The following is a 123,844-nucleotide window of genomic DNA, read 5'->3' as shown; positions in this document are numbered from 1 at the left end:
GAATCTCCAAAAATAAGAAAGTGGGAGAAAAGTACAAATTATAAAGAGGTATCAAGAAGGTTGTGAGGTATTTCCAGTGTCATTTAAGAGCAAGTTTTCAGCTGTCTTGGCTTATGCATTCCATCTTCACAAACTATAGGGTCAGAAGGCCAGAACTCACCTGGTTAACAAATAAGAAACAGGTATGGAAGGTAATTCTGTATTTAATCTTTCACACCTGAGCAAAAAAAAGAAAGAAAAAAAAAAGAAAAAAAAAACTTTTTTCCTGTTGAAACAATTCTTTAGATCCACCCCTTGCATTTGTGACATCAGGTACAAAAGACATAAGATTAAGTCCAAGAGTCTGTGCATTACCATGCACCTGAACATGTCATTCAAACATAGGGGAAAAGGTTGAAAATTGCTAATATATACTGAGTCAATCTGCCAATTTTCTCGCTTTTCTTCCCACCAAATAATGGTAAACTAAGCATCACTGCTCTGACTGCATAAGAGGGCCACATCAAAGGGACTAGCATAGGTGCCAATGATTATAGACTTTTAGTAAGATATGTTTTGTTATACATAGAGATATTTGAGAATAATTGTCCTCTTTAGTGATGTGGTAACTTTTTAGGAGTAATTTGATGTGTTCTTTGTTTAATTTTGCCTATATCGTTTAAGTGGGCACTGAGTGACCAGTACTGATTCTTTTTTTTTTATTTTTGGGTTGTGTGGAAAATTCCAGATAAATGTCAGCCTGGTCCTTGTACTGCTGCTGTGAATACTAAAATTGCTCATTTTTTTAGACCCATATTTTTTAAGCCTCTTCAGCTTATAGTGGAGGTGAAGTCCATCCCTCTATCCATTAGTATAGAGCATGATACCGCTGCACTGCCATTTATTGGAAAGAGGTTTGTTTTTTTTCTTTTTCTCAAAACGTCTCAAGGTGTCAAACTGATCCTCTCCCACAGGTCCTCTGCCATTCTAAGCTATGCTCCTGATCATGTATTTGTGAAAGATGACGTCTCTCTGTTGTATTGATCAAGTGCAAGAAATCTAACTGCTTTATGTTTGTTTTGTTTTTTGTTTTTGTTACTTGCAGATGTGCTTCTGTTGCTTTTGTTTGTGCGTCTCCAGGATCGATGGTTATAATTGCAGTAACTCTGAATGTATGTAGTGGCCCCAACAAATGTTTACTGAAAACCCCAAACCTTTTCACCCATTAAAATGTGTGTGCTTTTATTACATAATGGCCTATGTCTGATAACTACTTTGTATCATCAGGAGACTACAAAAAATGATCAAACATTCACACTTAGCTATTCCATGTAATATATCATATAAATAACCATTAGCAAATCGATTCCACAATTTAACGTCATGTGTATAGCAAATATAGTTACATTCTTTTAAGCCCTAATCTCAGAGAGAGACAGAGAGAGAGAGAAGGTGTCAAATAATATTTCGTGTTCAGCATAATTCTATGGTCTACCCTGACAAAGATAAATAATTGCATCACAATAACAGCAAAAAAAAACGAATGTAAAACAGACACTTTATGTCAATTTCAAAAGAACAATGCAAACTTAAAACATAATTCTGGGATAAACACAAATAGATCTGAGATTTTTCTTTTCAAATATACAAAACTGAAAACTATACATATCCACAGTAAAGAATAAAGTGTTCAAGTATGGTATTTGGTGGGCTATTTATGAGAACGCTTTTACTTTTGATGACATTAAATAGTAATAAAAATCTAAAGATTTATAATTTCTGCATTTACACATGATTACATTTAAAGCTAAAGAGAAATTAATAAGACAATATTGTGCTAATGTTTTAAAAAACCCAAAATACACGATTTCCATTTGATCCCACAAAAGAAAAAGAAAGAAAAAACAAATCAAAACAACAACAACAACAACAAAAACGCACACACACACATAAGAATGAAAATATCAAGGACAATTTGAAATCAGTGAAAATACAGAGAGCACACACGGAGCCTAAAGAGAATCAGCATCTATCAGAGCCTATGCATCCACCTCCAAAACTCGAAAATGAAAAAAATGCTAGAAATATACCAAAGACTAATAAAGAAAGAAAGAAAGAAAGAAAGAAAGAAAGAAAAAAAAGAAAAAGGAACAACTTAGTAAAATAAGCTTTTCGACACAAGACCCAAAAAGTTCAGCCAAAGCTACACTGCAGCAAGTGGTAGAGATGGACCTCTACAGAATCAACCTTGTAATGGTTACAAAAGATGCATCCACTTTCTGTCACCTGCAGGATTCAAATTTTCTTTGATTACTGTAGTTCTCTTCTTGATTTTTAAACTAGTCTTGTTTCTTGTACGAGACAACAGGACTCCATCTGAAGAGACTGAAGCATAAAGAATGGAAAAGAGATGTTCACTGAAAAGACATGCATGTCCGTCTTACACGAGGAAACGCACGACTGTAGCTAAAGGGACATGCCTGGTATTTCTATAGGCACTGCACAAATTCTGAAATGATTGTGGCATTCTCACATTTATTCATATCAACACCTTTTTCCTGAAAGAAAAAGCGACAAAAAGAAAAAAGAATAGTCGTGGCCCCATGCTTTTTCATCTGATGTCCAGATAACTAGAAGTTTGACAATCCAGTCAGTCTCTAATGGTTCTATTTGTGGTTCATAAATCATGAGACAGCGATAACACATCTAAAGAGGACAATAACTGAACACTAAATTCTACACAACAGTCTGAGGCACCTTCCTGTGCATGCATAGTCTTCAATGTTTGAGTTAACGATGACTTATGAAAATACGTTTTGTTTTCCCCCCACGATTAACAAAACCTTGGTTTAAAAAGCTGCATCATTAGGCAGCTCTCCACAGAGGAGAGCTGACTAAACACAACACTGCAGACACTCACATTAAAAACACTTACAGTAAGAGCGTTCCTCTAAAGACACTCTAGAATTTGACACCAAATATGACACCATGGGTTTGCCCACACAATTCTTCTACATAAGTAATTTTGGATTCAACTTTTTTTTCTCGTGGAAGTCATAAAACAAAAGTTAAATGTAACGTAGCCAGTCTGTTTAAAACTGCAGATCAATACTTGAATACATGTAGGGAACATGTAGCACTGTAAATGAACATTCTAACAGGTTAGAGAAACATGAATTAGCGCTAATTAAATAAAAATAAAATTAACATAAATGGCTGCCCCATTATATAACATCTTTCCATGTGATTAAACATATTGGAAATGCTCTTTTCAGAGGACCCCTCCCAGCATGTTACAGGAAAACGCACAAAAAACAAACAAACAAACAAACAAACAAACAAAAAAATCTACACTTGAATGGACATGTGAGAGCTGAAACACATCTATGGTATGTATTGCAAGATGTATATTTATATATTAAAAAAAGGTAACTCATGGAGCATAGCTTACCCATATAGAAAAATGCATATTTGCAACTGACAGCAAAAATTACAGAATGTACATTTTTAGTATTCTAAGGTTTTTTCTCCAGGTATTCAAAGCAAATATTCAATACAATATTGACACAGCGTTGCATTAATACAATAAAAACAGCTCCTAATACAAAGCCAAATGCTGGGGGCAGCAGAGGAAAGGGCTGGAGGGTGGGATGGGGCAGTTTCTCACAGGAAGACTGAACAGAGCAAGGAACAAGGACCATGTGCGACAGGTCTCTCTCTCTCTCATCACAAGTGAATTCATCTCTCTGTGCAACAGTCAGAGAAAGTGAGGATTTACCTTTAGCAACAGTCTCTATTATTTTACATTGTGATAAATAAGGCACCTGAATGAGGTCACACACACGCACACACGCACGCACGCACACAAAAAACATTGCTGACGAGTCGGTTAACTACTGATTAAACAACTTTTGCATTGATCTGTCAAAGTTGTATGCTTGTTGCTCTTCTGAAGGATAACAACTAAATCCATTCAATAATGTGCATTTCAGAAAGATACGGAGAATATATAGTTCTGTCATGCAAATTCAAATCTGCGAACTACAAGAACAGGTGCCTGGTGACACTGCCACTGGTACACTGCTGGTTCATAATTACTGCAACGTGGCAAAATGGGATTATGACTCACATCAACAAGAGATCATTTATCTATAGATAGCTATATCAATTGGTGGACTGATAAATCACTAGTTATTTACAGCTGTATTTTAAGACACTAGACAACACAGAAACCAGTTCCTTAGCCAGACACCTTGCTGGGTTTGTGAGACTTGAGAAATTCTCTCACAAAGCAACATGCATCATCAAAATCAGTTTTAAATATCTCCCTGTCACCGGCAATATTTCAAAATTCTAAGAAAAATTTATGCAAAAAAGAAAAAAAAAATTCTTCACTTTTTTTTTTCAAGCATTTTTTTTCCTTTCAGACAAGGACATCAGTTCATAAACACAAAGGGTCGACCTACTACAGAGATCTAGGAAAGATCAAAATTATTGTTGCTGTCCGTTCTCTTGCAGACATGACTAGCTTTTTCCAAGCGATGTCCTTGTACGTTTTACTGGTGTCACTATGGGGTCCAATGTTCTCTTTGTGGTGCCCTTTGGTGATCCTGTCTGTAGGAGTGTGGCTTCATTCTTCCTCTGAGACCGTGTCAGTACCTGGTCCTGTGAGGAAAGTGACTTCACATCTGCGTCTTGTGGGTTAGATACCAAGCATTCAAGGCCTTTAGTAGCAGGTGATTTCTTTAAGTCAGTTTTTATGTCATTTGTTTTAGTTTGTGCTGACACGTCAACACCAGATTTCACCATGCCCTCTTTTCTCTCCTTTTTGTCAGGGGTGTTTTTCTGCTCTTTTGGAACCATTTGAAGCTGAGAAGACCTCTTTGGTGACAAGTTATTTTTTTCACTTAGCTGCCTTAAGGACCTACAGACACTGTTCTTTGTGGTCTTTCCTCTCATGGCAGCTTTTGCTATAGCATTTTTATTAGACGACTTCACCCTCACCTTCTTGGCCACACTGGAAGATTTTCGTCCTTGAATTATAGAACATGTCCGTTTGGAAACATTCTTTGCAATCGTACTTTTCATTTTAGTACCTTTGATCCCTTGCACTGAGGTTTCCTTAGACTTGCTTAGACTTCGCATGTTGGAGTACTTCCTCAGAATTCTGGCACTGGCTGGGTTTTTTACGCTTGCTGCAGCCTTTTGGCTCTCAGGGATCTGTGCCTGCGTCATTCCAGCATAGGGTTTGTTGGGCTTGGTGGAGATTCGCGTAGCACTGGTTAGCTCTCGCTTTTCTTTACCCTTGACAACTGACATGTCTCGCGCTAATGCTTTAGCAATTAACTTTTGACTTTTGGGGTTACTTTTCACAGGAGACGCAATGGCAAACTTTTTAAGGTGTTTTTTCAAGCGCTCAGCCTGTACGCTTGGAAAGACGCTGTGTGAAGACCCTGGCACTGCTGCCGAAGTGTGAAAACACAGCTGAGTTTCCGACGGAAGCCTCGTGTTAACTTTTTTAACTATAACAAGGGACTTGGTTTCTGTGGACTGCAGGAACCAGCGACAGATACTAGGCAGATCAAAGGATTTCATAAAAAGCATCTGCACTGGTGAGAATTTCTGCTGATCTAGCGACCTTTGCTTACGGATTCTACGCTTGCTTTTCCAGATTTCTTTGAGCCTGTCTGCTTTATTTTTTGGTTTTGGTGCCGACTGACCCTCTTTATCCATTTGAACCCAGCCTTTCTGCATTTTGTCAAACCTGACATTTAGATTTGAAATTAATTGCTGGTACTCTTCCCCTTTCAATGCTTCCAAGAACTTGGGGGGACTGGGAGTCAAAGGTTCCACATTCACCAAACCAAACGAATTAAATGAAGCAGAATCTTTAAAAGTGTTTTCAACTTTAGGTTTAATGTTAGAACCAGCACAGAACTGTCCGCTATCTTTCTTTGAAGAAACAGATGCTAATTTAGACAGCCTCAGGGATTTCTTATTCTTTGTTGGTGTTGCGGAGCCATCAGGCTGTTCAACTGTGCAACTACTACTCCCACTCCTCAATGGCATACGTCCAGGAGTACTAGATGTGCTTCCAGCTGAAGCATTATTTGAATCCTTACTAGAGGGTTGTTCTGCTACACTATTACTCCCACTTCTTAGAGGCATCCGTCCAGAGACCTCTGAAAGATTTCTAATGGAGGTAGTACTGGATTCTCCACAAATGGGCTTTTCAACTAAACCACTACTCCTACTTCTCAAAGGCATGCGGCCAGTGCACTCTGAACTATTTGCTATGGCAGAACTGCAGGAATTTCCATTGTCTGAGTTTTCTGCTACAACATTATTCCTGCTTCTTAATGGCATACGCTCTGACTTTTCTGAAACATTTTCAGTTAAGATACTGCAAGAATCTCCATTAGCGAGCTGCTCAACTGTAGAGATATTCTTGCTTCTCAAAGGCATAGGTTCACAGCTATCTGAAGCATTTCTAGAAGATGAACTACAGTAGTCTGTGGTATTGGGCAGTTCAGTGTGGCTATTCTTGTTTGTAAAATCCATACATTCAAACGATGTGTTGGTGACAGTAGAGCTGCAATTTTCTTTAACAGTTTTCCCCACCTCAGGTGCTGAAATATTTATAGTTTCCAGCTCTTCAGCATTTGCTGGAGGACACATCTGCACTTGCGTCATGGTCTGTTTTGGACTTTGCTTATCAGAGACCTGTTGCTCTTTGTCCATCTCAATTGCTTTTATTGGAACGGACTTGTGCTTTTGTCTAGTTCGTAGCCTGTTATCCATGACTACATTCTCAGAGGTTTTGACCTCTTTCTCAAGACCTTTTTCTGACTCATTCTGGAACGCATCATTTTGATTATCAGGGGAGGGCAAAACTGCCTCCTCCTGTTTTGAATTAAAATACTTCAACGGAGATTTTGACTCTGAGGTCTTTAGGCTTGCATCTTGCGAATCTGTAGAATGTACCTCTTCCAGTGTAGACACACCAGGTGGACTGCTGACTTTAGCGGTGTCTGGGAAGTTTGTCAGAACTTTACTACGCAAACATCTGTCGGATGTCAGGACACGACGTCCACTACCTTTCTTTGTAATGGCGCACTGCGGCTGCTTCAGTTCTGGCTTTTCCAGCTTCTCATGACTTTCAGGAGTTTCTTTTATCGTTGCTTCCTTATCAGGTTCTTTAGATATCTCTGTAATCATAACTTTCTCCTCTGTTAGTTTGTCACCATCGCTGTGTACAAGGCTTGTTTCTGTTTCACATGTTTTATGCAACTGAACATTTTCTTCTTTGCTCGCCAACAACTCAGTCACTGACTTTACACAGTGACTCTGGACCTCACCTTGAGTATCCCTGAGTAAGTTCTTTTCTTTCAATGACACATTTGCACCTTTGCTCTTGGCATCAGTAGAGTCCACTTCGGTTTGGTTCAAGGACATGGAACTTGGAGCCTCGGCAGTAGAACTTTGGTTTTCACTTTCTGCAACGCTTGGCAAGTCATCTGGCATTGGTTCTCTCAGAGGGTCACCTGAAGGATCAACTCTGGACTGCCTTGGTGAGGGCTCCTTTTCTTCATTCCCACTAACCTGTAACATGTTAAGATCCTCAAGGTCTGCAGGCTTGGGTGTTCTGTTAGCAAAGTGCTCTTCTGTAAGTAACTCCTGGGGTACATTTCCATTATATTCTTCACCTGCAAATGAGGAGGCAGTTGAAGGACAAGTCAGTACCTGGTCAATGTTCTGAGTTTGACCAGTCTGACTGGTTTCTACAACTAAATCTTCATCACTAACTGCTGTCACTACATCTCCGGGCATTTCTCTTTCTATTGGCTTATCTGTAGCTTTCTGAATAACGGTTTCCATACAATCACCAGTAAACGGCATATTGAGCGGAGGAACACCATCAGGCTTCGTGAGAGCCTGCTTCGGCGTGACTAAAGTGATTATATCAGGCATCGGAGCAGGACAATTGCCACTTCCGTTCCCAGCTGACTTATGTGCTAATGTTCTCACAGTTTTCAGTTCCCAGTACTCCTCAATGTATCTGTGCCCTCTGGTGCTCTTCCTTGCATTTCGCCGTGGGAGCATCCGACTTTCAGATTCAACCTGACATTCAGTAATTGGCTTTCCAATGTATACAATATCACAGTTGCTATCAGGATCATTAATGACATGGCACACAGATCCATCCCTTGGCCGAAGGTAAGACCCTCTCCTGCTTTTTCTGGCAGTTCTTGGAGAAATGGGGGACACAGCACTGGAGATCCTTTGAACTGCGCCTGGTCTGACCGGAGTATCTTTGGTATGTCCAGCAGGAATTCTTTGTCCTTTGAAACGTGGAGACTGAGAGAGGCCGTCTCTTTCAAGCACAGAAGATGGCTCAGCGTGAAGTTCCCCATTATTTGTTTGTAAAAGAGGGCTGGGATTGCACAGATTCTCCTCTAAAGTGCCCGTGTTAAGGGGTCGGTGTGAAGCTGCACCACTTCTCAATTTAATTTTGATGGGGGATAAGCCTTTAGGGGAAACTGATTCACTATCTGTACAGCTCAATGGGGATGTTAAGACCTTGCTAATATGAGTATTACTGAGATCTAGAGGGGGCCCTGTATAACCTTGTACCATCACTGAGTCATCTGTGTTTGGGGGGCACTTCACAGTCACCCATTTATTGTTCTTCAGTGCAGCCGCTTCTTTTAAGTCTGATGCATCTTTGCTAGCAGTCAGTCCAACCTGTTCTTCAGATTGCCGAGTCTCAGAGCTTTGCTCAAGAGGTACATGACAGCAGTCAGATGTTTTAGCTTCTTCCGAAACGGGCTTCGAAGTAGACGGATGCAAACCACTAGAAGACGCTACTGCTTTAACTTCAGTCTGCAAGAATCCCAGAGCATCAACAATCTGGCGCTGGTGATGTGAACAAAGTTTTGCCATGACCTGTTCTAAGGCAGAGGCTGATTGCAGACCTCTGACTTTAGCGAGACTTCGGTCCCTAGAGTCCCTGAAAAGAATAAACACATAAATATGATTTTTTTTGTGTGTGGAATACATTGATCAAACATTCGGAATAGATACATGGTAACAATGTGTTCTTCATATTCATATTTAAATGCAATTTAATCCAATCACACAAATGTTATTACAAATACACAAATGTACAAAGACAAATACACTCTCATACGAGTGCCATAAAGCAATGTGTAACCTTTCAGTTTAAGAGCTTTACTCAGTGTCACAGCAGGGGCTCTCTGTACCATGAATGTGCTTGCCTACAGTTACTGATTCATTTTTCTTTAGGACCTCATTTGGTGCATAAAAATAAACTTTTTATTACTGAGCTAGGAATACAGAGACAAAAGCTAGCTGCCACAATATACATGTACAAACTGCTTCTGGCACTGCTCTGGCTGACATATCCGAAGCCGTTTGGTAATATGTAAAAGTGTGTAAAAATACCAAACTTTATCCTCACGGGAAATAATATATTCACATATAATATTCACATGTGTAAATTCACAATTAACATGGCACATTAAGAGAAATTAATCTACAGAAGTGCATCAAAGAGAAAGAGGAAGAAAGGCAAACTCCCACCACCGACAACAAAAACAACAACAAAAAAAACAGCGACTGTGTTAACATCAAAGTGAATCTATTCTCTCCCTCTCTTCTAATTCTGGATAAAAGCAGAAGTTCAAAAGGAGAGGCAGAAAAGAGACAGCTCTAAACTTTGTCAAATGATAACACGCCTAGAATGACAATGTGCACACTTTTTTAATTCTTAGTATGCTACAACTCTATTACTCCATTATCCATAAGACAACATGACCTACAATATAAAAAAAAAACTCAAATACAAATTATAAACCAGTTTACATTGCAAATTCCCCTCTTTTTTGAATACCTCTCTCGCAGGCACAGTGCATAAAAATAACTCTTTATTACTGAGCTAGGAAACCAGATACAAAAGCTAGCTGCCTCAATATAAACATACAGGTGCAGTCACAGAGGTGCAAACCACCTGGCCTTAGAACATCAGACATAGGTTTTCCTGCCTATGATAATTCACACATGCAAGTTAGGCCTAATTTAAGCATGAGACAACTTTTAATTCCACATCACTCCAAACCTGCCTGCATTCGTATTTTTAGACTGAGACACCACCTGTGGGGTATTTTTAGGTGAAGCGTGCGTTGGTGACATGTACTGATATATTAGCAGAACTAATGATTAAGGAAAAAAATCAGAATACCGAGATGGTAAAATTTGACTCTGAAGGGAAGGAAAAAAAGATTATTGCTCTTACCCCTTGACCACTGGTGTTGTGGTAGAGACATGGGGAGTTCTGAAGGAAACGCTCTCTCGGTTCCGATTCTTCTTGGTTGAAAGGTCAAGAACTCCATCTGAGAAACACATAATGTCCGTGAAAAGCCAAATAAAAAGAGATATAGGGGGGGAAAAAAACCTAAACACCTCCACATAAGTTATGAATTGGTTGCAATGACCTCTTGTTTACCTTGTTCAAAAATCTCCACCTCAACCTTCTTGACTGTGAGGTCCAGCGGGGAGTCTTGGTCATCCATGAGGAGTCTGGTGAGGACCGGGTTGTGTGTGGAAGCGGAAGCCGTAGCAAGAGCAGCAGCAGTAGGAGGAGGAGATACGACAGAACAGGCTTTCACCAGGCTTTGGTCCTTGTTGCCGTTTCGATGAGGGGAAGCCTGAGAAAAGCTGGTTTTTGAGGTATATTCTGCAGCAAACTGACGCACCATTCGGTGCATTATCTCACGAGCCACTACAGGGATGTGAGGGTCAGGGAACCTTGGTGGATCCGCTGCAAGTAAGAGGGGTTTTTTTTTTAATGAATAATGTTGACAGTGGACAAAAGTGACAAAGCCAGGTGCCAGGTGTTGTCCACATCATTGTTATGGAAAACATGAATCACAAGTGCTAGGAATCTAGCCAGCTGATCTGGCATTTTAATAAAGGCATATTATTAATTATTAGTTTCTACCAATGATTCAACAGGTGCATTTACATGGAGCCTAATATTCTGTTAGTAATCGGATTCAAGCTCAATCGGAATAAAAATGCTTCATGTAAACACTTTGATTGAAATGAAATACCCCGATCCGATCGAGAAATCAATCGGATTGAAAGATGTGCTGTAGATTTCTTATAATTCGTTCGACAGGAAAATATTAACCATGTAAATGCTCAATTGGATTGCCTTCTGCACTTGGAACTTTTTGCACACGTTGAATACACGCAGTAATGACATACGGACGTTTCACTATGCATGACGGAGTTTAAAAAAACATGGGGGACAGTGCGAGAAATTTAACACATTTGTGTTAAACATTCCCAAACAATTAAGAATAGTCAAGTGTCTAGATGGGCGCAAATCCCGCAGCAGCGAGCTGTTTAAGCAAGTTTGGGAGGATATTCCATGCAGAGATCATGTAATTGTTATTATAATTATGAAGTTACAGTTGTCTTAAGTAATTAACTGATCAAATCACTGACCTGAGGTAAAGCTATTGCTGCCCTGGCTCTTTACAATACTTGAAAGTAAGCGTTCTTTTGACCACTCTACCATTATTTACTTCTGAGTATGACTGGCTTAGAGATTTTTATACAGCCTTCGACTACATCGTACAGGTCAGTGCAAGGTAATTTCTTAGCATTTGCAATGAATTCCGATTGTACGCTTGTGACATGCAAATTCACACAAACTATCCGATCGCTTTCATGTAAACAGTACATTCAGAATCAACAATCAGAATGATTTCAATCCGAATGATAAATGTGTGCATGTAACCTTAGCTAATGAAAAACAGGCTTGGATAAGAGACATGCAATGTTCAGCGACATGTAGACTGATATTGGTTGCAGGCTTACACTTTCTGGAGAAGACTGCATTGAGGAATTCTTCTGTTTGCCACTCAAACCTGCTGATACTTGAGAGATCTTCAAAGAGCAAAGGTTTACGCCCACTTCCCGAGATTTGACTGTTTGCGTCAAGCAAGTGTTCCTGTAATACAGAAGACAGAGATATTAAAAATGCAGTGCTTGAAAATGATCAACCTACCATATAGCATCTATTTCTTAATAAAGGAAAAAACGAATGCATGAATTTCCTAATTTAAATGACAAAAATACAATTTGTCGACTACCACTTGACAAAAACACAAAGCTCTTGAGGATGTCCGTGACAGATTCAAAGTACTCGGTACCAGGAACAGGTCGCTTAACCATACAAGCAGAACTCTGACGACTGTCTAACTACAGTGACCTCAGAGAGCATTCATTCCCACACTTGCTCCCCACCAATTTTGTCATGTTACAAAAACACAGCTACACAAACTACTCTGGCTATATTTTTCTATGAACTCTAACTTAAAATGCAAAACTGAAACTCAGTTAATAATCACCCAACCCTCTCACTGTCACACCAGACAGCACTCCATTGTAAGGATTACAAACCATTAGTGTCTGCACCAGAAACACATTAAAATATCCGAAGTACTGAGCAATCTCACTGTCTCATATTTTTTCCTTCTCACATGAATCAATAAACGTTTCATGAGAGCTTGCAATATTTTTCACTAGAGCTCTCTTAATTACCCATGTTATATGTTGTATATATATTGCAGCAGACATATTCCAGATGGGACCCATGGCGAACTTTTAGCGACTGCAAGAATATTTGTCTAGCTAAAGCACTCAACCAAAAACACCACTCAACACCACTCACTCTCCCTGTATCCAAAACATAGGGAAAAGTGGAATATGACAATGGTGTGAGTCATTTTTGTCACTGTTTCTCACAATTTCTGCACAAACAGATGACATTTCTAGGATCTGAGCACCCAAAAGGTAGAGAGTGCATTAATGGCCTCATTAATAGAAAATAATCTCAGAAACAGCAATAATAATGCGCTTATGAGCATCAAGAGAACACATCACTCCTTCTACCTGCTTACTTGTTTTCTTAGTATTTTTCCACCTGTCAATGCAAAGAAAAAAATTATATTTGGTTTCCCGAGAGTTCACTTCACATGCCCAAGGAAATCGTTACTGTCAAACCTGCTTTTACAGTCCTAACTTCCATGTGAAATCCATGGTGGTGATACAAAATGTTATATTTCTTCTGAGGTTGTGAATATTTCTGAAAGGCAATGTAACTAAAAGACAGTACAAAACAGCGAAAGCCCAATGAAGAAAACAGTTAAAATTATGGGACAAGGTGTGAATGAATTTTGAGTGTACCATCAAGCTTTCTGATTTAAAAAAAACAAAAAAAACAAAAAAAAAACAACAAAAAAAAGAACAATCATAAGAGGTAAACAACAATAGCATTAGAAAAACAGCACTAACAAAACAGATTAATGGCATATATCCTTACCTTTCCTGTAAAAGCTGATTTAGACCACACCAGGCTCAGACCAAAATGACAAACATTTGGGCTCATGTTTAGTCATATTTCAAGTGTAGGATGCTGCTTGTTTATGTATTTATTTCAAACAAATCTCTGCTATAATGCAAGTTATTATTCTTATCATTTCCACTTCAAACAAACTCGTTTGACTCTGCTGTTAAGACTAATGAAGTCCGCTAATCCGGTATAACATCCAGACAGCAGCCCCAGCACAGCAGTATTTTAAGTGAAATTACAGTGTGGACCTAGCTTTCAATTTCTGCGTTGCATACAACATTCAAGAGTCAGCAGGTAATCACTCCCAAATAGATTAAAAGAACAAAAACAAAACAAAAAACAAGGACAGGAGGGTCACAGCACATGGAATAGGAAGGTCATCATTTCACAAAAATATAAAGACAAACGCATCAAATCCTTTAAACAGTCTACCCACATTTAATTTTATTTATTTATTTAGTCATGTTTTCACTACGGGGGGAAATCTGATTTTCTTATGGAGATAGGTAAGGAAAAAAAAAAAAGGAAAAAAAACCCCAAAATAAACTGTCACCCTCTGAATTTATCACTGTGGACTCATGACGACAACAATGGGAAAAAAGGAGAAAAGAAACAAAGAATCTACCTTCACTGCCTCTCGTCTTAAGCAGCAGAATACACAATTTTCATCAAATGACCAATCTGACACACCTGCAGGCTCACAATCTGTGGATCCAAAAGAAAAGGGGACAATTTAACATTGGGTGAATGCCTTCTGAAGGGACATGCCATTTTGGTCTGAACAAGTGTGACAAAGTGTATTTTTATACAAAACTACAGAAAACATACAAATTCTCGTGTCACTGATAGAAAGGAAATACACTCCACAAAGCTAAAGAAGAGTTATCTGAATAAAAGTGGGCTGACCAATCTAAATGAGACCATCAAAGGTAAATGCAGGCATATTTCCAAGAGAAACTGAAGATGAACGCAGTTCATTCACCTGCCATATTTTCAAGCAATGGTGTGACACTTCCTTTCTTTTTTTTAAGTTCCAGGATTGTTTTTAACTTACCTACTGCATTTCAATCAAGACATTTTTAAAAATCCTTCAGATGTGAGATATTTACAGCAAATCAATGTTCACCTCCCATTTATTCCAATGGGGACAATACCAACCCCATAAAAAAGACCATTTCAACTCTTCCAAGACAGCTCATATCCAATGTGTCACTCTTGGGCCTACATAAACCCAAATCATCTACATGTCTCTTTAAAAGAACAATTTTGGAGTCACTGTTCTTGTGATGACAGACACCAAGATCTTGTGGGATAATACTGGTAAGGCTGCATGACAGCTATCCAGGAAGTTTACAACATTTTTGGAATAAATGAGCAGGTTAAAGTGGCTCTCCTGTAAGTATCTCAGAAATGAAGGTAATAGGTATGATCAACTTTGCAGGCATGTGAAAAAAAATACAATTTTATGAAAGAGGTAGCCTCTATCTTTCAAAAAAAAAAAAAAAAGAATGTCTTTAGATCATTGAGAATATGTATGAGTCTTTCAAAGCAGTCTGACCTTCAGTGTGTGGAGAAATCACAAAACTATTTACATTGACTATACCTAAAATCACACACCCTAAAAAACATTATCCTGTAGCCTGTCCTTTAAGTTGTTTACAAATGTATGTAAAGGTTGTTCTATTCGCTTGGCATATGACAAATTATTATATGATAACACATTTAAAATATTTGGAAACTGATATTCTAAAAACAAACAAACAAAACTTCCTTACATTTCATTGGTTAAGAAAATCCTCTGGGGGCCTCCTAGAGGGTGACAGAATGTCCCCTGAATAGTCTGTATGTAATGTATTAATGCTCACTGCTAAGGGAATGAAGTCTAGCTGCTAGCTTGATACAGCTATATAGCAACATAGTTAGAACAACCCAATCTATGCCACATATTAAAAGATGTGATGTATGAAATTTCTGAAATTTGAAAGATGTCTCACCATACAGCTAATACAGAAATATAAAAATCATTGGAGGTGCCATCTTATTCAGCTTTTGCTCCACTTCGAAATATTATACAAAATGTTCTGACATTACACATCACTGTGGTCTATTCATGAGTCTAGTTTCTACTGCATATTACATGATGCGAACAAAAGCGATTGTCACCACTGTCTAGTTCTGCATTGTCTAGTTCTTCATTTCTGACAAAGACACACAGTAAAACACTAATAGACTGGAATTCTTATGGCCAATGGGAAAGCCCACAGTGAACGACAGCACATGTGATTAACGAATTCCAAAACTGGCAAGCTTGTTCTTCCAAGACCATGTCCTCTACCTGTCTCTTGTTGATTTCCCCAACAGTAAATTGCTGTTGGTTAGCATCATACTTTGCAATTAAAGCTGATTCAACAATTTAATTGCGATGTGTCTCTATATATTAGGTATTTGACAGGTTTAACCAGGAATTATACGAGCCAGCATTAGGGGTGCAATGATTCATCATAGCCCGATACATCGAGGTGCAAAAATGTGACGGTATGCAACGTATAAATTCATCAGTAAATAGTAAATAAATGCATGAAATAAAAGTAGTCGTCTGTATCATTACTTGTGTTACCAGTGCACAAAGTTGTGCGTCACGGTTCCAGAATTCCAATGGAGGCCTCAAGTTTTACATGTTTCAGTCATAGACAAAAAGAAGAGGTTTCAGTAGCAGTCTAGCAGCGTCAGTGTGAAATGTAATGATTATGGCTGGAGCTGAGACTGGAATCGAGGATGCGCCATCCTCCTTTAAATCAGAAGTGTGGCAACATTTTGGCTTTCCAATCATTCAACAGGAGAATGGCGACAAATTAACTGACAAAACGAAGACGGTATGCAAAGTGTAGAAAAACTATCGGCTACACTACTGCTAATACCACTAATGTGATGCAGCATCTAAAATGCCACCAAAACTACAAACTCTGGTCAGGGGATGTGGGAAAGAAAGTGCTTGAAGGCCAAACTTCTCTTGAAAAAAGTTTTGCATCTCCTTTGCCTCATACATGTGCAAGAGCACAAGATATCACCAGATCCACAGGAGTGTTTATCACTAAAGACATGAGACCATTCTCAGTAGTCGACAACGAAGGATTTCACCTACTACTTGCCCAAATAAAACATCCCATCATGCTCGCACTTCAGTCAGGCAGTAACACCAGCCATGTACAACAAAGTAAAAACCAAAGTGACAGAAATTCTGAAAAGTGCAGAGTGTGGCGATAACGACAGATGGGTGGATGTCCAGGGCTGTTCAGAGCTACATTATTATAATGGATCATGTTATCAATAGTGAGTGGGTACTGAAAAGTTTTGTGCTCGAGACTCGTCCCCTTTTTGAGATGCACACAGGAACAAATATAGCTGAAGTTTTAAAATCAGCACTCTCAGTGGTGTTTGTGACAGTATCTTAGCGCATTAAATTGTGTCTAAATTTGAGTGTTGAGTTGCAATTTTCATAATTTCATATTAATTTAATACAAACAGACCCATTCAATTTAATATTATTTCATATTTGAAGACTATTTTTGTCTAGCTTTCAAAGAATTCCTCCTAGGATCAAGCTGTCATCACTTTTGGTTGTACAAAAAGACAACAAAAGTTCAGCATTGTTAATGCATCAAAAATAAATCCATTGTTTTCATTCCTGTGTCAGTTCAACTGGTTTTCTTAAAAATACTACAGAAGAATCGAACCATAAATGTAGTGTTGAGAATCAAATTGAACCGTGAGCTGAGTGTAGTGTTACATCCCTAGCCAGCCCGCACTGAAATGCAGGGGTGTTTGCTGCATAGTTGTCCTAGTGTTGAATAACACATTGCAGCTTAAACTTTCCATGTTTGTCATCACTCTGCGCACTATGGGTGGTGGATGCAATTGAAAGCAGAAAGTGGAAGTAAAGCTCTCTTTTCTTTTGAGGGAACACTATAGATTTACCATTTAGGTATCCATCTGGGGTCACATGACTAGATAATTCACCACAAGTGTGATGTTTTGGGTTAAACAATTAGCACATTGTGAAATGCAGTGTCGCTAACACATATTTGCTCACCTCCATCCATACTGTAAGATGCAGATGGTTTGTATCTTTATCTTGGATTCAGAAATAATGTGGATTCATGAAGTGATAATCTGGTGGGGACTAACCAGTACAGTACAAAACACTCAACAACGCTAGGTCTTGTTTAGTCAAAGTGGTTATGTTGATACTGCTTGTGGTTTTCAATCCTTTTTGATGACCATTTGCTTTTTTATTAACCTGACATTGCTCATGAGTTGAGATCTGTTAGGATTCAGTGTAACAGACCCAACCACTGTAAATATTCACAACACCTGGAACCTAGTCCCTTATGCAAACACTCACCTAGCAATTAGACAAAGATTAAAACAATCTATGAAAGGTAATACAACGGTTCAAGTAGTTAATTCAGGGTGAATGACAAATGGTTTCTGGGCCTCCATTTTCTTTATGTGCCTCTAACTTAAAAAAAAAAAAAGAGAATGGAGAGGGGTCTTTGAGCAATATTCGCTTACTTGTTTTTTTGGATACAGCACTTTGAAGAAAACAGAAATAACCCTTAAGAACTTCTTATACATAATGACAACATTTGTAGTACTGGTACTGAATTGGGTCGGGCAAAAAAAATTATGCCAGCTGCCATGAGGTAGGATGGTAGGTCATCAGAAACAGTTTTTCACATTAAACCTTACAGGAATAAATGAAAAATGAACAAAATAATTACAGAAAGGAAGAGTGTGCTAAATTTCTAAAAATCAAAAAGAGCTCTTTGACTCACATTAACAGAGATCATCAAAAACTCTAGGAATTCTGTAATGTAAATGGGTGTTGTTCATTTGTAATAAGGCAATAAACTCACTTTTAAACAACTGGAGGTCTTCTAACAGTCCTGACCCAGATAACCATTCCAAAATGTTTTCGAGACCTGTGAAGAAAGAAAGATTACTGTGCTAAAAAACTAGCAAAAAAAGAGAGAGAGACATTTTGAGAGAGGAGCACTGTGTAACCATCGTGAAGGGTCATGAAGAACTTAATGCTTGACTTCCCCATGGCCAGAGGCTGGGGCAGAGCCTGATATGCTGCCTTGGCATTAATACAAGTCACAGATAAAAACAAACAAACAATACATTATTCCTTCTCTTGTTATAGCTCATGAATATAAAATATCATTTGTTTGTAGCATTACTACTCCACGTTTACAAGGAAATAATTTTCCACACCAAACCTGCAGCCTCTGTGTTAAATAATTATTTTTACATGCAGTTTGTGATGTTAAACTGATAAACTCATTGAAGGGCAAAAGATTGAGAAGAACTCCACAGTTCCTCCTCTTTTTCACTTTTAAAATGAAAAACATCAAATAAAAGACAAAGGACATATTCTGCCACCAGACATTACAATTTATTTCTCTCCTACAAAAATATAAATGACTGTAATTAAATAGCTACAGAATTACAAAGCACGACAACATCACTGCCAGAACAGATGTCATTTTGTTGACTCCCTCAAAAAGTTACTGAAGCCACATGCTCTGAAACTGAAACAAAATGATGCAATTATTCTACACGACGCCTCACAACTTAAAATAATAAAGGCACGTTCGCTGTTCTCTATACACCAACATCCTGTCTCACTCTGCTCTGCTAATACTGTTAGAAGGTTATGTGGTTTCAGCTGAAGAGCAAAAGGAACCACGGCACACGCTCTGCCCTAGTTCCAATGAGAAAGCTCTTATCAAGCAAACATCTCAAAGACCTGTCTCATATGAAGAGTCTTATCATGCTGGGTGTGTACATAATTAGACAGTCAAATGCAATATATAGACATCTGAAATACCATGAGAGAGGAAATTACATGGACATTACATAAACGAGTTAAAACTACATACAACTGTTGATCCAAAAAAAAAGAAGAAGAAGGAGGAGGAGAGAAAGAGAGAGAGAGGGACAGAGAAACCAAAATCTGTCAAAATGTATTGGATCCATAATATGTGTGAAAAGGATAAAGTTTTACACATATTGATTAGTGAAGTAAAATGAAACTTTATAGAGATGTGGTAGTTCTAGGTGAGTGCCCATATAAAACACACACACACACCTGATGCTCTGTTTCTGTTCACATGGGAACATTATATTTTGTCCTGAGTAATAGTGAGCCTCTCAAAAACAATCCAACACATGCATCCCATTTTGTTACTTTGATTTGTTAAGACACTTATAATAAGAGGAAAGTTCTCTGCAATTTTCCTCTCAGACAAGTAGCTTTATAGAGTAACAGACTAAACGCAATTTTACATGAACATCATGAATTTAACAAACCAAAATAGCAGAACACTACTAGAATATGCCATTGATGACATGTTACTATTGTTTTTCGGAATCATAGGCAAACAAAGCCATCTCTAAGGCCAAATAACAGACATATAGACCAGTTATTGCGACCACAACGTTCGGCAGGTCTGACCCATTTGCATTTACACTTTATCGTAACGAGAGGTATTTTCTTGATCACGGTGAAGGGGGTGTGTGAAACAGGTGTCCTTTTCAAATGTCAAGTTAAATGTGGAAAATACACGTTTTATAATTATCATTTACGTCTGTACCCTTTACATTTATCGACAGAACCCGTTGGTTAACAGCACTTAACAGGACTGAACATCCTGATCCCTGCTGTACATTATCTCTAACGTTACATGCACTTTACTGATAAGTTGGGGGCGAGTCACGAGAAAACAACCTGTACCCAATGAATGCAAGTCTGTGTTACAAATGTTTAAATGCCTCTCTCAGTTACCTGCGGTCGAAAGCAATGTTTAGTTCCATTTCCCCATTTTAGGTGCAAAGTAGCCAATTAACCCAAGTGTTTTTGCTGCTTATCCAAGAGCTTATCCAAACGAACAGCGGAAGAGCTGATCACCCAAACCATTTGAGGAACTCAACTAAACTGCAGGATTAAAGAAAATTGTAGGACTGCACACACTATCGCATGAGAGCATAAATTTGTTTCAGTTTCTCATGAACACCCCCTGTGTGGCAATTACTGGGTAAAGAGGGACTACAACCACTTCAATCGAGTAGTTATCAGTCGAACATCTACGAACACAACCTGCCACAGTTTATATCACCAAGACTGAAAGTGCAGCTTGCGATGCTCCTGGTGTCGACTGCAAAAACGCTAGATAAAGACAAACTGTGCGAAACAAACAAACAAACAAACAAAAAAAGTCCGTGAACTGCTTGCTAGCTACTATCGGCAGATATCGACGCCAGCTTGCTTCGAGAATTTAGAGCAACTGAGTCAAATGCCAAAGGCAATTCTACTGCACACAAAATATTGCAACTCGTTTAGCATGCTTTGTAGTATGATCTTACCCACACAGTGAAAGAATTTACACCACCACGAGTTAAGAGCCTGTCTATCACCGCGTCTTTCAGTCATACATTTCTGCTTCCTACATAGGCTCGCCATTTTCTGCCAAAGGGCCAGGCTTTACCTCAGTCTCCACGGTCCAGGAAGTCTAGCGCCCCCAATGGTTCGTTCAACATAAAATTGAACCATTACCATGGACTTTGCACATACATATCCATTCTAGTTTTGTGATGTTATGCAGACTGCATGACACAACTTCTTTCAAATATACATAATGTGTCTCAAACATAGTAATAAGTCACTCAGATGGCTTCGGCATCTTGAGAGTTACCCTGAAAATGCCATATGAACACAACGTAGGTAACAAATTCAAAGAACAAATCAGTCACTAACAATAACTAACGGTATATAAAGCCTTAAATGTTGAACACAGTTACCATCCCCGCAACAGTATTATTTGGCTCATTCACCAACACTGTTAAAATTAATAGGTAAACCAACAGGAACGTTTAAAAACCTCATGGTTATATGACATTGCCGCTGGAGGGCAGTAACACAACGCACAAAAGCTAAAGCAGCCATAGCTGTCCATGTGGAAGCCGATGCAACGTACTTATGTTAGCGTTTGATTAACATTAAAGGTATCAGTATGTTGTACTGTCTTGATGTCATTAGCTGCACGTTGAATGTTTTAAATAGTGAAATACTACAGAAGTATTATTATTTCTAGTAACATTTGTTCATCAAGGTCTGCGTTTGTTTTGGTTGTATTTACTCAGGCAAAATACAGAGCAGCTATTTATTTCACGTGGGCATCAAGAAGCGAAATTATGGATGTTTAACGTTACGTGCTCATAATATGTATATTGATTTTGGTATAAAGATCAGTTAATACCTTGTTGTAGTCAGTTAGCTTTTGTCTAGATTAACTTCAGTGCCTCTCATCCGTTTGATGCCAGTCTACTTAATTTTCAGATTCTGTGTAGCCTTTAAAAGCTCTGAATTTATTGAGGGTAGACGAAAAGAAACGTGAATTGGCTCCGGGCCCGTATGTGACTTAACTAAGAACAGCAGAATATGAGATAGAACTGAGTTAATGTCGAAAAATGAAGAACCGAGTTGGTCACGGGATAGATCATAAACTCAAGCAAAGAGTGGAGCAGGTAAGGACATGTTATTTATAAGCTGATACTCTTTATAATTTCAGCGTGTTGCAGTAAAGGAAGCCAAACACGTTATTTGGATCTGTTCGTATTGCTGCCCGCGTTAATTAGTTTTAGTTTTGGGACAGTTGCTAATGATCAGGCTTGGTAAAGAGGAAGATTGTTCTGTACTTTAAAGAAGCCAGGGGGCATAGTGTAGTACTTGCTCAGAGAGCAACCACATGCGAGATTTCAGGAACGCACCATAACATTTAGGACTCTTAAATCCAGAGGAAAATGACATTGTATTCTAATTAAAATGTTGTTCATCTATAGTACCTCAGTTCAAAGACCAGCCAATATGTGGATCTTGCAGATATGGCTGCAGATCTTCAGAGACAGTACAGGTGGGACATGTCGCTTGATTTTCATCATTAGGTTTTTTTTTATGTCCGTCTTATCACCTGTTTCAAAGAAACTGTATTCAGTTTTATATGTATATTGGTGTGTAATGTGTGCGTATATTGGCAGACTTGATTATGGTCGTCGAAACAGAACAGCCTTCAGGATTCAGGTGGAAAAAGGTGAGCTCTTCCCAACTCAGTAGGTTGGCCTGTAAAACAGTGTCTGTGTGAATTCAAAACCGAATATACAGAGCGCTTGTAGGTATCTGTATTCCTTTTTGCTCTCTTTAAATCAATTTTGTTTTGCCTATACAAGCCTGTAAGCAGTTTCTTAAGTACCACAGTAATTACTGGTTTAAAAGGTTGTTTAAGCTGTTATATAGTCTTTTAGCTGTACAGTCTACCCTTGACAGGGATGCTGTTAAAATTGCAGTACATTGTGTCTTTATTTTCCACAGTGCATAGTGTAATATGCAGTGAGTCTGGACTCTCATCCTTTGAGGACAAACACTTGGCCAAGAGAGCAAGGCATGCTCAGGAGGAAGACGAGTGAGTGGCTGTTATACTGTACTATCTGTACGCTCTGTCGCAAATAGTGTTTTCATTCTGTTCAAACCTCTTCAGTAGCCTTGTACCTCATTTCACATGTTTCCTCATTGCCATGTGGTCTTATCCCTTTAAAATGCATGTCATGTCACCAGGAACATTGTGCTTCCATTGCTCAACCAGGTATTAAGATCATCTGTCATTTCCTGTAATAAGGCTCATTTTTATTACCAGGGGTGATAGCAGCATCACAGAAGACACCTCAGACAGTGAATCAGACATTCCTGAACATCAGGCAAGTCACCCTTTAATCCTCCTCTCTGACCTCTCTGGCTGAGTTTAGAGTGTTGCTGTCCAGTGTGTTGAGTCAGATTAAACATAACCTTTCTGCCGTGTTCTCTTTTGATTTTGTTAACCATGTAATGATAATAACTGTAGTTTTCATTCACAGCACACAAACCACATGAACAACTCGCTATTATCCCTGTACCGCAAAGGGAACCCTGAGAGTGGGACTCCGGTCAAAGAACAGGCAGCCAAGAGCCCTAATCCAGCAGGCCCCAGAGATCAGCCATCTAGCAATGCCAATGCAGCAAGCACCCCTCACAGCTCCGGCACCGTGGTGTCAGGAGGCGGCTGGTTCATCGATAAGGAAGGAGACAAAGAGCCAAAGAACATACTGATTGACCTGTGTGAAGATGACCCAGCCAGCCCGGCCGACAATGTGTGTAGACTCATGAAAGACCTACTGTCATTCTGCATGTGTGCTCTTTAGAATGTCCAAAGAGATGAAAATGTAATTCAGTCGTCAAACGAAAAAAAGTTTCAAAAATAAGAAAAAACGGTATTGTCTCATGTTGTAAACTCTATCCCTCTTTTTGAAATTCCTTGAGTTAGTCATAATTATGTTTGTGCGTGGCCCCTCATCCACTTTGTCTTCTTACTGATAAAGAAAAGAGAAGAGAAGAAGTGCTGGCATTTCATAGTTTGTCTAAGTACAGTTGGGGAGAAAATAGTGTGAAAAGTTGTTATTGTTATTTTTTTTTAATCAGCGTTTAGCAGTCTACCGTGCATGTAGAGATGTCGTTTGATCTGTCTTGCAGAAGCTGACGGATGTATCGATGCTGGAGTCTGTGAAGAAGTCAAAGAAAAGCAGGCTGAAAAAAGGAAAGCGGAGGACTCAAGGGGAGGCAGAGGGAAATGACGCTGACATTGAGGCTCACATCATGGAGAAGAAAGGTGAAAGGCTTTTTATGACTGTAGTTATACAATACATAATATGACACTGTGTGTGTGTGTGTGTGTGTGTGTGTGTGCGCCGTATGAAAGTAACGGAGCCTATTCCTACATTTTAACTGAAATTCTATGCTTTTTTTATGTCTGTCAAGCCAGAAAAAAGGGTCCTGAACTTCAGCACTCTACTGTGAAATTTGAGGATGTGGGTGGTAATGAAGAAACCCTAACGGTAGGGTTGATTTATCGATCACTTTTGATCACCAAAGTGATGACTGTATAATCACTTGTTTATCACATTATATTTGACCTCAGAGCAATGATTGAAAAGATCCCACACACACACTGCCCCACAGTATGGCCATGAAGTGTTGTGTTTTGACCGTCTGTGTGTTTGCGTTTGTCTCCAGGAGGTGTGTAAGTTGCTGATCCACATGCGGCACCCGGAGGTGTACCAGCAGCTGGGGGTCATGCCCCCGCGAGGATTCCTCCTCCATGGGCCTCCAGGGTGTGGGAAGACACTACTCGCACAGGCTGTAGCTGGGGTGAGAGTTTACCACTACAATTGCAATTTGGTATTTGGCAGATGCTTTTAGCCAAAGCGACTTACAATAGGTGCATCAAGTGCATCAGTCAGATTCCTAATACCTCATAAGCAGAGATCACAGTAAGACTGAGCATTAATTTACCCCTTCGTATTGCGCCCCTGGAATACTTTGACAAACATAGATACAAGACACGTTTTTTTTTTTTTTTTAAATGTAAGGAAAGGGAGGTTAGGCAGTGGGGGACAGGTGGCTTGAAATCAGAGTTATTGTTCATGTTGAGGACAGATGGACTGTGCTAAAACGTTCTGTCTGTTTGACAGCAGAGACAGGCAGCTCTACCACGCAGTAGACCTCCAAGTGTTTTGAATGATTGTTCAGGGGTTAGGCTGCCCGAGTTTGGTGCAGTTGCTTGTCTTAATTCACTGGCAGATACCCATTGAAAACAAAAACTCTCAGTCAGATCTTTTCTGCTATACCGTACCTAACACTTTCCGTAATCCTGTGCCGTGACTCACTGAGAGCCTGTGGAAAGCCGTGATCTGCTTAGCATAAATTTGAGGCTGTGTTCCCATGGGAACCCAAAGCAATACACAGACCATTGACATGGACAGATCTGCTTCCTCATTGGCTGTTACAGACTGACCATTTTGAATGTGTGCAGGAGATGGAGCTGCCCATGCTGAAGGTGTCTGCTCCAGAGCTGGTTTCAGGTGTCTCTGGAGAGTCAGAGCAGAAGCTCCGTGAGCTTTTTGAACAGGCTGTGGTAAGTGATCTGCTCAGTCCCCGTATAAAGTCAGGCACTGATTGAAAGGTTCTTTAACCGCCAGATTCTTAAATAACGGGTTAATTTTTTTATTTGTTTCATCCAATGTAAGGTTGATCCTCTCGATTGGAATCTAGGTCAGGCGTGCACTGGTGGAGAAATAAGTTGTTGTAGCCCCTTTAAATCAGGCCTAAACACATCTCTGTGATGTTGAATGTTTTCTCTAATGATGCCTGTCCCCCCATGCAGAGCAGTGCCCCCTGCATTCTGTTCATTGACGAGATCGACGCCATTACTCCAAAGAGAGAGGTTGCTTCCAAGGACATGGAGAGACGTATTGTCGCCCAGTTACTCACCTGCATGGATGGTGAGATACAATTCTCCGAACCGTTTTTTTTTTTCTTCGTCGTTTTCATGTTATACATTTTTAATCAATATAATCATTCTCTCTCTCTCTTTCTCCCTCTCTCGCTCTCCTCTTAAGATCTGAATTCTCTGTCCATCACGGCGCAGGTTTTGGTTATCGGGGCTACCAATCGGCCGGACTCTTTGGATCCGGCCCTGCGCAGGGCTGGGCGGTTTGACCGGGAGATTTGCCTGGGCATACCTGATGAGGGGGCACGGTTCAGGTGGGCACCACAGAGACGAAACGGGAGTCAGGATGCCCAACATGTGACCCGTCAGAGTTTCTGAATAAACCCCTTGTGACAAAAGTTTTCAGTGATTATGAATGTCATTCATCAGTGCGAACGGTCTCTTTCTTTCTCAGCTTTGTTAATAGTCTCATTAGTCAGAAGAGGGGGGGGGGGTGTCATAACTGTCAATTTTTGCTTTCCCTGTTGCTGTAAAACTTGATGTGGTCAACTGAATCATGTCTTACACTTCTACTGTAGATGAAGTAATTAAGCCTTAATCATGTCCCTTATATGTTACTCAGATAGATTCACCTCCAAGCGTGTCCCAGCTTATATTCACTTGTTTTCTTTTCTCCTCCTTAAAGAATACTGAAGACCCTTTGTCGGAAGCTCACCTTGCCCGAGGACTTTGACTTCCAGCAGCTGGCACGGCTTACGCCAGGGTTCGTGGGCGCAGATCTGATGGCACTGTGCCGAGAGGCTGCCATGTGTGCCGTCAACAGGATACTGCTTCAGATGCTTCAGCCTGGCACACTGGTGCCATCCTCCACGGAAGCACCAGACGTCAAACAGTCAGGGGCAGCTCCAGAGAGCCAAGCGTCAAATGTCACCCTTAATCCACAGGAGACCACCAATACACAGTTACAGGAAGTGAGTGTCTTTCACCAGAGGGAGAGGAGGGAGAAGAGGGAGAGAGAGCGCGAACGCAATCATAGAGCCATGGTCCACATTTGAAGCTTTTTCCAAACTGAAAGTTTGAATATTTTCTGGAAAGGAGATTGAATCCCTTGAGAGACTTGGGGCGCTTTCACACCTGCAGCCTTTAGTCCGTTTGAATGGAACCGTAGTGCGTTTGACCCCTTGGTTCGGTTCATTTGCGTAGATCTGAATGCAGTAATCACATTCAAGTCCACACCAAAATATTCGGCCCGAAACCCCCAAAGAGACGTGGTCTCGATCCGCACCATCTGGTGAGCTCTGGTGCGGTCCCACTGGTGAGAAAGCAGCACGAACCAACCAGGACCAACCAAAAATTATCCAATAGCTACAAATCATGGGAATTGAGGGCATTGGATTATGGGAAGGATTGTAAGCCTTTAAAAGCAGACAACATTACTTCGGCTACACTAAAAAAGAGCCGACACTGGCCCTCTCTATTCACATCAGTGCTAAACAGGTGTAGGCTATGTTGAAGACCACAGGCATACCTGCTGGATTTTCGGAAATATTTTCAGCCGATGACATGTCACAGTTCAGGAGGATTAATGCGTGCCTCCTCTCGAACTGTCTTGATATGCACCTCCAGGCAACTCCGTTGCATCAACACATTATTTTCCAGCCTCATTTTCAAACTGTATCATTTGCCTAAAGTGATAAATGTAAATGATGTAATAAACGATGACCAAGGCCAAGATCAACCCACATAGTTGTCCCTCCATTGTGAAATTGGAAAGTGGTGCATTAATCTATTTCTGGAACATAAACACCAAAGTGACCAATGATGGAGCAGTCTGCTCTTCTTTTACCAATTTTGTTCCGTTTAGAAATAATGCCGTGTGAAACCGAACTGAACCTATGTTGTTATGCCACAATTTATTCCCTGCTGCGGACCAAAGCAATTGAATTACAGGTCTGAAAATGCCCTTGGTTTACTGAAACAGAATCTGTTTTGATATCTGTTTTCATATTCATCTACCGGTCCATTCAAAAGTGGGGAATTCCATAATTCAGGTATCCATATAGCTTATATGAACTGCACTCAGGTATCTTCAACAGGGGAAGAATGTCTGATGAGATGCCTTTGAGAAAAGGTCATTTTGTAGGATCTTATAGTTCAGTCCTTTCTCCAGCAGGGGGAGCTGTTGCAGTTGTTGTCCCTTTTGAAACGGAGTGAGTCTCTGAGTGAGGAGCAGCTGGCTGGCCTCTGCATCCTCATGTCGGACTTTCAGGCATCTCTGTCCAGCGTTCAGCCTTCAGCCAAGCGCGAGGGCTTTGCCACCGTGCCTGACGTGACCTGGGATGACGTGGGGGCTTTGCAGGACATTCGAGAGGAGCTCACCATGGCCATTTTGGTAAACTCCCTCTCAACACTGCACCTCTTCCATAACCCAGATTAGACAATTGACTTGTATGTCTGTTCCTCCTGTTTGTGTCACGGAGGAGTGAATGTTTAAAGTCACTTAGGCTCAAATTGGTTATCAGTGATGGAATGATTGATTTAATGTTTGAGTTATTTTTATCATTTTAATTGCAGGGTAAAAACTTTGGGGAAAAGTAGTCAAAAATGTATTGTTATATTAACAAGCGACAAGTATATGAAAGCGAAAATGTATTTAAGTAGAGCTATCATAAAAAAAAAAAAGCATTCAAACACATTTTCTTTGAAAAGTACCGTACTGAGTTACTTAGCCTGACTGTTGAGTCCTGGTGTCAGTGAAACTGTGTACAGAGTCGGCTCTGTTTAAACCAAAGCTTTGAATGTAACCATTGTATGGACGCTGTGAATAGGGGTTGCATGAGGTCAGATTGCAGCATGACTCTGTGTGTCTGTGTCTGTTTGTCCAACTCTTAGGCCCCTGTTCGCAACCCTGAACATTTCAGGGCTCTGGGTCTGACTGCCCCTGCAGGGGTGCTGCTGGCAGGACCTCCTGGCTGTGGGAAAACCTTGCTGGCCAAAGTACTCCCCTTTTCACAATCTTCTTCCCTGAAATGCACGGTTATGTCACACTTACATAAGTATATGGGTTTATGTTATAGAAATTATAGCTTCTGAGATGGTTTTATAGCACAAATGTTGCATCAGAGTTACTTCTGTGGAATCAGAGACTTGTGGCTTAAGTCTTATCTGGTAATTAAAGCAATGCTGTTTTTTTTATACAGGCTGTAGCCAATGAGTCTGGGTTAAACTTCATCTCTGTCAAGGGCCCAGAATTACTGAACATGGTGAGAAGGTTTTTTTCCCCCCTCATCTTTTTCTAACTGACAGTTAGTCTCAGTTCTGAATGTGTTGCTACTTAAAGTTCCTTTGACACATTTAACCTGGTCTTCATGACAATTTATTCTCCAGATCAGTTTATCTATTCAGAAAAACAGCAGCAGGGTTACTGTGACCTATATTGGACACATTCTGGCAATAGTTGTATATATGTGTAACCTGCATGGAAAGTTATAACCCAAAGTCTTTGTGACAGGTCTGGTTTAATGAATGTGAGATCATGTCTTTTACATTAACAAAGAAAACATGGTCCTGGAAAGCAGTTTTTTTTTCAGAGCTGATGACAGTTACCCAGCTCAACAGCCTTGTTCATTATTTAGTTAATTGGAGTGCATTGAAGGGTCAGTTACATTTTACCGCAGGGGAACATCACGATAGGGTTGCATTGTGAGAATGAATGACAGCACACTCTCGAGTAACAGTACACATTTCCCTCACTGCCCTCGAATACCGGGACATAGCATTGCAGTGTTCTGTTTTAGCTTGTCACTAGTTTCACCTGAAGGATTGATCTAACTCAAAGCATGGAAATGTTATTATGTAGATACCAGTTCTTTGCAGCAAATCACCTGATACAAAGATCTGAAGGAAATGTATCCAGTGTCTTTGTTGGTTTAGTTTTTTTTCACCATGTGCATGTGTGTTTTTCAGTATGTGGGAGAGAGCGAGCGGGCTGTCAGACAGGTGTTCCAGAGAGGCCAAAACTCCGCCCCCTGTGTCATCTTTTTTGATGAGATTGATGCACTGTGTCCTCGACGCTCTGGTCACGATGTAAGAACCACAGAACATAATGTTTCATCTTATCCAAGCAGTCTGTGCATAAAATCCCTGTAATACCCCTGTGGAAATATGATCAAATGATATGTTTGGTGAAATAAAACAATAGGTGGGACAAAATCTCCCTTTGGAGAAGACTGACCAATGACTAATGTGGTGTGTCTCCCTTAGTCAGGGGCCAGCGTTCGCATTGTTAATCAGCTTCTCACCGAGATGGACGGGCTAGAGAGTAGACGGCAAGTTTTCATCATGGCAGCTACCAATCGGCCCGGTGAGGATCTGGCAGGCTACTCTCCTCAAATATGTGTCAGACGTCTGGTATTTGTGCTAAAGAAACAGCCTCTGTGAAAATTCAAGTCTCAAGTCTTATAGTTTCCTCAGTCTTAAGGAAAACTCATTAAATTCAATAAGGAAAATTTATTTTAAAAATTAAATTATCACATTCTATTTGAAACATGTAAATATATAGAAAAAAGCTAAGGCTCCATCACTGTGATGTATTTCAAAATGTTTTGAGTTATTGGATTTGATGTGAATCCATGTACAACATTAGCATGTATTGCAGCAGTAGTTTAGAGTCATTTTCAAATTCTGTTGCTGAACACGTGTGGTTGAAACAAGTGGTTTTACACTGGAATAAGTGGGTATAAAGCAACATTAAACAGTGTAGTAGGTTGGTAACCTGCGGCTTACCTCCTGACTTTATTGTGGTTTCAGATATTATAGACCCTGCGGTTCTCAGACCTGGACGTTTGGATAAAACTCTGTATGTTGGATTGCCACCTCCGGCGGACAGACATGCTATTTTGGTCACCATCACAAAGGTAAGACTGCATTCTTGTTCACACTGCTTTTAAACCTACAGAGATGACGTTTTTTTTCTTTTTTTAACTTAATGAGGCTTGTATCACATGCATATTGTGTTTTATTGACTTTTAAATCTCTCTCTGTTCCAGGGTGGCACTAAACCTCTGTTAGAAGCGGATGTAAATTTAGAAGAAATTGCCTTTGATGCACGCTGCGACTGTTTCACGTAAGCACCATAGATACTGTGGGGAATGAAGAAATTTTCTGGCCTATGTGCTTTCTTCTTGGAAAAACAAGCAGCAAAAGTGTTGTATGGAAGTCAATTTTTTACCTCCCTAACTTTGTAAGATTCACCTCTCCCCCCAGCAGATGTAAGCTACAGTATTGTCTCAGATTGAAGTTCTCCCTCTCTCTCTTTATGCAGTGGTGCTGATTTGTCTGCTCTGGTGAGGGAGGCCTCAGTTAATGCTTTGAGAGCCAACCTGTACTCACACTCTGCCTTCAGCTACACAGGTAAACATCATCACAAATGTCATCATCAGCCATCAGTACAAGATGTTTTTGGGTTTTTTTCCAAATGTTGACAATTTTAACATTTTGAAGGTTAGTGTAGGTCATTAAAACTTCTCTCTTAACACAGGTCATAACCCCTGTTCTGATTCAGTGAAAAACATTCGGGTTAGTAGACAGAACTTTGAAGATGCTTTCAAGAAGGTCCAACCCTCTGTTTCCAAAAAGGTGAGTTTGAGTGGAACAAGACAGAATTTGAACCTCTGGAGTGATTTATCATATACATATATGTGAGATAATATGCAGCTAAATAATTTGCCACTCTGTTCTCAGACATTTGGGCTGTGTAAGAACACAAGAATGAGAGCCAAGTTATTTTTGACTATCTTTCTAATCAGGAATCATCCGCATTCATTCAGATAGTGCTGTCGTTCCGACTCGGATTACACACCTAGCCTTAGCAGCGGTGCTATGCCGGTGTGGGTGCTTGTGTGTTTCTGTGTACAGTGCGTTTGATGTATGTGTGGTATTTGCTGTAATCTGATCTTCGTGTTTGTGTGTTCAGAGATCTGTCCTCTGGCACTGTGCACTGATGCTCTTTTCCCCCAGTGTGCTCATTACCTGTGAACATGCCGTGTGACAAGGGCTCTTTAACAAGCTGACAATTCTCAGAGAACTGTCCTAAGATCTCATCCCCACAGGCCTTTACCAGCTAATGTCACATTTGCCACGCTCGTCTTGTTAACCTGATGCATATCGATTGCTAGGTGAACCAGTCTTTCCAGTCTTATCCAGCTTATGCCAAAAACCCATTTCCTTATTCTTTCCCACGCTTCGGCAGTGCCGCTGGAGGGATGTGATGCGTAGAAAAGAATTTTTTCACCAAGCCACTATTTCTGCAAATTTGTGAAATACCTGAATGCATTTGGTCTTCTGGCATATGGCCAATATTATATGTGTCAAAGTACATTATGTGGGTGGAGTTCACATATGTTATAGCACTGATACTGTGAGTGTGCTGTGAGAAAACCCTTCTGTATGAGTCTGTCTCATAGAGTTAACGCATCTCCATAAAAATGCCCAGCACTCGGGGCAGCTCACTGTCTGATTTGATGTTGATGGTGGTTGGTTGTTTTTTCCTTCTGTTTGTTTCTCTCCAGGACCAGCACACGTATGAATCACTCAGAAAATCTCTGACCAGATAGGAAAAGCTTGCTGGTGTTGGCCAAAGTGTTTCCAGAGTCAAGGAATAAAACATCCTTCTACAGTGAACCATGAGGGAATCCTAAAAACAAAAAAAACCAAAATGTATTTTTTTTTAAACTCTCTTCTGTTTAGTGGCCAAAAGAAAGCAACAGGGCTGCTTTTGTAGTGGTTTTTTAATACTTACGTAAAAGAACATATAAAATAAATACCTAAAGGATTTTGTTAATCCCTCTTTTGTTTGTTTGTTTGTTTGTTGTGGCAAACAATTTTGTGCCCTGCTGCATGTTGAAAGTGTAAAGTTTCCCCAGCCTCTGTGCGGTTTACAGACATAAGAATGTGCCGTAACCACACCCTTTGAGTCTGTAAATATCGCATGCAACAGTGAGAAGCTCACACTGCATGCTGCTAACTCTTAAAACGTCCCTGCTTTACTCCTACCTAATGTGATTCTGTATTTTTTGAGTAGGCAATCATAAAAAGTAGACATGCTAATTGAATTAGTTTAATAAAACCAGACCAACGTAGTAAAGCAGTTCTGACAGACGGTACAGATGAGTATTGGAACCACAATGTTTCTTTCTCCAAAACAGCATTTCCAACAACATGATACAGATTTTCAGACATGACTTGAGCTGTGTTAACCAACTCTGCCCTGTGCAGAAGGTGCATCCCAGTCGGTGGCTTGTCCTGGCTGGGTTTAATACTGAAAACGGTAATTATTCTAACTTTTTTTTTCTTCTGATGGACAGCTTTACCTCAGCCAAGGAGGTCATCAGTCTGTCCTCTCCACACAAATCTGGAGTGATTCAAACTGAGAGGAAGATCATTCATTTAGGCTTTTCACATGAAGAACTTTTCACCACAGTATAATTTTAACATGAGTGACAGTATGAGTGGGTTTTTCTTCCCTCCCAGACTGAGGTAGCGATGCCTTATTAATAGAGGAAAGAAGCACCTTAAGCGGAGTTGTGTTGGCCTGCTCTGGAAATGTTAAGGACACAAGTGAAATGTTTTCAGGCATCAGGTAGAGGCGATGAAAATCTAATGGAAATCCAAGTGAATCCAAAGCCAGAGGACAGGTGAGTCAGGTTGTGTGCTGTGTTTTAAACACTGTGATTGAAAGAGGAGGGACTCTGGGATGGCTATGAAAGTCAATAAATTTGATGTGGACCAGAATGTTCTCGTCAAACATTCCTATGGTACCAGGAACTACAACCAACTTAGATTAAAGAGCAAAAGAACATGAGTGGGACGGAAAGATACAAATGATTACCTTGACTAAGATTTGCTTGAGTGGAAGCAAGAGTTACCTTCTCCATATTCCTTTAAGCTCTAAGCTCCTCATTTTGCCTAAAGGACATCTGCAACCATATGTCATAATCTAATTTATGCCAAAAAACACAGTCATATACCTGAACTATACCTGTACACAATTATGATAAAATGACTAAAAGAAATTGGTGGGTTAGGTCTTCCTTCAGTGATCTTATCTATTTTTGCTCTGCTGGAGACACCAATGAGGGACAACTTACGAGATACACAACAGATCAGTGGTCACAAGGTACAGGATAAAGTCTGAGTTGCCAATATATGAATACAGCTTCCTGGTTTTTCATATGCTACACTAAGCTGATGTACCATCAGTCAGTGGCCTGGTTTCCTGGACAAGGATGAAGTCCAGTACTGGGCTGAATCCCATGCATCTATGGAAATTCCTACCTCAGGATGTAATCTAGTCCAGGAAATCAGTCTAGACCAATGCACATGTTGCACACATTGAGCACAGCAAAAAAAAAAGAAAAAAAAAAAACAACAGAACAAAAGAAAAAAGCCCAGCACAGATCAGTCACTGCTCCATAGAGAAATGTAGTAAAAAGCCCCAGTATTCAGAAACAGGAACTCATCGTACATCATTCAAAACAGGATCTACAGCAGTCTCAGTGTCTATACGGCCATGTCACTCACGTCTTTTGATTTTACTACTACTGCAGCATCACTGTTTAATGATAAAATTTAATTTAACATTTTATTATATAAATCTCTTAAAGCCATGGAAACCGGAAAAAAATTAAAAGTGAATAGTTTCACACATCTATATTAAAATATGGGGCGTGATAACATACCCCGGACTTGGTCAAAAATTTATAAACTAGTTGGACTTTGAGTAACAGTTTTCAGAAAGGAATTCAGATTTTTTCACATCAACAATTTTACCATGCTCTAAGACACTTTTTGAATTTTTTTTGTGCATGTGTGTGTTTTCCTCATATACACAGGCACATGTGCGTGCACGCGCGCACACACACACAAAGCTCTAAGCCAGGGGTGGGCAAATCCAGTCCTGGAGGGCCGGTGTCCTGGCGGTTTTCGTTTACACCTCTTAGCTACCTGTTGATTTGTGCATGCTCTTCAGCCAATCAAAGACTGTATTTAGTTGGTTGACAAGAAAAACAGCAGGACCATGGCCCTCCAGGACCGGATTTGCCCACCCCTGCCTAAGCACAAGTGTATGACTTTTGTGGTAAGCTTATTGTTAAGAGTGTGGTATGGTGGGCAAAGCTGCTTTCCAACTTGGTCGCTGAAAATTCACGCAAGGCAGGACTGGACTGCAGGGAATGAGCAGGAGAGGACATGTGGAGGAGGTTCACTCAAGTTTAATGTCTCCCTTTATCTTCCTCTTCACACGAGAGTAAGGGCTCAGTTCGTCGTCCATGATGAAGTCATACAGCACCTTCACCCACGACGTGTAACAGGGCAGATCATCATAGTACTCGGCAGCTATCTTCTTCACCTGGACACAGACACAGCACAAACAAGAACGTCACTGGCTTACGGAGAGTGGCTACATCAGATCGATGAGAGATCGATGAGAAAAGTTTCCATTTTCAGGTTAAAGTTTTCACATTTGAAACAACAAACCAAGGAACAAATCAAAGCAAATAAACTCTTTGGGACTAGAATAACCCCATGACCCCTCCCATCTGGCTAACTAAAAGTTTTTCTTCAGATTAAGACCCAGTTGAATTGGTCATTTCTGACTGGCAGGTGCTGAGTTTCTGCACTTTATAATGAAATTGGTCAAGGTCATGTCTTGTCTTTAATTTCACTTCTGAACATGTTCAAATGATTTACAGCTATTCTAACTTACTCGTGTTTAAAATCAAAAGGTGGTCAAAGTCTTAACTGGTCACATGGAGTCCAACGTGCACACACACAAACCTACTGCATCCAATGCCTAAATCATCTTTATAAATCTTTAAAACCTTGAGATTATCATTGATCAATTATTGACTCAGCCAACTTATTAAAAGCCTTAGAATCGACTCCAAGGGTTACGTGGACTCTGAGGAGTGGAGATTTGAGTAAATTAGCCACAGCCTAATGAGTGAGCATATTCTGTTTGGAGTTTTTCTTTCTTTATCCGTATCCACCCAATGGGTGGAGATACAGACCACGGGACAGTAGTTTATATGTCAGACACTGCTCTTAAAGAGGAATTCTATTTTTGCTCTAAGAACAGTACCCTTCCAAAAAGCCTAGGGGCATTCTTTGTAAGAGGCACTTCTGGTCAGACAAACCTGTAATTAATTTTTAACCTAGAGCAATCTTTTCCCCTTGTAAATTAACCCTGTTCTTAACTGCTCTTCTCTCACCCATAAATTGCGAGTGAGTCTTACCAGAGGCAGCCTCCGTCCAGGGATGCTGGGGAAGTCATGGTGCTCGTTGTGGTAGCCCACGTTGAACGTTAGCAGGTTTAAGGAGCCATAGTAGGAGTATGTTTCATGGCCTTTAAGGAACATGTAATGCTCGGCGATAAAATGTCCTGAAATGGGATGAAGCCCCATTCCCAACATGGATCCTGCCATCATATAGACCACGGGCTTGGCACCCCACAGCCAGTAGAGGACGATGTTAAAAGAGAACTGGATGACAACGTTGATGATCTCCAGCTGAGTAATGGGCTTAGGGTTGATGCAAAGAGGACGGGCAGCATAGAACAGAGGCTGCAGAATGATCCAGATGAACTTGCGGATGCGCGTGCAGAAGAACCAGCCTTCGAAATTGGTGGGGATGTCCACGTCCACGCCGTCCCCGCCCAGATAGCGATGGTGGTCTAGGTGATAGCGTTTGAAGGAGGCTGAATAGGGCAAGCCAATCGGAAGGTTGGCGAAAATGGCGAACCATCGGTTCCACTTAGCCCGGTTGTTACCAAAAGCAGTGTTGTGAGATATTTCGTGAATAGCCAGCGTCATTGAATGGTTGATGCAGCTTCCAAAGGCATATGTCCAGAACAGAACCCATTTCCAGTCCAAATCTTTAACAAGGTAAAAAGCTAGGAACTGCACTGCAACCATCATACAGACAATCCATTTCAACCTCGGGTCAGGCCCCATTAGGGACTTTATTTCTGGGTATTTTGCTGTTAAAAAGAAAAAAACAATTAGGGGTCAAGTTAAGTGAGTTATGGAGACAGCATAAATCTTTAAATGAAGAACATTTACAAATATGACAAAATCACAAGATCATTAAGTTTCACTAAAGATTCTATAACCAAATTTGAGCCCTTAACTGTTGAAATAAAGTCAAGATATAGCTGGCTATTCTTCTCCAGTTTCCAAGCCTTCAGGCTCTGTTGTTCTCTGTTAATAACTAAGCAAACCGACCTACCAGTGAGAGCTAACTGACTAATTCCACTGATTTGTCTTGGGCTTCAAGGGATCATTGCAAAAAAACAAAACAAAAAAAGGGTGTAGTCACTAGGACCATATAAGGCATGGCTCCATCAGAGTCTTCTTACTCAGCTTCCTCTTCTCTGCAGCACACTACTAAGCGACACGTTTTCACACTGTGACACTCAACAGTGTACAAGACATATATGTTAAAAGTCAAGGCATGAGACAATCTCCATATGCTTTTCTTACCCCTTCTGTGAGATGAAAAAATGAATTTTAAAATTATGCGTTAAAAAAAGGGGGAAAAGGCTACTTTTTACTGACATACCAAAGAAGTCTTTTAATGCCTTTTTTCTCCTGTTTCACTTTCAGCTGGTACTTTCCACTGTAACAAGAGGCCATCTTTTGTTGTTGCTTCATGACAATGGTTGCTATGAGATTAAATAGAACTGGAATCTGACAAATGTGGGTCCTGTCTGTTGAACAACACCACACTGCCTCCTCCAACACTTTCAAACTGTGAGTTAAATGGTGGAAACCAAACACCTTCTCAGGCTTGTCTTCAGTAAACACAGAGTTATGACAATAACATGGTCATGGCATTTTGACCATAAACATCAGGTTGTGAAGGGTGGCAGAATACCCAGGAATAAGATCAGTCAAAACCAAGAGCAGACCATTTGTTTATAATTTGTGATGAGATTTACAGAGAGTCATTAAAACAATCAGTCTTGTTAACACTTGAGTTGCTGTAAAATGAAAGAAGGGCCACACTTCAAGATTTCTACAACACTGAAACCAATCTAGTCATTACAAATGCGTCAAGATTATCTCCAATGCTAGGTGTATGCACAGCATTATCAGTTTAAATACATTAGCAAAGTGGCATTGACCTTCACTGCCTTTGTGTTAGCCTGGCTACAGATAAAGGCATTGTTTTAATGTTTATTTTTCTTGGGCTTTGCAGGGAAATGCCCTTTTTGCTGTAGTCTGGTTCAGATGGAACTTATTCTGTTGGATTAGTCAAAGTCACAGACAAAGGACTCTGATTAAAGTGCCCAAGTGCACAACTCCACTTGAAGGACACTACTTGTTGGTCATTTACAAGAACACAATTTAGCCCTGAAATCTATTGTTTAGGTAGATTAGTTAAGCCTGTGTTTTTAAGAGACTTGACAACACAATGAACAGTAGACTCATCCAGTTCTACTGAATGCCCTGAAGAGAACCTGATGGCATCAAAATAGTTATAAAATGCCTGCACTGACTTAAACCAAAACAAAACGAGGAAAAGAACCTGTACTAAATAATAGCATGTCTCAGCAAAGATGAGTAATCTCCTGGAGGAGGCTGTATTGCCAGAGGCCAGCCTTGGCTGTGGGAGTGGTTTTCTGAAGCACAGGCCTCCACATGCCTGGGTGCTCAGCTAAAGTTGTACAAGAGCAGACAACACCCTCAGACAATGAAAGGCTGACCACTGTAAAGATGTCTTTTTCTGTAAATCTTACACTGGTGCAGACACAGAGTTGGAGAGACAAAAAGACACAAATCAAAAGAGCACAAAACATTCAAAGTATGTCAAGCACAGACAAGAAAGGGAAAAAAAAGACCAAATATGGTTCATATTTTTCTCCAACTGTTCTGACTGCTCCAAAACCACACTGTTCCATCAGATACAAAACTGCCCTCAGCACAAAGCCCTATTTCCATTAATTATTCAGTGAAGATACCATTCTGTCCTCTGTGGCTGCTTTATGACACAGACAAAGTCTTGTCAATGAACAATGGGACAATTTTCTAGACAGCAATTAACCTAAGTGCTTGGTAGGTAAACAAGAATTTCCAACAATATCAAATTAATGTCATGTAAAAACTCTGAAACAAGCTAGTCTCTAATACAGACAGAGAGTTTAACTTAGATATGGGATATTGTATTTCTGACAAATTTGCTCTTTGGTGTGTTCATTAAACCAGTCTCCCAGTCCACATGGATAATCTAGGAATGCAGAGACCCAGAGAAATTATGTGCGGTGTGTTACGTCTGGCTAACTGGAGTTTAGACACTGAAAGTACACTGACCCTGTGGTCACTTGCGTCATCCTTAAAGCTTCACGTGATTCTCATATTGAGGTTTTTAAGAACCCCTCGAATTCTGCAGTTTTCTCCAACGCATGGCACGCTTGCAATTTACAGCCTTTAGTTTTGAAATTAGGCGATCATTATACATAATTGTTTAGATAAATTCTGTGGCTAATCAAATATGATCTGTTGCAATAAACCATTTCGCAAGGGCACGGTCGCTACCATATATTACCCGTTAGGGATGTAAAAGGAACAGCGTACACATGACGTTTAATCACTGAAAAAAGTGGCCTTCAAAGTCGCACCCATCTCTGTACATTTAGCGGTCTCTTTAGAATTAAATGCTGTAAAACTGCACCCACTGTTGGATTTCAATCGTAGTGAAGGTGAGAATGAATATTTCTAAAGTCACACATTGAAACTCAGTAGATTACTTTGGGCTTGAGTGTTCTCAAGAAGCTAATTTGGCCTAAATTCAGGGAGTGGCGGTGCCACCTGGGGTATAACATGGTTAGCCGTCCAGCTATCTTGACATAACGGTCTTCCGTCATGGCCGAGACCTAAAAATTTAAACTGATGTTATCGTTAACGTGAGAACATAAATACAAAATCCTTAATTAAAAATTAATATTGTATGGTCACAGAATGTCGAGAAAAGTACGGACAAATTCTGTTTTCCATTGAATAACTGTGTAAAACAGCTTAGCTGTGATGTTGGATATACTGGCAGGCCGGATATTCATTTATTAAAGGTTGCTCATAAATCGGCGTTTTGTCTGAAGTTATACCGTAAAGAATTAACAGTACCTAGTCATAAACCCAAAATGAATTTCATTCCAAAACCGCACACAACGCTTGCTAGCGCGCTATGCGATGCAAAACATGCGTCCCATCCGTGAGCGAGTCGCAAACGTTAGCAACAACTAGGAGTTCCAGTTACTTAGCCGGCTAACCACGGGCACATTAAGGATAGTGTGAGTATGGCTCACCCAAAATTTCTTTCCTCCGATCAGCGTGTGGCTGGTCAGTGTACACCCATTCGTAATCTTCGCGAGCGACGCGGTTCCCCATCTTTCTGAATTGTCTCTAAAAACCCACTCAAGTCCTGTGACACAAACTGCGGTCTCCAGATTCCCTCCCTGCTAAGCCTAAGTGAAGAATTTCACTGTTATCTAACGGCGCTAGTCACACATCCCCAAACTTCCACCAGAGCAGGAACAGTTAACTTGCCCCTCTTGAACATTCGACTCAAGTCTATGAACTCACAGACTGGCGTAGAAGTGGGAGGGGCCAGCGGGAGCTTACGAAAGGCGGTTTGTGTAGACTAGTAGTCCTATTACATATTAGGCTTCCTTCAAAAAGAAAGAAAAAGAAAGACCAAAAAGAACACTCTATAAAATCTCTTACTGTGGCTGCAATAAAATATTCAATTGCCCGGTAACAGACAATATGACACACCTTTGGATAATCTTGGAGGAACATTTTATATGAGACAGATGTTAAATATAACTCACTTCCTTTTATATGTCAGAATAATTGTAAATCGTTGCTCAAGTATATACGTTTTGTGTAATACATTTTGCTGGAAATCGGGAGACATCCGCTGTCTACAGCCTGTCGTCTCAAATAGTAAAGGCTAGCCCACTAAGGACAGTTGTTTGTGCACTCTTTTGGTATGCCACATCATCATGTTGGTAAACATTTGATTAAATGGTCGTTTTAAATGGTCATTTTAATTAATTCCACTGGGAGTAAGTCATTGCAGACTCCTAGAAATACTGTAGCAGGGGATTCAGGGACTTCCACAGAAACGGCGTCTCTTCTAGGTAAAGCAGTTTCATGATAACGTTTCTGTTTTTATCCTCCAAACTGCAATTTTATGTAGTGTCTCGCATTAATATTCAGTCAGCTAGCAAACGATTGCTACTACCATGGTACTGGGAGAGGATGTGAGGTTTCCTTCCTCTTCATCAGGGAGAAGCAAAACATGTCAGTGGGTAAAAATGAGGTCGAGTTTAATAACCATGTTTTTCTTATCGAAGACTTTTTTCACGTTGGAAAGGAACGGAGGCATTATGTAGCAACGTTTCCTGTTTGCTGAAAAGGAAACAAGATTTGGGAGGAAATTAATGGAGTTGCCTAGTACACGTCAAAGGGGTTCATTTTCGCTCAAAAAATGGTGGACAGGACGGACATGCCTCACATAAGTGAACGGAGACTTCAGTTACACTGAAGCCAGCGTAAACACTCCACTTTGTTATACTTACCATCGGTTTGGGCTTTTACAAGAATTCCTGTCTCCACCATATAGTGACATGGCTCAGTCAACAAGACCATTCACATGCCAAAAACTGCAATATGCAGATGGATTTACAATTTAAAAGGCTGTAATTGTGGAAGATATGGTAAAAAAAATTATGTTTTCAATCCATAATCAAAGTAGAGGACTAACATGAGCTAAACTCATCACTCAAACTTGAATTTTATAGGAAAACAAAAAAACATTTAGTGTAAAAGTATCCTCCCCAGACACTAATCTCTGAGACCTATTCAGAGATAAATTAAAATCTTTGATTTTCCTTACTGCAGCTTAATCCAGGAGTCAATAGAATTTTGAGAACCTTGTGAAGCAAACTCAAATTCCCTTCCCAGCTGTATACATCCACTTGTCAAGCAAGTCATGGACACTTTGTTGTAACTGTAGACACACTCATAGGCCATACAGGAAAATACTTTCACTTGGCTGTCAAACTACCTGACTTGAAGGTATCTGATAGGAGAGAGACCAAATCAAGAGTTCCGTTAAGATAACATCTGACTTTGGTAGAAGAGACAACCTCCCCAGACAAACAGGAAAGATACAACATATCTGTAAAACCACTCACCCATAAATGTGTACTTAAAATATTCCAGGATCCAAATACCTGAACATAAAGTCAGACTGTTTCAGTACATTGACCTATAGCAGAGGAAGTCTCTGCTCACTGGTAGATTTCTCTATCTGTGTTTGTATGTATATTTTGTGCATGCTGTTTCACATGCACTGTGTTACTGAAATACGTCTATATCCTCATGACATTTGACTTGATAATCTTACATAACACATCAGTTATGTTATCAACAACAATTCTTTTTAAATAAATAAATACATAAATAAGTAAAATGCTGCTGATATGTTACCATTGTTTAATATGGTTCATCTGTACATTTGTAACAGTAATGTGTGCAACAAAACATTTTTTCTTCACCCTCAACAGGGCAGTTTGCAAGATTTTTTTTTCTTTTTTTCCACTTTTTTCCATAGATGAAATAATCCACAATCTAAACTTTGAATTACATAATGTTTACAGTACAGCCATTTCCAAACAGAGACACAGTCTCTCAGTAAATCACAAGTTATCATATTTCTGTGTGTCTTTGCCTGTGGCAGTTATATACACAGAAAAGTCCAAACTCGGCTCCTCTGAGATTCACTGCTCTTCCAAAGTGAACCAAGGACAGTATGAGCCACATACATGCCAATGTAGATTTAGCCTACAAACCAGACTCAGCACATCCCAACACTGTTGCTATGACAACATAGCTCACTAATGATGATGCAGACCAGCAAACAGGCTGTGTGTGGGTAAAGATCATCTTAAACAATGGACCCCCGTCCCTCGCCTCCCCAAAAAAGACAGGTTCACAAGACTGCCTAACAAGGCAAGAAAGAAAAAAAGTGTGCACAAATATGTCTCTTTTAGGTCCCTTATGCAAGAGTAACACCTCCGTGCAATTTTCTTTTCCATCAAGAAACACAGGAACCTGAAATCATTCCTCTTCGCTCCCTCATCTTCAACACAGGTAGCCTATTTTAACCTTTCAGCGACCTCTGGTTACACAGCAGTGATTTGGCAATTTCTCATATATATATATATATATATATATATATATATATATATATATATATATATATGTATATATATATATATATATATATATATATATATATATATATATATATATATATACACACACACACACATATATATATATATTCCTAAATTGAATGCATCTTGGTGTTTACATGGAAGAAAATCCAAATGCACACAACTAAGACAAGAACCCTCAGTGGGAGCTGAAAAAGAAAACTTGGGATTTGTTGTATAAAATCCAGCATCCTCTTGCAGTAGTTTAGTAACTAATTGTTTGATTAGCAAGAAATGATAAGTCTATGCCATCAGATACCCCCTAACTCACTGTTGCAAATGTTTTTCATATAAGCAATTACTATTCTGTCAGGGCTCATTAAAACATTCAAAGCAGTCATGAGACAAATCAAGATTTCCACGTGAGTTTGAAGGATGTCTCTGTGTAAGCAGGGGTGGGTGGCAGATGTATAACCTACATGAAAAAGAAAATTCTAGAAAAAATAGCTCATACATAGAGTGATGACACTGCAACACATTAACCCTGATGCAGTTCTCCTTTTTTTTCAAAACCCAAGGACAGTCAGAGCCCAAATGGTTGTACTAAGGGGGGTGCAGTGTTTTATGGCATTTATGCTACATCCAAAACAAAACTAATATAAATTTATATTATCCGACCCATCCTAATATCCCTATTTACATAACACAAAGTACACCTGTGCTTTATATGCTAGACCATCCGTTGTCAGGGAGGGAAGTAGCTTTCCACTCCGGCGATAGAGTTTTTCAAGGTTAAGTCATACCAAACAACTTGATTTTAGATCTAGTATGTGGTAAAAAAAAATGATTGTATTTCAATTAAACCTCCTAAAGAGATTTAATACAAGGTTCACTTACAATGGAAACCACAGGAAATTCACGGCTGCTGGCCACCTCACAGCCAAATCATCTAGGATCCAGTCCCAAGCCCAGTTACTGAACTGTTCAGGATGAGGATGAGGATGATGATGATGTTCATGAACCTCATCAAAACCACAATTGGCAAGAACAAAAAATGTTTCAGTGGCAAAGAGAAAGTATAAACATGAACTAGATGTTTTGAACAATAATTTACAAAGCTTTCGACAAAACATATTGCACTGACACAGGTCTATTTGTGAAGAACTGTATACCCACCACACGGCATCTATCATGTAAAATTACGGAAATGTGCCAAGCTGTACAGTATCTTCACATCTACTGAAATTCAGCTCAGAGAGTCACCGTCATTTTTATTTCCCTCCCAGCGCTGTTCAGGCCTGTCTCAAATCCCCAAAATATCTTTGAAACAAACAAGCCCAAATTTGCTTTTATAATTCACGTCTTTCATACTAAATAAATTTATCAGTCTGAGGATTTGGCATCATGCCTTCTCCATTTTAAGCAAGGGATTTTTTTTCTTGAATATTTTTCATTAAACTGTATGATAAACATGCTCATTCACTCATTTAACAGCTGCTAATCTGGTGCCAACAACTGGCATGTTTTCTGTTAGCTGACAGCCATTTCCAAATACACTGCAATGTTTGTTCGCCTTTTCTTCTACTGGCTCACTTCACATTAGGAAGAGAGACCATACATGTTCCCCTGGAGCCTGCATATGGCCCAGACCAGTTATTCTTTCCTCATTCACAATGTGACTTTACGCATTGCCTTGAGTGAACGTACATTAAGGAAGACAGCCCTAATTCTAAGTCAAAGCCTGGATTTACCCAAAGACATGCCATGAACTGGAGTGGGGGTGATGGAGGGGGATTAGTGGAGATGTGTGTGATGCTGATATGAACAGACATACTGGTGTTTAACATACATTAAAAGCAAACAGATACCATCGTAATCTTAAGCATCCTTCCTTTCCACATGACACTCTTGTCATTGCAGGAGATGGAAGGATGCCAAAACGAACGGGAGGAAAAAAACAAAACGAAACAAAACAAAAAACAATGCCGGAAAAAAAAGATACATGACCAGTTCCTCTATTTCTTGCTACGCAGGCGTTTGGACTGACGCGGGAGGTCCAAAGACTTCCTGGGGCGTTTAAGAGAAGCACTGTGCTCATCCTCGGGCCCTTGCGCTGTCACGCTAGCGGACGCAGGTACGTCGGCAGACGCCGAAGCCGCCGCAACAGCTACGGCGGTGGCCGAGGTGGAGGGCACGGCCTGGGCGGAGCCGGGCCTGCTGCCGACAGCACTGTCCATCAGTTCTCGCAGCTTGTGCTCCAGCTCGGCCAGCCGGGCGTTCTGCTCCCCAATAACCTGCGACTGCTCCAAGAGCTTCTGCTCTTGGTCCTGCAGCTGCTTCTGCTGTTCCAGCTGCTTCACGCGCACCTCCTGCATCTCCCGCCGCAGAGCCGTCATGGACGCCCCATTCACTTTCACCTGCTGCTGCACTTTTGTCATCTCTGAACGTGACGGCGTGTTTTTAGCCAGTAGGGACATGGTGGTGAGGGAAGTTGATGGACCTGCCACTGGAAGAAGGCAGAGAGACCTCTTGAACGCTATGCTAAACATGTCTGGACTGGTCCGTTATTTACTTTAAACAACTGCATGCATTTTTACGTTTTACAGAAACTGTAAGCTTGAGTCGGCACCTGGGGCAGATCCTATGAGACGACCGGAGAGATCAGCACCCGGAAGCTTTTTCTTAAGGATGGGGACAATCTTTTCATCAAAGTACTCCATGGCCATGGAGGAGATGTCCCTTAGCTCCTGCAGGACCTCATGCGCCCTCTGTGGGGCACGGGTGGAGTTGACGTAACGCAGCACACGGTAAATCTCATCAATCACCTGAGGAGGGAGGAGAATTACGCATCAGACATACAGGGTTTAAACAAAGGGCAGTAAGTCCACTGGAGATCCACTAACTGGTCAGCAGATCCACCACCAGATCAGTTACTGAAACAATTACCTTATTACGTCTGACTAAACACTGCTAGACAAACTGAATAAACTGCAAGCTCAGCAGTTTCATTAGTGGTCACCTGGAAAAACTAAAGTGTGCCCCCCTGTGGCTAAAGACAATGATAGTCTAGAACTAACATGGGCTATTGAGAGTCATTACATAAATTCATGACATGTAAAGTATATGATATGTAGGTGATGAAATGATTTGTATAAGATACATTGTATAAGATGTTATAGCTGTATTTTAAGCACAAGGCATGAGAAAAACTTTCACAACTTCGCAGCTCTCATTTGTGACAAATTTCATCAATGACAGGTAAAATGGAAACATTCACATACACCGTCATAATGAAACCGACTCATATTTTCAGGCTGTACTCGTGACTGGACAAATCTGTTTGACGATGTGAGGTAAGCATTTCTGCACCTTGCCAGGGATGAAGCAGCACAGGTTGGAGTCCACGTATTTCATGAAGGTCATGTTTAAGAGTGAGAGGCGTGTTTCCACGGCAGCCAGGATGTCCGCATGGCGAGCCAGGGAATGGTTTCTCCGCTCCGACTCCCGCCTGACGGACAGACGACACAACACAAATTTAGATTGTGCAAACACATGACCAAACAAGACAGAGACACAAGAAAATGCTTTAAAGTGTATCATGGCAAAAATAGGCTTGAGAAAGCATATGTTCTTCAAAGTATAGCCACAAATTAAGTCTTAAGGAAGTAATTCAGCCCATGGGTACAAAATATACACCAAGTAAAGAAGCAGACTTAGGAAAACATACAAGTTGTTGCACTTGGAGGAGCATTTCTGGTATACCTGGAACAACCTAATTAAACTTTTAAAAACAATGATTTATTTACAATTAATTAGTTCTTTAAAGCAACCAATCCTTCATCACAAATCCACTTAATCAGTCTTTGGTTGTCAGACCAGTGCTGTTGAGTAGGTTTCTGTTCAGCTTTAGGTACACAGAGGCTAGAGAGCACTGACTGTTATAATCCTCTGAAGGCACTGCCTCACAGAGGAACTAACTCAGACTGGGTTACAAAGATTTCAGGCTCATTGCAACGTGACTCTCAGTGAACAAACTTTTAAATCCACTACAGTGACTGTCTAAACCTAATTATTTACACTCAATTATTCATCTAACCCAGGACAGGAAGAAGTATTTGGTGCAATAAAGATTTCCTCCTAGTGCATGTGCACTCTGGCTCATTAGTAAATACTGGTGTAATCTTGTGTTATATATTGAGATACAAAAAGACGTTGCACATCACTAATCACAACGCTATGGTTTTGGAGCTAAACACATATCTGATGTGTTTGAGAAGGCTTACTGTACTGTAATGTCATAGCCATGAGTCCTACTCTCTCTCTTCTGTCCTCTACTGAACTCTGTCTTTACTATTCTGCCTGTGAACATGAGCTCAGCATTATCTTAAGTATTTCTCATTAGCTGCATTTGTTTATCCTGTGTCTTCCAACCTTTTGTGCTTCAGTTTACTGTTAAAGATGTGACTGTTACCATTTCTTGTTGAAGAAATGCACAGAGAATTAAAATGATTTTGCCATTGTGAGAGAGTCTGAACCTCCACTCAGACAGCGGGGCCTCACTCTGTGGCCTTACCTTGGTAGCTGGGCTTTGACCTGTTTCTGGCAAAGGCTGTGATAACGCTCGACTTTCAGGAATCCTTGATTGAGCATGCGCTGACAAATCATGTCCATACGCTTGCACACCTAAAAGGAAAAGAACTCTTGTTTGACTTTGCAAAATGATTAAGAGATGCCCAACTATCATGAGAAGCAGTAACATCAGCAGCAAAGAGGGAATGCATGATTAACAGCTCTCACTTTCAGAAGTTAACACGGTGAAAAGCATGTGGAAACATATAATACATGACTGCATTAAATATTGCTGCGTTAAAACTGAAGTAAAACCTCGGACGCTTCGGAGCAACATCTCTAAAACAACTAAGTTATTCTGAATACAAATATTACCATAGCTCAGTACCTGAATTTAGCATCAGTGACAATTCAACACCCTAACCTCATACACATTCACCAACCCAATCCATTGACGTCAGACAAAGAAACAGTATATGAAAAGACTTGAGTAGGCCTTATGATAAAATGGGCTTGACTGAAAGTGCTTTCTGTAGTCCTGCAGATATATATGTGTGTGTATGTATGTATGTATGTACGTGTGTGTAAAGAGAGACAGACATAGAAAAGATTTCAAACTTATTAGGCTCCGAACCTCCAGATTCGCAAAGTAGCAATCACATAACCATTACTCGAAAAGCAACACAAGTACTTTCGGCTTGCAGAGAAATGAGTGAGACCGTTAAATTGCTTCGCGTTTGTGCAATTTTACAGACTGATTTAAAGTGGATGGTTGACAGGGGTGGGTTTCACACTCGCGAAACATGTCTTTGGAGAACTACATCAACTAAATAAAAATTCTGAGATAGCCAGAACAGCCAACTGCCTACTTCAAGGCAACATAGCTGAGTATCAAAAGAATTCTCAAGGATCGTTTAAATGTGTTTTTTAATTAACGTATTTGGGTGACCTGATAAACTTAGCGTTAGCTACCCCAGACACTAATGACAGTATAAATAATTGTTGTAGTGCACTTGATCTCGAACATAAAAAATCAACTGCAAGAAGCTCATGCTTCCAAAATGAAAAAGCGCATAAATAAACGCACAGGATAAACGATATGACAATCGTAAGGGGGAAAACGGAGCTAGCTGGATTGCAGGGATTACTAGCTTGCTAGCCTCAAGTCCGAAGGCCCTCCGCAGTATCAAAGGACAAATACTCCCTATCAGCCTGCAAGCTTCTAGGGAGAAGCACCTAGAAACGCTATAAAATATTTTGACAGCTAAAATACTGCGTCCTTTAATGTACAAGCTGATCGCGTATAAGCTTGGTTTTAGACACGCGACCAACCAACCAAACAGGATGGACTGAGTGCACAACTCTCCCTTTACATGTCCCGCAAACCATTGCCAAACCCAGGCTTTGTTTTTGTTTCTTCTCACCAGGCGCAGCAGACTAATTTCATCGTACGATAAGAAATTGAGGATCGTCTCGATAGCCACGATGGGAAGTCCTAAAAGTGGATTATTCTGATGAGGTTGATCCGGCGGTGGGGTAGACAATCTCGGTGACACCGAATCCGAATCCAGACCTCCAATGCCTCCCTCTACCCTCTCTACAACAGCCGCCATCTTCGTTTTCTTAGGAATGAGGGAAGTGACGATTGATAAAGGAAAACTGTTAGGAGGAAGTGAAACTCTAGCATATCAAGCAATGCATCAAGGAGGTAATATTCTGTCCCACCCTCTTTCATAACTTTCACATCACTATTTGCCCCAGAATCTATATCTAAGTGCGTTCACCTTCAAATTCGTAGCTCTCCCCTGCCCAGTGCACTCATATAGGTTACATCTTCATTTTCTGTCAAGTTATTGGTTTTTTATTATTGCAAAATTCTCCAAAAGCACCTTGATGCATCTACCCTAGTTATTAAAATTTAATGAGAGCAAACTGCATCTGTTCGATATCAATCAGTGCGCAGAAAACAACGATGTAAATGCTTACTTGGTTTAGAGAGGAAGATCATATCCATTTGAGGAAAAGTACCTTATTTCCCCCTTTTTTCATGTAATAAAGATGCTCATTAATGCCCAGTAATGCGCGGTCCACGAAATCAGGTGTGATAATTCACACAAATATTGCATATGTTTTCTGCGTATTTGTTGTTTTGTGATATAGTTAATAAAGAGAAATCTGGTAACGTTTGACGGCTGCAGCGTTCAAAACAATTCAATTTAAATATTTATTATTCTGAAATATGGCATCAACATTACATTTCATTTTTATATGCTGTACTCTCATTACATACCATCAATAATAAACTGTTGCTCATTTTGGTCTCTGTTGTGGTTAAAGACCAACTAGATAGTCCCTCTAATGTCTTAACCTGGTCATTGTCAAAATAGTTGGCTAAGATTCCCTATTAGATCTTATTTAATGGCATATGCTGCATGCTTTCCAGAACGTCCCAATTAGGACTTTTATTTTGACGTTTCCAATTCATGAACCGGAAAATGTAAGATTTGGTTGTTTACTTTTTCAAGTAATGTGATTTTTTCGAAATGATGTGATTTAAACTCAATGGCAACTCCTGATTTTAGTCAGAAATAAACATCATTCAGATGTTTCATACACAAACACTTCAATTTATTTTAAAATACAAATATGTTTATAACATGATATCAACACCTAAAAATATAATTATATACAGTAGAATGCCTTTTCCCCTTTTTTCCTCCCCAAACATGAATCTCAATTATAGCTCATACACAACTCTGCTGTAACATGACTGCTTAATGAATAACGTATGCACTGCACATTGTGCAAAACCGATCATGTGGATAGCACACACCATTAAATACACTCAGTGTTAACTCCTCTTGAAGAAAGAGTCCAAGGTTGCAGTACTACCTTGTGACTTAGTTCTCTTTGCCTGAGGTCCTGTTTGCTTTTTGAGTCGGTTCTTTCTTCCAGATAATTCAGAGGCTCCAGGCCTCATAGGGACAATGGGGGCAGAAGAGGTAGATGTGGAGGATGGTGGAGAGGAGAAAGAGTTCTGTAGGTCTAAAGCAAAGTGATAGTCTATGTGTTCCATCATCTCCCAGACCGGCACCTCCTGTCCACACCGCTCACACGGGAGAAGATCCTCTCTGGATAAACTGCAGAAGTCTGTCCTCTCTGGAGATTTGGGAGATGGGAGCTCAGCACCAGATGGCTGAGCATAATTTACGGCAATGCTTTTGTCATGTGGAGAACCTTGAACTTCAACATGAGAGCTGACCATACTATTTACACTGTCTTTTCCAAAAGTCAGTCCAGAACGGCTGGAGGCAGTATGCGCTAGCTGTAAACTTTTCTCCAGCATCTTTCTTTCAAAGAAGGAGGTGATCCCAGTCTTTGACTCATCTGAAGATTTCACTGGGGATGGACTGGCTGTGTGGTGAGAGGTGTTTTGCTGCACAGCAGGGGGTAGTGCTGAGTTAGAGCAGGGAGAATGGAGAAACATCCCACAGTCTTTCTTTTCTTCTTCATCTGTTCCTTTATCTTCGCTCTGCTTCTCCGTAGCTTTTTGGAAGAAGGAGAGGATGGGCCCTGGTTTCTGAAGTGCCTGTTTTTTCTTTGGGGTGGGTGAGAGCTGGGTAGAGGGTAAAAGGGTCTGTGTGGAAGGGCTAACACTCCTCAGAAAACTGGCAATGCCTCCCGACAAAGCGGTGGGTGCTTCGCTAAACTTACTAGCTGACAAGTGGAGGCAGGTAAGGGCAGGAGTCCTAAGAACACACAGATTTGTAAGCCCTCACACAAACTGGAATTACAATAGTTACATACAAATTAAGCGGTGATAGTTGTTTTGCTACCTGTACTACTTCTGATTTGTAAGTAGAAAACATTAATTATTTTCCAATTGCTGTCATTAGAAACACTATGTAGTACCCTGAACATACATCAAACATCAAGAAACTGGAAATGAAATGTGATGGCCTTTTTCAAGCAATCCTGTTTTTAATGAGTGGCAGTGCAGGTTCAGATGGGGCAAAAATGACAGTTTGCTGATTATCTCTTCAAATGCATAATGAGCTTTTAAAATATGCAATGAGAATGACTCTAGACATTCACTGGTGTAACCTGTCATCCGATTTTACTATTCTGAAAATGGATCTGCTGCCAGATTACTATACATCATGACCTCAGAGAATAAAATATAATTAGGACTAGTATAACTTATCTTATGCAAGTATCACGGTAACAGTACTTACCATGCCGCCTGATGGTTTCCTGCAGTATTAAGGCCCTTAATAATGGCAAAGCCATCTGCGGAGATCTTAGTGGCCTCATAACGAGCCAGAGCACAACAGCGGGAGAAACTGTTGGGTTGCTTGTCTCCAAATTGACGGATGCCAACTGTCAATAGTTTCGCCACTCTGTCATTCTATAGATAGAGGGTCAAACTCTTAGTATCTAGCAAACAAAATTCACACAGTATATGACCAAACACCCACAACATTCAGTTCAAGTGATGTGTTTTTTTTGTTATTTTTTTTTGTCAAGGCCAGACTTTCTGTCATCCTGTCCCAACCCTCCTGTTTTATCCAGGCAGGGGAATGGCTTGGAAACATGCTCGATAAAGCATGTCCCCAAGGGGGAGATAACATTCACATACAACACATGCAAGTTAATGCATTTAAGGATCACTTAGAATTCCAATAGTGTCCTCTCACCATCTCTCGATCCTTAATAAGTCTCTCCTCTAGTTCCAGAGCAAGCTGATGGAGCCAGTACTGAACCTGCAGAGAGTGAATCAAAGTGGTGCACAAGGATGAGGTGATGAGAATATCTATCTTGTCAGTTCTTTGCTGGTCAGATTGTTTAATGAAGTCTTCAAGGAATTCTATCAAATCTTTTTTAATACCTGCTCTTTAGTAGCCAAGGCTGACTTTCCGGGAAAGTTTTTGCTGCAGCCGATAGATTTGGGGAGTTGACGAGCTTTTACAGGCTCAAACTCTACACCACGACACAGGTCAAACAGCCAATGACTGAAAAAAGAGAAACTGCATTACTGGCAAAGTACAGTGCAATACACAGTAGCCATCTCAATTAGTCCTTTGCTACCAGTCATAGCAAAATAACAAGAAAGAGCTGTATGGTAATTGTATTTAGATGACTAATGCTCCGTACTGAACTGTGATCAGTTATTACCCGGTCTTTTCTCCAAAGTGCTGCTCCAACTGGCCTTTAGTGAATTGTGTCAGATCTCCAATGTTCTCCACCCCCAAGGTCTCAGTGATGGAGGCTCCAAGTTTCCCTCCCAGGTTACGGCTACGAGACAACCACACAGTCACAAAATCATTCAACTTAAACTCTACTCACCAACAAAAACTACAGTATCAGGCACATTTTTACATTAGGAGAATAGTACTCACATTTTGCTGATGGGGAGAGAGCTGAAGAGCTGAGGAACTGAGCCTAATGGCAGAACAGTCTGACGATTGGGTTTGTTCAGACCACACGCAAGCTTAGCCAAAACCTCAAAAAAAAAAAAAAAAGTTGCATTTTCTAAGTGATTGCATTGTTAACCATTTTTGTCACTGTATTTTGGGCTTGTTCTCTCTCATTCACTCAAAGCATCATTAGAATACTCCTCACCTTGTTGTGTGAGATCCCTGCAGAGCAGCGGAAACCGGTTTCCCTCTCCACCGCTGCCCTCATCTCCTCCACAATCACAGCTCCTACTGCCAACTGCAGCTCTGCACAGTCTGCAGAGAGGGTCAAGGAGGACAACCACTCCTGCAGACCCTGAGACCGCTGCTCCTCTGGACAGGAGACGCCAGAATGAAACTGGGATGATTAATCTTGAGGCATGCTGAGGAGATGTGGCTACACTAAAGTCTGATCAATGACACATTCAGACTCTAGTTTTACTGGAGCTATGGGGAAATGCTTTAAACCTACAGCTTTATTGGGAATGTTGTGGACAGAGTAAACAGTGCCTTATCTGTGTGAAACAAGAAATATCTAATTCAAATAACATTTCCCTAATACTTCAAAACTAACCTTTATCTGCAGCTCCAGCGTTCCCCTCTTCATAGGTGCAGATTTGGGGATACCCCTGAACATAAGTGGCTTTCAGTAGGTGAGGTTCAACCCTCAGTTCTGCCATATTCTTCAGTCTCTGCTGTACGCTGGCACTGAGATCCATGTAGGCTTCATCAATACTGGCCCTCTCAATCACAGCAAAGCGAGACATCACCTCAATCACCTCCACACTAGCTTCCCTATAACTAGACAGACGAAAAACAGTTAAAACGGGTTAGACCAGTGCAGAGTTTGTGTTTTAACCAATACCACATGGTAAACTTACTGTGTGAGATCTGCCTTCCCGTGTGATTCTCTCACTCTGGCTACCTGGAGGTCATAACACAACTTCTTGGCGTCATCTGCCTTCATGTTCCTCGTGACACCGTATGCCCGAGCCTCATAACTCACCGCAATTATGCTGATACGCAGATTAAAACAATTAGTCAGTAATTAATATAAATACTGAAAGATTGCTTTCATCAAGAGAAAAGACACTGAAAAGTGATGCGAGAACATATAAACAGAGCTATGTGCCTAACTTACAACGATGGTGGGTTGTAACATTCAAATCACCCTGATTGAAGTAAAATAATAATAATAATAATAATAATATTTTCAGAAATCTGAAATCTATGACAACCCACCTGCCCCCCTTCCAAGTCTTGTACTGAGCCACGACGCATGGTTTGTTCTTCAGCTGTGGGTTGATCCGCTGCTCTACTTGAACATAAAAGCAGTCCATGTCTACCAGCGCAACCACTCTCTCTGTACCATATTCCATCTCTAAGTCTAATGCCTTTTAAATGTAATCATTATTCAGAGTACATAAAAAACTGTACTGTCATCTTGTGGACGCGTATAAACAAGACTCAACTCGTTATGATTAACATATTACTTAAGCCACATAGACGCGTCTTCCGGTTTACGATTGTTGTAAAATCGTCAAAATAAAAGACTCCTGTGCTGTAGTTTGGTTCCAGCGATGTGTAGGCTGACTGGAAATGACGTAGTAATAGTGAAGTATGCGCGAAATATGAGATGTGAAACTAAGAGGCAGCAACATCTAGAAGCAAATGATTAGTACAGCTAACTGAGCAACAGTGCGTCTTCTCTTGTCCGTGGAAATTTTATGCAGGTAAGGCTCTCTTATCTCAGATACTGTAACTCTGTAACCACGATCTAAGGTACTATAAATTAGCTAAGAATAGCCTGATTATAGGGCCCGTTTGTGTTGCTGTGCAGTTTTGCTTGCAGGTACCTGATTGCACAGGCGATCCTGACAAGATAACAGAATTTACTTTTTGTTTACTTATTAGGTAACAAACATTGTGTGTGCTTGACAATGCGGTACGTCTAAAATTCCTTGGAGATAAGCACCGAAATTATGTGATTTACTAGTAAGCTGGCTGCTAGCCAGCGTTAGCTTAACGGTCTTGTTAAGGATGGCTAATCATCCAGGTTGGTTGGTGACGTTTCTGTCGATTGACGGAAGTCACATTGCAGCTACATAATTTAAATACTTTACGAAGTGCTTCCGCAAGATCATTCTTACCTCAATAAAATTCTAAAAATCTCTTTGCCAGGTCCTTCAGGAACTGAAGTGCGCAGGCAATGGAGCTTGGAAAGGAACGCGTTGTGGCCCTGGTAGATATGGATTGTTTCTATGTACAGGTTGAACAACGGATCAACCCTGAGTTAAAAAACAAACCTTGCGTAGTGGCGCAGTACAAAACCTGGAAAGGGGGCGGGTAAGAAAAGAGTTTCGATAAAATCCTCTCTAAATAGTTTATCTGTTGGCTATTAGCAGACGTGTGCAATATTGTTCCACAAATGACTTACCGTTTCTTTTTCTGTAAGTGTCATCGCGGTGAGTTATGAGGCTCGGGCATACGGTGTCAAACGGAACATGTTCGCAGATGACGCCAAGAAATTGTGTCCTGACCTCCAGGTAGCCAGAGTGAGAGAGTCACACGGGAAGGCAGATCTCACACAGTAAGTTTACCATGTGGTATTGGTTAAAACACAAACTCTGCACTGGTCTAACCCGTTTTAACTGTTTTTCGTCTGTCTAGTTATAGGGAAGCTAGTGTGGAGGTGATTGAGGTGATGTCTCGCTTTGCTGTGATTGAGAGGGCCAGTATTGATGAAGCCTACATGGATCTCAGTGCCAGCGTACAGCAGAGACTGAAGAATATGGCAGAACTGAGGGTTGAACCTCACCTACTGAAAGCCACTTATGTTCAGGGGTATCCCCAAATCTGCACCTATGAAGAGGGGAACGCTGGAGCTGCAGATAAAGGTTAGTTTTGAAGTATTAGGGAAATGTTATTTGAATTAGATATTTCTTGTTTCACACAGATAAGGCACTGTTTACTCTGTCCACAACATTCCCAATAAAGCTGTAGGTTTAAAGCATTTCCCCATAGCTCCAGTAAAACTAGAGTCTGAATGTGTCATTGATCAGACTTTAGTGTAGCCACATCTCCTCAGCATGCCTCAAGATTAATCATCCCAGTTTCATTCTGGCGTCTCCTGTCCAGAGGAGCAGCGGTCTCAGGGTCTGCAGGAGTGGTTGTCCTCCTTGACCCTCTCTGCAGACTGTGCAGAGCTGCAGTTGGCAGTAGGAGCTGTGATTGTGGAGGAGATGAGGGCAGCGGTGGAGAGGGAAACCGGTTTCCGCTGCTCTGCAGGGATCTCACACAACAAGGTGAGGAGTATTCTAATGATGCTTTGAGTGAATGAGAGAGAACAAGCCCAAAATACAGTGACAAAAATGGTTAACAATGCAATCACTTAGAAAATGCAACTTTTTTTTTTTTTTTGAGGTTTTGGCTAAGCTTGCGTGTGGTCTGAACAAACCCAATCGTCAGACTGTTCTGCCATTAGGCTCAGTTCCTCAGCTCTTCAGCTCTCTCCCCATCAGCAAAATGTGAGTACTGTTCTCCTAATGTAAAAATGTGCCTGATACTGTAGTTTTTGTTGGTGAGTAGAGTTTAAGTTGAATGATTTTGTGACTGTGTGGTTGTCTTGTAGCCGTAACCTGGGAGGGAAACTTGGAGCCTCCATCACTGAGACCTTGGGGGTGGAGAACATTGGAGATCTGACACAATTCACTAAAGGCCAGTTGGAGCAGCACTTTGGAGAAAAGACCGGGTAATGATGCTGTGCTCACGAAATGAAACAATTCTACTCAGCTTTTTTTTTTTAATTAGTGTCTTTGACTGTTTTCATTAAACATATTCAGATGAGTACTGTGTGTTGTATTTTGTATTACGAACCATGTACATTATGTCTTATCAGTCATTGGCTGTTTGACCTGTGTCGAGGTGTAGAGTTTGAGCCTGTAAAAGCTCGTCAACTCCCCAAATCTATCGGCTGCAGCAAAAACTTTCCTGGAAAGACGGCTTTGGTTACAAAAGAGAAGGTGTGAAAAATTATCTCAAAAAAGGATGCATGTGATAACTCAGTTTCCTGTTCAGCTGTTTTTCTTGTTCTCTTTCTGACTTTATCTTCCAAACACATTCTGTCTCTGCAGGTTCAGTACTGGCTTAATCAGCTCGCTCTGGAGCTAGAGGAGAGACTCAATAAGGATAGAGAGACGGTGAGATACAGTTTAACTGGGTTTAAGTTTCATGGCTGGGTTTTTAACTGATGTTTAACTGAACACTCTCTCACTGTAGTTCTGTCTCTGTCACTCTTCCCTCTCTGCAGAACGGTAGAGTGGCCAAGTTGCTTACAATCAGTGTCCGTCAGGCTGGGGACAAGCAACCCAACAGTTTCTCTCGCTGTTGTGCTCTGACTCGATACGAGTCCTCCAAGATCTCCATGGATGGCTTTGCCCTCATTCAGAGCCTTAATACTGCAGGAAACCATCAGGCAGCTTGGTAACTTTTTAAAATAGCCTTTCATTCATTCCTAAAAGAGTTTTAAACCTTGTTTGGAGATCTAAAGAAAGATGCAAGTCCAGCAGTTTTAAAAATGGTTCTTATGGATGATTTAATCATGACCATATAACATGGAATATTCCATTTCTAATCACTGATTTATCAAGTAGATCACCTCTTTTGGGATTCCCATATCGGCCATAACAAATAATGGCAAATTTTTTGGCATGTTTGAATATTGAGTATTTTAATCAGGACGTTGGAGTTGTACTCTGGGTAATGTTTTTGTTGAGTTCGTTAAGTGTGCGTTGTGTTCACAGGACTCCTCCACTCACCTGCCTGCACCTGTCAGCTGGTAAATTCACCGAAACAGCCACAGGTCCGTCAGTTGCTGGCTTTCTGACTAGTGAAGCTCCTCGAACACAGAAACAACGAGCCTCTACCCAGCCCTCATCAGCTTCAAAGAGCAAACAGACCTCTCAGAAACCTGGGGCCATCCAGTCCCTCTTCCAGAGGGCCGCATTAAAGAGGAGAGAAAACCAAGAGATCGAACAAGAGAAAGAAGATGATGGTCGCAGGGTGATTCAACAGTTGTTCCCTTCTGAATCCGTTTCCCCTGCTGCGAAACAAAGCATCTCTCTGCACGCAGCCAGTCTCTCTTCAGAGAAATCCTTAGCTGATTCTAAGACTGGCATTTCCACATTTTTTCAAAGGAAGACGATGGAGAAAAGTGTACCAATGTCTAATACAGTTTCTTATGGCTCTGGATTGAATTTCAGTGTTGAAGATGTGGAGGGCTCTTATGCTGAGACAACAGTGAAAGAATCTTTAAAAGAAATGGGCACCTCAGCGCAGGAGCTTCAGCAAGGTGACTCAGGGCTCATTTGTGCCTCTGATCCTTCAGATGCACTCACTCTATCCAAAGAGGACCTCCACACCTGTGAGCGCTGTGGGCAGGAGGTGCCAGTCTGGGAGATGCCAGAGCATACAGACTATCACTTTGCTTTGGATCTGCAAAATTCTTTCTCCTCTCCACCATCCTCCTCATCCTCCACTGGTCTCGTGAGGTCTGGCACTCCTCAGTTGTCTGGAGGAAAGAACAAACTCAGGAACCCGACAGGACCACAGGCCAAGCGGGCAAAGACACAAGGTGGCACGGCAACTTTAGACTCTTTCTTCAAGAGGAGCTGAATTTGGACCCTAAAAGAATTTGAAATGATCTTTTACAATGAATTTTTAACTGTTTCTGAAGAGCAGTGTTAACTTGTAGTATTCATGGTTCATCACTGATTAACTGTTATAAATTTGTCATGTCATAAAACATTCTTTTTGTATTCCATTTGTCTAAATATATGAGAAGAAAGCCATAATTAGTCTGTACCTGTTACTTCAGTCATGGCACTTTGTAATCGTGGAACCAGGGAGGAAAGAGAAGTTTGCTTCTTGAAGCCAGTATTTTGTTTGTGTTTTGTTGTTTGGAAAGAATGAACACATTTCAAAATAATAACTTCTTGGTGATTTGTTTTGCGTGTTTATGATCAGTTTATCAATTTAATTATTTAACAATTTCAGTTATTTAACAAATGAACAATTGATTAAGTATTTAACACCTGGCAATTATTTAACAAACGATCAGTTTTGTACATCAGATATTGTTGATAAAGATTATTTACATTATAAGTCATCAGACGGGAATGTTGTAGAGATTAAAGTTGCAATATGTCTGTCTACCACCAGGTGGCAGTACACCACTTGATGTAATGTACCTCTCCTTATGTGCCGAGTGGATATGAAGAGGTCATGGTATTAAACTGTATTTTGTGTGACTTACCCAGCTGTGGCGTGTCAGTGAGCAAGAGCCAATTGTTGAGAATGTAACAGATATGAGTGTTGTTTACTTATCTGCATGAACTGTGAAACGATCACCCGGCCCCCTTTGAGAATGTTGTTCTCCCTCTGTCTTAGTGGAATGATGACTGTCTCACTCTCTTTCTGTTAGTAAATGAAAGGGACCCCACTGAATAGTAAATACTCAGCAGTGCCCATTCAGTTTCATTGCCCTTCATGCTTTTCCAGTGAACAGAAAATACAGAATTCAGTGAGAAGTTGGAAACTGGAGTACTGTGGATACAAACTTCTTAAGTCTAAATCTAAAACAACTGCAGACAAGCCTTCAAAAAGAGACAGTGGAATGCAGACCTGTGTTTGTTAGACTAGTGTATTTGCATTCCATCTGTAGTTGGTTGGTTGGTTTGTTTGCTTTGGGAGTAGAATGGGAAGTGGCTAGACCTGTGTTACAGTGAGGGCTTTCCCCTGTGTGGCACTCTGATCCTTACAGTGTCTTACATCAGCCACAGTTTAAAGTGTTGTAAACCTGAAGACTTGGCAACCTCCCATTGTCTTCACTACAGTAGTAGAACACTCACTAAACAACATCAGACTCTTCTATAGAATGGATTCTCACTTGGTGGAATCCAACATGTTCTTCAATTCAATTTAAAACTCAATTCAATCATAATAAATGTTTTATTTATTTACAGCTTAATATACAAACTGAATTTGTACATGAATATGTAGAAATCCACTTGAAAGAAAGCTTAACATAGGAAAATATTTTAAAAGTAAAACTTCCATCATTTAAGCTAAAAAGGTGACACTTCTGGTAAATGTGGGTTTGTAATAATTCATAATGCAGGTGTTTGATAAAATTAGCAACCACTACAAATTGCTATAACAAAAACATTTATGTTCAGTAAAGTTTATCCTGTACATTGCTTGTTTTATAAAATATTTTGGTTTGAATACATTCTGTTTTTTCCCCATAAAATTGCTCAAAAATCCACACAGAACATTAATATGACGGTGTCTAAAGCATGAACATGATACACGCTAGGGCCCTGCTACCTGCAGTGCACAGCAAGGACACAGTTGATGATAAACATGGCATGCATTCATCCTCCACTCAGCTCATGAGGCCAGCAACACAAAGCATTCAGAAACAAACAACTCAATCCCATTCATCCTTAAAAGTAGGCTTAGATTATTCAAATGGTTTAGCACCAACTCCAAGAGGAATCTTGTGAAATCTTGATGAAGAGACACTATAAAAAATAAAAGTCTCTCTCACATAGGCACTACAATATAGACTCATCACTGGTGTAAGTGAGATCAGCAACAAAACATCAAGTCCGACTACAAACGTGAAACTCTGAAAAGGCTGCCATGTGGCTGATTTTGGTAATGTTTTGATGGTTTTTCATCAAAGAAAAGCATTAAAGCAATAGATTTCTGGAAATTGTGAGGAAACAAAGTCATCCGTCCTTTAAAAGCAATGTAAGTCAGCAACAACTTCACACTCTGAAAAAAAAAAATGGAATGAATTCTGTAATGTTTGTACTATCCCAGACAACTAAAGCACTTGAGTGAAGAGAAAATACCGTCCATCAGTTTAACATGCTTTTATAAATGCATTGCATCAAATGAAGTCACTGTGATTGTTTGAAGAACGTAAATATATGGAAAACATTAGGCAGTGCATCAACCATTTTCTCCTGTCTCATTGCAGTCATGAATTAAACCTTTATTAAAGCTAGAGAGAGATGTTGTGAAATTAAAGTGCCTTTTGAAAGAAAACCAGAAAACCTTTCATTGCCGTTAGCTCGGCTGTGCATTCACCTCAAAGACATATTGATTGTTTAAAGGCATTATCCATCGAGCTAGCAGTGCTGTTGTTTGGTTTGTCAGAGGTGTGTTGGAGGGATTGATGGCAGAGAGGTGTCCCCATAAACCAACACTGACCTCTGAGTGACTTATAGCTGCCATGGAAACAGTTCTCACACCTTCATCTGACATAGGTGATCTTTCTATTTAGGTCTACAAAACACTCCCATTTGTTAGTAGGAGTGGCTAAGCTATTCAGTGCCTTTAAGAGATTAAAAGATTTAGCTTGAGGTTTTCCACTCATAATTCTTACTTAGTACTGTAAAAGACAGCAATAAAATATGCTTGTAAACACTGTGACGGCACACCACCTGAACACAAAACACTGCATGTGTGAAGGTAGTTGCAAGTTCACACTGCCACATCAAGATCTCAGAGCATTAGTCCACCGGTTTACGCTTAAAGCTCAACCTCTACATCACCACGGTGACTGCAGTCATCATCTTCCACAACCTTATAGTTTAAAAAACAAAAAAACACAATATAAATAAACAACTCTAAAACCCAGACCTCAGTGAATTACAAAGAGTTCTTTAAAAAAGGGCTTGAGGTTTCTGAGAGAAGGCTTTGGTGAGAGAAAAAGAGTGAAGTAAAGGAAAACAGTCAACCATGTGTGAGGAGTGAAGGTGAGGTGGAAGCCAGAGAGGATATGAGGAATCTGAAGATGCCTGAAGGGATTTTGCATTTTTTTGTTGTTGTTGTTGTTTTTTTTGCTGAGGTTCCTCTGAGCTGGTTGGGACTTTCGGGGTGGTGCAGTTACATGAAGACAGGTTGTAGTTTGGTAACCTGGCCAATGCCTTTGGTGACTCCCTCTCTGAAGAGCAGCTTGGCCCCGACCTTCAGATACTCTGGGTGTTTGATGAACTTAAAGCGTGCAACGGCTTTTTCACCTGTACGCAGCTCCTCCTGTGACACCACACAACAATAACAAAGACAGAGAGAGAGAGAGAGAGAGAGGACCACAGCATTAATTTAAAGTGACCATTTGCTCGAAGATAAGTTTCTGAATCTTTCACATCCGTTCCTACAGGACTATGATCAATCTTCTCCAAAACAAAAACAGTGTACTGGAAAACTTACCTTCCCATACAGAGCTTCCACGGTGGCGGTCTGTCTCACGTTGCCCACATGGACGGTCACCTGAAAGCCCTTGTGGAAGGTCTTAGCATGGAAGAGCAGCACAATCTCAGCCTCAAACACCCAGCAGATGGTAGGGTTCATCTCTGGGCTGACCATAACCATGCCCTGACCGAGAGAGAGAGAGAGAGAGGGAGAGAGAGTGAAAGAGAGTACACTCTAAGACATGTCAAAAAACTACAGTAAATGACCGAAACAGCACAAAGGGACAGAATGATCCAAAACTGACTTTTCGTAAAAATGAACGGTCGAATTCCCCCAGCGCCAGAGTAGCGGCTTGTCCCGCACGAAGCACCCTGCAGGCAGACCGGTTCCTCTGGATACTACATACGGTCAGCTCCCGGAACTGTCCGTCATCTGTGGGGCCTACCACCAGCTGCTCCCCCTCACGGCAGATACCACTGCAGAGAGAGAAAGGGGGGTGTAATAGGACCTGAAAACAGCAGTAATGTTAGGCTGATGTTACATGATGCAATTTGTGTGAAAGTTTTGTTGCTTACAGCTAAGTTACATCTGGATTGCATCGTGTAACATTCCCTGGAATTTACTCAGAGGCAGATGAGAGCAGTTTAACTCCCCGCAGCTCATTTCATGCACCCATGAACCCATCAGAATGCAGATGGACTGTCACATGTATCTTTGTGTAGTTCTACATTTTCTACTATAAGTACATGTTTTTTAGAAGCTACATAGTTCTAAATTTTATCAAACACGGTGGTTTGGGTATTTATGTTGCCATTGTAATGATAATGATGAAGTTGTGTGAAATGACATCAACTAAAATAGCAACTACTGTGAAAGTTGTGCTACTATTTTTGTGTGTAACACCAGCATCATACCTGTACAGAGTTCCTCCTACGACAGTTCCCACATCTGGCACTGTGTAAATCTCATCCACCTATATGAGCACCAACCCAACACATCTCATGTCACAAAGTAAAAACAGACAAGCTTTATGTAGTTCTCCACAAAGAGTGCACCAAACTACAACATCTCGAACCAGTGTACAGGTTAAAGTTTTATGTTGGCATGTATGTTTGTATTTTCCTTAAGCAGTTCACTTAAGACGATTTGATTAACTTATGATCACTAGAGAACCGAACACTTCAAAAAATGCAGGACTGCAGGAATGTGCGAAGCCTGTTGCAGTACACTGACCATGAAGATGCCATCTGTTATAATGCTGAAGTAGTCTAATTACCTGGAACTCAGTCAGCTGCTGCATTAACTCCTCCTGTTCCTTGCTGTTGCTAAGAGGAGGTAGGATGTTGAAAAAAACCTTGAGCAGTTCTAGACTCTCTCCTGATACACTAGACAGTGTAAAGATCGGCGTGATGCTAAACACACAAAACAAGTGCGGAGAGAGAAAAAAAAAAAACAACGAATTAGGTTCACTATTATAATAAATTATAGTGATATAACATTGCTATGTTATATGACAGCCTTATTCTGTCCAACAGTTTGGCATCACTGACAAACAAACCATGCCAAGTCCATGCAGCCATGAAGCCATGTCAACAAGCTGGACTGGTGACGTGCCTTGGGTGGAGCGGGTGGGCTAACCTTGGTTTATTGTTGTCGTAGGAAGGCTTGGGCTTGGCAGTGTTAAGTGTTCTGAAGTACCTGGGAGACTGAGCGAACTGCTGGGCTGCTGTGACCGCGTCGTCGGCATTGGACACCAGCATGGGCACTTTATTGCAGCCGGGCTGTTTGAGGGTGCGCTCCAGCTGACGGACCGTGCGTTCCACCGTGCTCTTGGTGCACAGGTCCACTTTGCTCACCACTATGAAGATGGGGACCTTCAACGCCATGGCTAAGCCCAGGTGCTCCCGTGTTGTCCCCACTGGGAAGGAACAGGAGGACAGGATTAGACGACAAACACACAGAGGGAACTCTGTACCTCTTCTACTGCACCACACATAGTCTAATAATGCTGCATTAAAAAAGAAAAATTCTGCTGGGAGAAGTTCTGATGCAAGGACTAAATGTTTGTTTGTTTATTTTATCTTGAGAGAGCCTATGAATATGTGACAGGAAGAAGCAGAGAAGGAAATGGATCTGACAAAAGCTAAAAGTAATGAATTTCCTTATTATTTAATGGAATACAATTCATCACAGAGACGCTTGTCAAGTGTTGTTTTTGTGGTTGCTATGACAACTCTTGCTTATCATGTGTGAGAGGTGAAGACTGCAGAAGGTAATAAAATCGACAAGCAGAGGAGGAGAAGATTTTCTGAGGTCAACACATTGGTGCTCTAACAGACCTGAAAAATTATCAGGAATGATCAGGAACATACTCCATAAAATCGCTACTCAAATGGATGGATCCACGTACCAACTGAGCATCAATAACAGAAATGTAACACAGGATTATTCAATATGAGAGATTTGTGTTAGGTAAATGCATGGCACATTTAGCTTAATGTGTAGTCTTACACTCTTATATGTCCTCACCTACAGTCTTTTACATGCAACAAAGAGATGATATTTCTTCAGTTGCCCCACTTGTCCGGTATGTTGTCAAAGAAGTATGTTTGTGCATGACCAACTTAGAAAGCAGCCTTCCGCCACATTACTCAAACAATACTCCTGCATATTTATGCAAACTGAGTCAAAGTAATTTGCAAGGGAATAAAGAAACTCAAAGGGGACATTGGGATATTTATTATTAAGAAACTCAAATGGGACAAATGGGATATTTATTATTTTGTTCTGTGGCTTGAGAAGCTAGACAAAACTTAAGTTCTCACATCCAACAGCTTAGCTGAATGAGTGAACAAAGGAAAAAAAAACGCTTATCTACTCACGACAGTACAATTACATAATCATTTGAATGCACAGTTTAGTCCAGAGCCTAACTACCCTGTGGAGCAGTGATCTGTGTTTGTGATGTACTGTATTAACAGGTTTCTTATCTCTATGCTGCTGTAGGGTTAGGGTCAGAGACAGAGACAACATACTGTACAGGGGTCGAAGGTGATCAGTGCAAAGGTCAACAGTGCATGTCACGCCATGTCAGCTGTGCTCCTGGGACACAGCACATGTTTTGTCACCACTTAAACACGATGCAAATACGCCCGTCCCCAGGACTGGCCTACAGTAAGCACTGAAACAAACATGCATACAGTTCTGTTGTATCAGAGTTCCTGCAGGGCTGATATGGCTTTGTTGAAAAACATCAGCAATAGCAAACAAAGATATTGTTCGCTATTGAAGATATTCTTGAGAAAGAAAGCAGAAGTACTAGCCTAGATGTAGCTGCAGTCTTTCTGAGGAAAGAGTCGACCCAGTACACAGTTTTTCTGCAGTTTCCTGAACGGTAGATCAATGCTAATATACCAAGAAGATCTGCAAACTGCACCAGCAGATTGATCTGGAAGATTATTATTACGGCCTGTGGTTATTGCCAAGTCAATGAATATGAAAGGAATTAGTTTCTCACATTCCTTTCAGGAATGAAACCAAAAGCTGAAATGTCTCAAACGCAAAGAATGCTTCAATTGCTCCTAAAGACAAGTCACAAATAAATAATCTGAAAAGTCTCATGATATGCTGAAAAATGTATCGCTATGTTTTCAGCAGTCCAAGGAGCTTTCCTGAAGCCAGAGTTGATGAGAACTGTGATTCTCTTCTATAATCACATAAACTGCATTACACGTATATTGTGTGCATGTATATGGTGCTCTTTTTTTATGGGCCATATAGTAGTTAAAAGTGCACAACAAGCCACGTAACAAATTCCTGATAATTTACTGTTCTAAAAGTGGGTTAGTCATGTTTCAACGAGGATCCAAGCGGGATACCACTGCAGGTCAGACGCTCGTACAGCTTGGAATGTGCCAGATTAGATGGCAGGCAAAGCGCTGCCCCCTCTTATGACACACATTCTTCAGACCTCTCACCCTGCCGGCATCAGCTGATCCACAACTTGGCAGCATGAAAATAAACACAGAAGGTCACTTTAACCGCCACCCTGGGGGAGGGGGGAGTGCCTACACCCCTGTGCTGTAATGTACGTCCAAAGTCCACAACACAGTGAGGTAACGTTACTGGGAGTCAAAGACTTTTATCAGCATAGCTCTGGAGCTTGTTACATGGAAAATGAAAACACTGATTCCCAACATCCTGTGTTATCAGGAACATGGCTCAGACAGGGCTTCAGACAGCAGACATTGGCGCTTTCATTCCTTTTGCATAATTTAGGCCAAACCTGCAAGTATCCAGTTGCATTCACAGTGTTGCCTCTTTCCCTCCCTCTCTCAGTTATGGATCCTGCGTCTAACCCAGTTTGTTTTAAGTCCTGCTCCCATTTCAGGTATGCTCACTAATCTGACTGCTAAACAAAACAGCCAAATGTCAGGTGATGTGCCCACAGGCACATACTGATACAGACACATATCAGAGCTCTTACATATCCTTGTTTACATCCTCACCGTTTGGAGCTATGTACGGTTACGTCTCAACGAAGTCGGGCCTGTGGAACATGGTAACCTGCAGGGTCAGCATTGGCCCGCATGGTCTCAGTTTCACTGTCCTTATTCAAAGGATTTCCATCTGTCAGAGCCACCCCCAGTCCAACACCCACCCCCCTGCCCTAGCTTATGACATTCACCACAGCCCAGCAAGATATTTTGGGAGGGGATGGTGGGGGGTGAGACACTGGAAATGGGAGCAACATCAAAGCCTGGTTCTCAAGATTACATAAGATCAGACAGCACTGCTGTTTGTGCAGCACTGCCAGACGCTGCGCACCACAGCACTGACCAGGAAGGTGCTGAGGTGCAGCCAGACACAATTACACTACATCTGTGTCAGAAAGCCCTTCATAAACGAACTTTTAGCAGAATGTGTTCAAAGTCTCTATCTTCCTTATCTGGATACACTGAAACAGAGCTGCACAACTGCTCGACTGTCTGTAACATAACGAATATGGCTGTGGACATACCGATGCCAGTGTTTGCGCTGACAACCAACATGGCAAAGTCTGGGCAGTAACTGGTAAGGCCAAAGATGGTAGTCTTTAGATATTTGTGGTGACCCGCCAAATCAATGAAGGTGATCATTTTCGAGGCACTCTCACAGATTTCCTCTGCCGTTCGTGACTCGCTGTAATTCACTACCTGTCACAGAGTCAAAAGAAGAATTATGAGTTCTCCTTCACCTTCTCTTACCACAGTATAGATTACTCGTAACCACACTTTATGACGAAATGTCCAGTCCAGACCTTTTAAACTTTATCCAGCCCCACAGACCCCAAAGTGCCTCCTATTTCATATATGTCTTGCATGTATTTTTCAGAAACATTTCACCCTAACTGTTTACAAATTCCAAAACAATTAAAACCAGTCTGAATGTGCTGGTATAGTCTGAATGGACTATACTGACTTTGAAACTTATAAACTGGCACTCTTCTCTTACCTCCCCTTTGCTGTTGAAGCCCAGGATCTCAAAGCTGATACTGGAGGTTCTCCCTGACTGGATCTCGTGTAGGTGTCTGAAGAGGTTGAGGCGTGCTCTCCCCCGGCCGTTGTCCAGCTCCCCTTGAGTAAGCACGCCCAGCAGAGTGGACTTTCCAGAGTCCACATTACCGAGCACGGCTACCCGCAGGTCCAGGAACTGTGCCCATCAACACAAACAGTAAGGCACACACGCCCAGCCAAAGAGGTAACTTTATGTACATAGACATGCAAAACACTCAGATGAATCTTAAGCAGGATTGCTTAGATTATAATCCTCACCTGCTGATCATCTGGTACTTTCCTGACAAGGACTTCTGCGATTTTGCGTGGGATGTCTGAATCATAGTCCACCTCTCGCTCTCGGAGAACGGTAATATCCGCACCCACCCTAGGAACCAACAAGGACTCTCAGCAAAAAGTAGGCTAAACACCAGCTTGAGTTAAACAGTGTGTTTTAAATTTCAAGCAGTATACAAATGGCAAGTTTAATTAAGCTGAATATATTATACATGGCGGCCCTATTTTACCTGCCGATGGAAGACTGCTAGATTAAAAAATGGTGTTGAGATCCTGCGATATTTTGGAGAATACTGTTTGGCAGTCTATGATTCTCACATGCGCTGTATCCAAACTGTGTGCCGTAATGGCGCCTGTTACTAAGGCTGCAAAGACAATACAGCCATACCTCTCAGCCATTCTTTGGAGCGTCTTCAGAGAAGCCCTCATGTCCTCCTCTGACAGTCCCACTAGCAGTCCGTTGTCTTCCACACCGATCTGGTACACTGCCTCGCCCCTGCCCTCCTGTAACCTCCATTTCATCTGCGTTGCTAGATGCTCAAAGCGGTACTGCGTAGGGTTCACCAGCTTCAGCTGTGCCGAACCCAAAAAAAGGACATTCAGAATACTGACACACATACAATTTCGCATGACACCGACACGAAATTACGAGATACAGAAAACGAAACTGAAAGTATGGTTATTTTTTACCATAGAAATGATTGGGAAGGAAATAAATAAATGTTCTGATTGGCATCAACAAAAACCAAGCAGTGACCCATACATGTCTATTAGATAAAAGGGAGCACCTGTCAAAGGTCTAAATATTGCTGTGATTATACACAGCGTGTTATCTATTTCCTGATAGCACTGTGTACATGTAAATCAGACTGAACTACAGCAGGACCGCCTATATTTCTGCCTAAACGATTAAGACTTATCACCACAGCACCATACCATAAAAAGGACTAAAGCCTCCCCGCTCCCCTAGAAAGACTGACTTCCTCATTTGACTGGAGTCATAAAATTCTTGTTATATTATAAGGTGGTGGGGTGTACCAGTACAGCCCAACATAAACAATCTGATGCAAATACATGTACCACACAACACATATGTAACAGGACACTCATATGTCCTGGAGATTGGAAGAACATATAGTCAAAGAATTGGACCACTATGTGAGCACAGACTGCAGAGACATAGTTGGGTTGATAAACGGCATTTCACAGTCAATAATAATAATAATAATAATAATAATAATAATAATAATAATAATAATAATAGTCTAGTGGCTTAGTAGCTTACCTTGTACTCTATGTTTCCCTCTTCAGCCTTAAAAGGAAGACAGGACAAAAACATTACTGAGTAATGCCATAACAATAAGAACCATGATTCAGTGGCAAATAACACAAAGACCACAGGGCTGAAGAGAAAGAGCAGAGTTGACACAAATGATCTAGAAGACCATTAACACTACTCTGGGTTGTTTTAAATGGTTCTTAAAAGCTACCGTGATGCAACAGGCTGATGTAATACGGTGATGGAAACTGTTTTTGGTTTAACATGACTGTATGCCCATTAAGCAGTGGTTTATTGGCCGGTAGTCGGACAGGCATGTTCGGACATGTTCGGACATAAACGTAGATATACACAGACATAGTCACACAAGTATAGAAAAACAATCGATAACACGTAAAAGTTTTAGCGTCTTCAAAATTCTCCTTAAACACGCAGAAAGGAAAATCCAGCAAAACATGCGATAATTATACAAGTTTACAGTAGCTGTAATATAAAAAAGAAAAGATTCCGCTACAGGTAACACGCAAAAATGTAATCACAAATGCACTCCTAGACATGTTGCTATACGAATGGCCATGTCTACGTTTTAAGCAAGAAACGCTACTTATTATCAGATTATTAGACATTTCGGATAACGTTGGGAATACGACAAATCACTGGCAGTAGGCCATTAATAGTATTCCAGCCCTACGACTAATGTCTATACTCGAAAGGTTATTTACAAACACAGCTGTTCCACTAGCTAACGTGCGTCAAACCAGCACCGCTAGGTTTAACGTGTCATGCGAGGAGATCCAAGGGATCCCTTGAACATAATGTGTCAACAATACTAAGTAGTCTTCATTACTCATCTCCAAGAGGTGAATGTTGTGAAAAAGGTGTAGTCTGGTTAATATTTCGTTAGCCGGGCAAACCTTTCAGCTCGCGTTCTGTGATGTTGCAAAAGGAAAGAAACAGTAAAAGTGAAGATGGTCTTAAAGTTAGCCAACATACTGTTTTCTTTTTCTTTGTTTAGCCTACTATAAAGGTAGGTCAAGGTTGTCGACGTGTCCTATTGGCCGCTGCCTTGTGTCAGTTTGTTTTCAAGCAAAACCTCCGCTAGCAACCAGGCATAACCCCTAGTGTTTCTAGTGCCATGGAAATATTACATGTGATGACATATGATTAAACCTGTGGTGATTAACACATCAACATCAATGACATATATATGCTACAAGAAGGCACGTCTGAACAAGTAGTAGCCGACATGATGTTCTGACCATTAGCGATAATAAGTGATGATAGTAAGCGAAAGGGGGCAACGTAAGGAAATTGAGCTCACCTCCGGAGGTAGATATGGCGGATTATTGCTGGGTTTAGAATGTCGAGTTGATCGGCCCTTTGCTTTTTTACCATTCTTTGAATTAGATTTTTTCGAAGCTACTCCAAGTCCGTTATTTGAACAGGATCCTCCACCTTGGGAGCTTGACTTGCATGCGGAACCTGTCCCAAAAAGCTCTGATACCCGCGTATCCATTTTCTTCAGAATCCTGAATAGTTACTAAGTTAACTGGCGACTTGGAACTTCATTTACTTAGTTGCATTAAATCGACACATTCGCGCTGCCGTCTTTACTCGACTAAGTCGAAGATAAATATAAAACAGAGGGGAGAGGAATAACAAAAAGTACCAGCCAGCTGGGCTCTTCCCCTCAACGTAAAACGAAAACAAGTCGGTGAAAATTGACGTACGCAACTAACATTTACGTCAGCAAATATATTAATATTTATAAGCAACAGCAAGATAGCCCCGCCCCACCCTGTCCTAGAGGGAAATAGTTCTACAACGGCTGTATTCCTTAAAGATTCCATAGACGTGCAAGTAACTGACAGAATAGGGGGAATGCCTGCATATAGTGCCTAAATAAGAATGCTGGCCGAACAAGGATATATGAAGCATTTACAAAACTTAACCAGCTGCAGTCCGGAAAACGACCGCTTCGCTCTTTTCAAAACGCAGCTCTTTGACGACATCTGTTGGGCAGATATAGGCAAGAGCAGTTACAGAGCAGTGCTCGCACAATGCGGTTAAAAATTGAATGCGCCACTTTACTGGTGAAACAGGGGACTATCTCCTTATAAAAATTTTATCACCAAATGTATTCGTGTCTCAACATTTTCGTGAGAGTCGTATTTCAACACTGTATTTGAAAATAGTGTCCTAACATATAACATAGTCAACAATTTAACAGGCCTGTGTACAGTAGATATGTGCTGTTGTCCTTGGGTTAAGGTAAGGCAAGCCCAAACCTTTGACTGCCTCCAGGAGTCCCTGCACAATATGTTAACAATACTGTAGAGAGTTTTCAACAAATAGTCATAAGCATTGGAAGCGATGCACTTCCAACTTGAGTTTGAAAAAAGTCGAGAAACAAATAGCTGGGCAGCTATTTGTTTCTCGTATTAACCACATTCAAAAACTCACCTTTCATGATGTCAAAATTAAATTTGTGAGCTTGTAGCTCAGTTGTGGGATGTTTCCTATGACCAGGGACAAACGTCAAATATAACAGTCTGTTGTTTCCCTACAGAGGAGGAACAGCACAGTGCCTGGATTGCTGCAGTGAAACAAGGTGGTTGGGTACCACCATTAAGTCTGAGCATTTGAAGGGACATAGCAAGTCATGTGATAGAAAAGAAGGGGGATCAAAGGTTTGTCAAAAGAGCAAGAGAAACAGAAGAGTCTTAAGGCAGGTATACACTGTACGATTTTGGGCTGTCCCAGACAAAAGATGACAAATGTGAAATAAACGCGGCGATATCTTTGGTCGTGGATCCAAAACGGTGGTCCTACATTGCACTGTGAGAGAAGTTCAAAGATGGCCATTGTCACGGTCTTGTGACCAAAGATACCCTGCGACAAAATTCTAACAGTGTCGGAAATTTAGGTTGACCATCTCACAATGTGACTGCTGCTATGACTTATGTCTACTAACCAACCAATAGGAATGCAGCATGAAACTAGGTACTGATCAACGCGACACTGGCGCCAAACCCAAATGTAAAAGATGGAAAAACGTGCGAAACGAAATGTTTGGGATTCTAACAAAGAAGAAAATCTTGTTGAGTTGACTTGCGTTGTAACCTATGATTCAGTACATGTTATCATCGTACACTCTACATACATCAAACCTGATGTTGTACTCATGATTATTAGATCCATGTGGCACAGTGTGACTTGCAGTAAATTTATAAGATTACTGAAATATCACAGTCTGTAGGTGCCTTTGGGCTGAGGTGGATGTGGAGACTGAAGAGTGCATTTCTAAATCTGAAATCATGTGTAAAATCTGGAAACGTGTCAGCTGGAACTGAGCTGAACCTGAGAGAGACTGGAGATCTTCAGAATGAAAATGCAGTTTTGAAAGAGAACATCAAGTATCTAAAGATACAGACTGAACTGCGAATTTCAGACTAGTCATCCGTACATGTGAGTAATTTAAAAATCGGCAGGCAAATCCATTAACTGTCTCCAGTTACAAACCCCATAACATAGTCACATTTCTCATTGGTGTAAGTCCTACTGACACCAAGACACTTCTTTTAAGAGCTCAGGGTGCCTGAGTAATTGAAAAAGTGATCACAAAAAAATTAGTTCTGTCTGAGCTGCTGGAGGACTGAGACATGGTTATAACAGAGAGAGGTTTCAATATCCCATGCTAGTTTGCCAAAAAAATACAACAAGATGGATGACACAGCGGTCAGAACTGGAGTTGTCAAGATCTCAGCAGACGTTCATGACCAGAGTACAAGTTGAAAGGGCCACTGGCCAGTAGAAAATACCATGTTTGGCGAGGACCAGATGGAAACAGTTAATGAAATCTTCACTACATGTGCTGCCTTGTCCAATTCAATCAATCCGTTTGATATAAAAATGTCATTTTGTTTTTAATGTAACAATTTGCTGTCAGTCAACCCTTCACAAAATGTAAATGCTTTTTAATACTGTAAATGCAATTGTACAAATCTGAACTGCTTTCTTTTTAAAATGTTATTTTGTATTCACACAGCATTAAAGTGCTTGTGTTTCTCTAGGTGCTTGTCTCCTCATTTCCTCTCAGTATGCCAGGGTCACCGGGAGTGTAATACACAGTGTGTTGCTCTGCTCATGAGTCTCCATCAGTCTCTGGTCGTTCAAACCCCAAGTCTGACACACTGGCCATAGACTGGCCTTACACATTACAAATGATGCGCTTTATAACAGGCATCATACTCGGGCATGTTGTTTTTTTTAATCAATTTTGCCTTATTTTTTTAAACACACACATATCCTGGGCAATGAAGAACTGTTTTGTGTGCAAATTTCCCTGACAGAATACTCTGTGTAAATGCTGTTCTAAAGCTGGACAGACCTAAGCTCTGTACTACTCAGAGAAAACTCATCTCAGGGCATGACAACTTCTGGCTGTCGAGGTTACAATGCAAGCAGTTTACAATGCGCCGCTTGTCCCTGCATTTGTGTAGAGTAATCATGGCTCTTCTTCAGCTTCCTTAAGTTTTGAGTCCACTGTGATTACTTCCTTGTATTGAGGTAAATTCCTCTGCTGCTTGCTTTTGTAGCTCGTGAGCCCCAGAGAACTGCTGATGAGATTTTGCTACGTGTTTAGCGCATGAATTTTGAACTGGTGCAAGTCTGGGTTGTTTTGCAGCTAAGCACCTGGCTGAAATTGTCTGCCGTTATTGTGCTCTGCATTTGCTCAAAACGTAAAATGGTGGAGGACTGACCAAGTATGCTTCCCTGAAGCAGCACACGACTGAAATTTCTACGTATGTCCTGCAATACCTCATCAAAAGATAATCAAACAATATAAATTCTCTCGCAAGGAATAAATTGTTCTGATGTTTGATTTTTTTTTTCTCATATCCTTTTTTTGTGCTGCCATCGGAGAGCTTAAAAAGTTTGAACTTGTCATTGATTGGTTTCGACCAGAGAATTTTCTTATTTGTCAGTTTTTCAAAAATGCCATGGCTGAAAGCTTTCTTGGACCAAAAAGAAGTAGCACATGTGCATTTCTGGTAATAAAACTGAAATGTTCAACTGGAAACTTAGTGATGTAAACAAGGGAGTGATGTAAACAGTAAGTTACTGTTAAGAGCCCATTGTATACACGGTCCCAGAGGTGTGGACTTGAGTCACATGACTTGCAACTCGACTTTAACTTTAATACCAATGACTCTGGACACTTGGACTTTACCTCTTTGACTTGTAATGTAATGACTTGACATATTTCATAGGTAAAAATATTACATTTATTTATCAAAAATGTGTGCAGCTATATTCTTGCCCACATTGGACGTTGCATGTGTTACAGGTCTCGGGATAAGATTTTTCTGAGAAAAATAGAAGTAATAAGGAAGGTGACAGTTACTTAGTATTAGTGCCGCTTCGCTCAGCCAACTTTTTATTTGACACTATGCAAATTGTATAAATACAGAAATACATAATATCAAAATAAATAAATGAATAAATCAATAAATAAATAAAAAGTAAAATACATAGTCTAATTACTATCTTTCTTATTCTTTAAATAAACACATATTTTCCATTTACCATTAAAATAGAAAAAGAGTCCAATCAGTACTACTGTGTTAATGCGTCCATTAATTAAGCTAGCGTTTATATTCACTTTATAACAACCTAGAAGAAAACATTTATGTCAAACGCGGAGTTTCTAGGTTTTCGTGTGTTCCCCTATTTTGCCATACCCATGGTGCAAAATTAAAAAAAAAAAACTAGCACATTACTGTTAGTGGCTAAGACTTGCGATGTTTTTGAAGCGCAGAAATAATGCATCTTGAGATTTATTGAAACTGTTTTTTTTTTTTTGAAGTAATTAAAATGTTCGAGGACGTATACATTTAACTATAACAGCAATAATATATTCATTCACAACAAGTTTCATCACCAAGAAAAAAAAAGATAGTATTTTACCTAAAATTGTACTGTACTGGAGCCCAAACCCCAAAACATGCTTGGATATCACTTCAATCCCAACGGAAAACCCACAGCCGGTGTCTTCTGGAGTCTCGCGCAGCATAACGGAAAAAAAATACTTTCTCAACTCAGTCACAAAGCTCCACTATTATGTCAGTCCGATAAAATCAACCCAAGGTTTGATCTAAATATTAAATCTGAATGGTAAACAATGTGTGTAACTGGACTACATAAATTAGATTATTAGATTATAGTGTTTTTATTAGCCACACAACCATGGCCGGTGGAATTAGTTTTCGAATTTGTACAGTATGTTAACTCTGCAGCACAGTACATACATGGATATTAGCAGCAGTACATAATTATAACAGTGCAGCAATACAAAGGAAATATAAAACAACACAGTACAATACAAAACAATATTACACATACCACATACATTAGGTATACATGCTGGAAGTGTGTGAGGAGTGTGCTAGAGGGAGGAGTTCAGCGTCCTGATGGCTATGGAAAAAAACTGTTTGTGAAGCGTTTAGTCCTAGTGGACAGTGACCTGTAGCGCCTCCCTGAGGGAAGGAGCTGGAAGAGGTGATGAGCAGAATGTGTGGGGTCGGAGATGATCCTCTTTGCTCACATTAACATCTGGTGAGTATGTAGGGATTCAACTGAGGGGAGTGGGACGCCTATGATTTTGGCTGCCTTGTTGACAATCCGTTGTAGTTTTTTCTGTGCTTGACTGTCCATGCCACCATACCATATTGTAATAGAAGATGTGATGATGGACTTGCTGATGGCTGAGTAAAACAGGACGAGATGTTGAAGCTTGATCCGGTATTTTTTAAGCTGCCTTAGAAAGTAAAGTTGTTGCTGAGCTTTTGCAATGATATGCTCGGTGTTAAGTTTTCCACTTCAGGTTTTTACAAATGTATGTTCCAAGGAATTTTAAAAGAATGATGGTGATGGGTTCTCCATTTATTTGTATGGGTATTTTGGGGTTTGGGCTACATCGGAAGTCAATAATCAGCTCCTGGGTTTTGGCTGTATTGAGCGAGAGGTCATTGTTTGCACACCAAATGACAGCTTGGTCCACCTCCCTGCGGTACTGGGTTTCATCATTGTTGGAGATGAGGCCTACAATGGTTATGTCATCTGCGTATTTTATTATTTTCACAGAATTGTCCATGGATGTAAAATTGTTGGTGTCAAGTGAGAAGAGCCAGGGGAGAGAACATAGCCCTGAGGAGCTCCTGTACTGAGGGTAAGGGGGTGTGAGGTTAGATTATTTACCTTCACCCTCTGTGGCCTGCTCTATAGAAAGCTTCGGATCCAGTGGCATATGGCTGGGTCAATGTTTATGTCCAAGAGTACTGTAAAGAGTTTTAGAGGGTTGATAGAGTTGAAGGCTGAAGTGAAGTCTATGAACAGGATCCGTGTGTAGGCATTTGGTGATTCCAGGTGTTGCAAGTCATGGTGGAGTGCTATGCTGACTGCATCCTCAACAGACCGGTTGGCTTGGTAGGCAAATTGATACGGGTGCATTACGGGGGAGGTGCAGGATTTCAAGTATGACAGAATAATGCACTCAAGTGTTTTCATGGCCACAGAGTGTAAGGGTAACTGGTGTGAAGTCATTGAGGCAGGTGATCTTTGAGGACTTCGGCACAGGAATGATGGTAGAGAGTTTGAAGCACTGTGGGACTGTACATTGGCTTAGGGAAGTGTTAAATATGGTGGTAAACACTGGGGCCAACTGAGCTGCACAGTGGCTTAGCAAAGCAGGGCTGATCCCGTCAGGCCCTGATGCTTTCCTGATGTTCAACTTCCTGAAAATAGCTCTCACCTCATCCTCCTGGATGCAAAAGTGTGGTATTGGCGTGGGAGTGGGGGGGGGGGGGGGGGTGGCTGGTGTTACAGGTTTTTCAAACCTTGCATAAAACTCATTTAATTTATCTGGGAGGTTAGAGTCATTATCTGGAGGAGAGCCATGGTGTTTTTTGTAATATGTCATGTCCAAGATTTTTCCATATTGATCTGGAGTTACTGGATGAGAATTGTTGTTCCAAGTTCGTTGCATAGCTGGACTGTGCTTTTCTTATTGCGGCACACAATTTATATTTGGCTGCTCAATACTGAGCCCTGTCTCCATTTTTGTATGCCCAGTTCTTTTCTCTGTGTAGAAGGTGTAGTTCTTTGGAGAACCAGGGTTTTTATTGCCATAGAATGTCACAGTTTTGATAGGGATGCACATTTCCTCGCAGAATTTGATGTATGATGTCACTGTGTTCGTGAATTATATTCCCCCAGTTTGCAATTGGATCAACATGAAAATGCTGTCTGAATCAGGAATTTACTGTACATGTCATATGTTTTCAGTGCAATTGTTATATGTAATGCAGCTTGCTGTGCATAACTTGTAATACTACTATCCCTGTGCTATAAACACAAAAATAATCAAATCTAAATAGTCAGTGGTAAAGCTTGAAAGTAATCAAATGAGACTCAGTGGAAAAAGATATTACGGCACTTTCCTGAATAAATATTAGGGAAAGCAGCTTTTACAATTTTCTTTTGCTTGTTGTTGAAGACATTATGTCGATTCCACGTACACATCTTTCAACGTTGATTTCTAAGTATTTTGTTCACATTTCTACAACCATTAGCATTAAATGTTTTTCAACGTTGAAACAACCACTGACATTGCAACCACATTTCAATGTTGAAGGTCGGTCACATACCGTCTGGGGAAGTATAATTATCTGTGTACTGTGTAGTAATTTTTGGTAAGCTATGGCTTAAGCTAGCAAGATAAGAGTTAGGCTGTGTCCGAAATGGCATACTAGCGTACTGCATACTACATACTAGCCTAGTATACACTGCGTACTGCACACTACTCCACACGCTAGTATGCAGTATGGTACAATTACGAGACGTTTCGTGTAGTGCACTACACTACATTGCCATTGTCGCCGTCCGCCATGTTTTTTGAAAATTTTCGGAAAGTTAGAGCTTACCGCGTTGCATCATGGGATGCAGTAGTCAGCGAAGTGAGCTCGGGATGTATATCATCCGGGTAACTGTAGTGTACTGCAAAATTTTTATTTTTCACGTACTGCATACTACTTACTACTTTTACGTCATAATTAGTATGCGAGTAGTATGTAGTATGCCATTTCGGACACAGCCTTAGTATGGAGCTACCTAGCTCTAGCCAGACTTGGAGGGCCAAGATGGCGTGTAGGCAATTGTGTGTTTGTGAGCTTTTCAAAAGCTTCTAGTAAGTGGTAATAGAACCTATAGTAACTTTATAACTTAGACGATACACACGTGTGATATGCTTATTAACAAAGTAATGTTGCTTACTGTTGAGTGTATGGGTAAACTGGAGAGAGCTTGTGAGAAAATGTCAAAAGTGAAGATGCCGAATCGGAAGATATGCTATCCACTCCCCGTTGGACTTCGGTGAAGACGAGGTGCGAATGTGGTATGTTAAAAGCCCAACATTTCAAAGTAACATCACGGTTGCTCCTGCTGTTCCTGACACCCCCGAGAAACCCCTGTACAAAAAAAATGAAGCGTTAGGGAGTTGGAGGCAGTAGACACAAACACAACAATAGGAATTTGTTTGCCATTCGTAAGCTCTCTGCTAAGCATGATGTGACTTTCCAAAAGATTTAAGGAACTGAAAAGACGACTGACGCTACTTCTAAACAAATCAAGAATCTGTCTTCTACAGTGCAGCAACTTGTGATTAGGCGCTTTCGGACCGAACTAGGGTCTCATCCGAGAGAAACTACCCCTGGGGAGCTCCCCCTAGAAACACATATGTTCTAGGGTTTTTTTCTGTTTGCATTCGCACCGCAAGTAGGAGCGCTGAAGTGACGCAAGTCGGCCGACGGTGGTATAGCATTGTCACGCTAGGAGCTGTTGTTTACATGGCTAACCAGGGTAGCTGCACATTTTTAAGTACAAATTTAATGAGTTTTAAGACTTTTTAAATACCTCTAAAAGGAAAAAAAATAATACCATTACTGCGGCAAAAGAAATCGACAAACTAGACTACAGTATACACAGTTTTTGAGTTTTATTGAATTTTAATGACATAAATATTCAGTGCACATTATACAGCATAACTGCCCTCTTATTAACGAAAATAAAACTGTATGGCGATAGATCCAGTCTAATGGAAAAAAAAGAGTCCCCCTGCATTTACCGCCAGTGAACGATTCGATGGGCATAGTACCTTTCGGGTGCTAGCGTAGCGCTTGTGCCTGACGCTTGTTCCCAGCGTCGTGCTTTTGTTTTTTCCCCTTTCACCACCGCAGCCCTCAAATCGTAAGATGGATAAACACATTCTAGTTAAAATGCGGATCACAGCCACACACGCGGTCACACAAGAACCTACCGAAGCGACAAACAGACAAATAAAGTACAAACAAATAGATATTGGACGTTGCAGAAATGGTCATTGTTGTGGGATATAAAATACCGGTAAAATAAAAAATAAAACATAAAATTGAACATGCCTCCCCTCCTACGACGTTCTAAGACTATACGGATTTTTAAAAATGGCGGTTGCAATCGCCGTACACCTACGTCACAAGGTTCCTATTGCGCTGCAAAAGTACTGACCCTGAAGTAGGAGCTAAAAAAGCCCCTCAACACGGCGTTCTAAGAACTATGATCATTCTAAGTTCCTGCGGTGCGAACATGCGAAAAAGGGGATACTTTCTCCAATAGTTCTAATAACTATGGAAAAGTTCCTCCAGTGCAAAGCGCCTATTAATGTAGGTCAACACAAAAAGGAACTGCAACACATGCAAGCTGAAAACCAGATTCTAAGGGAGGAAAATAAGACTCTGAAAGTAACCATGGAGGAGTGGCGGCAGTACAGTTGGAAATCTCTTTTAAAATTACACGGCTTGAAAGAGAAGGTAGGGGAGGATGTGAAAGAGTTCTAATGGTTGTTGTCCACCTTTCCTTTGGTAGGTGAGTTCATAAGTTCTCCAAAGTTCCTGTCTGTATTGAAGTTCCAGTCCATTCTTGCTATGGAGTATGTTTTCAGGTCATTGTTTGTCATGTCTTGGAATGTGAGAGGAATGCGTGATGTTGTGAAGAGGAAAGCCATATTCTTGTTTTGTAAGAGAAGCGATGCAGATATAGTACAGCTCCAAGAGACACACTTGGGTGAGTTGGATGCTAAATTTTGGAAGACAGTGGGGAAGTTCAATACACTATAGTCATGGAAGTAATCACTCAGCTGGGGTAGCCATCCTTTTATACAGATTTAAAGGGGAAATGCTAGAGGTGGTTGGGTCAAGTGAGGGAAGGTGGATGATTATTGTCATAAAACAAGGCAATGGTATTTTCATTGTATGCAGTGTTTATGGACATAATTCTCATCTCTGCAACAAGAGTTTGCTCAGATATCCAATAATGTCAAATTGTTGCAGGACAAGTACAATGATTCTCATATTATTTTAGGTGGTGACTTCATTGAATGCACTGATGTTGACTTAGATTCCCACCTAGAACTACTCAAGGTACAATTTCAAATAATTTAATTTTGTCTTTATGCTCTGATCTTTGTTTGGTAGACTCTTGGCGGTTTTTCTACCCTGATTTAATAGACTTCACTTGGTCAAACAGAAGCCTAACTCTCAAATCAAGAATTGATTTGTTCCTAATCTCTCACTCTGCTCTTCCATTTGTTAAAGATATTTCACACTCATTTGCCCCACTGTCTGATCATGAGCAGATAATGAGCAGGCTGGGGGGCCAACGGGATGTTTCAACACAACGAGGCTTTTGGAAGATGAGCAATGCTTTATCAAGAGATAATGACTTTAACAATAGTATCAAAAATCTTATTGATTATTGATAAGCAAAAGTGGAAATTCTTCAAATATAAGACCATTATTGCCATTAAGAGAAGTAAAATGATTAAAGCAGTCAGAAATCAAATAGAGACAAAGCTAGCAAAGAGAATAGATGAGTTAACTACAAAAGAGAATATCACAGAAAAAGAAAAGCTAGAGATAAAAGACATTCATTATACAGCTTGATGAGCACTATTTGGATATGGCTAAAGGAGCCTTTATAAGATTGAGGGCAAAATGGTTAGAGGAAGGTGAAAGGAACTCAATGTCAGACTTGGGGTTTGAACCCAGGTCCTTGAAGTGCTATTCAATACATCTCCACGAGGCTACCAGAGACTGGAGATGACTCAAGTGCAGAGGAATACAAGAATTAATTGAACTGGTTTATTACAAAAATAAATTATTCAAAAAACCCAAAAGCACAGAAAATCCAGGCAAAGACAAAAAATCCAAAGCAAGAAAAAACTGCAGAATGCTGGCAGAACAAATCCAATAGGAAGTCCAAAATCAGAATCCAAAAAACAAGCCAGAGTCAGGTATGGAAAATCAGTCAGTCAGTAGATCAGGCAAACAGGTTAACAAGGGATAATCCAAAAGGAGTTACTGCAGACAAGCAGGGTTGTACCAGGCACACAATCCAGAAAACAGAGAGATCAAAAAAGTGTAGAACTTAAGAAACACAAGGGAATCACAAAGACTTAGCAAAGAGACGGAGGACTGGGTTTAAATACACAGGGTTAACAAACAAACAAAGCACATGACAGAGACAATAAAGTACAGGTGAGCTAGGTAATGGGAAGGCAGGGTCAACATAACAAGAACAATAATGAGTCTTTGGCGACCTCTAGTGGTCAGAAATAATCCAACCCATGACACTCAAGTTATTTTTTTGCATTAGAAAAACGAAATGGTCAAACAAAAGCTTTGACTACTCTTAATATCGATGGTGTTAATAGTAGCGAGCATGGTTTAATTTCAAAATTTGTCACAAGGTTTTTTGGAAATCTTTACTCTTCCAAATTTAACTCTAATAGTTGTAGAACCTTCATTGATAAAATTGGAAAATGGACCCCTGTTATTACTCCTGTTCCCAAAGCAATATGTGGCTCTAGTATAACAGTGGATGAAATTAAGAAAGCTCTCCACTCAATAAGAAAGTGTAAAGCTCCTGGTATTGACGGGCTTTCAGCAGAATTCTGTGTTTATTTTGGGGAATATATTAAGGTTCCTTTGCTTTGTATGTTTAAAGAAAGAGATGACAGCGACAATGAAACAGAGAATTATTTCCCTCATCCCTAAACCTGACAAAGACACACTCTTAATTGACAGCTGGTGCCCTATTACACTTTTGACCATTGATTATAAGATTCTGGCTTTGGCTTATGCAAGCAGATTAAAAACTGGCCTTGACAGTATCACCTCAGAGACACAATCAGGTTTTATTAAAAATCAACACATAGCTAATAGCATAAGATTAGTGCTTGATCTCTTAGATTGCGCTGATTTAGTGCAATCTCAGGCTTCTGTCCTCTTCCTCGATTTCTATAAGGCCTTAGACACCATTGAACATGCATTTCTCTTGCAAGCCCTTAGGTTATTTGGTTTTGGTGATTCCTTTATTGGTGTAATTGAAATGTTTTATAAAGGTATAAACAGCTCTGTTATAATTAACCATAATACATCCCAAAGATTTGAGATAAAGTGTGGTGTTAGGCAGGGCTGCCCAATCTCTCCCTTTTTGTTTTTACTGGTCACAGAATTGCTATTCTTAAGTGTTATGCAATTGAGGGGCATATCATTTTTTGAAAGAGAAATTAAGATTGCACAACTTGCAGATGACACTACTCTTTTTTTGCAAGACAAAAACCAGTTGTCTCATGCTTTGAATTTAGTGGAGCAATTTTCCAATGCTTCTGGTCTGAAGTTGAACATCTCCAAATGTGAGATATTATCACTCCATGAGTGTAATGATACCTCATTTGACAATATCCCAGTCAAAAAACCGGTTAAGTATCCGGGTATTCACATATCTAAAAACTTAGTGGCTAGACAAGGATTAAATGTCTTGAGAAAGATTGCTAAATCCAAAAATATTCTTAATTCTTGGCTTCTAAGAGCCCTCTTATCCAAAGCAGACTGACTGTCTCATTTTGTATACCCTTCCCTCTCATTATTTATTAACGACAAAACAGTAAAGGAGATTAACAAAATATTCTTGGATTTTGTTTGGCCAAACAAACCGCATAAGCTTAAAAAGGAATTGCTCTCCAGCTGTAAAGCCCATGGGGGTCTGGACTTTTTGGATTTTTCTGACATTATTAATACTTTTAAAGTCAACTGGATTAAGAGATGTTTTACACAGTCCAGCTCTTTGTGGTTTTTCGTACCAAATCATATATTTAACAAGATAGGTGGTCTCTCTTTTGTTTTAAAATGCGATTATTCTCCTGTTAAATAAACCTCTTATCTAAATTCCATCAGCAGTGTCTTCTTGCTTGGAAGCTATGTTTCATTTACAATTTCTTGCCTCATAAAATGCTTACATGGAACAACGCAGAAATTACAGTCAAGAATAAATCACTTTTTTTTCCTAGATGGTTTGGCAGTGATATAAATAAAATTCTTTCTTTATTTGATGAATCTGGGAATATGCTGACACATTAGCAATTTCTGACACATCATGGCCTCCCGGTCCCTTTCAAAGAATTTAACTTATTAATGAAAGCTAATCCTCCAGGATTAGTCCAACTTATTAAAAGTCACCTATCTTTTGGTTCGGGAAATATAGTGCAATCTAAATTACTTCTGGAAGGTATTGACATACTAGACAAAAAATGTAATCGCAAACATATTCGCCAGATACTTCAAATTAAAAGAAGAATTACATCTAAAGGGAAATTTTATTGGAGATCTTATATCCAAGATGTTGACTGGCAGAAAGCTTGGCTTCTGACCAGTAAGTACAGCATTTCAAAAAAGCCAAGGAAGTTCATTTTAAGATTCTCCACAAGATATATCCTGTGAATGCTGTGTTATGCAAATATATAGACATTGGTAATAAATGTTCTTTTTGTGGTCACGTGGAGGAAACGCAGGTACATTTATTTTTGGAATGTGAGGATGTTTTGGATGTGATATGTAACGATTTGCTTTCCTTTGTAATGATTTGCTCTCCAAATGCGAGTGTGTTTATGTTCTTGTATGTATTGGTGTTTTTGTGTACATGTATGTTTTATTATGAAACTGTATTACAGTGCCTATATTGTAATACCCTGTTAACAGTGTTGTTGTACTCCTTTGAAAAATCAATAAAAATTGTTAAAAAAAAAAAAAAAAAAAGCTCTAGCGAGACTCTCAACCTAAAAACAATGAGAACTCAACACAGTGTGGCTGCACAATCTTGTCTTAAAAAATTGGTTACAGATGTACCTACCTTTAATCAGCTGCGGTGGCATCATACTACATCCTCGTCGCGCACAAACATCCAATTTGATTTTTTGTAAACATAATGCTTCATCCTGAGCTAGCAGTATGCTCACCCTGAAATCCATACTGTAAAAGCAACACACTCACCTCACTTACTCATTCACTCACTCACCCACACACACTTCACTCAGGCAAAAATGCAAGAGCATTAAATTAGGCGAATAGTGTACAATGTCTTGTTAAGACTTCAAATATAAGGTTAAGCACTTGGACTTTACTTTGGACTTGGTAATCCTTGACTTGGGACTTGCGTGGGACTTCTCTGTCTTGAGTTGGTACTTGACTCGGGACCTCGTTGTTAGGACTTGAGACTTACTTATTACTTGCCAAACAATGACTTTGTCCCACCTCTGCACTGTCCTATCACATGCCTCTAATCTTGCCTCTGCTCTGCGTCTAATGTGAGCAAATTGTGAGGTGAGGTTGCTATACCATTTTCCAATTGATTTTACACTTTTGATTAGACAAATGTAAACAAATATATTAAAACATCAATCCTCAGTGAGGGGATGTAGGCTACAGTTGGATCATTTATGTTTAAATGCATGAAATAAAAACAAATACATGCAATGTATTTTCAACAAATGTAAAGATGCGGGGGTGGAAAAAGTAAAAGTAGAAGTGCTCTTGCTGAAAGAAAAAAAAAGTACTTGACAACCTTAAACTGACAACCGTTTTTGTAAATTGTAAATGAGTGACTATTTTACTCTTAGTTAAGTATTTTTCAGGAGGGATACTTCAGGAGGGATACTTTAATTCTACTTAAAGTGTTAAGTTATATATTAAATACTGGGCATGCACAACAGAGAGGCTCTCTGGGTAAAAATGGTTCTCGGCATTGACTGTTGTTTTGGAACAAATAAAGGAACAAGTAAAAAGTAAAAAAGCACATTCGTTTTTGTTGTAAGTAAATTTACATTGGTAGCAGAGGATGCCTGCTGGAAACTACAAAGTCCCTCTGCATTTTAAGGAGAAGAAGTCTTACAAGACCTGGAAAAATGAAATCGAAATATGGCAGCGGGTTACAGAGCTCGAGAAAAAAAAGCAAGCTTGGGCAGTTACCCTACTGCTGACTGGGAGACCAATGGACAGTGCATTGGAATTGCCAGCTGAGGATTTGAACAAGGACAATGGCATGACCACACTTTTGGAGAGATCAGATTCCGTGTTTTTAAAAGAGGAAAAGGACTGTTAGTGCGAAGCATACACAGAGTTTGACCGGATCTGGAGAGTAGATTGTGGGCACAACAGTGTGTGTAAGTGTGACATGGTTTTTCCAGACGCCGTCTTAGCTTTTAAATTACTAGATACCGCAGGACTGAATGTTAAGGAGAAACAGTTGGCACTTACTGCCCGTACAAGTCATACTTTTTCGAGTATGAAGTCGGCCGTGAAGCGGATCTTTGGCGATAATGGTCCACAGTGGAGTGTACTACACGCAGCACTCTGGTAAAAGACAGAACAAGTCACGTTTGCAAAGTCAGTCAAAAACAGTAGTGCCAGGCACAAATCCTCATGATAGATATGGGCAAAGATCAAGATGTGCAGTCTGTCAAAGTACATATCACTGGGCAAAGGACTGTCCACACAAACTTGAACGTACTAAGTTGACAGAAGATGTTGAAGAATGCAATATCACTCTGTTATCAAATGATTTGGAGTCAGACTCTGAAATTTTCATGGTGGAAGCCTTAGGATCAGCTGTCATTGACACAGCTTGCACTAGAATAGTGTGTTGTGAAAAATGGCTTGATCATTATGTCCATGGATTGAAACAGAGTGTCCATGGATTGAAACAGAAATTAAACACGTAGAGAGTGGAAGACCTTTCAAGTTCGGGAATGGGAAAGTCGTGCGTTCAACAAAGAGAGCAAAAATTCCAGCCAAAATAGGACAGACAAGGTGTCAGATTGAAACTGAAGTAGTTCCAGCAGACATTCCATTACTTTTAAGCAAAATGTCACTGAAAAGAGCAGGTGCTGTTTTAGATATTGAAAATGATAAAGCCACAATGTTCAAAGAGCCAGTGAAACTTGAACTGACCTCCTCAGGACATTATTGTATTAACATAACAGATAAGGACACCCCACGCGAACACAAAATCCACTTTAAAGATGAAGTTCCTTTTGTTACGGAGAACATGACAACAAAGAAAAACAAAAGGTCCTGCTGAAAGTACACAAGCAATTTGGACAGAGGGACTGCAAAAATTACTGGTCTGCTCAGGAAATAATGATGAAGAATGCATCACAGTTCTCAAGGAAATTGTGAATAATTGTGAGACATGCATCAGGTACAGCAAACCAGTGCACAAACCTATTGTGGGGTTGCCTATGGCCTCAAGCTACGATGAAACAGTGACCATGGACCTGCATGAGTGCAGGGAGTATCATGACCACCAACAAACTGAGGGAGATTGTGAAGCATTTCATTCACTGCTGGATAAGTGTGCATGGTCCTCCAAAGAGACTGTTTAGTGACAATGGGGGTGAATTCAATAATGAAGAGGGATATGGCTGAAAATTTTAACATTGAAGTACAAACTACTGCAGCTTATAGTCCATGGAGCAATGGTCTTTTGTGGAGGCACAATCAGACCCTCACTGAAATACTGATGAACTGAAAAAAGACAGTGGCTGTGAATGGAGCACAGCTCTCGACTGGTCATTGATGGCAAAGAACTCATTGCCCACTGTGCATGGATACAGTCCCTACCAGCTTGTCTTTGGGCAGAATCCAAACTTGCCTTCAGTTCTCACTGACAAACCACTTGCTCTGGAAGGTACTTGTATTAGTACTTGTGTTTCACAACACATCTCAGCATTTCATGCTTCTAGGAGAGCTTTTACAGAGGCAGAATACTCCGAGAGGATCAGAAGAGACATACGTAAGCAGCTGTGGCCCAGTGATGCACATTATGAGACAGGGGACAAAGTGTATTACAAGCGAGTGGATTGTACAGAATGGAAGGGTCCAGGTGTGGTTATTGGTCAGGATGGTGTGGTGATTTTTGTGAGACACTGTGGCTCTTATGTTTGTGTACATCACTCCAGGCTCAGAAACGTTGATAGCCCACATGCAGTGTTAGAAGAAAAGGATGGTCAGACAAAAGTCACTGATAACCAATGTTGCCAGAAGAGCCAAATGTGAATTGTTATGACACTGAAAGTGAAACTGAAGGTGTGAAGGAAACTCCCACAAATCATGAATCTGTTGATGCAGAGGGTAACTATGAACAACATGACACCACAACACAGTCAACTTCAGTTACAGCTCATAAAGGATCCAGGCTGAAAGCTGGACAAGTGGTTACATACACAGATAGGGGAAGTGGGAGGTCACACAAAGCTAAAATCCTCAGCTGGGCAGGGAAGGCCACAGGAAGAAATAAGAACTGATATAACTTGCAGAACACTGAGCTGGAGGATCTTGCTGGCGCAACAGATTCAGCTGACCTAGGGCAAACCGATGATCTTCAGATTATTCAGATTATTTAATTATGCACTGCTGTTCTTGGAGATGATGTGCTTTTTGTCAAAGATGTTTTTGTTTCTGCCAAACAAGCTGAACTTAGGAACTGGAAATGATGTGTTTGAAGAAGTAAAAAATGATGGTCAGAAATGCATATCTACAAGATGGGTGTATATACTTAAGGAGACATCTGATGGTATTACACCTAGACTAGTTGCGAGAGGATTTGGAGAAGGAAACATTCAGGAGCTTCCAAAAGACTCACCCATGTGTGCCTCAGAATCTCTTAGAATGGTCATGGCAGTTATATGTCAAAAGAATGGCAGCTGAACTCCATGGATATTAAATCAGCCTTTTTACAAGGTAAAGAGTTAACTCGGGATGTCTACATCCATCCCCCACCAGAAGCTCAGTGCAAAGGAACTGTATGGAAGCTGAAGAAATGTGTTTATGGCTTACCAGGTGCCTCTCTGCACTGGTACAACAGAGTGAAAGACACTATGCAACATTTAGGGGTTGTGTGTCACAGTCGATCTGGCAGTGTTCTCCTGGCTGGATGATGTTTGCAAAGTGACAGGAGTCCTTGCATGTCATGTCGATGATTTCCTCTGGGGTGACTCACAAATATTCTCTGAAACAGTCATCCCTCGCCTGAACGCACTTTTCAGGTTGGATGTGTAAGATTATAGTGACATCTGAACAGACATGGTTCATGATAGGTGAACTGTTTAACCTGATGGTCTTATTATCATAGATACAAAGAAAGCTTCACACCTTTGGCGCCGTGTTACTGTTGGAGCCAAGAGCAATTGATTAAGGCAAAAGCGCACTTTTGCTCCGGTTCGTTTACTTGTAAAATCACAAGAAAATCCAACAGTTGTAAAGAACACAACAACTTTAGCTACATTGGGATGGAGTTTCACTCTTCAGATGGTGAGATACAGCTGCAACAGGGTACCAGCATAAAGAATCTGCAACCCATTCCTGTGGATCCTGCTAGAGCTACGCAGCGAGAGGCTCCTCTGACAGACAGTGAGATGGACATGCTTAAGTCTAAGATTGGTCAAATCCCGTGCATAGCAAAGCAGAGCAGATCTGACATAATGTGTGACACGTTCATCCTGGCCTCCAGCACAAAACATGCTAATGTTCAAACTCTACACTGTGCAAATAAACTAATCAGAAAACTGAAATCAGAAGAAGTAACTTTAAAATTTCAACACTTGGGAAAAGACAGCACCCTGAAATTGGGAGTATTCAGTGTTGGGTGTTACTTAGAGTGTGAATTATACGATGACAATGGGGGGGGGGGTCAACGTTTTCTCCTGCGCGTAAAGGAACCCAGTACAGTGAACTAAAGTCTTACAATCCTTACAGTATCTTGCTTGTTTAATGTAATGTCTGCGGTCTGTAGATCATGATAAATCAAATCCATTACACCAGCTCATGGGGCATGAACCACACAACAACTTTTGTAGTCAGAGGTCACCAACAAACTATTCTAGAGCAAAACTGCCAGCAAGTCAGACCCACACACATGACAACAACAGCAGACCATCATTTCCATTCAAACACAGACCCACACAATGCTGTACAAGAACCAAAAACACTATCAACAAAGATGTGGGCAGATGTGTTACTGCCATACAGCATCTAGGCTTGTGCCTGACTAACATTAAAGGCATAGACCACCAAATAATCTACATTTGTCAGCTGTTTTCTTACTTTGAAAATAGTCTAAGAGAAAAAATAAAACAACGTTCCCCATTATCTCATTCAGCATTCCACACTGTAGATCCTGTACTGGTTCCAATACCAAAATGAATGGATAATATAGGACCCAGTCTATAGGCTCAAAAGCCTAAGCTAGAGTGACTCTTCTCCATTAATTCCTGAAGTGAGAAACATATGGCTCCTATGGCAAAGATCCTGGAGAATATGGATTTATTTTTTCTATCACACTATTTTCAAGTTAAGAAAACAGCTGACAATGTTTTTTTTTGGGGTGGGCTATGCCTTTAAGTAGTTGCTAGGTTAATGTTTCAGTCTTCAAAGTAGCCTACGAGCGAGTAGGTCTACCCTTTTTACTGTCTATGGGCCTACTATGATAGCACACAAATCCCGCAGGGTTTCCGAAAGCACAGTGATTAAGTAGGCGAAGAGGAGTGTGGTGTGGGACCATTTCACGCGAAAAAATGAAAACGTGCATTTTAACCCTTGTGACACTGTGCTTAGGTTTAATACAACAAGGCCTATTATGAACATCCAACCTTACTGACAGCTGAAAGTTCCAGCAGATTCCAACCAACCATTACTGTTGCATTGGCTAGGAGAAATTGCGATTACAGGCGAGCTAAAGAAATCACAAAACTAAAATATGATATGATCGTTAAAGACTTGATGCCACTAAGTGCAGCTCACGGTGAAGGTTTCCATGGACGAATGAACTTTGTTGAGCCAGGATATCGCATCCCATCCAGAGGCTAATCTTCACAAACAAGGTATCATGTAAACCTATTGCCAAATTGTGCCTGTATCTGAGCAAACGCAATCATTGTCAATATTCTTAAAAGTTTAATGGAGAAGGTATCTGTTCAATAAAGTCCTTTACTGAGGAATGTATTACTTGAGTATGTGATGTCAATATCGTGTGCGTTGCGTTCATCTTTAGATACTTGACACTATCTAATTCAGAAACTCTGAAGGTAAGAAAGTAAAGTGCATTAAACAAGCTATGAACCTACAATGTCTCCAATGGCTTACGTACACGAACACAGACTTCAATGAGGATGCAAGCCAGTGCAATGGTGAGAGCGAGGCTGGCAGACAAGACGTTCAACTAACGTCAAGGTTAAGAAATGGTATGGTCCACTTTAGGGTTGTCTGAAATTGTATTACAAGATTCTTCCAGTCATGACTATAGGAAATCTGTTGTAATATTTACAACTACAGGTGAGAAATATATAAATGTGTCGCCCCCCCAAAACTGTTGTTTTTACCTCTTTTTGGGGGGTCCAAGTCTTAATTAGGGGGGTCAGACCCCCCCAATCCCCCCTGTAATTCCAACCCTGGTGTTACTCTGGATCTGTCAATGTACATTCGTAGAGCTGGCCTACGACTTGCAAGCTTAGCAAAGTTATTGCAGCACTGCTGCACTTATTTACATCTTTTTATACTTATAAACATGATAAAACATACATACGGCACCAGTCAAACATCTGGACATGCCTAGTAGTTAATGTTAGCAGATAATTGTTGTTTTCTAAAGAAACAGACTACGGCTGTCAATGACAGCTCAGCTCAAATGATCTTATTTATATATAATATATTCATTTTGATTAAAAAGTTATCAGTCAAAACTCATCATTTCAGTTAACTTTCTGGTTGTGGGCTTTAGGGTTTTAGTGGGCTTTACAACAGTCAACCTCAAAAACAAATGTGAATTGAACTTTCCATGTTATCAGTACATTTAAGGAAATACTGTTCAGTTGTCAAATGTTCTGACATTCTCAATAAATGTTTGGGAACACTGTACATTTCTTGTGATGCAAGTTTTTAGTTTGTTTGTTTGTTTGTTTGTTTGTTTGTTTTATGGCTAAGCACATCCCTGTACAACAAAAATAAGTACTACTACTTTCATATAAATTTTGTAAAGTAGCAAAGATGATGGATAAATACAATGAAAATGCTTTACACATAAACCTGGGAAATTATGTAAACAAGGTGTTTTGGGGTTCTCCAAGAGACAAAATGTTTTGCAAGTGAAATGTAGTTTTTGTGATGCTGTATTACATTGCAGAGGCAAAATGTAAATATACAAGGATTTAGCGAGATGTGTCTCTTATGACTTGTCATCATATACACGTCATATACAAGTCGTGTGCCTGTACACTGACTGGAACCACATGATGTTCTTTACTTTGTCACCATTGGTTGTTCTTATTGGTTCCAGGTGGAAGCCTTTGTAAACGTCATAGCTGGGCCTCTCTGAGGGTGTTTCCAGGGTTATACCCAGAGCCCTTTCATGTTCTGCTGTCTAGAACAGGGGTGTCAAACTCCGGTCCTGGAGGGCCGGGGTCCTGCTGATTTTTGTTTTTAACCCCTTAGTTACCTGTTGATTTTCACCTTGAAAACAGGTGTGGACACTCTTCAGCCAATCAGAGATTATATTTAGTTGGTCTGCAAGAAAAACAGCAGGACTCCGGCCCTCCAGGACCGGAGTTTGACACCCCTGATCTAGAACCTCATTGAATCCTGCATATAGTCTGTATTTTGGTGACCCATCTTTTTAACATAAAGTCTATCTTACAATTACATGTAATATAGTTGAAATCAAATAGTTATACTGAGAAAACAATGATGGATGGGGTGGGGAAATTCTCTGAAGATGAGCCAACAGAACAGGAGAGGCTCTGTTGGCCCAGAAACATTATACAGGGTGAATATGACATAACTGATGACAGGGCTAGTGGAATATGCAACATGAATAATAGGTGGCAAACTTAGGCTAGCCACAGCAGTTAGCTCTGTAATCTCTATTAACAGCAGAAGAGGACAGAAGAAGAGGCAGCAGAGAGGAAGAGAAGATAGTTATTGGCAGCATTCCAAGGTCCACTCAGTACACCAAATGAAGAAGTGTGATATTACCCCAAAAAGCATTGGGCAGATACTTATCCACCCAAAACTCCTTACATAAGCTTGCTGAGGTATGATGTGAAGACATTCAGATTAGTTTTATGTTGTTTATCTTGTGTTCCTTCATTGCTTATTCAGTTATTTCTAGTATCAGTTTTTTAGGTGATAGTACTCCGCTAAGCATGAGGGAGTGGGAACAAATTAATGAGCAATGGTAGATAATAAGGATGTAGCGGCAACACAGTGTGCACTGATTTGATACAGCTGTTTGGAGGTGTGTTCTGACCTGAATGTTAGGGTACATCCAAAACTGCATGCTGCACGCTAAAGTTGCACTCAAGTACATACTGCAGGAGTACGCACTATAAGATTGTAGACAGAAAGAATGCTAGAATTTGGACGCACTGATAAGGTAATCAAATTGCGCCATATTCTTGCGTGTGAGCTTTATAATCGCGGTTTAATGATGACTTCCTGTAAAAAAAAAAAGACGGCGGTACATTTAAAACCTGTCTACCTGACTGCGCCAACATGTGTCTTATGCGAGTTTTTATCGCACTTATCTTATTCGAGCTAGAAGAAAACTTGCACGTAGAAGTCATTTGATAGTTGTCTGCCATTTTCTTAGTCACAAATGACCATGACAGACAAGCCCCTTTTTTCCACGTGGCCTTATGGGATTGAAAAGTGTCCAGTGCTCGTGTACTTTGTTTTTCCAATGGAAGCAGTACGCCATCCAGGTATTATTCACATACTACTTTATGCATACTATGTATTTTGACATACTACTAATGATAGCATACTGTTTTGACCTACTGTCTACTATGTTAGTATGCGGTTTTGGACGCAGCATGACTCTTACGAATATTGCCTACATTTTCTTCTTGTTTTTTGGCCTAGATCTTTCAAAGCCCAACCAACCTGGAAAGAGTTCAATGTATAGGGCTACACATACTTCTGTATACTGGCGTGAAGTGTCAGGATCATATCCTAGTTCTTTTTTTTATTTTCCTGATTATGTACTTCCCTTCACATTGTACAGTCATGTTGTTAGATTCACTTAACTTATGAGAATATGCAATAAAAAGCCATTCATGCAAAGAATCTTTTTGGATTGAGTTCCCCTTCCAGACGCTAAGCTTAGAAAGGTCAAATATTTAGCCTAGTGAATCTGTGTTGCTGAACTGGTTGGTAGGTTGGGAATTTCGTACTAAAGGTGGGATCCCATAAAAATGCCAAACATATACACTGTATTTTAAGTAGCTCTGTGTGAAGTCACCAGCGAAGCATCCGTCTTTCATTATGTATTGGAAATGACCATAAAGTAAGGGCTAAAACATTCAAATAGCCCTCACTCAGCCCTTGTCTCTGTTCTTTTGCAACTCTCGCAGATTTTTACAAAATTACCTGCAGTCCAGCTGAATTGAATGGAAGGACTAGTCCACTGACTCAGTCAGTACTCAACACATACACAATTTACTATATTGCATGGCCTGAAGCAAAGGGGAAAAGGTATTAGGTAAGGCAGAGTGCCACTGAAATGAGAAGGATGTAAAATGAACCAATTAAAGTCATTATAAAATAAATAAAACATGAGTAAAAGTTGAAGTCTGAGGGTGTAGACCTTTTTCCAACCACCAAATTGTTCTCAGACCACTTTATAATTACCAACATTGAACTTACATTCAAACAATTTACAATTCCAAATGTTTAAGACTGTACTCTACTGTACTTTCAAAAAAGGAGTCAAGTTCTTGACAACCGTTTGACATTTTGTCATACATAAAGCAGTTTGGCTTCATTAGATAAGCATTGTGTTGTGTTTTCTGTGACCTGTGGAAGGGAGCAAACAAGAGCCGAGACCCAACTTGTACCCAGCCATGCCACAAAGGAAATTTCATTCAAGGCAATTAAGTTTCTTATAACCAATAGAAGGGGGTCTTACACTGGTAAACTTGTACAGACTGAAGGAGGGAACAGATGTGACTCAGGTCCCAACGATCATTTTGCATTCATTAACAACCTTTAGCCATTGGAGAAGAACACCAATGGCTTCACTGTCAACACACAAAAGACGCTGAGGGGGAAAGAGATTAAGCAGTCACTATTCCACAGTAATCAATGATACAAAAGTAAAACTACTACTGTTGGGAATAACAGAGACAAAAATGTTACAGGTTGAAATCAAGAACAGAGACGAGAGGCTAATCAAGCGCTTGAGGGACTCGCCAGGAATAGACAACTTCCCAACGACCGCCACATGTGCTTGTATCTAATCACACACACACACAGTGGAAAACAGTGGTTAGCACAAGACTGTACAACAGTACATGTATATCTTGGCCTCTGCCTGACATAACAAGACACCGGCAATATTATTATTGCACTTAACACTTCACGGTTGGGTTGTCCCAGGTAATATAACAGTGGGACTGAAGACTTTTAACATACATCTTGTGATGCACCTGGTCACATCATCAGTGATGTTTCCTGGGGTCATCGGGTGTTTCGAGTCTTTCAACAAACAGACACCCTCGCCCAGGCAACCCAGCTGGAGTTGATCAAGCCCTGGCTTGTGTCCAGGTAGCGCTACCCCACCCACGGCTCTCCTCTCCTGATCCACAGCCACCTTGAAGCAGTTTCTGCTGCCTCGGTAGCCAACTTGATGGCCCTTCACCTACTGGCCCCTGTGATGCCCAGCATATTGTAGGCCCTGCAGAGGGACTGGCCTGCGAACTATTGTAGGCCCTGCAGAGGGACTGGCCTGTGAACCCTCTACATCCCACCTCAATGGGCTCGCACCTCGCTCGCCACCCATTGCTACGGCAGCCTTCCACCAGCTCAGCATACTTTGCTCTCTTCCACTCACTAGCCTCCTCCATGTGGTCCTCCCAGGGAACAGTGAGTTTTAAAAGAATGATCTGCTTGGAGGCTTCCGAGATCAGCACCATGTCTGGCCTTAGCCTTGTTGTGGCTGCAGTTTCTGGGAAACTCAGTTGCCTCCCTAGCTCGACTTTCAGCTCCCAATCTAGTGCGGTTGCTAGCAGGCCCTGAGGAGGTGGTCCTGGCGGCTGATGTCAGCTTCTCCCCAGCCCTGACAAAAGCATTGGTCTTCTTCAGTGGGCGGAGGCGCTTGCCATGGCTAATCCCGCTGCAGATGGTGTCTGCTATGGCCTTCAAGACTTGCTCATGGCCCTAGCGGTACCGCTCCTCGCCCAGGGCTTTCGAACAGCCACTGAGGATGTGCACCAGTGTTCTTCTCTTCAGACACAGAGAGCAAGCTGGTGACTCGGCCTTCCCCCAACAGAACAAGTTAGATGGGCTTGGTAGAACATTGTCGACAGCCTGGATCAAGAATTTAATTCGATGGGCCTCAGCTTTCCCAGCTCATCCCATGAGACTTTGCGCTCCACCGCTTGCTCCCATCTTGTCCAAGTTCCCTGCTGCCGCATTCCAACCATCCTGCTGGCTTGCTCCTCCTCAGCTGATGCTCACACCCTCTCCTGGATCAGCGACCTCCTGTCCATCCCTTGCATTTTGTCGTAGCGAGGTGTAGTGCTGCTACCCAGGCCACCCCTTCCCTGAGACACCGTGCCCACCAGCACCCTGTGCCTTAGCCGTGACTCAGCAACATCCACAGCCTCTGCTGCCCTCCACTTTCATTCAGTCCTGACCTTGATACCAGCATGAGGGGCTGTTGGGTCACTTGTTGTTTACCAACAACGGTCAAAGCAGTACCTTGGTAAATGAAGTCATTTGCCAGTAACTCCAATAATATGTTTAAGAACAGGACATTGTAATCACAGAGTCAGATCCATTTCCTATTAGTCTCTACCTTACAATACAATGAACAGTGTTTTTCCTACCATGGAGGTCTTTCCAACCTTCAGCAGTCCACAAGTCTTTAATGAAGAGCATGGAATTACTGGAACAGAAAGTTCAAAATGAAAGGGAAGCTAACTTCTAGCTGTAGCACTAACATATACCTCATATACCTCATATCAATGGCACAGAAAATTCCAACTCAGCACAGGAAAATAGCGAGTAAGATTAGGAAACTGAATAACAAGAGGGAAAGCAACTGACTGGTGCTATAGAATTAAGGCAATACATCAATAGGAGGGACTGAGACTACATTTGATCACCGCCTGAACAAAGGTGCATGGATTTAAAGTGGCAGTAGCCTGACTATATTTTGTTCAATCAGTTAATTATTTAATCATTAGTTGCACTTGTTTCTCTTCAGTTAAGCTGAGTTTTCACCTATGTTCTGTTCAATAAGTCTGATTAGAGTTTGTAGACCCCTGCTTTTCTGTTTGTTCTTTGCAAACTCTTTGTATTGCATTTGGTTAAAGTTAAGCTCTACTATCCTGTGAAAGAATAGTTTACTTGTCTTCCTTGCACTGTTTTGAGCATCCTTTTTCCCTGGACCTTATGTCGTCCATGAACCTGTCTGTGAATTTTGCCCATGAATCTTGCCTGTGAATCCTGTCTGTGAACCTGTCTGTGAATCCTATCTGTGGGTGTATCTTGTTAACCTGAGCCTGTCTGTACAGCTGACCTGTCATGTTCAAATAAATCTCATGGTTTTTGTACATGCATTTAGTCTCTCCAACTTTTCATGATCATGCTATACAATTTGTTAATTTCAGACAGATTCAAAACACTAACAGCCTGATGACTGAAACAAAGGGCCCATAACACAATCACAAAAAAAAAAGATAATTATGACAATATTTTTTGTCATTTATTTTAAAACTTTAAAAAAAGTGTAGCAAATATTTGGTTCCTCTACAGCTGTAGTGTCTTCTGTTTGGGCTCTGGCTAGCCTCCAGTGTCCCCTCGGATTTCAAGTCACCTCTTGGACTTTTCAGCAGCTGTTTGTGACGTATTTAATGGTCATGCAGAGACAGAGGAGAAGCTGATTCACCATGTCATTTATGGAGCTCCAGTCTTGGCCTTTGGGAGCCAGGGTCAGTTGAAATGAGGAGTGAAACGTGACAAGGATTTGCCCACCCAGGCTCCCTTCATCCCTTTTTAGGCATAGAACAAATTACTACAGATCCCTGAGCATTTGTGGTATTCCCTCTGTAGTTTATAGGTGAGACAACTGGATTAACGTCGATGTCCTTAAAACACAGTAAAGGCCAGTGATCTGCAAATGGCAACACAGCATTGTATGAATTCATTCAGTATGATCACATTCATTTATACCATCTCCTATTGGAAACCACAGTGACCTCCCTGCCTATGGATATTTTGAGGTGATTTGGAGTAGATATTGCATGCTTGAATACTTGGTGTGGAACAACCAAATTTATCAGTGTCATTTCACAGTAATTTCATGTTTGTAGGGTCGATCAAATTTCAATGTCTCTGCATAGCCCCAACAAGGAGAGAGAAATGACACAGTTGGGAGACTCATTGCCACTCTTATGTAATACAAAAGTTTCAAATGCCCTGATGAAAACTGAGGACACAAACAAGGGAGGTTGTTGTTCAGCATAAACAAGACAGTGCTTGATTTGTGGGGAGAAAGTATTTGTTCAGTAAATATAACCCTGCCAGAAGTGGAGTTTTTTTCAGATGTGCGGAATGTGGAACAGGGCAGTTCTGATTGGCTGCGGAGGCTGTGACACAGTGGTTCTGTCTATTCTCTATATATAGGAGAGAAGTTGTGGAATTTTGCAGTCAGGGTTAACCTCAAACAACTTGCATGAAAGATGGCCAACTCACGCTGTCTCTTTATCCTGATCTTTTGCCTGGGACACCTGTGCCAACATGGAGATGCCGCCCGCATAGAGAAACTGGCAAACAGAAAACTATGTGCAGACAAGGACTGTTCCTGTGAGTCACCTGTGCTTGAATAGGACATGAAATTAAAGTAAAGCTGTACTATTTTGTGCATGCTGCACGTAATATTTGCAGATTATGAGTATGGAGGAAACATTTTCACATAAGAGGAATAAGACATTTGAAATACATAACGTATTTCAGATATGCAACAGATGTTTATGCTGCTGCTGTGAACACACAATGTTTTTACTGCTTATATTTTATATTTAGATGCCATTTCAATGGCCAGAGCTCTTGAAGACTATACTGCCTCTGACTGCAGATACATAAATCTGAAGAGAGGCCAGATGATCTATGTTTATTCCAAACTGAAACCAGTAGAGGGTGCTGGAGTCTTTTGGTCTGGAAGTGTGAGTGTCATAGAATCGAGTGATCAAAGAGTTATCTAGATTATTTCTTTATGTAATTTTTCTGATAAATTAACGATACATACAGTTTATAATTATTATTATTATTATTATTATTATTATTATTATTACTACTAGTAGTAGCAGAAGCAGTAGCAGTAGTATTAAACCACTCATTTTTTAGGGCTCCGCACGTAAAGTTTTTAGTTTTGCAGATGTTCTTTGTTTGGTATGGCTGGCATGGTCCTGATCCTGAAGATAAAATGGATTTACTGTATGGATCCTCTGTTTGCACCTATGAGTCTCCTGACAGTCCTCTCTGTTGCAGGTTTACAGTGATCGATATGTGGACCAGATGGGTATTATTGGATATTTCCCCAGTAATTATGTGAACGAAACACACATATTTCAGAAAGATACTGTTGAGATCCCCACAACTGTGAGTTTCTCATTTTCGCCAGTTTGACCTGTTTTTTTCTTGGATGTTTACTACTTTGCCTCTTTCTCTCTCTCTCTCTCTCTCTCTCTCTCTCTCTCTCTCTCTCTCTCTCTCTCTCTCTCTCTCTCTCCCTCCCTCCCTCTCTCTGTCTGTTATTTTTAGATGATCTGGTTTTGGCTTCAACAGTTTAACTTTATTTATCTTCATTCATTTGTGTAGGAAATGGATTTCTACTGTGCTTGAGGTGAAGAATGAGACGAGTGTTGTTGGGACAGGGCATGCTTTACTTTGCCATATCCTCATTACTCTTCTACTTTGAATCCTTATCTCTTGTCTTCTTTTCATGTGAAAAGATACATTTCTGAAAGAGTCTTGTAAGGCGTTTTCACTTCTAATTATAAATTGCCCCCAAATGGAAACTAATTATTCCTGCTCTTTGTAGTAGTACTGGAAAAGCAACATATTAAGAAACTGAACATATAAACAATGGTTTGTTTTAAGACACTGCAAACAGATAGCACAGTAATATATCATGAAAAGAATGCTAGCGCCAGTTAATGAAGAGAGATCATCTGTATTTCAGTGCATTAATAAATATGAAAAAAATTCCTCCAGATACCTAAATGAGTCTTTAATTGTCTTTAAATTTGAACAGGTTCCACGGATTCTGTCTGCCTTTGCAGGGAACATGTACTGTTGTTGCTCAGCCATTACTTATTAACTTTAGTTAAAAAAAAAAAAGTTTGCATTAATTTTGAACTTTATCGTTTTAATTTCATGTTATCATTCTAGTAATTAATAGATTCAAGGCCTAATTTCATACCTCTGTTTTGTGACAATATTCAGTAATTTCTTTACCAGTTATTTAAATGGCCTTTTCGGTAATTTCAGGCTGCAGACATAGCAAAAGGCAGGAAGATAATTCACAAAGCATGCATTGATTCAACAATGCATGCTTTTGTCATCCCAGCCATATACACACATAGTGGGATGAAACTGTGTGTCCTCAGGATGTGGTAGCCACTGCACCTCACATGCACCTTATTTTCAGTTTTGTGAGCAGAATGAAAATGCTAGGAGCACTCAGGGAATATGAGGATCAAAGATTAAAATAAATGGCTCTGAAAACCAAGTGTATATTACATTTATTTCCTGTTCTCTTGTCAACTAAAACAAACTTGTAAGCATGAACATCAACATGGACCAAGGTTAAAGCAGAAAAAGAGAAAAACAAGTTCGTACCTCTTTCCTTCTTTCCATTAATGTGAACTAGACATTTGAATGAAGCTGAAACAATGATTTCTGGTTCATGTAAATGAGCGTCTGCATTGTGAAGGGAGGAGAGGAGAGGCACAGTATGTCTGGCTTTGTGGACTGAACACTGCTGTTAACTTTGTGTTGAAACGGCCTGCAGGGTGAGAGCTATTAATACACCATCTGCTGTAAAGGGCAGTCTATCATGTTGACCTTGGGGAAAATGCAAATTAGTTATGTGGATGGGTATAAAGGATGATATTGAAGGGAAACACACAATGTATATTTACAAGTAGTATTGAGCGACAGAGTCGCAGCAATATATTCATGATGAGAAATTTTTTTGAAAGCTCAGTTGATTTAAATGTGCAGCAGTATTCAATGATTACACTATCTGCATGTTAGGAATACATTGTTATCAATTGTCTATATGTTATGACAAAGATATTACTACTGATGCACAATAACTTAATTTAAGAAATTCACATCTAATGTTTAAACAAACTTAGATCCACATCTATGATGAGCAGTACAAAAGTTAGCAACTTACGTCTTATCAAAGTACTGTAAATAGGTGTGCTCTCTGGAGAAATAAAACATGGCCTGACATTTCCCTCCTCATTTAAAAGTACTTCAAACATATAACACTGGTGCACAATCTTCCTTCCACACTTTGACTGCTTCAGGACTTGCAACATCTAACTCTGTGTCTCTCATTCATATCACATTATACTGTTATGTGATTAAATCTAAGCCCTTCACCATAGCTATTATACTACCCAGCCCAAAGCTGTCTAAATTAATATATGCTTAATCACTGAAGCCATGAACAAGGATAAAAAGTGTATCACAAGAATAAATTTCAACCTCCATTTTCCTTTCCCTTTTGCCCACAGCTGTAAATCCCAACGAAAGTCTGACAGGATCTTATTCCTGTTTTTATTTTATTTATGTTGTATTATTTCTTATTATGGTTGTCTTATTGTATTTTATTTTATTTTGGTAAGATAGTACTGAGTAAAGCAGTTAGGAATTCTAAAAAAAAAAAAGAAGTCTGTATTCTTTTTAAAATAATATTGTCACGCACTCACTGCCCCCTCCTGGTGATTCAGCCTATCGCTGCTCGACTCCGTCGGCTTATTAAAAACCTGTCACAGTTGGAGAAGTGTTTTCTGTTATTTCCTTCTGGTTTTGTGTTTTCCCTCTCCCCTGTGTCTCCTGTGCCCCCCTTGTTGTCTCTCTCTCTCTCTTTCTGTGGCGTTTCTGATTGCCGAACCAGCTGACACACCTGTAACCCATAAACTTGATCTGTTCTGCAGCATATCTACCCTGGTTTTCCAACCACTCACCACCAGTTCGTTGCCTCAGCCAGCATGGTAGAGCTCTTTTCTCGAGCATTAGTACATTCTAAACGTTTCTCTAGTTTATTGGTTGTCAGTCTAATTTCTGTCTCCCTATGTCTAGGATCACTCTCTCCTGCCTACTTGCCTGCCCTGCCTGCTTCTCACCAGCCGTCTACTTACTCAGCCACACTCACAACCCTGTCTCTGCCGTCCTCCATCCCACCACACTCTCAGTCCAGTCCTCACGCATCTGCTTCACCTACATCACCAGCCGTTACCTCTGTGTGCTTTCAAGTCTTGCCTGTTGACATTTTGATCTTCATTCATCTCCATTTACCAACCCTGCAATAAACCTAACCTCATTAATTCTAACACTGTGTCTGTGTCCTACGTTTGGGTTCACTCTGTTGATTGCAACAAAACCAGCCGATTGGATTATATGTTGCAGCTGTTTCCAGTTTGTTCCCTCGTTCTGCAATGTATAAAGAGACCTGATTGTCTGTAAAGTTTGCACCTGTCATTTCCTTTTTGTTTCTTGCTTGTGTTTTGGAGAACCCCATTGTTAAAATGAACAGCTTACTCATAGTACTATGAGAATGAAGTAATTGAGAAATATTCATAATATTACGAGAATAAAGTGGTAAATTAATGAGAAAAGGTCATAATATTACGAGAATAAAGTTTTAATTTTGTGAGAAAAAAACATTTTTTAGGAAAAACGCTGAAGTGACGCAAGTCGGCCGACGGTGGTATAGCATTGTCACGCTAGGAGCTGTTGTCTACATGGAGCTGCTTTTTCCCTGCCATAGCCCTCAAATAGTAAGCTGGATAAACACGTTCTTCCTCTAGTTTAAAATGCAGATCACAGCCACACAAGCGGACACACAAGCACCTACCGAAGCGGAGTGTACGCTACCTCTTTAATGTACAAACAAATAGGTATTGGACATTGTAGAAATGGTCACTGTTGTGGGATATAAAATATCAAAAACTAAGTTTAGTGGGCAGTTTAGTGGGCAGTTAGAGAACTGCGGTTGTGACTGAAGGGTTGTGACTGAAGGGTTGCCAGTTTGATTCTCAGGCACTTAACCCCAATGCCCCCAGGGTGCAAGGAATGCTGCCCACTGCTCCTGCGTCTGGTGTGTGTGTGTTCATTACCGCTGTGTTGGATGGGTTAAATGCAGAGGACAAATTCACTGCTCAGTGTGTATGTGTGATCACAGAGATTTACATTTACATTAAAAACTAAATTTAAGACGTTCTAAGACTTTATATTTTACATGGATTTTTAAAAATGGTGGTTGCAATCACCGTATACCTACATCTGGACCAATCACCATACACCTACCTCACCCAGGGTTCCTATTGCGCTGCAAATGTACCTACCCTGAAGTAGGAGCTAAAAAAAGCCCCTCAAAACAGTGTTCTAAGAACTATGATCGTTCTAAGTTCCCATGTTGTGAACAAGGGGGTACATCCTCCAACAGTTCTAATAACTATGGAAAAGTTCCTCCAGTGCGAAAGCACCTTTTGTGACCCTGGCAGGTTGGAGGAGCTCTGCTCTCAAGTTGCTCTCCAAATTTGTGCCCTGATCAGAATGTAGTGTTTCCGGTAAACTATAAACACAAAACACATTGTTCCAGAGCTTCCTGGCAACCTGTTTTCCTGTCTGGTTGGCACAGAGAAAAATGTGAGTGAGCTTAGTGAAGTGGTTGGTGACTACAAGGATATCCAGAGAATGCTGCTTACTATCCTCAGTCATACTATCCTCCATATGTGGGCAGCCGTGTTCTAAAGGTTACAGACCAGGCTCTTGACCGGAGGGTTGCTGGTTCAATTCCAAGGACCAACATCCATGGCTGTGTGCCCTTGAGCAAGGCACTTTAACCCCAATGCTGCCTGGCTGCAAAGAATCCTGCCCACTGGTCCTGTGTCTGGTGTGTGTTCACTACTGGTGTGTTGGATGGGTCAAATGCAGAGGACAAATTCACTGCTCACTGTTCACGGTGTGTGTGTGCGATCACAGAGACTTACATTTTACATTTACATACCAACTCCTTTGGGAATGAACTCTTGATACTTTCCAAGGACACACGGGCAGCAGGGTCTGGTGACTTTGCAAAGACACATCTCTGACAGCATCTGACATGTCCCCTAATGTCGCCCTCCATATTAGGCCAATAAAACTGCTGTCTCGCAAGCGACAGAGTATGGAAGAGATGCAAAGGGAGCGGCCTGCCGCTGACCGTGGCTTGCTTTAGGAGAGGCCCTGTGCCGTGTGCCTCAGGGACTGCTGGGCAGTGGTTTGTCAAAAGCGTTGACCATTTCATCTCCCTCTCAGTCTAGTCTTGGAAGGCAGCCCGTTGTTACGGCAGCTGCAAGGAAATGTGTCTACGGTCATGCTAGGGAGCCCACCCATGTGTCTCCACTGTCCCTGCTAGGCTGGCCCTCCTTAGCTTTGTGCAGGCTAAGACTTGGGTCTGTTTTTCTTTGTACGGCAATATTGAGAAGGCTTCCATTTCATTGCTGTAATTCCATTGTCCAGCAGACAAAAAACATTTTGGAGCTGTGTTCCACAACTTACATTTCTTGAACGACACCAAAGGCCCATCCAGAGCTGGGCAAACAGGGAGAAGCTAAACAAAAGCATTCCAAGAGGTTTGCCTTTCACGGAGGGTTTGGGCGGAGATGAGCTTAGGAGGCAACCTTTCCTCGACTTGCATTAGGACAGAGCTGGGAATGCTGGGAAAATGCGTTGTGGGGACTGGCAACAGCCCAAAGCCCAACGCCCAACACACAGGGAGTCTGATGGTGGTTCAAGTGTTAACCCCCCGCACAGAACAGCACAGAGGTAGAGTGTGAAGGTAAGCTCAAGAAAGGCATCAAACTCTTAAGAAGCACGTCCCCCTTGCTGCCGTGACATTTCAAGTCGTGCCGACTGAGGGCGTCCCATGGTGCCCATCTTGCTGCCGGTAGCTCGGGTTTCTCTTTCATTCACATACAAGTCTTTCTCCTTTTACTAAAGATTTCCATGGAGAGGAGCTTTCAAGAGTTCTCTGTATTTTTGGGAGCTCTGCCAAGGCAGAGCTATGTTAAGATGTCAAAGAAGAGATGCAGGGGGAGCGGCCTGCCCCTGACCGTGGCTTGCTTTAGGAGGGGCCCTGTGCCGTGCACCTCAGGGACTGCTGGGCAGTGGTTTGTGTGGCTCTTTTTGGATGGATTTGTCAAAAGCATTGACCATTTCATCTCCCTACAGTCTAGTTTTGGAAGGCAGCCCGTTGTTACGGCAGCTGCAGGGAAACGTGTCAACGGTCGTGCTAGGGCCTTGGATAAGGAGCAATGCCTTTTCTTTCTTTCCTTTTGATTGCTTGTCCAGGGCCTGTGACCGTGTGGATCTTGAAATCCTTTTGCAAAGGCTTGTAATCGTGGCTTTGTCCCATGAAGCGGTGTGACGCTTGGAGTGCTCAAGTCCTTTTTTGGGTGGTCACAAGACAATCTAAGAAAGTTGAGGGGATATGATGCCAGCAGTGCCTGCTTTTCTGGTTGTTGCTTCTGCTCATATGTGAGTCTTGCTGTCCAAGATTTCTGTCCTGCTTTCTGGCCCTTGTCAGAGTGCAATGCTATGCTATACGTGTGAGCCTGCCCACGTGTCTCCACTTGGGAAGGCTTCCATTTCATTGCTGTAATTCCGTTGTCCAGCAGACAAAAGACATTTCGGAGCTGTGTTCCACAACTTACATTTCTTGAATGACACCAAAGGCCCATCCAGAACTGGGAAAACAACATCCCGGTACTCTGTAGCTCTCGGTCGGGACAAGTAGCTCTGTAGCTCCCTTAAGCTCATCTCCGTGTGCACGGAGATGAGCTTAAGGGCTGGGAATGCTCAGAAAATGCACAGCGCTCAAGTCTCTTTTTGTGCAGTTATAAGGCAATCTAAGAAAGCTGAGAAGATCCCAGTACAGAGCAAAATACCATCCCGGCACTCTCCAGTTCCTGGCTGGAACAAGCTGAACCAAAACATTCAAAAAAGTCTTGATTGAGTTCCTTTGTGGTCTACCAGCAACTGAGTCATTCTGATCCTGGACTTTTCTCATTGTACTTGCATGAGAATATGGTAACATTTTGGGATTTCTCCCAGGGAGACTATCAGTATGTAAAATATTGTTGTTGTACACTTGAACACATGAAAACAAGCACAAAATGTATGTATCATCATCTTGCAGGGGTTTTTTTTATAGTTGTTGTATAACCTTTTGGTTTTGATCCTGATCTTTTTTATGTAAATTGCAGGGTTAGATAGGGTTCAGATTAAGATTAGGGTTAGATTTAGGCTTGGTGTTATTGCAATGGGGATCAGGATGCTATCAACTGTTGTGAATTAGAATCTCTTCAAATTATAGTCTCTATTGGAATTAACTTTCTTTGGAGATATTTCTGTTCTCGACAGCTAATAAGCTGTACAATATGTCAGTTCCAAATTTTGGCCTCTGGAGGGAGCCAGTAAGTCTTCTTAGGGTTGAAGTGCATCTTTAACTGAAGATAAGTGGATCATAACATTCAAGGCTTGCACTGACCTCTTTTTAAAGTAATTTATTCATGTAAATTTCTGATTTACCAGTTTAATAAATCTCATTAGTTTATATACCCCTTTGTTTCAGAAACTTTAATACTGCAGTATTTAATACAGCAGAGTCACTGTTCTCTCCTCTTCAAAAATGATAATAACTTGTGTGAACACTTACTGTAGAGCTTGTTGTTAGTGTATACCTCTAGGTGTTACTGTTATGTGATTTATTTCTTTGTAACCTACCACAATTTCAAATGAAGCCCATAGTAATGTTGAGGTTAAATTCACTATCAAGATTTTAATTGCTTTCTTTAAATGCTTAGAGCATCCCAGACAATGTGTATGTGTGTGTGGTGTATACTATGTGTGAGAGTTTATGTTCTCAGCCAGCATGCTGGTACTCCCCCAGCTTAAAGACGATCACCAGTTCGACACTATTAGTGTTGTGGGGTTGTCATGGTTACAAGCAGGGCTGTTGTGTGCAGTGGAGTGACAAGGAATGGTGGGTAGACCTAAACGTGTGAGTTAGGGTAGTGGCAGCTGAGCTGTGCTGTGCTGGCCTGAGGAATTCCCATCTGAGGAGCCTTCACTGGAAATCAATCTCAAGTCCATCTGAGTCATAACATTTTTCACGACACCCACACTATGCTTTTTGTACCACTACAGGCTTTTACACCACTTAACTGCATTAGAATGAAAGCATTCTTGCTTTCACTCTACCTTCTGGGACTAATTTAAAATATATTCTACCTCGCACACTGCATTAATTTCTGATTTTTGGTTATTTAAAGATCTGTTTAAGTACTGAAAATATAGTGAATATGCCCTTGAACCCTCTGTGAAAATCTAAAGATCAAACAGAGATGGCAAAAGGTAAAAGTAGTAGTACTCTAGCTAAAAAAATTACTCTAAGTAGAGTTCAACTGACCACCGTTTTTTGGAAAGTGTAAGTGAGTGACTATTTTTACTCTTACTTAAGTATTCTTCAGGAGGGATATTTTAACTCTACTAGAGTGGGTTTTTTTTAGCAAAATTACTTTTACTTTTACGATCTCTGAAGCTAAAGCAAACAAAAAAGTAAAATCAAAGCAGTTGAACACAGAGTTGAGAGCAGAACAGAGCAATAGATTCATGTGATAGAGGCAAGTAACAGCTATACAGATTGGTCTGAATTGAACCTGCAGTGGTAAAAGATTAGAGCAATAGGCCAAAGTGTCTGAAGCACAAACTCACTGGCTTTGAAGGCAGGATGATGAGTGGGAGTGTTATTCAGCAAGAACATCTCATTTCTCTCCATGGGCAAACATTCCAGTCCTTGTCTTAGGATGGAAGATATTTGCTCAGCACAGTGGATTGGGGTGGACTCCATTTGCTGGCTCTGTCTGGACTGACAGGTGATTCCCTGATACGCTGTCACCCTTAATCAGCTCCTGCTCGCACGCTTGACCTGATCTGAGAATGGCGATAGTTTTCTTAGCTTGCTTTTCTCCTTCTTTACCCCTTTTCCCTTTGCTATTTGTCAAAGGAAGTGAGCAGTGTTTATGTGGACAAAAAGAGAGTGATGTGGAAAAAAATATTTTTTTGAATCACATGATTATTGAAATGTCTTTTTTAGTGGTTAATGGAAACAGTCTGGTAAAAAAGGGCTGGTCTGTTCAGTTCATCAGCTTGACACCTTTTTTGCTGACATGATCTTGAGCAAAGTGCTTAACCCAGAGGTTGCTAAAGAGGACAGTGAATTTTGGCTAACCGTTCAAATGTTCAAATTAACCTCTCTAAATCACCATTCTGCTGTGCTATATCTTATGTGTTAAAACCATTTTGCAGTACATGCACTGCATTGCCAATCTTGTTTTAAAATGTAAATCTCAAAAGGTGCAGTATATGGAACGTTTATGAATTTTCAACCATTTGGAACGAAGAGTGTTTGGAAATTGATGTAACTGTTTCTGAGTTTTTGTGTCATAATCAGTATTTTGTGCACTGAAAAGAACAACAGACTCAGAGCCAAAACTGAATTAAAACATAAAAACATTAAAACTTCATACAGCGTGTAGACAAAAAAAAATCACAATAAAATTTGTCTAAGGCTCAAACAGCTTTAGAGAAGAATCTAACTTTCACAGCATTGTTGTGATTTTGTTGAGCTAGCCATTCACAATACCGATCATTACAGGGAGTTGTAGTTCATGTGATAATGTCAGGTTTGTGGACCCATGGTTCGATGTGAGGTGACTACTTTCTTCTGCTCTGACTCATCCCCCTGCATTTTTCACTGACTCACTGATATGTAGTCCTGGACACTCACAACAAATCGTTGGAGGGTGCAGTTCTTCCGGGTCCTATAGGTTGTTTTATTTGTTGTTGTTGTTTTTGTTGTTGGATAATGTGGTCAGTACACATCATTTTTCTACATGCCTAATGTTTATTAGACACAGTTGACAGAGATGTCAATAAATAGAACTGTAAGGACACATTGAGATATAAACAGAAATTGCACAACATAATGAGTTAGTGGGGCAATGCAGAATGACTCAATCCTTTTTCTTTTTCAAGCTTAATAAGAGTTATGCCTCACAGAAGCTCTAATATTAATAAACCATTCAACTTTAAATTCAAACCCAAGTTGCCGTTTCCCTTGACCACTAAACCATTAAATATAAATTTAAATAGTCTACATATAGTAATGTGCATCTGTGTGTGTGTGCGTGTGTGTGTGTGTGAGTGAGTAAGTGAGTGTGAGAAAGAGAGGGGAGCGAGAGAGAGAGAGAGAGAGAGAGAGAAAATGCTATAAATACTGTCCACCATACTGCTTTCCAGTCATAGTGGTGTGTCACACCTGATTAAACCTTTCTTTCCACTGTGTGTTATGACCATAACCATGGTTACTGCCATGTTTCAGGAAAAGGGCATCAAGAAGAACAGGCCCAATACAGTACGACCTCTATGTTTTTGGGGGGGGGGGGGGGGGGGGGGGGGGGGTTGTGAAGGAAGTGTGCAAGAGACCAGAAATTGACCGAATCACTTCTTCCTATTCAGTGTCATTAACCTCTTGGTGACCCTCTGTCACCCTCACATAACAGACAGACTGTTAAACCAGGAGATCTTACAGCTGCCTAGGAGATCTTTATTGTCCTGTATTCAAAAGCAATGCTGATGTCATGAAATAAAAACGCCAATATATGCCAATATAGGCTACAGTCTAATGTCACCCCTATCCAGCAGCTGTTGTGGAAGTGTGTGTTTGTGTGTGTGTGTGTGTTGGGGGGGGGGGTGCTTCAGATGAAGGGACAGGTTGCTTTACTTGTCAGTAAGAAGAGTTTGGTGTCCTTTCAAGGTGATTTATTCCACGCCTGACTGGACTGCAAAGTAGGTATCACAAAAGTCTTCACACAGACTGCCTCCTTCGTATTGATCTGTCAGTTGTGTGTTGCACATTTGAATTGCAAACACTGCTTGTTTGTTCTCCCTTGACACAAAAGTAAAGGGCAGAACTAACAATATTGAATAAAGGCAATATCTCACACCACAGTTGGCACTGCTCTGTAGTACAGTGTGTGGCTTTACCATATCTGGGTATTAGTCCCTTCTAATTTGGCAACAATATAGCCTGATTTTTCTGTAACCAATCAGATTAATCAAGAAGTGGCCTGTCTGAGGGTTACTAGTCCTCTGTCAGAACACCCTGCTCATCTTTTTGGCTGAGAGCTAATGATGTGTGATATTTCACGCATCATTATGTCCATTTTGCCAATGCATTCTTTGCTTGTCCCTTTAAATGAAAAAGGGAAAAATGCATATGGTCTACTCACAGCATTCACCGTAAATGCCCTTTAATGTTCATTTAACATCCAATGCATTCATACATGATTTTTCTCCATGATGAGTAAACTGGATGGTGAATAAGTAATTGTTAGTATGAATTTCATTAACAGATTTCTAATACAACCTTAAACCGCTTCAAGAAAAACAAACAAACAAACGAATGGATAAATACGTTTTTTTCATATCTTTTTTCCATATAAATGCAGCTCAGATGGTGGCCTGGCAGTCTGGTGGTCACTGCGTAGATTTATTAGAGGATTAATGGAGAAAACTAAAAGAGACTAAACTTTGTGCACTCTTGGGAGCAACAGATTTGGTCATTACATTTTGTATTTTGGTGCCTAGTTTGTTTTGGGATTTAGTTTAAAATATGCATACTTTACTGCTGTCCTCTGCCCTAATTCCACTCGGTCAGAATAAAAGTGTAGAATAAAAAACGAGGCTTACATTTGATATCTGTGTTTTGTGAAATGGATGGGTGCTATATTGGGGGTGTTGGATAAGCTCTGGGTAATCTGTTGGCAAACCATGCTGAATTGTTATGAGTGTAAATTAATTTCTGAGGTAATTAGGCTCCATGAGAGTCACATGATGTACTTTTTCTTTCCTGACTCGCATTGAAATTGTCTAAAGCTACTTTTCTCCATATAATGTGGAATTAATTTCATGCATTAATTTCAAGCTGTGTCACATTCTGGCAAGATTTTCTCCCCTTATTCTCCCCTTACCTCCATCCATCCATCCATGTATCCATTCGTTCATTCATCTATTCACCCATCCATCATTCATTTATCCATCCCTCCATGGGTCCGTCCATTCATTCATTCATTTATTCTTTACACTTTCCCTCCTTCCTTCCTTACTAGAATCTGGTCTGTGAAGTGCTTCAACTGGGGGCTAATGATCGTATTGTAAATTCAGACACTGAACGATTGCTCCTTGCTTATGCAGTTGTTCATTCCACAGAGACAGATGTACATTTCATTTTGCAGCTGTGGATGCTCTTGAACTCTTTGCAGAAGTGACCATAACTTATTTTACATTGATAATTTGCTCATCCAGGGAAAGTAGAGCATGAGTGGAAAAGTCACAGGATTTCTCCTAAGAATTTTGCCACACGTTTGCATTTACGCTATGGTGAACTGACACATTACCAGACCAGTGGGGAAAGGGAGGGAGATCCACCTGAAATGCAGCACATTTGGATAATCTTACTCCTGTCACCTCTTTTGAAAGACAAGACACAGACCAGTGCAGTACTAGACGCATTTTATAGTCATCTGATCATTTTGATTGATGTTACCTTCCTGATAGAATGCTCCATGGTTCACCTGTGAAACAGGAGAGCCTGTACCGTAATGATGCCTAGGACCATGTTCTACAGCAAAGATTGAGTCTCTATGACATGGGAATGAAAAAAAAAATTAATGTTTTTCTCTTTGGAAGCACTCTGTCTTGACACACGAGTCATGTGGAAATGAATTAATTGGTGTTATGTTTTTAGAGGGGCAGGAAGTGTTCATGGTCAAATTTGAAGTAAACGTAAAAGTATTTTGTTATTTTGTATTTTTGTGCTCAGGCAATTGAAAATGCAATTATAGTTTTGAAAGATTTTTTTCAATTAGGTTTGATTTTTCTTTTTATCTCTGATGTTTTTATTTGGATATTTTTCAATGACTGAACACTGAAAAATAGAGCCAAAGCAATCGAGAAGAACTATAAAATGTGAGTCATTGAACTCTACATTGTAAAAAAAACAAACAAAAACATCAAAACACTTACAAAACTCATAATAAAATCTCTTTGGAAAAAGTTTAGATCAAAACCCTAGTCCTTTAGGTAGTATGGAGCAATTTTTTTGTCAGCATGATATTATTATCATATCATATATAAATTTGCCAATACCACATCCTTACGCATGTTAAATTGATGAAGTAAGACGGTAAAACCATATACTCACATTGTATTTGTTTCAGTGATTACTGATAAATGGTGGTCTCACAAAGAGTCTCAGTTCGGTCTTTGTTTTTGGAAAGAACACAACAATGTCACTGGAACCAATGTATACTTGCATACTATAATAATATCAATAATATAATTTATGTATGTATTCATGTGTATATGTATATATATATATATACACGTGTGTGTGTGTGTGCGTGTGCGTGTGCGTATATATATATACATATAAACATTTGCAGAAATGTCCGTAAACATTTCCTCAACAAACACTGCTATCAGTAGCAATACATGTCTAAGTAAACATATAGTGGGCATACAGAGGGATAAGTATCTATTAGAACAGATCCACCATTCACTTCTGTTACATCTAGAAGAAGTCTGAGGGAGTCTGGCTGTCTATATGTGATTCTCCTCACAGAGCCAGCCTGCTGCACAGTGCCTATGGTTTGGACCAATAACCCAAAGCAAAGCAGTTGAGCACACTCCACTGGTAATGACACAGACACACAGAGCAAGGGCACAGTGCCATTTCCTCAGGGCTTTTATGGATGTGTGTGTGTGTGTGTGTGTGTGTGTGCACATGCGTGGACATACGTGCATGTGTACTACCATATATAAAAAGTTGAGCGTGCACCAAAATAATGCAATGCAGTACAGTGGCTATATTATCATGCATCTATTAAATAACATCTAAAATTGGTTTATTCATAATCAAAAGCTGCAATGCAATATAAATAATATGAAATATTACTAAGAATCAGAATAGAGTGGGGCAATTTCAGGCGTTATTTATAGGAAGAACATAATTACACATGAATATTTAGAAGACTGAAACATTATGAAAACATCAGGTGGCAATTTTTGTTTAGCGTGATGAGACAGGCTTTCTCTTTCACCTTGCAGAGACTGAAATCTGTTCTCTGTGTGACACAGGTGTTTTACAGGCATCAGCCACGCTTTTTAGTCATGGCTGCCTTGTCCCAGGATTAAAAGAGAACACTGAAATCTTACCGTTTCCCTGGGCTTTATCTTCTTGAACAGACATAAATGAAGCAGAAATTGTTTCATTGTTACATGTTCTGTCTGTGCGGAAGACTTGGCACATCTCAGCGAGAAGCCTGCTGTTCCCCCGGTCCTTCTTAAACCATAGTGACTTCAAAGATTCAACTGTCTCAGGCCTCTGCTGAGCACGATGTTCGTCATGACAACCCGTTACCCTCTGCAAAAGGAATGAGGCTGAGCAAAGCAATTAAGTGGTGAAGTAAATTGGAGAGCATATGAATGTGACTGGTATTTAATATCTGTGTTTTCTTGAAAATAAGTAATTAAGAAGGAAATCCACTGGGAAGAGAATTGATCTGAGGTAAAAGAAGTACATCTGCTTGTTGATAGCTCAGCTGTCATGTCCCTGGACCAACTATTCCCACAGCCCTTAAACACAAATGCTGAAAGTATTTCTACCTCAGTGCAGTACTGTTTAGCTTAAGCTTAGAGAAATGCACAGCCACTCAGATTTAGAACTCCCTGAGGACAAGATCCCAAACAGCGATATTATTCACAAAACGCTGTTGTCAGTTCCATAACGAGAGGATCATGTCAGTAACCAGCTAAACACAGTTTATGTCATTGATATACATTGTTCATGTGTTCATCTTGACCATCCTTTGTTTAACCAACTATGAGGGATTAAAGACCGACTCCGACTCTGCCTGGTCATATTTATTCGTCAGGAATCACATTATCATTCCCTTGAGTACATGGATTAAATCATTCACACTGTGGCATTCCTGTCCCAATGAACACACTTCTGGAAAAATGTAGCTTGCATAACTACCTCAGGATTCAACGTTCAGCATTTAATTATACCAGTGACAGTGCAAAGGTATGTAACTTACTTGTAAAAGTGTAATATTTGAATTGATTTATGACATGTACATTTGTCAACACATTCATTTTGTTTGTTTGTTTGTTTGTTTGTTTGTTTTAATGTGACTTACTACTTGTTTCTGCAAATTCAACATGTTTATCTGGCATCAAATTGTACCACTTCAATCAAATGAACTGGGGTAAAATGAAGCCTTACCTTCATGAGACCAAACATAAATAAATAAATAAATAAACAAACAAACCAACCTTGAGATGGCTACAGACAACCACAAAGGGGGAAAAAAGCTCTGTATGAGTAAACAGCCCATTTGTTTCCTTGGTAATTCTGTTCTTTGTTTCCAGGGTCAATGGACGCTGTATGGATTAGGAGGGTTTGTTAAGGATAATGGCTTTTTCATTGATCAAGCAATGTATAGTAATTTTTTATAGCAAGGTGAGATTGTGTTGTATTATTTGACATTTGTCCTTCCATTCACTACTCAGTATTAACTTTTATAGCGCAGGTCATGGTAAATGAGGTGTTTTGTTTTAAGTGCCACGTTTCCCAGCAAGATGTTTGATTATGTAGATAGCGCAAAAAGAAGAGGATTATAGAACAATCATCCTTTCATTCTGCTTCTGAACACTGAGTGTTCAGCTCGATAATAACTGCATACATACATACATATATATATGTGTGTGTGTGTGTGTGTATATATGTATGTATATCCACACACACACACACACACACACACACACACACATATATATATATATATGTAAACAATATATTAACAATGTCAGTATGTGTGTATGTATATGATAGATGTATGTGTATACACATGATAGCTAATTTTACTGTTGCATTTGTGAAAAACCTCAATTCAGTGTGCATCTGTCTAATAAAGACCACACGGCTGCTGTTTTTCTTATTAAACACCTCTTTACTTGAATTACATTTCATTTCAGTCTTAATCTGAAATGCATTATCATTATTATATATATTTTTTTTTTTAATCAAAAGCTCTGTGAGTCTTGTGAGCATGGCTTGTAGCTTACGTGGCCAAACCATTAAATGGACAGAGCTAGACTTAACAAGTTCACACTTCCTTGCTAAGACGAGTTCTCATCTGAAGGTCTCTGTAACACAGATGTAGCTGTTTAGACATGGGGGCTAGGCTTACCGACTACTCTCTCTTATGTAATGGAGTCAGGGAATTATTGAATGTCATTTCAGCCATGGATACCATGCAATGGAAACAAAAAAAAGAAAAGTTGTGACGCATAGTGCTGATGTAGTACATTAAAAAAATTTCCAAATTCATCTGTAACCAGTCATTAAAATCTAATAGTGTGAAGAGCTGTAAATGTTAAATAAACATTAAAGCGCAAACTTTTGATGAATATTAGTTCCTATTGTGATGAATGCATATTGTGCTAATTTGCTTTACTTGACTGGCTTCAAATGGATTTCCAAATGGAACAAAATCTGAAGTGTTTTTTGAACTCATTGACTTATTTAATCTAATCTTACTAAAGACGAGCAGTCAAGTCAAGCAGAATCAGAGGCGGAAAACACATTTTATTTGTGATGTTTTGTTTTTTTTTGTTATAAGTGCAGTGTTCTCTCTCAGCCAGAAGCAATCAAAACAGAGCATATAAGAGTGACTATGAACAGGCTGTGCTTCTTTTCATTCCATTTCTCCTTTTAGGGTTTCTTTTTGTCCACTGTTTCATAAACAATTCTATCAGGAAGCCTTATCAAACACCAACAGAGGAGTGCCTTGCTGGAAGTAGTAGAACACTACTTATGCCTTGCCTCTCAGGCCAGAAAAAATATTCTGTTTGCTTTTCTAATGGAGTGTGTTCTCCGCACTGGTCAACTGTTGCCTCTATGGCGAGAAGAGCATATAGGCAGACAACCCAAAGACACCATTACCATTAGCGCTAATGTGATTTTGAAATGGAAAGACCATAAAGCCTCACAAAAGGTGCACCACTGGTTTTGTCGCACTTGCATGATAACAACGTTGGTATAGTCAAGGTCACAGCTAACGTGTCATGGCTGAGTCCTGGCCTTGCATCATTCACAACCCGGCTCATTGCTTTCATTCAATTTCAGTGTTTTTCCAGCTAATTAAAGGCCAGTCAACAGCACTCTGCATGCTGTCATGTATTTGAAGTTTGAATTTTTTTTGCCTATGTGATTTTTTCTATTATTGCTTACACTGCAGTCATTTTTAAATGTTTGAAGCTGTTGTAAGAGGTTAATTTTTTCTTTTTACAATAGCTTCTTATTCCTGTATGGCTGTTAAATTAGTGTTGGAGAAGGTGAGTGAATTCTACAAAAGACAGCTGTGATTTACTTGTCCATCCAGGTGTCCATCCACGGAGGTTGAGCTACAGTTAATTAGAGAGGATTAAAGTCACTTCCTCCGAACATTTTGTGACATACCATTTCCCAAGACATGTCAACCTTAATGCGTGACTTATTCAACCAATCCTACACAACACAATTTTCCTGCGCATAGCTTTATCCAACATGTGTTGTGACACATGTTTATAACCCTCTTTTTCATCAAATTAATATAGAATTCTGTGGTGAGCAGAGAACACAAGATAAAAACCAAGCAATTAAACAATCAACCAACCAGATAAAACATAAATCTCTGATGACATCTTTGTGAATATAAAATGTGCATGTTTAATAGGCATAATATAACAGGTATAATAGATATAATAGGTATAATAGATAATACACTCATGAAATATCATGTATTTATTTATTTGTTGATTGTTTCTTCAACTGTATAGTCACAAGTACACTTTTAGAGTATGACACTGTGTTTTTACTTTTGTTTTTGTTTTGACCTACCAGACTGATTTTGATGAATAGCTGGGATAGTGAGTATGAGATGATTTGTTAAAGATGATACAAAGCATTCTGCAGGACTTAAGATTTAAGGCATAAAAAAATCTAAAAAAAAAAAAAAAAAAGACGACGACTGAGCTCTGGCTGCTGCACTGATAAAAATGACGCAGGGAGTTAGTAAATTCAACAAAGAAAACCCTGTGATTTGTTAAAAAAAATCTATATTTCCTACTCTACATTATTATTGCATTACCAAGAGTGAATTTCATTTGTTTACCTTACATGATTTAAAAAATATTTTTCTGAACAAACAAAGCTACATAATTTCAACATAATTATATTGTTGTTTTCTTCCACTCATATCCAATATGTTGCATTTACTTAAATATAACTGTGATGTTCAGAGTACTCCACAGAACAGCCACCTTCATGAGGAGGACCAAAGTTTAATCTTTAGTGCATTCGATGGTGCTCATGCATGTAGCCTACTTTTCTGGCTAGCTGGTAAATTTTGCTAAACCATATTGTTTTACTGTTTAAAGTTACGTGTAAACATAATCCAGTGCAATGTCTGTGTTTTGTTCTCATTATGCCTTGCAAACTTCGATTTAGCGACAGCTAAGTTTTATATTGTCATGCTTGCTAGCCAGTACAGTTAGATAGGTAACCTGTACCTAACTAGTTAAGCTGGTGTTGAACTCCACTGGTAAAGATGATAGGTGTGTTTTTGATATAACATTAATGTTAGAAATTTAACTGTTAAAGTCCTAAGCAATCATTTGAGAAATAAATTTGTTGTAGTTTCTCTTTTATGTAAATTATTTTCAAGGCAGATTATAGATTTTTTGTTGTTGATGAAGTGTCTTTGTTGAAAGCAAAAAGTACTCGGGGAAATTAGAATGTTTTCTGTTACACCATCTTTGGTTGATGTAGAACAATGTGGACAGACAATAAAGTGAAAATTTGTGGATTTCATACTATGTACTTTTTAATAGCTGACGTATAGAAGAAAGTACTGTAGTGTGTTAGATTGTGTCTTGTAGAAGTGTGTGTATTGTTCATCATTTAGTCTTTATGTTGTGTTAATTCATGTGATAGTTTCATGTTGTCTGTTTATCGTGAATGTAATTGTCTTCATGAATGAGCTACTCCCCTCCTATTGTGTCATGAAGTCAAGTGTGGTACCTCCTGGTTTCTAAATGAAAGGGTTGTTGCCAAAGAGAGCAAAAGCAGTGTCATCACTGTAAAAGAAAACCAAGCTCACCACAGTATTGAGAAAAGTGTACTAAATGCAAGTTAGGCAACTACTTGCACTCTGTTTTTAAACAGGCTTTAACTAAAAAAATCATTTTTTTAAACTTAAATAACATGCTTAGACTGAACTTGTATAGAATACGTCACTGACAATTAGAATTAAGTAAATCACACTTAAAAATTTAATTCCTGGAGTAGGAAAATCAAGTAGTTCCAACTCAAATATGGCTAATTGAAAAGATCACATCAAGGTGGCTCTACTGATTTGGTTAAATGTTGAACAGAAAAATTTGAGTATATCAAACAGAAAAAAAAAATTGTTAAGATTACTTAAAACGCAAATAGTTGCCTCAGTTTTTTTGAGGGGAGCAAGCTCAAAATTTCAGTGTGGAATAGCAATAACAAGCTGAGCTCACTCTGCTCAGATGAAGTTATCACCCTAATGACCCAGGAATATAAGATTACAAATCCAGAATTTTTACCTCTGAGCCTTATTGGAGATTTCCTGTGATTACTGTCTAATGAGAAATATCGTTCTCCTTAATTTGTCCATGAGTGGTGCTAGGCTGACATTGATACTCATATTTAATTAAAATATCCACAGGGGCTTTGAATTGGGAAAGGATATTAGGACAATTACTGGGTGAACATTTTAATAATGTAATTTGGCTTTGTAAAGGTTTTGTATCTCTACTTATTCCTTAAATATCATGCTGTTGTCAGTCAGTTGTTAAAGCTTAACTGTGAATATCACCGGTCAGTTCATCTTTGTTCTGTATAATACGCCATCAAGCCAAGGACTAAACGCTTGAATTTCTACGCTGAACTGGTCCAATTTACAACACAGAAACTGAAAAAGTTTCAGGCAATTACAGTTTGCTGGAATGCTCTTCTGCAGTACAACCTTGATTTGGCTTTACTGCTAATGTCAGGCGTGCAGTGGAGCTGGACCCAAACGCAAGAAACAGTGACGGTGGTAACAAAAAAGGAGGACTTTACTTACAAAATGTAGACAAATAAACAGGAACCAAAACCAGATACAAACAGTGCAGCCAAACAGTGTCTTCAAATGAACACAAACAACAGTAGACAAGGGACAAGTCAAACACAAGGGCTTAAATACAAGAGGAGAACCAAACTGGACAAACATGATTGGTGGAACTTAACGGGGTAAACGAGGTTAATAAATAGAATAAACAGAATCAGGTGAGGGGTGGAGACACACGGAACAGGGGCACAAGACATTTCAAAACAAAAGTCCAAAACAAGGTGCAGGCTGTGACAGCTAATAACACCCAAAAAGTATTGGAATGAAAGATAACAGCATGATCATTCATCTCTATCCTCCAGCACTAGTGGACAGAAACAGCTTAAAATGGATCTGGCAGCGCAGGTTAGGCCAAGCATGGCCTGTTTTGCTTAGCTGTGTTTTACAGTGTGATTTATTATTTACATTATAATTACAGCCAGTCTGAAAATCAGATTTATCAAAGCAATTGATTTTGATTTAGTGTGCCATTCTTTCTTCTTTTTTTTTTTTTTTCTCTCTCTCTCTCTCTCTCCTTTTGTTTGTCTCTTCTATACTCAGCTGCCCGAATCACACTCAGCCTTGACTTGTGTCTCCAGATTTACACTAGTATTTCATTCATTAAGATAGAGTGAGTGCTCACTCCCCTCATTAAGATACACAGAGAGCTCACTTCTAGTGAAGTCTTACAGTGAGATGAAGGAATTAGCCTAATTATGCATCATTCTCTGTTAACATCATGCTCCCCTTTCCTAGCATTGTTTTCCCTTTTCCAATTATCCCAAATTCACATGAGGAACATGTGAAGAATCATAACTACTAGATTATTCATCTCTCTCGCTCTCTCTTCCTCTCTTTCTCTCTCTCTCTTTCTCTCTCTCACTCTCTCACTCTCTCCCTCTTTCTCTCACGCTCTGTCTCTGACTCTGAGGATGAGATGTTGGGTGAGAACAGCACTGCATGTGTGTTGCTGTTTTTTTTTGTTTTGTTTTTTTTTTAGGCCAGAGACAATTAATAATGTATGCTATTTGTGAGGCAGTTGAAGATGCTGTTCCATGGTATTACTGATGTTAAGCCTTGGCTCAAATGTGACAAGTTTACATTTCATTGCCTTGTGATGTAGCAAGGACAATAAGGGAACATATCTTCACTGTGAGACATGGAGCATATGAAGATCTTCTTATGCCTCAGTGAATTATGTGTTAAACTTGATATGATGAAAAGTGCACATATAACGGAATTTCGTCCTTTTTCATTTGCACATATGTCACCTTTTTTATGACTGTTGTGAATTATTGCAGAGAGCTTATGCATTTGCCATGTATATTTACCACTATGACATGGAAGTCCAATGACGCAATATACAACATCTCAGCAGTGCCCTTTTCACGATTCTGGTACACATACATATGCACACACATACAGACGTTTTCCCCAGTATTCTAAATCCTATAAAATCCTAAAAAAAAGGCATATTTTTCCCCACTCTATCTTATAAAATGTGAATAAACCTTTCAAATATCTGAATATTTACACTATTCAGATGAGAGAGGACAAAACCTTTAAAATAAACTGTTTGCTCAGTAAAATGATCAGCAAAAAAAGGGTCTGAACGGAACTGAATCACACTTCAGTGGGCATGGAAAACACATTGCAAATCATGGGGTTAGCAGAGGGATCACCTGTCATCTGATTACTGACCCAGCAGCAGATATATAAATAGCATTGACACAGTGGCAAGACAATTTAGTTTCCGGTAAGCAGAAAGGAAGAGTGATGGATTCAATTTAATCAATCTCAGGCTTCACTGTCTTGTATGACAAATCACCGATCTCACTGCACTCGTGCAAGCCAAGTATAAACAGCCTCACAAACTACCACCCCCCCCCCCCCCGCCTCCCGCTCATTGACTGACCTGAATTATGACTTTTTAAAATGGTACACATTAATATGATATAACAGTTTTTTAAAATAATGTCAGAGGGAGGGATTGTGATAGCTTTGTTGTGTCACATCAGTTAAGTTTATAGATTTTTGAAACGAGGCCCAAGAACAGATGCTATTCTAACTATTCTTCAGTCATGATTAGCACCCTGAGGACCTATTTTTGCTCTTTTGTCACTCCACATAACATACACTAAAGACAATATTAAACTCTACACTGCAAACAACAAGGAGAGAGAGAAGAGAGAGTAAAAGAGAGAGAGAGAGAGAGAGCAAGAGAGAGAGAGCATGCTCATAATACTGTAGTTCCTATAACACACATAATCAATGCAGATGTAATGTCAGTAATTACCCAGCGGCCTTTGCGTTGGGATCCAGACTTTTCCTCCTCTCACACCAAGACACGGATTGAACCTAAGCTTTAGGAGTTAGAGTCATGCCCCTGTTGGTTTGTTTCTGTTTCTGTCTCTGCACAGCTGAAGATGAAATTATACCCGCTTCACCAAACCGTATGTATTGCACTAACAACCCCCCCCCCCCCCCCCCCCCCCCCAGCTGTACTTGTTTCCCAGGCAACAGAGAGTATATTTTTGCATTCCACATTTTCTAATGTCTGATCCAGTTGCAACACTGCTATACGTTTTATATGAGCTCAGATATGTGGTCAAGTTGAGGGAACCAGTCCAGGAAAAAGTATCATAAAACATTATGCAAAGTAACTGCCTCACAGATACCAAACCATGAGAGACCATAGAAGTATAAAGATTGCTATCTTCTTATCTTCATAAGAAAAAAAGGAAAACAGCATGGTATGAGGAACAAGATCAGATAGTCTGAAAGGTCAGTCTTAGCATGACTTTTCCGCATGACAGCAGTGAATATTGCAGTGCTGTGGCTACTCTTTGTGCTGTGCTGAGATTACATATCAGTTCTCTGGACCAGCCAGGTGGAAGTCCGGCAGCTACGTTACTCTCGTCAGCAGGAATATCGCGAAGTGCTGACCGCATATGAAGACTCCGACATTTCCAATTTCTCACCAATGTGCCGCAAAACAAATTGACACACTTACATGCAATTTACATGACCACTTCATTGTGATTACATTCATACATACATTCATCCCTTTTATTTGATACATACCCTAAGAATGATACAATATGATATAATCAAATGATCATAGACATTTGAAAACTGTCCCTGGGGAATAAGTTAAAGTTTACGAAAAGCATTTGTTCTCCTTGAAGCCATGACATATAGTTAAAAAAAATTCCAGCTATCAGTTATCTTGATTGGCATTATAGAGTATATAATAATAATAATTTAAGGATATTAAAGCATTTCTATGGAAAGCCACATTAGACTTCTGTGTGTTTTGTAACTCACTGCCTATCTGTGGCTAAAGCAAAAGCAGACATAGAAAAGAAACCTAACTCAGATTGGCCAAATGTTTCTGTGCAGTTTGCAGGCATGGACCATGATGGCTGTCTGCTAACAAACTGACTACTCATCTTTACAGAATCTTAGCACATGCCCTATCATTCAACTCAATATTATTTTTGGCATCCTTCTCCATCAAATATTCGACATGTCAGAGGAGGCAATAATAAATCAAAATCAACATTATACTGATGCAAAATCTCTCTCTCTCTACCAAAAAATCTGCTACAATGTTATTTGGTGCACACAGAGCAAAGATTTCTTTAACTCATCAAGGATGAGGAGAGAAATTATGGGACACTAGATCAATGAACAACAAATTATGGCACATCCATCAGTTAATCCTTATTAGATATGCTGTCTCAAATATGTAATTCAGATATAATCATCTTGTAGGGCTTCAGAGCATGAACACAATTCTCTTCTTTCATTTAAAAGTTTCCCAGACACGTCTGATGCTTAATAGTCTGTTCGCAAGCAAATTGATTTTTCTTCCCCCCTTCATCTTTAAATACACAATGAAGAAGGCCAAGACATGATATGTTACTGTAATGTTTAGAAAAATCAGACCTTTGTAATGGTTGTCAAGGTGACAACCAAATCAATTCTAACCTATTAGATTGCCGGAATCTTTATACTGCTGTCAGTTCTGACACAAGGTCACAGAATGTCTAGCCACATAGAGAACAAATGGTCTGACTCGAGTCTGAAAACCAGCATCAGTGTATATGTTACAGGTAGATCCAAGAGTCTATTCAGGCCCTTATGCACTAAGGTCACATTCAATAGAAATTCAATGGAGAAACTCTATAAAGAGATTTTAAAGAACGCTGCTTCATCACATGCTAGACTCACCTGCCTCTTACAAAGCAGAAATAGAACAGAATAAGATCTTTCTCAATTCAGACCCCCAAGCTAGACTCCTGAAAAGGC

The 123,844-nt window shown here is 40.3% G+C and overlaps 8 protein-coding genes and 1 non-coding gene across 10 annotated transcripts; 4 read left to right on the top strand and 5 right to left on the bottom strand.

The window, feature by feature from the left end:
• Nucleotides 1–4,020: 4,020 nt before the first annotated feature.
• On the bottom strand, nt 4,021–20,948 carry LOC115810310 (uncharacterized). The gene is made up of 9 exons (XM_030772237.1): nt 20,852–20,948; nt 18,340–18,405; nt 14,049–14,128; nt 11,887–12,019; nt 10,505–10,819; nt 10,295–10,391; nt 6,668–8,989; nt 5,076–5,551; nt 4,021–4,076 (listed from the first exon to the last, which is right to left on the bottom strand). The coding sequence occupies exons 1-9, from the start codon at nt 20,946–20,948 to the stop codon at nt 4,021–4,023; spliced, it is 3,642 nt and encodes a 1,213-aa protein (XP_030628097.1).
• Nucleotides 20,949–21,818: 870 nt separating this feature from the next.
• Nucleotides 21,819–32,512, top strand: nvl (nuclear VCP like). The gene is made up of 23 exons (XM_030771189.1): nt 21,819–22,012; nt 22,328–22,398; nt 22,523–22,575; nt 22,854–22,944; nt 23,176–23,236; nt 23,393–23,665; nt 24,045–24,180; nt 24,330–24,406; nt 24,585–24,719; nt 25,384–25,485; nt 25,735–25,852; nt 25,970–26,114; nt 26,486–26,726; nt 27,971–28,192; nt 28,693–28,797; nt 29,001–29,063; nt 29,767–29,886; nt 30,064–30,163; nt 30,610–30,716; nt 30,849–30,925; nt 31,124–31,230; nt 31,364–31,437; nt 32,370–32,512. Exons 1-23 carry the CDS (start codon nt 21,956–21,958, stop codon nt 32,412–32,414), a joined length of 2,580 nt encoding a protein of 859 aa, XP_030627049.1. The 5' UTR covers nt 21,819–21,955; the 3' UTR covers nt 32,415–32,512.
• A 2,328-nt stretch (nt 32,513–34,840) lies between these two features.
• Nucleotides 34,841–40,395, bottom strand: degs1 (delta(4)-desaturase, sphingolipid 1). The gene is made up of 3 exons (XM_030771324.1): nt 40,160–40,395; nt 36,093–36,835; nt 34,841–35,206 (listed from the first exon to the last, which is right to left on the bottom strand). The coding sequence occupies exons 1-3, from the start codon at nt 40,239–40,241 to the stop codon at nt 35,060–35,062; spliced, it is 972 nt and encodes a 323-aa protein (XP_030627184.1). The 5' UTR covers nt 40,242–40,395; the 3' UTR covers nt 34,841–35,059.
• A 2,831-nt stretch (nt 40,396–43,226) lies between these two features.
• On the bottom strand, nt 43,227–49,260 carry fbxo28 (F-box protein 28). Of its 2 annotated transcripts, XM_030771409.1 has the most exons (6): nt 49,072–49,260; nt 47,652–47,761; nt 46,448–46,586; nt 45,708–45,903; nt 45,274–45,584; nt 43,227–45,177 (listed from the first exon to the last, which is right to left on the bottom strand). In XM_030771409.1, exons 1-6 carry the CDS (start codon nt 49,258–49,260, stop codon nt 45,094–45,096), a joined length of 1,029 nt encoding a protein of 342 aa, XP_030627269.1. In that variant the 3' UTR covers nt 43,227–45,093. The 2 variants fall into 2 exon arrangements, with proteins under 2 accessions (XP_030627269.1, XP_030627267.1); XM_030771407.1 differs by having other exon boundaries at nt 43,227–45,584.
• A 1,105-nt stretch (nt 49,261–50,365) lies between these two features.
• LOC115810019 (DNA polymerase eta-like) lies at nt 50,366–54,482 on the bottom strand. Its single transcript, XM_030771918.1, has 10 exons — nt 54,346–54,482; nt 53,985–54,119; nt 53,678–53,904; nt 53,270–53,436; nt 53,047–53,150; nt 52,823–52,942; nt 52,536–52,659; nt 52,345–52,410; nt 51,883–52,055; nt 50,366–51,396 (listed from the first exon to the last, which is right to left on the bottom strand). Exons 1-10 carry the CDS (start codon nt 54,480–54,482, stop codon nt 50,499–50,501), a joined length of 2,151 nt encoding a protein of 716 aa, XP_030627778.1. The 3' UTR covers nt 50,366–50,498.
• An 830-nt stretch (nt 54,483–55,312) lies between these two features.
• On the top strand, nt 55,313–58,776 carry LOC115810697 (DNA polymerase eta-like). Its single transcript, XM_030772691.1, has 11 exons — nt 55,313–55,449; nt 55,559–55,693; nt 55,774–56,000; nt 56,242–56,408; nt 56,527–56,630; nt 56,735–56,854; nt 57,002–57,125; nt 57,237–57,302; nt 57,413–57,585; nt 57,906–58,315; nt 58,373–58,776. The coding sequence occupies exons 1-11, from the start codon at nt 55,313–55,315 to the stop codon at nt 58,774–58,776; spliced, it is 2,067 nt and encodes a 688-aa protein (XP_030628551.1).
• A 3,077-nt stretch (nt 58,777–61,853) lies between these two features.
• gtpbp2a (GTP binding protein 2a) lies at nt 61,854–71,086 on the bottom strand. The gene is made up of 12 exons (XM_030771941.1): nt 70,799–71,086; nt 69,484–69,510; nt 68,587–68,771; nt 68,181–68,289; nt 67,861–68,058; nt 67,388–67,562; nt 64,066–64,285; nt 63,644–63,779; nt 63,282–63,340; nt 62,672–62,843; nt 62,386–62,550; nt 61,854–62,211 (listed from the first exon to the last, which is right to left on the bottom strand). Exons 1-12 carry the CDS (start codon nt 70,991–70,993, stop codon nt 62,062–62,064), a joined length of 1,791 nt encoding a protein of 596 aa, XP_030627801.1. The 5' UTR covers nt 70,994–71,086; the 3' UTR covers nt 61,854–62,061.
• Nucleotides 71,087–98,641: 27,555 nt separating this feature from the next.
• Nucleotides 98,642–99,943, top strand: LOC115810309 (otoraplin-like). The gene is made up of 4 exons (XM_030772236.1): nt 98,642–98,765; nt 98,985–99,124; nt 99,450–99,560; nt 99,780–99,943. The coding sequence occupies exons 1-4, from the start codon at nt 98,642–98,644 to the stop codon at nt 99,801–99,803; spliced, it is 399 nt and encodes a 132-aa protein (XP_030628096.1). The 3' UTR covers nt 99,804–99,943.
• Nucleotides 99,944–105,130: 5,187 nt separating this feature from the next.
• On the top strand, nt 105,131–105,246 carry LOC115810994 (U5 spliceosomal RNA). Its single transcript, XR_004025255.1, has one exon. It is a non-coding gene; the product is annotated as a U5 spliceosomal RNA (small nuclear RNA).
• The last annotated feature ends 18,598 nt before the right edge of the window (nt 105,247–123,844 follow it).

The sequence above is a fragment of the Chanos chanos genome, chromosome 4, assembly GCF_902362185.1.
Source record: "Chanos chanos chromosome 4, fChaCha1.1, whole genome shotgun sequence".
Lineage (NCBI taxonomy): Eukaryota > Metazoa > Chordata > Actinopteri > Gonorynchiformes > Chanidae > Chanos > Chanos chanos.
Note: the sequence above shows the minus strand (reverse complement) of the source record. Positions and strands in the feature narration are given on the sequence as shown.

Excerpts from the sequence above, each read along its gene's own strand:
- nvl (XM_030771189.1), top strand. The coding sequence starts at position 21,956 with ATGAAGAACCGAGTTGGTCACGGGATAGATCATAAACTCAAGCAAAGA. Across the intron at positions 23,237-23,392 it reads CAGACATTCCTGAACATCAG|CACACAAACCACATGAACAA; the intron begins GCAAGTCACCCT and ends TTTCATTCACAG. Across the intron at positions 30,717-30,848 it reads TTTTGGTCACCATCACAAAG|GGTGGCACTAAACCTCTGTT; the intron begins GTAAGACTGCAT and ends TCTCTGTTCCAG.
- LOC115810697 (XM_030772691.1), top strand. The coding sequence starts at position 55,313 with ATGGAGCTTGGAAAGGAACGCGTTGTGGCCCTGGTAGATATGGATTGT. Across the intron at positions 55,694-55,773 it reads GGGAAGGCAGATCTCACACA|TTATAGGGAAGCTAGTGTGG; the intron begins GTAAGTTTACCA and ends TCGTCTGTCTAG. Across the intron at positions 57,126-57,236 it reads CTTTGGTTACAAAAGAGAAG|GTTCAGTACTGGCTTAATCA; the intron begins GTGTGAAAAATT and ends CTGTCTCTGCAG.
- fbxo28 (XM_030771407.1), bottom strand. The coding sequence starts at position 49,260 with ATGGCGGCTGTTGTAGAGAGGGTAGAGGGAGGCATTGGAGGTCTGGAT. Across the intron at positions 45,904-46,447 it reads GCTGCTTCATCCCTGGCAAG|GTGATTGATGAGATTTACCG; the intron begins GTGCAGAAATGC and ends CTCCCTCCTCAG. Across the intron at positions 45,585-45,707 it reads TCTCATAGGATCTGCCCCAG|TGGCAGGTCCATCAACTTCC; the intron begins GTGCCGACTCAA and ends GCCTTCTTCCAG.
- degs1 (XM_030771324.1), bottom strand. The coding sequence starts at position 40,241 with ATGGGGAACCGCGTCGCTCGCGAAGATTACGAATGGGTGTACACTGAC. Across the intron at positions 36,836-40,159 it reads TCGGAGGAAAGAAATTTTGG|CAAAATACCCAGAAATAAAG; the intron begins GTGAGCCATACT and ends TCTTTTTAACAG. Across the intron at positions 35,207-36,092 it reads CTGGACGGAGGCTGCCTCTG|GTGAAGAAGATAGCTGCCGA; the intron begins GTAAGACTCACT and ends GTCTGTGTCCAG.
- gtpbp2a (XM_030771941.1), bottom strand. The coding sequence starts at position 70,993 with ATGGATACGCGGGTATCAGAGCTTTTTGGGACAGGTTCCGCATGCAAG. Across the intron at positions 69,511-70,798 it reads CGCCATATCTACCTCCGGAG|GCTGAAGAGGGAAACATAGA; the intron begins GTGAGCTCAATT and ends CTTCCTTTTAAG. Across the intron at positions 62,551-62,671 it reads ACCGTTCATTTTTACGAAAA|GGCATGGTTATGGTCAGCCC; the intron begins GTCAGTTTTGGA and ends TCTCTCGGTCAG.
- LOC115810019 (XM_030771918.1), bottom strand. The coding sequence starts at position 54,482 with ATGGAATATGGTACAGAGAGAGTGGTTGCGCTGGTAGACATGGACTGC. Across the intron at positions 53,905-53,984 it reads GGGAAGGCAGATCTCACACA|TTATAGGGAAGCTAGTGTGG; the intron begins GTAAGTTTACCA and ends TCGTCTGTCTAG. Across the intron at positions 52,056-52,344 it reads TTATTAAGGATCGAGAGATG|AATGACAGAGTGGCGAAACT; the intron begins GTGAGAGGACAC and ends CTCTATCTATAG.
- LOC115810309 (XM_030772236.1), top strand. The coding sequence starts at position 98,642 with ATGGCCAACTCACGCTGTCTCTTTATCCTGATCTTTTGCCTGGGACAC. Across the intron at positions 98,766-98,984 it reads TGCAGACAAGGACTGTTCCT|ATGCCATTTCAATGGCCAGA; the intron begins GTGAGTCACCTG and ends TTTTATATTTAG. Across the intron at positions 99,561-99,779 it reads CTGTTGAGATCCCCACAACT|GAAATGGATTTCTACTGTGC; the intron begins GTGAGTTTCTCA and ends TCATTTGTGTAG.
- LOC115810310 (XM_030772237.1), bottom strand. The coding sequence starts at position 20,948 with ATGGCGAGCCTATGTAGGAAGCAGAAATGTATGACTGAAAGACGCGGT. Across the intron at positions 18,406-20,851 it reads TAAATTCTTTCACTGTGTGG|GTCTCGAAAACATTTTGGAA; the intron begins GTAAGATCATAC and ends CTTTCTTCACAG. Across the intron at positions 12,020-14,048 it reads TAAGACGAGAGGCAGTGAAG|GAACACTTGCTTGACGCAAA; the intron begins GTAGATTCTTTG and ends TCTGTATTACAG.